Source organism: Salvia hispanica, chromosome 4 (genome assembly GCF_029641045.1).
Source record: "Salvia hispanica isolate PSC_SH4W2 chromosome 4, Shi_PSC_v1, whole genome shotgun sequence".
NCBI lineage: Eukaryota > Viridiplantae > Streptophyta > Magnoliopsida > Lamiales > Lamiaceae > Salvia > Salvia hispanica.
This window is the reverse complement of record NC_142695.1, coordinates 32086453-32230631: the sequence shown is the minus strand read 5'-3', so window position 1 is coordinate 32230631 and position 144179 is coordinate 32086453. Positions and strand designations below refer to the sequence as shown.

General features: G+C 37.6%; 10 protein-coding genes and 2 long non-coding RNA genes across 15 annotated transcripts; 6 read left to right on the top strand and 6 right to left on the bottom strand.

Moving 5' to 3' along the window:
• Positions 1–15249: 15249 nt before the first annotated feature.
• LOC125196618 (solanesyl diphosphate synthase 2, chloroplastic-like) lies at positions 15250–18619 on the top strand. Its single transcript, XM_048095207.2, has 6 exons — positions 15250–15766; positions 15861–15988; positions 16701–16828; positions 16916–17019; positions 17589–17716; positions 17783–18619. The coding sequence occupies exons 1-6, from the start codon at positions 15586–15588 to the stop codon at positions 18329–18331; spliced, it is 1218 nt and encodes a 405-aa protein (XP_047951164.1). The 5' UTR covers positions 15250–15585; the 3' UTR covers positions 18332–18619.
• A 5252-nt stretch (positions 18620–23871) lies between these two features.
• On the bottom strand, positions 23872–28957 carry LOC125197016 (cytochrome P450 CYP72A219-like). Of its 3 annotated transcripts, none has more exons than XM_089070238.1 (5): positions 28547–28957; positions 28263–28480; positions 25187–25464; positions 24713–25097; positions 23872–24342 (listed from the first exon to the last, which is right to left on the bottom strand). In XM_089070238.1, exons 1-5 carry the CDS (start codon positions 28821–28823, stop codon positions 23917–23919), a joined length of 1584 nt encoding a protein of 527 aa, XP_088926364.1. In that variant the 5' UTR covers positions 28824–28957; the 3' UTR covers positions 23872–23916. The 3 variants fall into 3 exon arrangements, with proteins under 3 accessions (XP_088926364.1, XP_047951664.1, XP_047951663.1); XM_048095707.2 differs by having other exon boundaries at positions 23872–24324; positions 25187–25434; XM_048095706.2 differs by having other exon boundaries at positions 25187–25434; positions 28547–28956.
• Positions 28958–31803: 2846 nt separating this feature from the next.
• On the bottom strand, positions 31804–39167 carry LOC125193890 (uncharacterized). Its single transcript, XM_048091825.2, has 8 exons — positions 38969–39167; positions 38136–38385; positions 37298–37421; positions 35808–36151; positions 33964–35728; positions 33395–33654; positions 32383–32483; positions 31804–32129 (listed from the first exon to the last, which is right to left on the bottom strand). Exons 1-7 carry the CDS (start codon positions 39055–39057, stop codon positions 32412–32414), a joined length of 2904 nt encoding a protein of 967 aa, XP_047947782.1. The 5' UTR covers positions 39058–39167; the 3' UTR covers positions 31804–32129; positions 32383–32411.
• Positions 39168–43625: 4458 nt separating this feature from the next.
• On the top strand, positions 43626–49239 carry FUG1 (Translation initiation factor 2, small GTP-binding protein). Its single transcript, XM_048091835.2, has 13 exons — positions 43626–43789; positions 43915–45476; positions 45570–45602; positions 45705–45818; positions 45962–46111; positions 46205–46303; positions 46463–46525; positions 46850–47005; positions 47084–47149; positions 47400–47636; positions 47860–48135; positions 48416–48604; positions 48792–49239. The coding sequence occupies exons 2-13, from the start codon at positions 43995–43997 to the stop codon at positions 48945–48947; spliced, it is 3021 nt and encodes a 1006-aa protein (XP_047947792.2). The 5' UTR covers positions 43626–43789; positions 43915–43994; the 3' UTR covers positions 48948–49239.
• Positions 49240–65781: 16542 nt separating this feature from the next.
• LOC125194999 (putative pectinesterase 29) lies at positions 65782–67306 on the bottom strand. The gene is made up of 3 exons (XM_048093208.2): positions 67261–67306; positions 66781–66935; positions 65782–66027 (listed from the first exon to the last, which is right to left on the bottom strand). Exons 1-3 carry the CDS (start codon positions 67304–67306, stop codon positions 65782–65784), a joined length of 447 nt encoding a protein of 148 aa, XP_047949165.2.
• A 1479-nt stretch (positions 67307–68785) lies between these two features.
• On the top strand, positions 68786–69399 carry LOC125194998 (uncharacterized). The gene is made up of 2 exons (XM_048093207.1): positions 68786–68798; positions 68936–69399. Exons 1-2 carry the CDS (start codon positions 68786–68788, stop codon positions 69397–69399), a joined length of 477 nt encoding a protein of 158 aa, XP_047949164.1.
• An 11-nt stretch (positions 69400–69410) lies between these two features.
• LOC148928468 (uncharacterized) lies at positions 69411–69920 on the top strand. Its single transcript, XM_089069737.1, has 2 exons — positions 69411–69777; positions 69892–69920. The coding sequence occupies exons 1-2, from the start codon at positions 69411–69413 to the stop codon at positions 69918–69920; spliced, it is 396 nt and encodes a 131-aa protein (XP_088925863.1).
• A 29234-nt stretch (positions 69921–99154) lies between these two features.
• On the bottom strand, positions 99155–101387 carry LOC148928467 (uncharacterized). The gene is made up of 3 exons (XR_016137826.1): positions 101020–101387; positions 99971–100035; positions 99155–99441 (listed from the first exon to the last, which is right to left on the bottom strand). It is a non-coding gene; the product is annotated as an uncharacterized LOC148928467 (long non-coding RNA).
• LOC148928466 (uncharacterized) lies at positions 100313–101866 on the top strand. Its single transcript, XR_016137827.1, has 2 exons — positions 100313–100745; positions 101623–101866. It is a non-coding gene; the product is annotated as an uncharacterized LOC148928466 (long non-coding RNA).
• A 2210-nt stretch (positions 101867–104076) lies between these two features.
• Positions 104077–106526, bottom strand: LOC125194997 (putative pectinesterase 29). The gene is made up of 5 exons (XM_048093206.2): positions 106336–106526; positions 105490–105649; positions 105192–105404; positions 104435–104676; positions 104077–104245 (listed from the first exon to the last, which is right to left on the bottom strand). Exons 1-5 carry the CDS (start codon positions 106524–106526, stop codon positions 104077–104079), a joined length of 975 nt encoding a protein of 324 aa, XP_047949163.2.
• A 20475-nt stretch (positions 106527–127001) lies between these two features.
• LOC125194162 (uncharacterized) lies at positions 127002–129538 on the top strand. The gene is made up of 2 exons (XM_048092229.2): positions 127002–127238; positions 128773–129538. Exon 2 carries the CDS (start codon positions 128786–128788, stop codon positions 129134–129136), a length of 351 nt encoding a protein of 116 aa, XP_047948186.1. The 5' UTR covers positions 127002–127238; positions 128773–128785; the 3' UTR covers positions 129137–129538.
• A 209-nt stretch (positions 129539–129747) lies between these two features.
• LOC125194161 (G-type lectin S-receptor-like serine/threonine-protein kinase At4g27290) lies at positions 129748–132929 on the bottom strand. 2 transcript variants are annotated; one of them, XM_048092227.2, is made up of 6 exons: positions 131647–132929; positions 131392–131529; positions 130989–131330; positions 130659–130920; positions 130431–130587; positions 129748–130239 (listed from the first exon to the last, which is right to left on the bottom strand). In XM_048092227.2, the coding sequence occupies exons 1-6, from the start codon at positions 132887–132889 to the stop codon at positions 129934–129936; spliced, it is 2448 nt and encodes an 815-aa protein (XP_047948184.1). In that variant the 5' UTR covers positions 132890–132929; the 3' UTR covers positions 129748–129933. The 2 variants fall into 2 exon arrangements, with proteins under 2 accessions (XP_047948184.1, XP_047948185.1); XM_048092228.2 differs by having other exon boundaries at positions 130659–130896; positions 131647–132927.
• Positions 132930–144179: the final 11250 nt, after the last annotated feature.

Below are 144179 nucleotides of genomic sequence, written 5' to 3'. Positions count from 1 at the left end.
CAGTGAAGTGACTCTAGATGAGCTGACTTTACTCACAAGTTCCATTAACCAAGAACAAGTACCTAGTGTACAAATAATTCCAGAAATTTCAACTTCTACACCGAATGTTGTAGTGTCGCGTCGCAGTGGGAGGGTCTCACATGAGCCCGAAAGATACATTGGTTTGGGAGAGTGCATGGATCACTCCTCAGACAGCAATGTACTTGATCCCTGGAATCGTGCAGAGGCGCAGGCAGGCGTAGACAAAGACGTCTATGATTTGTCCGTTCTACCCGAAGGCTGTACTGCCATTGGGAGCAAGTGGATATACAAACGTAAACGTGGGCCCGATGGACGAGTTAAAATCTTCAAGAAAAGACTAGTGGCTAAGGGGTATACCCAACGGGAAGGCATTGATTATGATGAGACCTTCTCCCCAGTAGCCATGCTCAAATCGATACGTATACTTTTGTCTATAGCAGCTTACGTGGATTGGGAAGTATGGCAGATGGACGTTAAGACTGCGTTTTTAAACGGAAGTCTTGAGGAGACCATCTAAATAGAACAACCCGAAGACTATGTAGTAAATGGCAAGGAACACATGGTTTGGAAGCTTAAGAAGGCCATTTATGGCCTCAAGCAAGAATCTAGATCATGGAACTAGTGTTTTAATCAAACTGTTCAAAAGTTTGGATTCGAAGAATACCCTAATGAAAGCTGCGTGTATAAGAAGGTTGAAAAAGAAAATGTTGTGTTCTTAGTTTATATGTAGATGACATTCTTCTAATTGGAAACAATAAAAAGATGTTGTCATCAGTACGAACTTGGTTGTCAAGCCAGTTCGAGATGAAAGATATGGGTGATGCGGGACACATTCTAGGTATCAAGATCCTTCGTGACCGTGCAAAGAGAACGTTGTGCTTATCCCAAGAATCTTACATCGATACAGTACTCAGACGCTTTAGCATGCAAGATGCCAAGAAAGGTTTCTTACCTTTTAGACATGACATCCATTTATCTCAAGAGATGTGTCCTAAGACAACATCTGAGATAGCAGAAATGAGAAGGATACCATATGCCTCGGCAGTAGGTAGTCTCATGTATGCTATGCTTTGTACTAGACCTGATATTTGCTTTGTTATTGGCATGGTAGCAAGATATCAGTCAAATCCGGGCCAAGGACATTGGACTGCCGTAAAGAACATACTCAAGTACCTTAATCGGACTAAGGACTATATTCTAGTTTACAATGCAGCCAAGCTCTATCCTTTAGGATATACAGATTCAGACTTTCAAGCTGATGTAGATTCGACAAAATCTACTTCCGGATATGTGTTTACCTGGAGCTGTAATTTGGAAGAGTGTAAAGCAAAAATGCATTGCAGACTCTACCATGGAAGCCGAATATGTGGCCGCTTCAGAGACTGCAAAGGAGGCTGTATGGCTTAAGAACTTCCTTCTGGACTTAGGTGTGGTTACGAATATTCCCAAGAGCATCACCATTTATTGTGACAATTCTAGTGCGGGCTCATAAAGCGAGCTGTTATGACAAATAGGGCAATTGTGAATCGAGAAACAAAAGAACGTAAATAGACACAGAATTTACGTAGTTCACCAACGTTGTGTTGGCTACGTCCACGAGCAAGAACGGAGAACAAATTGTATTATGACTGCGGTTTTCAGATACAGATTATGTGCTCTACTCCCATATATATAGGCACACATTAGACAGACTGGGCCTAAGAAACATAATCCTATCCCAATTAGGAAACCTAATCCTATACAAATTCAAGGCATACTAACAAATCTCCACCTTGACTTGAATTATCCCTTGCAGTCGCATTATTACAATGCCAGATGAACATATTTCTCCTTCCTTGCCTCAGATTTGCCATAAACCGAATTCACCTTGTAAACGCATCATTACAATGCCAGACGAAGAAACTTCTCCCAAATTTGTCGACCTTCACGTTCAAAACAGACATCTTCGATTTACCAGAAAACCCTTAGCAGCGGAATTCAAAACCCCTGTCCGAAAACCAGGCTCTGATAATTTGTTAGGATCATCGACTACAACAAACGTTTGATATTGTCCGCTTTGGGTCAAGCCCAAAAGGCCTCAAACTAATTGCGGTTGGACATGAATTATATATACCTTCCAACTTCCCTCAGACTCTCGATGTGGGATGGAGTTTGTACATAACAAATCTCCCCCTCAAACCAGATCACATCGGGACAGACGTAGTCGACACAAATATGGGTCGCGGCCCGACCCATAGCCACCTAACCTGGCTCTACTCCCATATATATAGGCACACATTAGACAGACTGGGTCTAAGAAACATAATCCTATCTCAATTAGGAAACCTAATCCTACACAAATTCAAGGCATACTAACACGAGCAAACACATAGAGAGGAAGTATCATATCATTAGAGATATAATGCAGAGAGGAGACATACAAGTGGTCAAGATTGAGTCAAAAAACAACCTGGCAGATCCTTTCACGAAGGCATTAGCGGTCAAGCCGTTTGAGAGCCACGTTGAAGGAATGAGAGTTCGACTAATACAAGACCTCAATCCGCTTTCAGTATAAGTGGGAGAATTAGACGTTAGCACATTTTTTTTGTATACTCGAAAGTGTTTTGAGTATAAATGGGAGATTGTTAGAGTTTGTATACTAGAAATCACGTTTCGAGTGATGGAATACTATAAAACTCTTATTTTATTTTGCAAGGGATAAAACAGATTATTTTTGTCATGATGTTGTTATGTTTTTCATTTAATGATGTTATTGCATGTTTAAATGTATAAGTTAACTTAACAAAGTCTAAGTCTTTGTTTTAGTAGACCGGTTGTGGGCGTCGTCCACTTTAAGGTAACACGGTCAGTCCTAAACAAAGAAAAAGAAGAATTTCATGACCTAGATGGAATTAGACTATCCATCGTGAAAGGTTGCAATGTCAGTCCGCATGTTTCTAAACCTTACTGAAATAAGATGACATTGGTGTGGTAAAGCACTGAACGAATCTAACAGCAAGACGAGTCTTTATGCTATCTACTGAAAGGCGAGGTCTTGATAAATATTTATTTCTTAATCAATGTAGGTTAGCATTAAGCATACAATATTGATTATGCATTACTTTGACTTATCAAATGGTGCGGGTTTTTCACAACCCAATAATCCTGATATATTGGGTAGTGGTGATTAATATCTAGTGGTGCTAGGATTGCTATTATGTTGAATCGTGCGCGAGGAGATTCCGTTTGATAATGTCCTCAAGAGGAGCGCGAAACAAAGTTTTATTATTCGGAACCTAGCTAGTTGTAGTTTGATTACTCTAAGAATAATAAATAAGTGTTTCATGCTAAGTCTACTCTTGGAATTAATAAGAAGTTAATTAATTAAGAGCTTAGCAGACATTAATTAATTATTGGACATTTTTATCTTAAGCGCGGGAAATAAAAGTTAAAACGGAAACCCAGATTACTTATAATTTTGGATTTGGATGGGGAGAGTTCAATATTACTTCTGTAGTGGCTGCTCGTAATATTCCAATTAAAACTTGTATTAAATTGTGGGTTCAATTTAATTAGTAAAAAGTGAATTAGGTGAGCCTATATCCAAAACCTTCCATAGATCCCTGTCTGGGTCCAAAAGGAACTTAATATAAATAGGAGAATAAATGAGCCAGAAAATACACATTCTTATTTTTCCATAAAATTTCGCCCCTCCAATAGTAGTGGTCGAAATTTTCCTCTCCTCCGTGGAGTCGAATTTCTGTCTCTTTTTTCTAATTCCTAGTATTCCGGTGCCCACACTGATATTGGAGTACAGTTCGGGAACCAGAGAGAAGATCCGTGGTCTAGTATTCAAAGCGTCACGTGGAGAAGTCGTTAGCCATCGTCGATTCTTTGGAGAATCAATAAGGTATTATTTCTGCTCCGTAGAAAAGCATGTTTTAGGTTTCAATTGTACTTAAAGTATGATTAATTCAAGTTATGAGCATGATACATGTGAAATTGCGCGAATAGAATTTGTCATTTGTTTGACTTAATTCAACGCTTCCACTGCCAGTTCCTTCAATTTTAGGAGGTTTTGTTTTGTGTGTTAAATGGAGAGAGAAAATATAATTTTTATATTCATATGAGAGAGAACCTTTTCCAAAAAAGGGAAATGTGACATCTTTTGTGGGACAAACTAAAAAGGAAAGTGTTGACATCTTTTGTGGGACGGAGGGAGTAATATATTATTAGCAGTGGAACCCATTGACATACAATTTGTCTTCATATTTGGAAATGACTAAAAAAATAGTACTCTCTCTGTTCCATAATAGACGTCACACTTTCCTTTTTAGTTTATCTCATAAAAGATGCCACATTTCCTTGTTTAGATAAAATTATTTCTCACATTAATATAAATATACTATTTTTCTCTCTCTACCTAACACACAAAACAACATCTCCTAAAATCATATGCCATTTACCAAGTGTGTCATCTATTATGGGACAAGGGAGTACTATTTTCTTCGTTCTATGGTAGTGGAGGTATTTCTTTTCGGTATGCGATTTAGAAAATTTGTGTTAGGTGAGTTATGTAAAGAAAAAATAAAGCTAACAATGAAAAAGGTAGAGAGATTAAGAGAAAATAAATTAAAAGAAAGTAAAGTCATTGAGAAGAAATATGTTGACTTTTACTAAAAGAGAAATGACTTCACTACTATGAAATGTATCAAAATGACTTCAAGACTATGGAATAGAGGGAGTAATTTTATTAGCATAAATCATATACTATAGTACTACATATTATACATTTAAGTTAATTGCTAATAAAGTACTCCATTCATCCGCGAATATTAGTACCGGTTTACTTTTACCATAAATGATAACAGGGTCTCACTTTCTACTACTCCCTCCGTCCCAAGGAAGATGACCCCTTCCTTGGATGGCACAAGATTTTATGCAATTATATTTTGTGTGTTAAGAGGAGAGAGTAAAGTAAGAGAGATGGAATAAAGTAGAGATAAAGGTGTTTCTATTTTAAGTAATGGGCCATCTTGGTTGGGACAAACCAAAAAAGAAAGTGGGTCATCTTCAATGGGACGGAGGGAGTAACTTATTTCACTGACATTTCATCTAAAATTAATATATACAAATGAGACTGTCCAGAGCCTTTGTCATAGCGGCAATGAGTTTAGACATTATTGTATGAGGTGTCGAGTTTGAGCCCTCTTGACATCAATTGTAATTTCTCCTCCTTCTAATATGAGTTTATTTGTAATTTCCTCTTTCATATAGGAGTTTTTTTTAAGTAAATAAATAAATAAAATATATACAAATGAGACTCATATTCCACTAACTTTTTTCCATCCACTTTTTTAACATTTCTTAAGATCCGTACCGCCAAGAGATGAGACTCCTAATGGCAGACGGAGAGAACACTTTCTTTGTCCCATTTTAGTTGTGGCAATTTTTTTTTTTTTTGCTCGAAATGTAGGTAAGTGTTTAGGACATTCAACTACCATAAGACTCCGGCAGTGTGAGTAATACTGTCTATTGTTCTCTATCCGTCCTTGAAAAGTAAGAATTATTTTCTTATATTTCGTCCTTGAAAAGTATGAACTTTCTAATTTTGGAATAGTCAAACTATACATTATTTTATTTACAACTTATACCATTATACTATATTACTAATGGTGTGGAACTCACTCTCCACTAACACCACTTATTATACCCTTTATCTCTCTCTTACTTCACCGATTACTCCCTCCGTTCCATAATAAGAGTTCTATTTTGTCATTTTCGTCCGTCCCACAATAAGGACATATTTCACTTTACCATAAAAGATAAGTAGGCTCCACATTCCTTCAACTTATTCCACTCATATTTTATTATAAAACTAATACTCCATCCGTCCATAAAAAAAATAGTTTCATTTGTGAATGACAAGAGTTTTAATAAGAAATTGGTAAAGTAGGAGAAAAAGTAGTGATGAGACTCATTTCATGCATGGTTTTATAGGTGTTTATACACTAATCGGGTTGATAATGTGCAAAAAAGTGGTGAATTTAAGTGTGCAGGAACTAAAAAGTGTTGAAGCGACAGAATGCATGAACAATTTGATCAACTCAAAAAAGGAGCAAAGAAATGACCAAATCTGAAGACAAATTGATCAGTTGGAGGCAAGCTGATCAAGAGGAGCACTGAGCTGATCAGGTCACCACATGAAGACACAAGCTGATCAAGAGGAGCGCTGAGCTGATCAGGCTGCCACATGACGACACTAAGCTGATCAAGCCATGCACAAAGACATGAGCTGATCAAGTTGATCGAGTTGATCAAGAGGAATTCACACATGAAGACTTATCTGTAACACCCCAAAATTTTCTACTTTTTTATTTGTCATCGAAAGACGTCGTTTGTGCATCTGAAAATTTTTCGCCTTTGTTTCTTTAGCCAAGAGAAGGATTTTACTTTTGGCCAAACAATTATTAATGCTAGCCCAATTTGAAACCCAGTTGTTATGAGCCCAAAATATATTTTATTCTGAGTCCAATTTTGGAGAAGCCCAATCAAGATTTAAACGCATGTGATACTACTCAACTCAAAGCTATTACAAGGAAATCTGGCCACGATATGCCGTGAGTCACCAGGATTTAGATCAGCAACAACCAATATATATATACATGTTCTACCACATCACACGTGTTCCACCATTCATAAATCTTGAAAAAAAAATATAGAGAAAGAACTGAGTCAGAGGAGAAAGTTTTCGGCCGTCTAAGAAGGTAATCCTCAGTCAATTCTCAGCAATGAATTCCTTGCATTCATTTAGGATAATTCTGAATCATCGTGTGCTCTGAACAAAGTTTCAATCTTTTAAGTTTAGCCTTTGTCTCAACTGAAAATTTAATCCCCAAGAAACAAATCAACATCGATTAAGAGAATTAGGATTAGAATAAGAATTTGAAGGAGAGAACTTACCTGCCGGGAGAAAAGAGTAGCGACGGAGGTGTGGCTGCGGCTGCGATGGAACTTGCGGCGGCTCGGCGTGTGAAACGAAGACGACAGCCAGAGGCAGTAGCGTCGCGGCGGTGGAAGAAGCAGCGGCTGGTCTTCGACGGAAGGACGTGAGGCGGCGCCAATTTTCTCGGGGGGAAAGTTCTTGGGACGACAGAGATGGGAGTTGGTTTTGTTTTGTTTCTGACTTGTGTTTTCTGTGAGAAAGAGGGAGAGATGTGAATTAGGAGAGAGACCGAGAGAGAGAAGAAGTTGGAGTAATGATCTGTACTTCAAAATTTGGAATAACTCCTATTAGAAATGAGCCACTCACCCCTTCAAAGGCCTCATAAGGGGGAGGGTTATCCATCCTTATATAGAAGAGATAGGATCATCACCAAGCCGATGTGGGACAAGATATTAGAATTTTAACACGCCCCCTCACGTGTGGGCCGGAATGACACATCGGACTTCCATCACGTGGGTAGGCAAGAGAAGAAATAAAGAGATAAATCCGTCATCGGCTTGGGCCCGCTCTGATACCATATTAGAAATGGGCCATTCACCCCTTAAAAGGCCTCATAAGGGGGAGGGTTATCCACACTTATATAGAGAAGCTAGGATCATCACCAAGCCGATGTGGGACAATGATTTGAAGAATTTAACACGCCCCCTCACGTGTGGGCCGGAATGACACATCGGACTTCCATCACGTGGGTAGGCAAGAGATGAGATAAAGAGATAAACCATCATCGACTTGGGCCCTGCTCTGATACCATATTAGAAATGGGCCACTCACCCCTTAAAAGGCCTCATAAGGGGGAGGGTTATCCACACTTATATAGAGAAGCTAGGATCATCACCAAGCCGATGTGGGACAATGATAGCTCCGGATTCGAGAATCAAATTAAGAAGAGGTTACTATTTTGGAATTTGATTACACATGGGCCAGCCTTTTCTATTTTGAGTTTGGGTCGGAAGAGGGGGTATCTTTAGTGATGGGTTGGAAATTCTAGTTTTATTAATGGAGTTAATTAATTTAGGTCAGCTAATTCAATATTTTACGAAGCTGATGTAAGACCGAGTTTTAAAATACGAGAATCTAGAAACCTTTCTAAGAGAAGATGAAGAATAATACGAGCACACACGTAGGATGCATGCATTCCTATTAAAGTTTAAGAATACCTTGAGTCTAATTAGTATGTTATATTGTGATGTTTTTAAAAAGGATATCTCCGCAAGTTAAGGTCGGAACGAGAAAATCAAGTTAAGGAAATTAAACGAACGAGGTGAACTTTTCTATCCTACATACTAATGTGGATAAAATATCAAATATTTTGAGATGATATTTAGTTATGCAAATGATGTTGTCTTGCTATAAATGATTTGTTTTATGTGTATGAAGCCTATCAGTTTGGTTGGAACGTAAAAATCGAATTCGGGTCCGAGTGAGGGTGGTGTCCATACTCGAATTAGTGTACACAGGTGACCGTTGGAAGGTGGCCACCTTCCACGACACAAAGATGATATAAGTGGAGGCCGTTGGGAGGTGGCCACCTCCCTGGCTGGAGAAAGATGTAGGTGACCGTGGGAGAGCACCATCTCCACGACACTTGGTGTTCAGATATGGCAAAAGTACAGAAAGAACTTAGACTGATCAATCGAATTTAGTAAGCTCGGGCCTTTTAAGAGAAAACCCTCAAGTGTTACTGTGATGGCATGACAATATTTTCATTTTATGTATGCATATTTCGGCAATGTGTTCACTGAGTATTTTTATACTCAGCCCTGCATATATTTCTAAATGTGCAGGTTGAGCAGCGACGGTGGAGAATGCTGAGCAAAGTTGATGATTTCCTTTTTATTTTAAGTAGAGGCTCTCGGTGGTGCATGTCTCCATACATGTGACCGCATTCATTCCGCTGCTTATTGTTCTTCTATAATCTGATAAATAATTATTGAATAGTAAGACTTTCATTCAAGTTCTGTGAAAAAATTAATTTGAAACTGTCTCCCCTTTATTTCTAAGTGAATATTCGGTCATTGTTTACCCCCTTTCTATTCCCCTCTTCTTACTTCCTACCCCTAGTCACGGTTTCTCGGCTTTGCTATTCATAGCAAAGTGCGGTCGTGACATTATCTGCTGAGTCATCCTAAATTACTGCAAGGGTAAAATGGTCAACTCAGACGAGAAGTTGCCTTAGGGTTGAAGATTGAAGCCGCTCTATAAATAGAAGCTTTCCACAATAAAGAAAAAAAAGAATACTACAATAGCTTAGATAGGAAGCTCTCTTAGCTTAGTTTAGTTTAGTTTACATTTCATTCCATGTTTTCAAGACTTTAGTGTAGATTTACATGGTGTTGGTCGTTTCGACGGTGGAATTGATGCCTCAATCTAAGAAGCTCATTCACCACCTCGCTTTGTAGTTAGACTTAATGGGTTCGGCAAGTGAATTGATGACTCCGGCGCTGGATCTTACTTATTTCCAATTTTATGAAGCTTTTGTTTATTTTCATATTGATGATGCTATTTACTTTTATTTCTTGGATGCTTTTCGCAATTGGTAGTTTAGATGTTTAGATTCATGTTCGCTCTGTAGTTTCGATGGAGGATTTGACGACTCCGACATCGGGATTACATTTAATTTCATGTTTTCCGTACTTTAGTGCAGATTTACAGAGTGTTGGTTGATTCGACGGTGGAATTGACGCCTCCATTTTAGAAGCTCCTTCACCACCTTGCTTTCTAGTTAGATTTAATGGTTTCAGCAATTCCGATGTTGGATCCTTGCTTTATTTACCACTTCTGAGACGTTGTAGTTAGATCCCGAGTTTCATCTGAGGAATTGACAACTCCGCCGTTGGATCTCGGTTGATTTCCAGTTTTATGTCGCTTTCATTTCTTGTTTTGCAGACTCTAGTGTAGATTTACGGTATGCGGGTTGTTTCAACGGTGGAATTGACGCCTCCATCTTAGAAGCTTCATCACACCATGCTTCCTAGTTAGATTTAATGGTTTAGGCAGAGGAATTGACGACTCCGATGTTAAATCCTTGCTTTCTTACCGCTTTGATTTACTTTCATGTTGATGATTTATTTGCTTTCATGTAGCTTAGGTCTGTAGTCTCAGCGGAGTAATTGACAACTCCGACGTCGAGATTACATTTCATTTCATGCTCGCTTAGTTAGATTAGTTCAAGCTCTCAAACCTAATTGAAAGTTCAAGTTTCCCACCCTAGTGTTTAGGTCCACACTCAACCCAAAAGCGTGGTAGCTTACCAACCCGTGTCATAGAAACAATCTTGAGTAGGTCCATGGTCTTTGTGGTTCGACCCCTCTCTTGCCGCTCATACTTAGAAATATTGGTTGCAAAATTGAGAAACTATAAATCTTGTTGAAAGGAGGGACACGTGCTGATACGCTCAGATTTTGCACTGTTTTAAGGCCATTATTTGGTCCATTTTTAATGTCAAAGTTGCATTACATGTCGGTTATTTGCATATTTTATCTATTTTGGTATTTTGACATGTTTTGTGAGAAATGTGCATATTTGAGCCTAATAAGGGAGTTAAAACGCGAAGTGGGGGAATTGGAATACAATATGGGGAATCTGGCCACTGCAATATGGAGTAAAGAAATAGAGAAGGAACCAACTGACCCCTCGCCCGCCGTTGATCATCCTCAGCGGCCCGCTGCACATTCTCACAGCGGTCCGCCGAGAATTTCTTCGCCAGCTGAGCCCGATTCAGACACCGATGTTGAGCAGCCGTCAGCGGCCGCTGCACCACTTTGCAGCGGTCCGCCGCCTGAAAGTCAGTCCCCAGAATCACAGTTTCCTAGCATTGACACCATGACAATGCCTCCCCACGAAGAAGAAGAAGATGAGACGAACAAAACTGTGGTTAATTCTTTCAAACCCTCTCTCTCTATAATGTTGATTCCTATTATTGCTGACAAATCTGATTTTGGTGAGGATTCACAATTAAGTCATGCATGGGGGAAAAGTTGGAGCAAAACCGAAAAATCCAAGTTCAAGCTACGGAGTTGTCCGAAATATTTGAGGCACAATGTGTGTGGGTTCAATCTTATGTGTCCATTGTCACATTCTGTGTTTGCACAATCTTCTGCTGCAACACTTGATAAGCTCCGTAGAGCATGGTGAGATATAAAGTTCAATGTTGATAGCTTTCTTGTTTTTAGTAGTTTCTAGTTTTGTTTTTTTATTTTTTCTATTTTTCATTTTTTTTATAAAAAAAAAACTTTAAATCTATTTTGGTTTATTTATGTTTTCAAAAAAAAAAAATACTGGAGCAGGGTTAGCGGTCGCCGAGTTAATTGCGGCGGCCCGCCGAAAGAAGAGCAGTAAGGACAGACCATCCACGGCGGTTCGCTGAACTACAGTCAGCGACCGCTAAAGCGTGTTTGACGCGAGATTTTCACATAAGGTACAAAGGCATCCCAAAGGAATCCTCACGATGGGGGATAACTCATGAGCTTCAAAGAACGTCAAGCTAAACACGAAAAATAAGCGCTTGTTGGGAGGCAACCCAACCATTTTTGACAATTTTTGCTTATATTTTTAAGTACTTTTTGGTTTTGGTATAATTTTGTGCTTTGAAATTTTTTTCGCAGGTTCTGACCGTTACGTGGCGACCGCCGCATGCGCAGCGGCGGTCTGCCACCTGCTCCCTGGAACCGTCTGAGATCGTGCGGCGACCGCCGGACAGGCCGCGGCGGACCGCCACCTGAGCACAGTTTCCAGCGCAATTTTTTAAAATTTTTTGAATTTTTGCCCCGTCCGACCTCTACGCGAAATTTTTCAAGGTATGTTTTTCTTTTCAGTAGTTTACTCACGTCCCAACCGACTCTACAAACTTATTTTACACTTTGTTGTAAATAAGTTTGGGGGGATGAAGTGGTGGACCGTGAGTTTAGGTTTTTGTTTTAGGGTTTTCTTTTTGTTTTTAAAGTTTTTGCTTTTGTTTTTCAAAAACCCCGTAGGTGAATTTTGTGTTCTAAAAATATTTTCTTGAATCCATGTCGTGAACTTAACATGAAAAACTTAGAAACACGCATGCTTAGGGACACACTTTAGACCGAGTTTCCAATGATATTACATTCCATCTATGTTTAAGTATTGCTTGACGTTTTGATTTAATGGTTTGGTGAAAAGGTGCATAATTAGTGAATTGCTTGTTCGCCTTGATTCATGCTTATACCTTGTGAGGATTTGAGCCTAATTTCTTTCTTGTGTGATTTATCTGCATTCATGTATATGTTTCTAGAACTTGCTCCTAGTCTGCCTAAGTTTACATAGTGTTTAAGTTGATTTAGGAGGATGAGTGGCCGTCTTTTCTAGCCTACTTTTATACCCAAAATTTTCGACCCTCTCAAAATTTAAAAAAAAATCCCATTGGAGCCAATTTTGAGCCTTTAAGCCTATTCTTTGGAAGCCAAAATAAGGGGGACAATTCCTTGGGTTAGTTACCTTTTGTTATCTTCTTTTGTAAAGGAATTGGAGAAATAAGGAGGAAATTATAAAAGTAGTGTGCTTAATGTAAAGAAAGTGCAAGTTGTGAAATAGAAAAATTAAAAGTGTGTGATTGATCTTAGAAAGGATGCTTATGAAAAGAAAAAAGAAAGGTTGTGAAGAAAAAGAAAGAAAAAATCAAAGGAATTTGGGGAGTGAGAAGAAATGTAGACAAAGTCTAAGTTTACTGAGATTTGAATTGTTAGTTGGGTGCTAAGTTTGATGTGGTAGAAATTGATCACTTTTGCTATTATTGGGTTTAGTCACTTTTTAGCCAAATATTTCTCACCTACCAAAGAGCCTACATTACAACAAAAAATAAAGATCTTTCGGACTTTTGATGCTTAATCACATCTAGTAGAGGAGAGATTAGACTTTGAGCCTATGGTAAACTTTGCATGATGCATGATTTGAGTGCTTATACACATTACCTTTATACACTTTGAGAGTGAGAGAACACTTCCGATCTTTGGAAGTTTGCCACATGTGAGTGCATGAATTCAAGGTGTTCCACGAGTTAGTAATGAAAGTGCACTAATAAGCCTTGCTTGATTTGATTGCGTAAATACATGCTTAATCTATTCTTCCATCTTTTGAGGCAATTACGACGTCTAGTCCTTGTGCATTCCGTGCGTCTATTCTTGTGTCTTTATTGTTTTGTTCGAGGACAAACAAAAATTTAAGTTTGGGGGAGTTGATACGCTTGGATTTTGCACTGTTTTAAGGCCATTATTTGGTCCGTTTTTAATGTCAAAGTTGTATTGCATGTCCATTATTTGCATATTTTATCTATTTTGGTATTTTGACATGTTTTGTGAGAAATGTGCATATTTGAGCCTAAAAAGGGAGTTAAAACGCGAAGTAGGAAATCTGGAGAGCTTCAGGTGGCGTCCGGCGACCGCCGCAACACTTCCGGCGACCGCCAGCGCTTAACGGAGACAAAGACACGCCCGGCGACCGCCGGGAAGTGCGTGGCGACCGCCACAAAGAGTCAGTAGCTTCTGGACTACGCGCGGCGACCGCCGGCCAAGGTGCGGCGGCCCGCCACAAAAACGTGGCGCGCGACAACTGTTTCAAACTCAATTTTACAGCGATCCTAAAGTCCGATCGGTCCATTCTACACACCATTCTCTTCGTCTTGAAAAGATCTTCAAGTTGGTACCAAGATCACCTCAATCGGAATTCTATGGACAGAGTTATGGCCGTTCTACCAAACTCGCGCAAAGCTGCCAGCTGCAGTCTAGGCGAAAATTTGAAGAAGGAAAGAAGATATTACCTTGTGAAGCCAAATCTTTTCCTTCTACTATGGGGAACGAAAATTACATCTTTCCTAATGCTTGGAGGAAACTTATTACCAAATTTAAATCCTTCTCACGCCTTTATATATACCCCATAACCTCATTCATAAAATTAAACCCATCCATAGCCCCTAAAAGGGGAGTCTCCAAGGATCCTCCCTCTCCACCCCTTAACCTAATTCTCCCATCATTCTTGGAGATTGAAGCAAGACAAGAGGAGAATGAAGACTTCAAGATTCATCCTTGGGTTTTGTTTGTTTATTTCATGTCTCGTACTTTAATTATTGTTTTAGTTCATCTGTCTATGGATTACTAAACAATAGAATTTTGAGGTTTGATAGTATTTGACTTTTATGTAGTTCTTTTTATGTTTAATGTTCACAATAGAATTTCCACTTGATTTTTCTTGAACTTTTGTTCTACTAATTGGCCGTTACCTTGATTATTGTCAATCTTTGATCGGTGATAGCTTTGATTGGTTTATCTTATATGTTCATACAATAATTGTGACATGAGTATTGATGCATGATAGGGAGATATCGTGGAAAAACTTGAGTCGGATGAACGTAGAACTAATTAGAATAACTAAAGAGTAAGTGAAATCATTATCCTTGAAATTCCTCTATTTGCCTAATTCTATCTTCTTTGCTTTTATTGTTTTACTTTATTTATTTATGCGTAGTTAAACCAAATCTCTTGTTTCTTTAGATAGTATTTGACAGTTAGTACATAATAGCCAGTTGCAATTATATTCCCGGTGTTCGATATCTCGGTACTGACCTTTAGCTATACTAGATCTACCTTGTATACTTGCATATATTTTTAGTGCTAATAAATAGTGCATCACGTGCACACGAAACACGTGCAAAACCCCATCCCTTCAAGTAGCTTAAGTAGAAGAAAAAAGAGAAAAAGTAAAAAAGTGGAGAAAAAATGGATAAAGAATGAGAGAAAGTTTTCATTTTTTAAATGAGATAATTTTTGTGGACACCCAAAAATAGCAAAATGAGACTATTTTTGGTGGACGAAGGAAGTACATATAAGTGAGACCCACTTTTCATTAACTTATTCAATCTAATTTTTTTTTTATATCTTTGATAACCCTTATCCAAATTAAATAGAATTTCTATTATGGAACAAAGAGTATATATTAAAATTGATGCTATAAATGTTCAAAGTCATGAAAGAATTAGTATATTGATTCCTGATAATATATTTTTGGAGATAAAAGTTTTCAATTGGTATCAATAATCAATCTATGCAATAAGATTATAAAACACAATACTATCCATACACGTGTCAAACTGAGATTGCAATTCGTGTATTGATAAATTAATTCAATCATATTTTCTATTACAAATAAAACCCCTCCAATCAAAATTCAACTAGGGCCAGACAATGAAATTAGACCACTAGATAAGATTCAGATTCACCAAATGTTGCCTCTTCCATTGCTTCTACTTAAATAAATCATGATCGATCTATAAAATGGCCAAAAATTAAAAATCCAAACTTGATGCTGTAATTTTTTGCTCCACTCAATTTTTCCAGCACAAAACGAATACGTTTCGCAGCCAGCAGCATCTTCTCTTCTTTGAGAAACTCCTCAACTCCACAATCCACTAAAACTTCGCATTTTCCCTGCCTTTTTTGAATCAAAGATTCAATTTTTACATCACTGGAGACTTGTTATTCTGCTAGAAATGAGAAATTGCCCGAGTTTCTGAAGTTGGCTTATTGAACTTCTGGGAAAAAAAAGGTTGCTACTTTTTGCTAGTGATGATGTCAGTGACATGTAGTAATCTCGAGTTTGGTAGAACAAGATTGGATTTTGCGGCGTGTGGGTGCTCTTCTTCCAATGTCTCCACCAATCGTGTAGCTGCAAAAGTTTTTGGAAAGGGGCTGCTGAATAATCGCTGCCGTGTGTTGTCGACCAAGACTCCAGAAGCTTTTCTCAGTGGTAAACTATGTAGCTTGAGATATTGTTTAACTTGATGTAGTTGTAGTTTGTGATAGCTTGATTGAATCTTGGAGTTTCTTGGCATTGTTTATAGGGGTTGTTGCTGGTCCTCCTCCTCCAGTTTTGGATTTGGCTGAGGAGGAAAAGGGCCTTCCTTCGATGTCGGATATGTTCGAGGTGGTTTCTGAAGATTTACTAACATTGAACAAGAATCTGCAGTCGGTGAGTTTCTTGATTTTTGATGTTTGTAGCTGTTTATCTTGAGGTGTGATATTGGGGGAGAGACACCATAGAAGATGTTTTTTATAGTGTGGAGAGTGATATAATGGCGATTCGACTTTTGAAAAAACTGAATTAGTTGTGATGGTTGGAAACTTGCTTTTCTTATATGAATTGAATGATCATCAAATGGAGGTGTTAAAAAAACCATGGTTGGATTTATAGTATTCTTCATTCAGGTTCAACTTTGTTACTGTCTATGATAATCTGCCGTCGGTGAGTTTCTTGATTTTTGATGTTTGTAGCTATTTTATCTTGAGATGTTATATTGGGGGAGAGACACCATAGTAGATGTTTTCGTAGTGTGGAGAGGGATATAAATGGCGAAATGATTCGACTTTTGAAAACTCAATTAGTAGTGATGGTTGGAAACTTGCTTTTCTTATATAAATTGAATGATCATTAAATGGAGGTGTTATTGGAATCTTGTTGCTGTAAATGATAACTTCGATCGATTAAGAAGGTTTACTTTTGTGTGATGCAATGGATGAAGCATGAATGACTATTAGTTGGAGTATGTCAATTAGCATTTAGCATTCATGCTTGTCGAATTTGATTTGTTAACACTTGTTGGAGAATCTTTAGTTCACATGCATTGTGTTTTAATATGAGCACCTATCAAACTAACTAACTTACTGCTGGATATGATTTTTAGATTGTTGGTTCAGAAAACCCTGTTCTGATGTCTGCTGCTGAGCAAATCTTCGAGGCTGGTGGGAAAAGGATGCGACCGGCTTTAGTTTTTCTAGTCTCACGAGCTACTGCAGAAATTGCTGGTTTGAAGTAAGTCGTACAGGGCGTTCAATCACAATATCTGACTTCAGTTGACACCTTAAAGTTGTTCTATTTACTCAGCTCTTCATGGTTCAGGGATCTTACCAAAGAACATAGAAGGTTGGCCGAGATCATCGAGATGATCCATACTGCAAGTCTGATTCATGATGATGTAATAGACGAAAGCGACATGAGGAGAGGTTAGACCTCTTAAATTTCTCATATCATCCCAGTTTTCATTGCATTCCCTCATCGAACTTCAATATATAGAAGAATCATATTCTCTTCTGCTTTTCATTATAAAAAAAGTAAATATGATCAAAGAAAGGAAAAATACAAAATTTGTACCCTTTATCATCACTTCTTCACTTTTCTTCCTAACTTGATGTATAATGCATCATTCATTCATGTTTAGACAAACTATAGCTTGAGAAAATGCACTTGTTTATAGTATCCTCTTACAAATTGTTTCAGTGCTAATACTTTTATATACAACTCCTCTTCAATATACTTATTGACTATAAAACTGCCTAAAACAAATTATTCCGAGTAGAGGAAAGGTAGGTGGTCGGGTAGTGGTAGTGGACAGAAAATGGGCATGCCTCAGCGAGAGAAACAATGGATATCCTTTATGCTTGATCACTCATAAGCTCGACCAAATGTCAAATTTTTTGGAACCTACGAATCATGTGATTTTCTCTTACAAGTAACACGAAAAGAGAGCACTTGCTGCTGCACTAGCTTTTCTTATTTTACCGATGCATTGCAGGAAAGGAAACTGTCCATCAATTATACGGCACAAGAGTGGCTGTTCTTGCTGGGGATTTCATGTTTGCCCAATCATCGTGGTACTTGGCAAATCTCGAGAATCTTGAAGTTATCAAGCTTATAAGCCAGGTGCGTTATAACTTCGCTCGCGACCTTTTGTTGATCATAGAAAATTACTGAGTATTGGTGTTGCAGGTGATTAAAGATTTTGCGAGTGGTGAAATTAAGCAGGCATCGAGTTTGTTTGACTGCGATGTTCACCTTGACGAGTATCTAATCAAGAGCTACTGCAAAACAGCCTCCTTGATTGCTGCTAGCACCAAGGGGTCCTCCATTTTCAGTGGTGTCGACAGTGCCATCAGCGAGAAGATGTATCAGTACGGTAAGAATTTGGGCCTCTCGTTCCAAGTTGTTGATGACGTATTGGATTTCACCCAGTCAGCGGAGCAGCTGGGGAAACCGGCCGGGAGCGACCTAGCAAAGGGAAACCTAACTGCTCCGGTCATATTTGCACTTGAGAAAGAGATGAAGCTCAGAGACATCATTGACTCTGAATTCTGTGAGACGGGGTCGCTTGAGGAGGCTGTTGAGATTGTCAAGAACAGCGGGGGGATTGACAGGGCTCGGGAGCTGGCAAGAGAGATGGCTGATCGAGCTGTTGAGAATCTGCACTGCCTGCCCCCGAGTCCCTTTAGGCTATCGCTGGAACAGTTGGTGAACTATAACTTGGAACGGATAAAATGAAGGTGCGTTGCTTAGGCACGCTGCGGTGTGGTGTATAGTTGAGTCTTGATCAACACAATGGGATTATGCATGAACGGAGGCATCAGAAAGATGGTTTTCTGTTGTATGTTTACAGGTTCTCTTGAACAATATTGGTGTAGCTATATTGCTGCAATTGTGCGTTGTTGTGCACATTTTCGGACAATGACCGATAGGATAAGTATTAAGTTTGATTCTTGTATACATTTATTCTTCATCAAATGGGAAACTAATAATATAAAGCAGGCCTTCCTTTGGTTTTTAACTTCACCGTTGTTGTACATAGGGATGTCAATCGGGGTCAGTCTAGTGATAAACACAGATTTTGTATATTTTTGAGGCTAAGATTTGACCCGTTTTGAATGTTAAACATGCAAAATATGTTCTGTAATTGCATAAATTATACAAATTGGTATTTTGACGTGTTTTGATAGAAAAATGTGCAAAATAGATTTTAAAAAAGACTAGAGAGATGTTGAAATTGAAGATTAGAGGATTCAGATGATGTCAGCGGTTTGCAGACCCTAGTGTCCGTCGAGCCAGTCAACGGCCGACGAAGGTCATGCATCCCATTGCGGAAAATGCTTGAGCCAAGACCTTCTGACCAGCGGTCCACTGAGTCAAGATCAGCAGTCCGTCAGAACACAGAGAATTCAAAGAGCAGTTAGCGGTGCACTAAGTAAGTGCGGCAAGTGCATTCAACCCTAATTCGCCCCCAGTCTTGCCCTTTTGAGCCAGAACTGTTACCTAATCATAGAATGAGTCTCCAAGTCTATTACTCCCTATGGTGCTTCATTACAAAGGTCCAGAAATTGAGTTCAATATTCACTCTCGAAGATTTACGCCTTTCAGTTCCATAACTCATCATTTTTATCATTCGCTTTGGATATTGGAGCTTGAAAAGAAAGAGGAGACTTGAAGCTTCAAGATTCATCCCTTCAGGTTTGATCTAGTGATAGTTTTAATGTTTTTTTTTTATTGTTATGGATTTTATTACCTCGTCTATGAGCAACTAATTTGTTGAATTTTACGAGTCGGAGTACCTCTTCATGTTTATTTAATTTCAATTCTTTATATCAAAGACTATCATTTGCTTCGCTCAATTATGTGGGATAATGCTTCTAGTTACTTGACAAACAATGTAAGATGACTTGATTGCCTGATTGCATGTGGAGGCAATGGAGAGATGTTTTACATGTTAGATTAGAATTGATATAGTTCATATCCCAAAAAGACCAACTTAAAGTGATGACTTTATAAGGGTCTAATTAATCTATTTAAAGTTACTAGTTAATATTAAAGTGGGAAAAATACTGAAATACCAGTCTTATTGTACCAAGAATATATTAAAAATATCAAAGTTTCGGTATATCATGATTTCCGGTATGATACCTTACCGAAACCTTTCGGTAAGGTAACAATACGACTTTTCATATACCGCGACTGTAACAGCCCGCCATTCTAGGGTACAATAAATGCGGCGACTGCTACCAAAACGGACTTAAAAGAATTAAACATAGGCTAGGGTTTCATTTAAAGATTTTTGACCAATGTATTTAAGGGAACTATCAGAGCAATAAGTCAATGGTTTAACCTAGAAGCTTTAATAAGTAAAAGAAAGACACCATAAATTACGACCAAAAATCTCAAGAGTTCAACATAATTCCCAGAAAAACCACAAGAAGTCTAAAGCTTCTAAACCGAAAGGAATAAGTGCAAAATATCCAAAACAATACTAAAGTGTATCAAAAAATTCAGCGGAAACGACCAAGAGAAAGTGAAGCCATGTATGAAGACACGACAATACTCGAAGTTCAAAACATCCATCTTAATTAATTAATATGCTCAACAACCGCCACCGCTCGTCGCCATTCAACCTGCACATAAGGAAAACACATGCAGGGCTGAGTATTTTGAAATACTCAGTGAATTCGTTGCCAAAACATTTTATAAGTTATGCCACCCTTACCATAGTGAACTCGAGGTTTTACAATTATCAAAATAAAGATCAACGAGTATCACAAAAATTATTTCCATAGACTGGCCAGTCAAACAACTCCCCACTTTTCTCATCAATTTTCACAATCACAACATTTCTATGGTGCGACGAAAGTGTGGCCACACTTTTCGCCCACGAGACCGGCCGACTAGCAAGGACGACTCCCGATCCCACCGTGTACACAGCCTGGTAGGGTTTGCGGCCCTACTCAGACCCGAATTCGTTTAAACATATCCATAGCCCTATAGTCAGGCGCACAATATCACAACCAAAACAGACATAGGCATGGCATAACAGTTAAACCACCCTTATCTCTCCACTTTCATAAATTTGCAACATAAGAGAGAGTTTAAGAATAAAGCCCACCTCGATTGCTTAGAATTCAAGTATGTTCTTTCCCTTTGTTATCCTGCTTCGCAACCGAGGTTTCACCTTTTAATCACATAGGCATATATCACAAATCAGATTCAGCACAAACTCCTAACTCATGCATGTCTCAACGCTTTCCCTTTTCCCATCGATTTATCTTAACATCATCAATCAAGGCCATGTTCATCTCATAAGTTCCATTCGCATTTCAACTCTAGATCTAACATCAACATATGTCACACAAGAGTATTTTGCCAACATACACACAACACACACACGCACACGCCACACACACACACTCGATGCACACACATGCATACATATTTTCCATATCCCATTTATCCCACTTTCACTCAAACAAGATGCATGAGGGTTCAAGAATACCGATTAATCGGTTAGAAAGAAGAGGAATCGAGTAGAAAGAAGAAGATTAATATGAGAATACATTTTTGAGAGAAACGAACAGTAGAAACGAAGTAAAGACTTGGTTCTTCAAAAATCTCGAGGCTCAAACTCTATTTCTTCTCAAAGGATGGAGGATTATTGGAGAAAAGTAGAAGAAAATTGAGTAAGTGAGAAGAGAGGGAGGGGGCAAAAATTGTGATAGCTAGGGTTAGGGGATTCTCTTATTTATAATGCTCAATAAGATCTTTAGGTAAATAATATAGAATATTTGGTAAGATTTGATTCTCCATAATTAATTAAAAACAAATATTGTGGAGTAGGGAGGAAGAAATAATAAAACAAAGTGAGCTAGGGTTCAAGCATGGGGATTTTCGAAAATTGTGGCTTTTAATTAGCCAAGATTTCGTTTGGTATATTTTACGGAGTAGAATAAAATATCACAGAGCAAAATAAAAATCCTCCTATTGAAGAAAGGAAAATAGGCGTGTTCTATGCCTTTTAAATAAGGCATGGATTTTTAGTATTAACTAAAATAAGATATGGCAAAATCTCTTGAGGTATGGAAAGATTTGGTAGAATATTTAAATTATAGGTATGGAAGGAAATCAAATAAGGGATCAAATAAAAATAAAATAATTCTTCCTTCCCAAACATAGGTGATTTTCGAAAATCACCTTAAAAATAATAGGGTTCGATTTTTCCCATGTAAGAAATAGGGAATAATTGGGTTTTGGATTTAATTTGGATAAATATCCCAAGAATTAAATTAAATTCGGAAAAATAGAATTTCTTCTCAAAAAGTGAAGGGGTTCGAAAATCTCAAAAATTAGGTGGCTAGTATTTATGGAAATTTTCCCTAATATTCTCACTCACCCTTAAACAAATAATTCACCTCATAATTTAATTAATCACATGCCACATCATATAATCAACAAGTTTGACTTTTCAAACTTCCAACGCAACCCTAAACTCGACTCGGTCAAAGAAACTCATGAAATAAATTCATCCATCAATTAATTCTCGTCTCCCACGTCATCAATAAAATTTCTAGGGCTCTAAAATTAGGGTTCGAAAATCCGGGATGTTACAGCGACATACCGATATTATTATATAGTTATATACCAAAAATATGGTATATACAGCCCACACGGTATATATTGAATATGCAGTATATATCATAAAATATAAATACAATTATATATGAAATATATTTTAAAATTATAAAATCTACCATAAAACACAATTATAATTATATTGAAACTATATTTAATTTATTAGTTTGGATGCTCTTTAAGTATTTTGAAATATTATTTTCAATGCTTTAGTATTTAATATAATTTTCAAAAGAATTATATATTTGTATGTTGTACCGTAAACTGATATGCCGTAAAAGTCCAGTATACCGCAAAAATATGATATAACGAAAATGCGGTATGATAACTCTACTGAAATTCACCATATCTAAAATGTGGTTTATTTGATAAGGTAAAAGTGTATTTTTTTCATACTGAATGAGGGGAAGACTTCGGATGGAGGCGCCGTAAAACTAGGGTTTTTTAGTCTCACCTGAGAGAGAAAGACAAGAAATGTAGAATGATAGAGAGTTTGTGTCGTAGGTGTTGTGATTTGTCAATAGATCGAGGATCCCAGATTCAATAGTTAATTCACCAAATTAAATACTACTTCATTTTTAGTCCGTCCCACAAGAATATGTACTTTCTAATTGTGTAAAGTCTTTTTTTCTGAGGATCCATTCTCTACTAACAATACTTTAATTACTTTTTTTCTCTACCTCTCTCTTACTTTATCAATTTTTACATTAAAATCCGTGTCGAACCAAAGTGCATATTCTTTGGGATGGAGTAAGCACATATTCTACCACAATTAAACATGGAACGATTAGATAAAAGGAGATCTTAAGAATACTTCTACGAATCAAAGAAATACATATTATATAGATCTTCTTTTTTCAGAGAAGGCTTGCAAATCCTACCATTTTACTATTTGGATTCAACCTTGAATATTCTAGTCAACTACCCTTACGCAAAAATTCGATTATTGTGTGAGCAACAAGCCATCAAACTTCTAAACCTAGGTAATATGAAATGTCCCAAGTGATGGAGAGGAGTACATTTTGATCAATGTAGAAATAAACAATCACTAAAATCTGTTTTTTTAACCAACGAGATGTATTTTATCCCAACGTGATCCATTCAATGTTATACGTCACGCGAGTGTCATAAATATCCAAGATAAGAAGTGACTTCAGTTCGACACAATCAACTATTCACGATAGATTATCCACCATATCTATCTAGTTTAAGAATATTGATATCTTACTTCTACAAGATCTGTTACCATATGTCTACTGATCAGTCTACATTGTAGAAAAATGACACTTTCTTTTTATCATTTACTTATTTTTCATAAATTTAATCGATATATATAAATGACCGAGAAACCATATGATAAATAAATTTCTTTCTCATAAATTGAGAAATAAGAAATTTATAGAAGTTCGAAGCATATTGTTCTGGATACATTTTATCGGTAGGTGGGTACCAAAAAATATCCTAAATCAATCTCAATTTTAGTTAATGTAAATGATACTAAGAGGTCTATTTAAGCATCACTTTCCTTTGGAAGTGAAGGATTGTCTTCGATCAAACCTACTTAATAGTTTTATTTTATAAATGATAGTATGCATATATTGAAATGAGCGTATGCTAACTTAGGAACATGAAATGGCTGGGTAAATGGTAATCGTGTTTCATGAGTACTAAAAAGTTTTGAATTATAAGGTGTGCAAAATCAAAGGAGCACCATATTGTGGCTGCAACGTCATGATCGGAAATGGAGCATGCAAGTAAGAAGATGACAATTTGAAGTGGAAGCTCCGAAGCATCATCGCCAGCGCCATCTTGGCCTCCATCATGGCGAAGTTTTGGCCTATGCAGACGCGAGGGCCTGAGCTGAATGGCAAGAAGGCGAAGTTCATCTTTGCTGCACTCGAAATCCCATTTGCGAATCTGTCTGGTCTGAACTCGTTCACATCTTCGCCCCATATCTCGGGATCGTGATGCATTTGGGCTATTAGCAGAGTTAACTCTGCCCCCACTGGCACCGTCATGTTTCCGAGCTTCACTGTCTTGGTGGGTGCTCGGATGATCAACGGTGCTGGTGGATATATTCTTAGAACTTCCTGCAAAATCATGCTCACCTGCTCTCATAGTTCATTTTAAGATTATTTTAGTTCGATTTTTGTGCGATGAAGTAAAACGATTTAATAATGAAGTCCGTTTAAAATGAAGTAAAAAGATCCAAAAATGAAGTAAATCATTTGCTTGATTTATTTTATCAACTAGATTAGAAAAATGGATGGTTGAGATTTGATCTCTAGTTTGGTCTTTAAAATTAGGTTAGACACTAAATGCAATCCACATTTGTATTGAATATTGACCACAAATTAAATTATTAGATATAAGAGTAATATATATGTATGTAGACACTTGCTGAGTTGCAAACTCATACCACATTAGAGAATGAAGGAAGTTGGAAACAATATATAAGTCAGTTAGTTTGAAGCTTACCGTTTTAAGTTGGTTGAGGGCATCAAAAGTAGGTGGATTCGTTCCCAAAACTTGCAAAATTTCTTCCCTGGCACGAGCTTGCCAATGTGGGTGTTTGCTGAGCATCACCAACGTCCACACGAGCAAATTGGATGTGGTCTCGGATCCAGCGAAGTAGAAGAGCTTGCATTCCTCAATTACATCCGCGATGCTCATGCCCATCTTCTTGCTCCCTTGCTCTTGAATCTCATTCATGTTTGATTCCATTAATATGCCTAGCAAGTCATCATGGATGGTTTCTCCCCTCTCGGCCGCTCTCTCTCTTTCGATGATGATGCCCCTCAAGGCTGACTCAATCTCTCGCGATACACCTCTCATTCTTCTGTTGGTTTTGGTGGGGAAGTACCTGCACAACAAATATAACCTTAACTAAGTAAAACCATATTTCTGTTTCCCAATGGCTATCATACTGCATTGCTTCAACAACGTCCGTACCTCCATCCAGGGATGAACGAGAACTTCAACAGCTGTAGAATGAGCATAACTTGCTCCTTCTGCAGCTGAAATATTCTTCTCCCTTGTTCATGGCTGCAGCCGAAAGCAGTCCTTGAAATCACATCACCTGATAAATCTTCGAGGTAAGGCCAGACGTCCATCTCCACATGCTTTCCGTTTCTTGAAACCAAGGCTCCCCATTTCTCTATCATCTCCGAACAACATGCATACATTGCAGGTATCATCTTCTGCAAAAAGGAAATACTATAAGTTATATACTACTACTATGAGATATGATCGGTTGATAACTATCTTAAATTGATAACTGACAAATATGTCAACAACCTATGTTATGGATGTCACTACGAAGATAGTTGTCAACAACCTACATTATGGATGTCAATACGAAGACATTTGTATGTCAACTAAATGTAGTTGACATATGTATGTCTTCTGTTCACATGTAAATATAGATGTCAATACGAAAAAATTTATATGTCAACTAATTTCTTCGTATTGACATCCATAATGTAGGTTTTTTATAGTTCTCAGTTATTAATTTAAGATAGTTGTCATGTAACAGCCCGCCCTCCTAGGGTACAATAAATGCGGCAACTGCTACCAAACGGACTCGAAGAAATGAACAAAGGCTAGGGTTTCATTTAAAGAGTATTGACCAAAAGATTAGAAAGAACTATCAGAGTATTTAAAATAACAACTTCACCTAGAAACTTGAATAAGAAAAAGGAAGGTATAATAGATGACGTTCAAGAATCTCAAGAGTATGACATAGTTTCCAAGATAGAAACCACAAGATAGTCTAAGGCCTCTAAACCGAAAGGAGAGTGCAAAATATTCAGAATAAACATAAGTGTTTCAAGGAATTCAGCGGAAAGCGACCAAGAGAAAGAATAGCTATGTATGAAGACACAACTACGCTTGAAGTTCAAAACAACCATCTTAATTAATTATCATGCTCAACACCCGTCACCGCTCGTCATCGTTCAACCTGCACATAAGGAAAACACATGCAGGGCTGAGTATTTTGAAATACTCAGTGAGCTCGTTGCCAAAACATTTTATAAGTTATGCCACCCTTACCATAGTGAACTCGAGTTTTTAAGCAGTTATAAGAGAATATCACGAGTATCACAAAATATATTTTCATAGATTGGCCAATCAAACATACTCCCCACTTTTCTCATCAAATTCCACAATCACAATCTTTCCATGGTGCGACGAAAGTGTGGCCACACTTTTCGCCTACGAGACCGGCCGACTAGTAAGGACGGCTCCCGATCCCCTCGTGTACACAGCCTGGTAGGGTTTGCGGCCCATACTCAGACCCGAATTCGTATAATCACATTCATAGCCCTATGGCCCAATGGAGCGAACTCACAAACTAGGCATCAGGCACACAATATCACAATAAAACAAACATAGGCATGGCATTACAGTTAAACCACCCTTATAACACCAATCAATATTTTTGACAAAATAAAAGAGAGTTTTAAGAGTAAAGCCCACCTCGACTGCTTAGATTTCAAGTAGTTTCGCTTTTCCGTTATCCGGCTTCGCAACCAAAGTTTCACCTTTTAATCACATAGGCACATATCACAAATTAGGTTCAACACTACTCTTACTCATGCATGTCTCAAAACTTTTCCCTTTTCCCATCGATTTATCTTATCATTACTAATCAATCAAAATCATGTTTATCACACAAGTTCCATTCGCATCTCCAATCTAGATCTAACATCGACATATGTTACGCAAGGATATTTAGCCATCGAACACATACTACACCAACACAACACACACACACACGTCTCGCGCGCACACACACACACGCACGCACACACATGAAACATATTCCCAGATCCCCTTTTATCTCACTTTCACTCAACCAAGATGCATGAGGGTTCAAGAATATCGATTAATCGGTTAGAAAGAAGATGAGTCGAGTAGAAAGAAGAAGATTAATATGAGAATACCTTTTCGAGAAAAACGAACGGTAGAAACGAAGTAAAGACTTGGTTCTTCAAAATCTTGAGGCTTAAACTCTAATTCTTCTCAAAGGTTGAAGGATTATTGAAGTAAAGTAGAAGAAAATTGAGAGAGAGTGGAGAAGGGAGGGGGGCGAAAATTATGGGGGCTAGGGTTAGGGGTCCCTCTTATTTATAGTGCTCAATAAGATCTTTAGGTAAATAGAATAGAATATTTTGTAAGATTTTATTCTCCACAATTAAATAAATAAATATTGTGAGGTAGGGAAGAAGAATTAACAAAAATGGACTAGGATATCAAGGCATGTAATTTTCGAAATATATGGCTCCCAATTAGCCAAGATTTTGTTTTGGTATATTTTACGGAGTAGAATAAAATATCGCGGAGCAAAATAAAATAAAAATTTTCCCATTGGAGGAAAGGAAATAGGCGTGTAGTAGCCTTTTAAATTAAGGCATGGATTTTTAATATTAAATAAGATATGGCAAGATCTCTTGAGGTATGGAAAGATTTGGTAGAATATTTAAATTCTAGGTATGGAAGGAAATCAAGTAAGGAATCAATTAAACAAGCAAAATAATATTTCCTTCCCTACATGAGTGATTTTCGAAAATCACCTAGAAAAATAAGGGGCTCGATTTTTCTCAATAAAAAAATAAGGAAATAATTGAGTTTTGGGTTTAATTTGGATAAATATCCCAAGAATTAAATTAAATCCGGAAAAATAAAATTCCTCCTTCAAAGAGGTCAAGGGTTTGAAAATCTCAATATTTAGGTGACTAGTATTTATGGAAATTTTCTCTAATATTCTCACTCACCCTTAAACAAATAATTCACCTCATAATTTAATAAATCACATGCCACATCACATAGTTAGCAATTTTGACTTTTCAAACTTCCAGGTCAAAGAAACTCACGCAATAAATTCATTTATCAAATAAATCACATCTCCCACGTCATCAATAATAAATTCTAGGGCTCTAAAATTAGGGTTCAGAAATTCGGGATGTTACATGTCAACCTAACAGGACCCCTACTACTATAACCATGAACATTTATAACTACTTACTTTCAACTTCTCAATATGGAAGGCGGCGTTGATGATCTTTCTATGCATAACCCATTGCGCATCTTCAAGAAACAGAAGGCCCCCAACGATCGTTTCCCCAATCGGGTCAGGTCTGGGCTTCTGGAACACACCAGGTTTCGTGAGAATCTCTTTCATCAGCTCTGGATCCGCGATGTTGATCCTGGGCGCAGCTCCAAACCATGCAAACGAACGCGGCCCTTTTGCCGCACCAAAAACAAAAAGTCAAGTAAATTTAACCTTTATAAATACATGTTGAGGCTTACCATATTTTTGGATGATCTGTGTGTAGAACGGAAGGATATGAGGCAGAATGGGATCGGAGAGGTTGACCGTCTTTGGCTGCTCTTCTTTCATAACTGCGATCAATTGTTTCATGTCTCCGATGAGGAGTCTGTAAGGGTTGCCACTGAGACCTTGCTCTCGGAGAAATTTCTCGAGCTTCCTCGGCCTCAGCCAGACCCATTTTAGTAATTTTAGTGCAAGTAGCATACATACTAGAATGAGTGTGGAGGTGAAGACTGTGCCAAGTTTTACATCCATCTTGTTTTTGTTGATTTAGCAAAGCCAAGACTTGATTTATTGGGATTATGTATAAGGTGATCTTGTTTGTATTGTTATTGCTATTTCAAGAAGGCGGAATTTACAAGCTTTTTGCCAAGTCAAATCATGGCTGTCTTTCTAAAGGTAACCATCAAATTCATAGGCACCACCAATAATGTCATGAATTTATTTCGTCAAGTTCGCCCCATCTGTATTATACTATTACCCTCTCTGTAATAAACCAGTCACTTTCTTTTTTGGGATGTTCCACCATAAATGAATAAGTACATATATTCCCACCTACTTTGTTCTATTCATTCCACTACATTTCCTCTCTCGTACTGCCTCCGTCACATAAAAATATGTGCACCTTCCATTTCTGTCCATCCCATAAAAATATGGACATTTCCATTTATGAAAAATGTTGTCATCAACTCGTCACTCATATACATCAATTTATTTACAACTAATACCATTATGATCCACCATTGCAATTCATTAAACACTAGTAATAATATAGGTCACATTATTCCCGTATGTTGTTCCACCAATCAAACAAACTACTGTATCGGCTCATCTGTCTACATGTCCCATTCTTGTTTACTCTGTACTATTTCCTATTCTTTCTAATGCAAACATGGTCATGTTTATTAAAACCGCAAAGCTTATTGTCTTTATTTTAAATATAAAGAAGCTAAAATTTGAGAGAAAGTCATTATAGACGGTGGAAAACAAACCTGGTCATCAATTCAATATGTAGTACATAAATTACAGAAATGTAGACAAAAATTGTCCCTTGAGTAAAAATGCATTAGATTGGACTCTGGTTCATATCACACGAACGAGAAGTACTTGTACCATTTGTGATGTGCAATAACTGATGCTTCAAAAATATCTCATGAGTTAGATATTTAGTAGTATCAGCTTTATGAGTAAAAGTATGAACATTTGAATTTTTTATGTCAAAGCAAATCAAATAAATTATACTGGATTTAGGGGTGTGTATTCGGGTTTCGGTTCGGTTTTTCGCCCAAACCGAACTGAACCCGAAAAATCGAATTTAGGCTAAAATTGAAACCGAACTGAACGGAAAAACCGAAAAATTGAAAACCAAAAATCCGAAAACCGAACTTAAAAAACCGAACCAAACCGAAAAAACCGAAATTTTAAAACAAAACCGAAAAACTGAAAAAAGAAAAATAGTATATATATATTAATATAGGATTGTGATCAATTGAGATTTTTTATGCTAATTGAGAAATGAGATGCAATATCAGCCACTCATTTTTATTAAATGAGTGGTCCAGATTTTTTCACATGGAAAATATCTTTAGATTAATTAATTATGAAAGGACGGAATGGTAATATCATGGTACATTTTATTCAATAAATATTTTTAAAATTTTTTAATTTTTTTTAATTTTTTTTAATTTATTTTTTCATTTTTTAATTTTTTTTATTCTTTTTTATTTTTTTTAATTTTTTTTTTATTTTATTTTTCAAATACATATACTATTCATGTCAACTACACACATATAATGTCAACTATGTGTACAATCCATGTCAACCACACACACAATTCATGTCAACTACACACATATAATGTCAACTATGTGTACAATCCATGTCAACTACATATACAATTCACGTTAACTACACAATATAATGTCAGTTACATGTACAATTAATGTCAAATAGTATTTATTGAATAAAGTTATTGACATTTGATGTGTAGTTGACATGAATTGTATATGTAGTTGACAAAAAAAATGAATTTTTTTAAAAAAATTTAAAAAAATTAAAAAAAATTAAAAAAATCACAATTATGCCCTCGTGTTGACATAAACTATATGATGTTCACATTTCACAAATATTCTGGATGAGTGGCTGAGATTGCATCTCAATTCTCAATTCGGTTCATAAATCTCAACCTAACAAGACCCTATTAATATATACTCCCTCCGTCCCACTTAAAATGCAACATTTGAGAATCGGCACGAGATTTTATATAGTGTTGTTTTGTGAGTTAATGAAGAGAGAGTAAGAGAGATGAAAAAGTAGAGATAGAGTTGTTTCCATTTAAGGAAACGTTTCATTTTTAATGGGACAACCAAAAAAGGAAAACGTTGCATTTTTAATGGGACAGAGGGAGTATAATTTATTTGTTTTATATACACTAATAGAATATAGATATATATAATATAAAGTTAATTGAATATATATAATATTTATTATATAAAAATATATTAAAAGAATATATATTATATATATGATACACTATATTTAGAATATAATTCGGTTTTTCAGTTTTTTTTTTTCGTCCAAACCGAACCGAACTAAAAAACCGAAATTTTTGTATTTTTAAAACCGAACCGAACTGAGAAACCGAAAAAACCGAACCGAATTTCAAAATTTCAGTTCGGTTCGGTTCGGATATTCAGTTTTCGGTTTTTTTGCTCACCCCTAACTGGATTAGTATTTCGGAAAGGTAGTTTTATGACAATTCAACCTCCTTAAGTGTAGTAATTACTCCTATCTATCAATATTGGTGCAAAGATAATGTTCGTACTATATGTCGTCAGAAATAAAGTACTCCCTCTGTTCCATAGTAGTAGAGTCATTTTGCTATTTTGGTACGTTCCATAGTAGTGGAGTCATTTCCCTTCATAGTAAAGGTCAAACACATTTCTTCTCACTTACTTTATTCTCTCTACATTTTCTTCTCTCACACTTTATTATCTTTTTATTTAATACATTACACACATTTTTCTTAATCTCCGTGCCAGAGAGACATGCCTACACTTCTATGGAACGGAGGGAGTAGTAATTTGTCATCCAGTGCATATCTTTTCTGATGTTGAATCAATATTGAAAAAACAGAAAGAAAGACAAGAAAGGTCTATAAGAAATTAGAGATGACCATCCCTTTGTTGATAATGTAGAGATGTTTACCTATCACACCAACAACGAAATTGAGATATTAAAGCAAAAGAGGGTTAATATTCTTAGAAAACTGGATTCAAATTCAAAATGAACCGCAATCTCCAGACTTACAGTAGCAAAATTCTGAAACAGTAAAATATGATAATCCGACACACGACACAACTATCACGACTAAACAAGCCTGATGACTAGGCGTTATTGAAACTGAGATCCGAAAGTAAAAGCACTCAAGATAGAGGTTCTCTTGTATCTTGAATAACGGAATTTTAGTTTACTCCATTCGAGGTGAAAAAGTAACAGATAACATTAACACAGTGTGTTCGAAATGGCGCTGTTAAGCTCAAGGTTCGATGAGTGAACCATCTGCAAGGATGGCACGTCAGAGTTAGTTGTGAAATAGAACATAGCTTATGAAAATGTGTACTTTATTACATGTTGCAGTTATCATGTTATAAGAAAATTGTAAGGTAATATAGGAATTAGGACCAAAGTATTGCTAGAAAGACCAACAAGATGAAATACAGAAGCAGGGGGACATAAATAGATAACATATTCACCTGTCACTCTCGGGATAATTTTATATAGAAGAATCATGAGATGAGTAATAGAAAATTACCAGACGCCACATATTCGAGAATAATCCAATTAGTTTCTCCCACGGCTCTTGTTGAAAGAGTGCCGTGACAAGAGCTTCTGACCAGGTGTGTGGTGATCATCCTGCAAAAGTTTTCGAGCCATTGTTTTAGTGCAAAGTTGTAAAGGTATTGTTATGCTAGATGCTGCTAGGGAATGGACGTCTCTCATCCTATTATAAAACCTGCTCAGTGTTCTAATAATTTTCCATTTCTTACATAAAAAGAAAAGAAAATGATGCACTCATTTCAAATTAATAAGTACTACCTCTGTCTCACTCAAGATGTTCACATTTCCTTTTTTTTATCCCACTTAAGATGTCCACTTTCCATATTTGGAAACAAATTCCTCATTAAAATATTCAATCACATTTTTCATTCTACTTTATCATACTCAACTACTCCACCTAAAATCCCGAGTCATTCAAGAATGTGGACATCTTGAATGAGACGGAGGGAGTGCTAATTTGAACAGATAGAGGAGTTTTTAGATGATGAAATATTTCAAAAGTCTACTTCCTTTAAATGGTAAAAAGGGAAAATAGAAATTTGCATCAGAATATCATAAAAATGGTCAAGATAAAGTAGAAGAACATAATAGATACTTCCTCCGTCCCATAGAAATAGACCATATTTCCTTTTTCGTCCATACAGTAGAAATAGTCCATTTCCATTTATGGCAACCTTTTTCTCCTCTTTTACTTTATCATTTATGGGTCCTACCATCCACTACACAATTTCAACTACTTTTTCTACTTCTCTCTTACTTTACCGATTATACATTAAAACCCGCGCCAACCTTAAATGGCCTATTTCTATGGGATGGGACGGAGGGAGTATCATTATATTGAGGGCTTTTTATGTGTTAATAGACTTATGGTTACCAACTTTGACATAGGTTGTCTTATTATTAGTAAAAGAACATAAGAAGGAAATTTAACAAAATCATGATTCTATGTGAAAGCATTTGGAAGACACTAGACTATATATGCTAACCTTATACATGGAAGCAGCAGATTCAGATTCTACTGGTTGCACTGGTGCAACCTGGCCTTGCAATTGAAAAGCATCCAAAGCGTCTAATGTCAGCTGCCAACCACAAAGTGCGAGAGTACTCGGACTGGAGCCAGGCCCGCTGCTGCTACTAGAGCCAGCTGCAGCAACATTTCCATTCACCCAGGGACAGTAGGGATTGTGATACTTAATTGGATCAAATTCCACCGCTTCATCATAGTTGCTGCCGCCATTTGGAGGCCCTGACAGAAGTCCATATGCAAAAACAAATGCCTGAATAACATACATAGCCCCGCGCACACAAACACAAACACAGATTGGAATTGATGTCTGAAGCGCTAAAAAATCAGAGCTGTGATTCCACAGAAAATTACAATGCAATTTATAGTAAAATATATTCACGGACTGGAATTGCTTATCGGAAGTGTTAAATACATATGCTCTGAGATGACATACAAAATTGCAGATAAATTTAACAGATACTTATTTGGTAGGTTTAATGTGCAGGATGAACACCTCCAATTTTTATTTACAAAAGTGAGACTCTTTACCTGATGCATTTGCAACTTGATAGCCTGATTCCACAAAACCACAGTCATCGGTTGTTGGATCCTTGGTGGCCTGAGTGACTTCTTCCTTAGATAGCTCCATGCCAGAACATAAAATGGCATTGCAAGAAAGTGAAGGATGAGGACTGTTCTCACAGGAGGTGGCTCGCATATTACTTGTCTTGTCTCCACTTTCAACAGATTCTGCCTTAGTTGAACCCATAACTTTTGAACCACTATCTGCCCTAACTACGGATCGAGACATCAAATCTTGACTATCACCATGAGGATCCTCTCTATCTATTTCTTCAGGGACAAAATCACCCATCAACCCTCGATCTGGTGCAAATTCACCTGTTTGGCCTTGGTTGTCAGTAATTTCAGTAATGGGTTCTACATCACCAACAACACTCTCAGTTCGGTCAATAGAAGCATCAATCCCATGAATTTCAGCTTCATGGCTAGCACCCATGCCAACACTTCCTCCACTAATCCCCAAGCTGGGACCATCCCTCCCATGAGCGTTTGTAGTTTCTGTGTTTACAACTTCTTCTTCATTTGTACTGCTAACTCCAATTTCACCAGTACTTCTCACAGCAGCGGGACAAGTACTCTGCTGTGCTTGATTGCTATAATTCAACTCTGATGTCTCGGCAGGATCTATGTTTTTTACTCCTGATGTAGTTGGAAGATGTATGTCATCAAAATCGCCGGGATAATTCTCAACACTTTCCATTGAATCATTATCTGCACCGTGGTCCACTGTGTCCATTGCAATGACCGAGGATACACGGGTTGAATCTCTAGTTGATGGATTAATCATGAATTGTTCAGTTGCCGGGTCAAATTCATCTTTATAAGCATCAATTCCTATGTCGAAGCCGAATGACCGACTGGGACCAGCACCAGAAGAATCTTTCCTATATGGTGATCGACGGGGTTCTACAACCCCAGAATCACGAGCACGTTTTGAAGGACCAGCAGAGTATTGTCCACCATCATCAACTTCATCACCATCACGATCAATGACAGTACCCTCTCCACTGTCTGCTTGTTGGAGCAGTATGTGTGGCCTGTCACCTGTACTTCCACCTTCATCTAAGTTCCTCTTGCGTGAACTAGGGCCGCGTGATTCAAATGAAGCTGCACGATCACCGACCTCACTGCTGGAAGGCTGCCCAATCAATAAATCTCTACCTCTATGCCCATATTGATATTGTTCAGATGTAGCATTCATGTTCAGCCGCGATGAGGACAATCCAGCAGACATTGTAAGATTCAACTCCACCCCAACATTTGAAAGTGACTTTCCTTCACCAGTTGCAGCTTCATCGTGGTCATCTGCCTGCTCCTTCTCCATACCATCTGCAGCAACCCAACCACTGATGCCACTCGCTGCACTTATTCCACGTGTCAGCATCTTCTTGTTAGTTCCGGGACCATCAGCGCTACTTGGAATAAAACTAGAGGGGCGCGGGACAGTTAGAAAGTCCCACAGTCTCACTGTCGCACCACATAAGCTGCAATCTAACAATGGTGATCTGGATACACCTTTTGAGTTAGTCCCAATAACTTCATGTCCACCATAATCCCTTTTTGTTGAAGAGGACATGGCTTTCTTTCCTCGGCTAGGATCACGAGGAGCACGATATTTTGAAGGACCAATTGAGCAGCCATTTCTAGCCGATTGAGCAGAATGCTCTTCACAATCCTGAATGTTTGGGAGCCACCTAGGTTCCCATCCACAAAGACTTATGAGCTTCTGAGCCTGCAATGTGACAGAAATCTCACTAAGAGGCAAAAAACCTACTAGTTAATAAAAGAAGTAGAGGCCACATGTATATTACACGGGAGTATATGACGAAGACACTATCTCTGGAGCTCTCAGTTCCTAAGAGAAGTTCTAACTTGATGCCAGATTCATTGCGTGAAAGCTGAGACTGGGCCAGCAAACGATCAATTTCTGGGCCGCGAGAAATCTGCATTTGCTCAATTGTCGATGCAGCCACAATGGGAAGGGAGGGAAATTGGAGCAGTCCATCACACCTATCCTTATAACCACCAATAAGTGCTGATGGTGGAGTTGGAGGGAACTGTACCAGGCTTTCTGCACAGCAGTTTCCTGTCCATGGGCAAGTAAGCTTATGCCCTTCGTCAAGTTTCTTGGAAAATTCGTCTCCAGCACCATCAGCTACAACAGAAAATTAGCCAGACAAGTGATATGAATAGTCAATAGCAGTGTGATTTTGATATGCACAAAAAGAAAAGGCTTCGTCTCCCATATTGAATATTCCATTTGAGAGCATTACAAATAAGATTAAAATTAGAGGAATCACAACTTTGAATTACTGTGTTTTGTCAGAAGGATGATTCCAACCAGATCTAAAGAGTATTCACTAGGTACATTCCCCAAGTCAACAAACGCTAGTTACATACAAAAATAATAGCTCCTCAACCAGACATATATAAATATAGGCTCATAGGTTGTTCAGTTAGCTTTATATTTTTAAAGGGTCACAAGCATCTGAAAGCTATTTCTTATAAGTTGATGACGTTCTGAGGAATAGCCATAGAGTATAAGTTGAAGACAAACTTAGTTTATAACACCTACCACGAGGTCAAAGCTAGCTTGAGTGATTTTCCATAAGTAAAAAAGAGGCAGTGACTAAAATGCACAAAACCACTACAGGTGCAAATTTATATGTGAAGAAAAAACCTATTTAGCCACCTATGAAAGAACCCTAGACAATATTGCAATTAACAGAACTACAGTACTATTTGATATTCAAGATGATCCACAAGTACTCCTTTAAGATCCACCAGGTAAGTCACTCCAGTAATAATTAACATATCACTCTTGTTAGCCCTTGTTCATGCATTTACTGGGATTCTGACCCCTTATTCCATAACTGACCAACTCTCTGGAAATATTCAAGACTGATTTTCACAAAAATGCATACATTAAAGCACCATATAATCAACATAACCAAATAAGATTACGATTCAAGAACTTCATACACAGACAATATCTTGGATATTACTACATATTGTGCCTCACAATAAGTATATATTTACATGTCAAAGTTTTGAAGTACACCAATTATTTTGTATGCATATATAGTACTCCCTCTGTTTACTAACATAGGAACTTTGAAAACGGCATGGGTTTTAATGTAAAATTGGTAAAGTAAGAAAGAAAAAATGGGTAAAGTAAGAAAGAGGGAGAAAAATCGTAGTGGAATTAGTGTTAGTGGATTGTGGGGCCCATTTCTAAAATGGATGATGGCATGGAAGAAGCCTTTTTATAATCTAATAACAAACAACCATCACAATTCACCTTCAGAAGGAGTCCAGGTAGCTGATGAAACAAACTTCAAAATTGCACCACAGGATTCACATTCAACTTTATCAACGGCCACATTCACCCATCCTTTTCTAGCACAGGCCAGGGAACTTGCAGCCTGAATCAAGAATTGCACTCAAATACAGAGATAAGCATATAACGGCATCTAGTCCACCACCAATCTTGGCCCAACAGAAAGCTATACAGGGAGCATAAACTCAAAAATAAAAGAAACTATGAATGGATTTGCACAAAAGCATAACCACCAATCCAGCAGATATTCTGTTCATTCCACATCTATATCTTACTAAATCATTCTGATTGTCTTCTAGCCATTTAGTCTGTCTACTGACTCTACCCAGTTTAATTTTTGGCAACCCTAATAATATCCTATCCAACTTAAATCTGAACCTATTTGAGTGTACAAAAGCAGTCTCAGTCTCAGATTCATGCCACACCCAGGCCATCACATCTTAAGGTTTTCAAATTGATAGCAAGCAATTTGTATTCTACTTCAATCAATCTTTTCCAGCACTAGTAGTTATACTGATAAATCAAGTTTACAAATGTTTATTACCAGTGGATCACTATCTAGAAAGGAAAAAAAATCAGAAAACAGCTAATACTAGGCCCAAAATCATAGAAAGCCAATCACAATACCTAACATAATGGAACAACAAATTACTGAAGTGAGACATTATTTTGATCAATCAATATGATGGAGACGATGAGAATCTATGAGGAAGACATTAAACTAACTCAACTGAAGATAGCATTAACAGAGGAGCAATTTCTGGAAAGAAAACACAGAAAAGAGGATAAGCTCAAAAACCTTGGGTTTTCCAAACCAATTGGCTGGTTTGAATGTTGAGAGGCGTCTCAACAAGTCACCCCTTTCCCAGGGCCTGCAAGAAGGCTGTGATGATCCAAGTGCTGAACCACCAGCACTAGTGCTCAGTGATGTGTACATGGGCTGTGAACCGATCTGGGAAAGAGACCCTCCTTTCGAATTCTGCACTTGACCAAGCCCATCTGAGCTGCCAGCATTTGTGGGAACAGCAGGAGACGATGCCCCAGCAGAACTATATAGAAGAGCAGCAAAATAAGATTTAAGACAATCATTATGAGAAATCCAACATCGCCAATCTAATTAAGACTCTTGAAAAAATGATCTTGTCCTAAATTGACCAGGACTACTCATTCATTATTTGCAGTTTCTTGCATTTGGGTAAAACAATGGAGATTAAAGGTTCTCAGAAGCAAATGATGTTCCATTCCTTAAAGAGATAGAATTTCCATTACATAATTTTCAAATTACAAACAATTAAGTAAAATTACTCATAGATAGACTGAAATTTGCCAATCGGCTAAATTTGAAAACTAATTAATCGATAGAAAATAATGAAACTTGGCAGAAAAGGTGAAACTGTAATCAAGGAGTGCAGAAAACGAAGAGGCGTCACATCACATGCCCTAATTTTTCAGCACATCACTCATACGCAAGCTGTGGGCACTAGAAAGAGGATAAAATCGAACAGACTAGGAATTCGTGCAAAGAATTTAAGCAATAAAGACAGAAAAAAAAGGTGCAACAAGTAGTGAGATCACAGTCGTAAAGATCAGCAATTGCAATTAGGAAAAGAGGTTTGTGAAAGGTAATTTCACCTGGCAGCGGGAGTGAGGGTGGGAGGAGGAGAGGAAGATCTCGGGGGCAATAAGGGGTCGCGTGAGGAGCTCACGGCTTCGTCCTTCATCCTTGGCGAGCGCGCTCTCTGTGTCGCTCTTGCTTTCTCATATAGTGTGTTTGTGTGTGAGAGAAGTCTTTGGGTGTAATTAAAACTGACATGCGCGAGTCATTTTGTTGATTGACACTGAAAACAAATTAGGAAGGGAGCTGCCATTTATTTCTCTACTAGTACTAAAGAGTTCTTAGAATTTTGAAAATATCACTACGGCCATATTTGATTGTCCGACAAGTAAAGTTGTTAAGGAAAATGATTCTTAGGAAAATGAATCCTTGAAATATGAAACAACTTAATTTTCTTGTGTTTGGAAAAATCAAAATTTTAAATTTCATATTTGATTAAATAATAATAATAATTTTGATATTATATTAAGATTCCTTTAATAAAAAATTAATTAAAAAAATTATAATATATTATTATTTTATTTATTATTATAATGCTAATTTAAATAATTTAATTAAGATTTTCTTCATTTATTAATTTATATTATTATAATTTTAAATATTTATTGATATTATAATTGAATAATATTTATAATTTCAAAATTTCATTAAGCTATTGAATAAAATTTATAATTTCAAAATTTCATTAAGCTTTATAATAATAGTATAAGATTGAACTTATTAAATAATTAAATATGTAAGAATCTAAAAACTGGGAAAAAGAATACCTGAGAAAAGCTAGGATTTAGAATCCTAGAAAGTTGTACTAACTTTCCTTATTCCGGGATTTTGATTACTTTTCCAATTTGATTAAAAACCAAAACAAACACAGGAATTTAAAATTTAAGGAATCAGATTACTTTCCCAGACAGAATCCGTGCAACCAATCACTACAGGTTTTTAGAAAATTATTAATTACTCCCTCTGTCCATAAAATATTGTCTAAATTTGACTCGACACAAGTTTAAAATATGTGAAGAAAAGTGAGTTGAAAAAATTAGTGGAATGATGGTCCCATATTTATATATTAGTTTTATAATAGAATGTGCGATAGTTTTATAATAGAATGTGAGTGTAAAGACTTGATGGAAAGTGGGGTCCATTTATCAAAAATAGAAAGAAAAAAAATGAAAAGTGGACAACTTTTCACGGACGGATCAAAATAGCAAAATTGGACAACATATCACGGACGGAAGGAGTACATTTCAGGTCCTTTTCTATTTATTTTTTTCCATTTTAACCATGAACTTCTTTAAGACATACTCGTTCCATCCTACAAGAATACGCAATTTTAGTTAGACACGGATTCTCCATCATTTTGGTTAAGATCATATGGTTCTAATCCTTGTTATTCATCATTTAAACATTCTTCTATTTCTAATCTTCCATCCAATTCAAGTTTGGATTTAGCTTTTGTGGCTAGATCCACCTCATCTTGTTTGATTTTGTGTTTAATTTGATGATCAACACTTGTGGCATAATACTTGGGTAAATCACATTGATTTTTATCATTTGGTATCTAGAGCCTATGTGCCTAGAAAGTGGTTGATCTATTGTTTCTTCCTTTGGTTTTTTTTTTTTAGCCTTTGTGTTTTCTTGTTTTAACATATATTTAATTGTTGATCTAATTTCTATCGTAGTTTGATTGAGCTGAAATTTTATGTGAATGAACCTTGATATGTTAGCTAATTGCATGCAAAAATTCAACCAAAAATACCTTCGTTTGCTTATGGATCTGATCGATTGAATATAAGTGTCATGTTTCAGTATAGTTGGAAAAAACGTGAAATATACTACTCCATCCGTTCCTTCATAGTTGAGTTATTTTTCCAATTTTAGGAAGTTATCTCATAGTTGAGTCATTTCTATATATGATAACACTTTTTCTCACTTTTACTGTACTCTCTTTTACTTTATTCTCCCTACTTTATTCATTTTCTACTTTATTTTTTCTACTTTTTTTTTCTCTGTCTTACTTTTTTTTATCTATTTCTTTAACACACTAAACATCAATTTCTTAAACTCCATGCCGGAAAGTTTTATCTCAACTATGAGGGAACGAAGGGAGTATCTAATTTCAAAAGCTGACTTGTTGGGCTCATCTTTCCCTTGAACTACACTCATTGTTGAAGCTATCTACAAATTTTCAGCCAATTTGGGGTTGGGGAACCATTCCAAAAAAAATTCCTAAAGTTCAATACATGATTACTACAATTTCAGTTCATATATATAGCTTGTCTGTGTTGCCTTTAAGCCCAGTTCCTTGCTTTCACATGCTTGATCATTATTACTTTGGTGTTTACTACTTGCGCGACTATATTTACTTGAGGTGTATACCTTGATTGATTTTGTCTGAGCACCAACAATATGGATAGAAACCAAGAGAAAATACAATGATTCTACCATGGATAGAAACCATGAGAAAATACAATGATTCTACCATTTGAGACTAGTCCTAGATTGGATTTGAGCTCTTAATCTTTAATCTCCTCCAGAAATGGCTTGAGATCTTCTATTTATCTTCAAAATCGAGCTCTAGTCGCCTCCAATTGATTAGGACATGCATCCCTGGCTATTTATACCTTTAGGCGGGCCCATGGACTTGAAATAGGCTTCAGCACGTCGCCCGTGGGTTGTCGGGTTCGTAAAAGGTCTGAACCCGGCGAGTCATCAAATTTGCACTTTGTCTTTTGAAGTTGAACCCAATGGTGGTCTTTTGAGGTCATTTAGAAATGATCTTAATATGCCAATTATTGTTTATATTCTAATCTTATTTGCTATCAAGCTATACTTACTTCTTTCTTCTTTTTCTCTTTAAGCTCTAGCCCTCTCGTCTTACAATACTTGAAAACGAGTGTGTAATTCACCTTAACACGGATATTAAAATAATGTTATACAAGTCTACAATTTGATTCTCCTGACGTTATGAAGATATTTTTAAAGAATGAGGATCGCGTTTGATATTAATGCATTAGTTCAAGGACTAAATTTGTAGCTCTCTCAGCTATAAAAGTATTAAAATGCCCACTGGGCCAAAATAGTGAAAAGTAACTTCTAGCGATATTACATCAAAGGTTAGACTGTTGTGATTTTAAGGTGTGATTTAAGTTCACAAAACGGATTTTAATTCCCTAAAAACACTATTTCTACAAATATACAGACGCACATTGTAGTACGAAGGGCATCGAATCCACAGGGATGAGGGTAATTGCTAATACTATTAAATCTAAATAAAAAACAGTAAAGTTGTGGCCTTAAAGGTTTGGACAAACGATTTAAGAAAAAATACCTAGGAGGTAAACTCAAGATTAACACAATAAAGGCAAAAAACTACTTCTAACTTGGTTCAGGTTACTTTTTCACATGACTCCTATTCCATAATTACTTTTCCAATGCTTTAGGGTCTTGTTGATTTTACACTTACTCGCAGCCGATCATTGATCGAGGAATTGTGCACCTTGGATGGGTTGATCTCGTCTCCTACGCTCTACTTACTAATTGTGCATTAAAACCTGTCTTGTCCCAAAAATTTCTATTTTTTGGGACGAAGGAAGTATAAAACATGCATTTCAAATTGCTTGTATGTGTAGAACCTTAATTTTCATACTCCATCCGTTCCAAAAAAATATGCGCACTTTCCATTTTCGTCTGTCCCATAAAAATATGAACATTTTCATTTGTGGTTGACCCAATTAATTACCCCTATACATAAAGTTATTTACAACTTATAGCACCATTAAAACACTATAATAATGTGGGTCCCACTTTCCATTAACACTACTTTAATTACTTCCTTCGTTCCCTCGTAGTTGAGGCGAAACTTTTCGGCATAGAGATTAAGAAATGAATATTGAGTGTTTTAAATAAATAGATAAAAAAGTAAAAAAGAGAAAAAAGGCAGAGAGAATAAAATAGAGAGAATAAAGTAAGAAAGAGAAAAAAGTTACTATATATGGAAATAACTCAACTATGAAGGAACGGAGGGAGTACCATTCACCTCCTCATTCTTACTTTACCAATTTTGTCTTAATTCTAGTTTCATACCACATGCACATTTTTATGGGAAGAAGAGAGTATATGAGAATAAATTTTTTTACATTGTGGTTGTCGTTTCATTTATGTTGTGTTTTACAAGCATTTGTGTGTTTAAGCAAAAACGTCTAGATATTCTACATTATACGTAGGCTCTGGTATTCCACTCATTCCTAAATATATATAATTTTGAAATGACACGAATTTTAATGTAAAATTAGTAAGCTGAGAGATATAGAAAGAATAGTGTGTTAGTTAAAAATTGGTCTCACCTCCGTAAAGAAATTTCTTAGAATAAAAAATTTCTATTTTTCGGAGATGAACCAAAAAAAAAATAATTCCTATTTTTGAGAAATGGAGGAAATATATAAAAATGTGAATCATATTCCATTAACCCTTATAATTCACTTTTCTTTAAATTGATTTAATTCACTTTTCTTTAAATTGGACAATTACGATGGAGAAGTGTATCATTGGTAAATGTTGCTGAGAAAAAATAATCGAATTATAGAATAAGGAAAAAAGGAAAAAGACAAGGAGGGGAAAACCGAAATCAGAAATCAAAGCCTTATCATGCAATGGCGAGAAATGACAGGCAAAGGAATAGCCACACAATCATATCCCAACCCACACAACACCATCTTATGTTTCTCACCCCCACAGCCACTCACTTGACTTCTACCCGCATCCTCTCCCTCTCTGCCTCCCTCCATCGCTCAACACTTCCACCAATTGAAAGAGAAAAACGGAATCCCGATATTTTGCAGGTACTATTATTTATTGTTCATCTCAATTGGGGGTTTCCTTATTTTATGCTGATTGCTGGGTTTCTGCAGCTGAGACTAATATGTTAGTTAAAAAACTGAACTTTTTTTGTATTTTTTTTCTTTAGGAGATTGGAGATAATTGAGTTTAATATAGAGATAAAAAGGTGGAATCTTGGAATGGTGCAGGGAATTTAAGTATTAAGGCATGGCTTCATTAGCTTCCCTTGCGAATTTGGGGAGCTTGAACATGATTTCTTTTGGTAATTTTGACGGCTCTGTTTGTTTAGTTAGGAGCATTTCTATTCATAGGAATGGGAATAGTTTTAGTGGAAGGAGGTGGAGGTATGTTGGTGTTTGTAGATATTCTGTAACGACGGATTACATTGCGGAACAAGGGACTTCGGTGTCTCTTGATTCGACCTACGGAGGTAGCAAAGAGAGTGACACCAACGCATTTCTCAAGGCAGCTCCAAAGCCTGTGTTGAAATCGGGGTCTAAGCCGAATCCCCTTCTTAACATGAGCTCGGATGAGTCGAAAGTTAACACGAGGTCGGATGCTGGGAGGGTGAGTGATGCAGAGGAAGAGAGGAGTAAGGTGATTGAGTCGTTAGGAGAGGTGCTTGAGAAGGCGGAGAAGTTAGAGACTAGCAAGAAACCCGATGCGCCTGCTAGCAAACCCTTGACTAGTGAAGTAGTGAACCAAAGGAATGGTAAGCCATTTAGTTCCGCAGAGAGCACAAATCGCAAGTCTAATAATAAGACCAATAAGAGTGTCTGGCGCAAAGGTAATCCCGTGTCGTCTGTGCAAAAAATTGTTAAGGAGACGGTAAAACAAGAACCTAGAACAGATGGAGGAGGGGTTTCCGTGTCTAGTTCTCAGCCTGCTGCTCCTGTTAGACCCCCGTCTCCACCTCAAAAAATACAACCAAAATTACAGGAGAGGCCCTCAGTAGCTCCTCCTTCGCCTCCTATAAAGAAACCTATCACACTGAAGGATGTCGGGGCAGGTCCGAAGCCACTTGTTTCGAATGGAACTGGTTCACCTCCAAAGTCTAAAGAACGGAAACCAATTCTAATTGATAAGTTTGCATCTAAGAAACCGGTGGTTGATCCTGTGATTGCTCAAGCTGTTTTAGCACCTACAAAACCAGTGAAGACATTTGGTCCTGTAAAGTTCAAAGAAGGATTTAGAAAGAAGGGTGGTCCATCCGGAGCACCTCGTAGGCGTTTAGATGAGGATGGTATTCAAGATGAGGATGCATCTGAACTAGATGTTTCTATTCGTGGTGCTGCAACTGCTAGAAAAGGAAGAAAATGGTCCAAAGCAAGCCGAAAGGCTGCCAGGCTTCAGGCAGCGAAAGATGCAGCACCTGTCAGAGTAGAAATCATGGAAGTTGAGGAAGATGGTATGTCAACCGAGGAGTTGGCCTACAACTTAGCCACTAGTGAAGGTGAGATTCTCGGGTATCTGTACTCTAAGGGAATCAAGCCTGATGGTGTCCTAAAGCTGAGTAAAGATGTGGTTAAGATGGTCTGTGAAGAGTATGAGGTGGAAGTCATTGATGCTGATCCTATCAGGGTGGAGGAATTGGCAAAAAAGAAGGAAATTCTTGATGATGATGACTTGGATAAGTTAGAATTGAGGCCTCCTGTGCTAACCATAATGGGCCATGTTGATCATGGAAAGGTCAGCAACATCCGTACTCAATTTTCGTCCATGTTTTAAATAGAATACGCTATCTTTACAAGCTTCGGCTAACTGGATTCTCTCCACATGCAGACGTCACTCTTGGACTACATACGGAAGAGCAAGGTATACGTTGCATATAACCTGTTTCTGATGATGTCACGAGACACATACATTGCCTTTAACCCATTTCTTGGAAACTGAATCCCAACTTATGTTTTTTATTAGGTGGCAGCATCTGAAGCTGGTGGGATCACTCAAGGGATAGGGGCTTACCGATTTCAAGTACCTTTCGATGGAAAGCCACAAACATGCGTTTTTCTTGATACTCCCGGGCATGAAGTAATTTTATTTCTAGCTTATGATATTCTCATTCATTTGATCTATCTTTTTAGATTGTACAGATTAAAATAGCTATCATAAGTTATTTCCTGAGAAGTAATCTGCTCAGTATTTCTCGTTCTTATATCAAAGTATTCTTGTAGGCATTTGGGGCAATGAGAGCACGTGGAGCAAGAGTGACAGATATCGCTATTATTGTAGTTGCAGCTGATGATGGGATCCAACCTCAAACAACTGAGGCTATTGCACATGCCAAAGCAGCAGGAGTCCCAATCATTGTAGCTATAAATAAGGTATGTTGAGGCTGGTGTTATTGATAGATTTATTAATTTCCTATTAATTTTTCAGGGAATTTTGATTGCCATTCAATTTCCCCTTCATTGCAGATAGATAAGGATGGAGCTAATCCAGATCGTGTCATGCAAGATCTTTCATCTATTGGATTGATGCCAGAAGAGTGGGGTGGTGACATCCCAATGGTTAAGGTGACAAAATTTAGACCTGGAAATTCCATAACCCCCTCCCCCCAAAAAGAGAGAGAGAGATGGAGATAGAGATAGAAAGTAAAACACACGCACAGAGTAGGAAACCTACAAAGAACTTTTGATTGTATGCTGAAGTTATTTCTGAACAATTTATGACAGGTAAGTGCTCTCAAAGGGGAGAATGTTGACGAATTGCTGGAAACAGTCATGCTTGTTTCTGAGGTAACTAATACGTTGATCTTCAGGCAGAAGCTTTTCTATTACTGATCTCTATTTTGACATATTCTACTGCTTTTTTCTAGCGCATCTTCCATGTGTCTGTAATGGCATGTTAGTATGTTAGTATGAACCCACACATGATTGATGTCTCAACACATTTTGGAATACTCTCACCTTCAGTTGTCATTTTACTGAGAGTCGAGGATTTCTATGATTCTAACAGTATTTTAATTATTTAGTAGATTGTTAATCATTTATATCTATTTGATTGTCTACAATGGTTTTTATTGGTCTTTTTTTAATTTTGTTCGCTTTCCTCCATTGAAGTTGCAAGAGCTGAAGGCAAACCCAAATAGAAATGCTAAAGGAACAGTTATTGAAGCTGGTCTGGATAAATCCAGAGGACCTGTAGCTACATTCATTGTGCAAAATGGAACACTCAAAAGAGGAGACATAGTAGTTTGTGGTGAAGCTTTTGGAAAGGTTTGTTTTTACATCAAACATCCTTAGACAAACTTTTCAATTTTTTTACTGATGTTGAGACCTCATTTTTCATGTCAGGTGAGGGCTTTATTTGATGATCAAGGGAAAAGGGTTGATGAAGCAGGGCCTTCGATTCCAGTACAGGTATTTATAGTCGTGAAATCAACATGCTTTCTTTGTCATTCTTATTCATCACTGGATGCTATAACAACAACCTAGGATGTAGCAAACTTGCTAAACTATATTGGGCTTTGATTTATTTAGCTTCCAGTTTGATGTAGTGTATAGCTAACTTTGTATCTCTGTCTTTCTGCGCGAACATAACTATTAGTCCGTTTACTGATAAAGTGATCTGCATTTCTGTTGATTGATAAGTAAGCACATGATTTGGCAGGTTATTGGATTAAATAATGTTCCTTTAGCTGGTGATGAGTTTGAGGTTGTTGGTTCACTTGATATCGCTCGAGAACAGGCAGAGTCACGGGCAGATTATATGAGGAATGAGCGTATTATGGAAAAAGCTGGAGACGGAATGATTACACTATCCTCGTTGGCTTCTGCTGTTTCAGCGGGGAAAACTGTTGGATTAGATCTTCATCAGCTTAATATAATACTGAAAGTTGATCTTCAGGTATGCCTATTGGTATCATACGGAACCTAACTCGACCTTTTAAGATCCTGCAAACTGTCCACAGTAAAGATGCAAGGCTTAGTAATAGTGAGAGAATCACTAACTTCACTGTCATTCCATCTATTCAGTACTAAGATTCTGATTGTTGAACACTCTATAATCAAAATAACTCAAAGTACTTTGATTTGATGTGAAATGAGCTCAAATATTTGTTTAATCGTAGGGGTCGATTGAGGCTGTCAGGCAAGCTCTGCAGGTGCTTCCACAAACTAACATCAGTCTGAAGTTTCTACTGCAAGCAACGGGGGATGTCAGCTCCAGTGATGTTGACCTTGCAGTGGCAAGTAAAGCAATTATTTTCGGCTTTAATGTTAAGGTACCTGGTTCAGTCAAGAGCCAAGCAGATAGCAAAGGTGTTGAGATTCGGCTGTACAGAGTTATCTACGATCTTATTGATGATGTTCGGAATGCAATGGAGGGACTCCTAGATACAGTTGAGGTAAAGCATATTTACAGATTCTTCGATTTTTGTGGTTCAGAATATGTGGGAATCACTTTGTGATGACTGGAAGTCCATGTTCGAAACTAGTTTATATAGTTAGCTTAACTAATATAGTGGCAGAAGGCCTGTTAATTGACTTTAATCCCTAAATATTTGTTTCGAAATCTCAGGACTAAGTGAGGGCTGGATGCCAGTACTTACTAATAATTTTTGTTAAACTCGCTTTTTTTTGGTTGAAGAATACTGACATTATCCGGAAACTTGTTTGTTCTTCCAGGAAGAGGTGCCTATAGGAATGGCGGAAGTGAGGGCTGTATTCAGCAGTGGCAGTGGGCGTGTTGCAGGATGCATGGTGACAGACGGCAAGCTAGTTAAAGGCTGTGGAATTCGCGTGCTTAGAAAAGGCAAAGAAGTTCATGTTGGCGTACTTGATTCCTTAAGACGGGTCAAGGAGATGGTGAAAGAGGTAATTTCTGACCCGACATTGTCTCTGTTACTTTGACTTACCTCTTAAATAGGAAGCGACGTGTAAAATCAATGTTCTGACATTGCCACTTACTCAGTTCTACCATGTCGTTTTTCCTTTATGCAACATTTCCCTGTTGCTAGTTCGTCTCTTCTTACCTCATTTACCATTATGGGCAATGTTACAGGTGAATTCTGGACTAGAGTGTGGAATTGGAGCAGAGGATTACGATGATTGGGAGGAAGGAGACAGTGTGGAGGCCTTCAACAAAGTGGAGAAGAAGAGGACGCTAGAAGAGGCATCGGCCTTAATGTCAGCTACGCTGGAGGAAGTACGGAGATAAACTGTATATAAGACATTGCTGGAGGTGGTGTCGTTGGCAATGAATTCGACTGGTTGGATCCTGTTGCGTATATCCATCCCAGTAGCTACGCCGCCTGCCAAAAAAGGAACGTGCAGATTAGCCCCTGTTTGTATGCTATTTCTTTGTAAATAGACAAATAGTTGATGTATATCAGAAACTGAGCTCCATTTTGTTAGGAGTGACAGGTTGAGCATTCGTTCAAGTTTTTCAAATTGAAAGAGTTCAGACACATGTAACAAGATACAGTGTTCTAACACAAATGTCCCTTGCAGTTTGGAACTGTTCGAGAGAGGAGAGGTGTTGTGCATTTTAAGGTATAAATATAAGCGCATGTAGCCACAGGCTAGTACCTCCTCCGTCCGAAGAAAGATGACTCTTTCCTTGGGTAGCATAGGATTTTATGCAACTTTATTTTGTGTGTTGAGTAGAGAGAATAAAGTAAGAGAGATAAATACAGTAGAGATAAAAATGTTTCTATTTAGTAATGAGTCATTTTGGTTGGGATAAATAAAAAAGAAAAGAGGGTCAATTGAGGTGGGACGGATGAAGTAATAAATATCTTAAACATATTCTAAAACTGCAAGAAAACTCCTGGATAGGTATCCTACATTTGTACTGAATTCTTTCTGGTTAAAGAATCTCTGTCTAATTTTTCTGGAACAATTAGGAGGTTCTCAAGAAGAAATATGGGCTTCTGGCGGCAACATGCTTGGTCCCGCTCATGAGGACAAATCACTATGTTCTAAGAAGAAATATTTGAGTATCTATCTCATTCATCTCATACCAAATCCAATCAATCAAATAACTTTTTCGAGATATATGAGATTAAAAGTACTCCCTCCATCGGTGATAATTTGTCGTTTGACTCGGCACGAGTTTTAAAATATGTAATAGAAAGTGAGTTGAAAAAGTTAGTAACATGTAGGTCCTACTTTTATATATTAGTTTTATAATAAAATTGGAGTGATAATGAGTTAGTGGAATGTGGGGTCCACTATCAAAAATGATAAAAGTGAAAGGTGACAAATTTTTAGGGATAAACGAAAATGGAAATAAGTGACAAATTTTCAGGGACGTAAGGAGTAGTAGATAGAGGTCGAATTTATAAGAAGATGGTTTGGATGATCTAAGAGACTTAATAGCGATAAAAGAATAGATATGTTTTGGATACGGAATAAAATAAAATAGAAGCATTAAAAATAAGACAGATAGATCACCAATGAGACAAACTACTCCTGACTTGATTCGGAATGGTTTCAACCTATTTTACCAAACTCATTTGGCCATTCCTAAAAATTTCTAGCCACTCACGGATCCAAGTTGTGTTATGCTCCCGCTGATCACGTCTTCTAGGCTTTTACTTACTTATCTTTCACCCCTGCTAGATAGCGTATTAAGCTGCATATTAATTTCTAAATCGGATCAACAATCCCTTAGACTACTCACCTATCACACACTACTAGGTAGCGCATGCGGCTTTTGATTATAGTGTTTGAACAAGAATGATAATCCACTTATTGAACAATAACCTCACACGTTCTAGTCCTTAGGGCCACCTATGAAACCATAATCTCACATGTTTCTGGTTGTTAGATTTCTCCTTATTGTAAGTTAAAGAGACATTAAATAATAGACAAATACAAAATTAATTTATTCGAATAGAACTAACACATGTGAAAATAAGCACAATAATAATAAAAAATGAGTTGTTGAAAACATGCAAGAAAATCATCATTTGGAGAAATAAGGTTCAACACAATTTATACTAGTACAAGCTAGCTTGAGTAATCCAAAAACTTAGCTACACATGGCATGATAAAGAAAATTTAAATACGAATACCAAAGTGAAGGTTGAGATAACTCTTCTTAATCTTCTCTTGTGCGGATCCCTATGATTTTACGTCGGGCGGCGTGAAAAGATGGAAGAAAAAGAAGAGAGAAAACAATAAATCCACGTGACCAAATTTTGTACAACCAAACACTAGTTTATTTGAAAAAATAAGTTTATTTATGCATTTAATTGAAATATATGGATGTAATCTGTAGTACATGGAAAGTGCATAATATTGTGGTCATATATTTATAATTTGTGTATAATTTTTTTACTTTTTTAGAACCATAAATGTAATTAGTGAATACTTTAATTCAAATTTTAAAAACAATAGAAAGAAAATTCAAATATAAAAATAAAAAATGAGGTTAAAGGCTAATAACTCTTTCTAACTTGTCCACTTACTACATTTATTATTTTAATATATAATTAATATATAAAATTATTAATATAACCTTATTTTGATTGTACAAAATTTGGTTGTTTATCATCACTCGAGAGAAAATGTGGAACAAAAGATCAGATAAAAGGTAATCCCTCCGTCCGCCATTACTTTAACTAGTTTCCTTTTTGGTTCGTCTACAATACTTGTCACACTTACTTTTTACTACTTTTAGCACTGGACCCCACATTCCACTCACTCATTTAACTTACATTTTATTATAAACTATTACTCCATCCGTCCCCAAAGAATATGCACTTTGGGTATGACACGAGTTTTAATGCAAAATTGGGAAAGTAAAAGAGAGGTAGAGAGAATAAGTAATTAAAGTATTGTTAGTGGAGAATAGGTCTCACCTTATTAGAGTGAAAAAGAGTTTCCAAAATTGGAAAGTGCATATTCTCGTGGGACGAACTAAAAAGGAAAGAGTGCATATTCTGGTGGGACGGAGGGAGTATTTAAAGTAGGACTCACATTTCACTAACCTTTTCTACCCACTTTACTTTATATTTTTTTAAATTAAGCCAGGTCAACTTGTGACAATTAATTGCGAACGGAGGGAGTATGAATTATGAGCCCAATGAAACCATTTTGTAGGCGTGGAAATGATTGAGACCCAATAGTGTTCGAGTTATACGGTATATCTGAAGTAAGGAAGAAAGTAGGCTCGAAAAGGGTAAAATATCGCGCTAGGAGTCGCCTGATCCAGTCAGTGGACGCTGAGCACCTTTTGTTCTCGCTAGTTCTTGTCCAGTTTGCTCACTAGACGCTAATGTCGTACAGTTTTCGTAAAACGACTATAAGTTTTTCTACCAAACGTTTGGAAATCATCTTTATAGGGTGATTCTTCGACCTTCTTTTATCGTCCACTTTATTCTAAATTACTACATATATGATCAAACACAGTGCTATAATATAATTAGTCCATAAAACAATTAAAAATACATAAAACTAAGAGAAACCAAAAATAACAAATTTACCGATGAAAATTCCGTCGGTAAATCCATTTTTTCCTTTGGTGAACTATTTTATCGACCAACTATAGTAATTTGTTTTTAGCTATGGCCAACGGAAAAGCCATCGGTAACTCCGTTGGTAATTTATCAAATCCGTTGATAACATCGATGTCTGTCGGTAATTACCGACGGCGGATTGGATGTTGTCGGTAATTCCGTTGGTAACTGAACTCTTTTTGTAGTGGCATATGTAATTCACATCAGGAGGCAAGAACAAAATGTTATATTCTCTACGGACACTCTTTAATTTGTATTGATTACATAAAGCTTATCAAATTTGTAAGTAAGCAAGTGAGATAGTGATTACCCTAAGCATACAGAATTTTGTTCAAAATATACCGTTAAGTTGGAGAGAGTAGTACTTATTTATATTAATATGAGAGAGAACTTTTTTCAAAAAGGAAATGTAACATCTTTTGTGGGACAATCTAAAATAGAAAGTGTACATCTACCATGGGACTGAGGGAGTAATCAAATAATAAAGTCCGGCACGTACCGATCAAAACTATAGAGTTTGTGACAGATATAATGTGTCGTCGGGAAGAAAATGTGTTTGATTGTTTCTGTATTTTAGAAGATAGGTTGATTTAGAAAATTGGAATATAATAAATCCTTATTTCACAAACAAAAGACTACATCACTCGGCTCATACAAAACAAAACAAAACTAAAAAGAAGAAGAAATCAACATCTTCACTGCCCATAAAATGCAGGCTGGTTATGTGAAGAAGACAAGCAACAAGTAATTAAATAGAGCAAAATAGCCTTAGCAGAAGACGATAGTCTAACTCTAGCTACGGCTTTATTCTTAGCGCGAATACATGAACAAATCGATCACTCGAAAGGGGAGGAGGCCTGCAGAAGATATCTTCGACGATCAACATTCACGTCGTTTTTCGACGACGCATATGTCTTGTCCTCGTCAATAGTGTCCATGATTTTGATGAGTGGGCGCCTCGTTATGGAGATAAACTTGGCCGGAGCTACTTCAGTTGTGAACCGAAGCTTCGGGATTTTTGCCATTGGATAACTTATTTCAAACTCAAGATTAAGGAGTAGATAGAGTAGGTTTGAGAATTGAGATATTTGTGATGTGGAGGGAAATGAAGAGAGTTTATATATATATATATATATATATAGCATGGGCATGGGATGGGGCATTAGACACACCAAGAAATATCATAATCAAGGTGAAGTGATTGATACGGCGTTGCTGTGAAATTTTGATTCTACTCGGCCGTCTCTTTAATGCATAAAGTATATCTCATGACATCTTCTTCTCATACTATTATTTATTTGAGGTTTCACAAGTAATATTCCATCCTTCCTATAAGCATCTTTTTGGTATACAGATTAAAAAATTTAATGGTATATTCTCCACGTCCTATAGAAATAAGTCATAAATTTTGGATTGTCACGAATTTTAATGCGTAATTAGTAATGTAAGAGAGAATGAAAAAAAAAATAGTTGAAATTGTGCAGTAGATGGTGAGCCCCGGCCCCATAAATAATAAAGTAAAAGAGAATGGGAAAAAGATTGTCATAAATAAATATAGACTATTTCTATTGGATGGAAAAAAAAAGAAATATGACATATTTTAATGGGACGAAAGAAGTACTATTTTTTAGAAATTGATCTGATATGGAGCTGCGCAAAAAAAAAAATAAAAAAAATACTCCCTCCGTCCCCCATTAATTGACACTGTTGACTTGGCACAAATTTTAAGAAATATAGTGGAAAATGGATGGTAAAAGTTAGTGGATGGTGAGTCTCACTTTTATATATCAATTTTATAATAACATGTGAGTGTAATGTGAGATCCATTACCAAAAGTAGTATAAGTAAGAATGTCAATTAATTGAGGACGGACGGAAAAAGAAATTGCAATTGGAGACTGAGGGAGTAGCGTAAATCTATTGCTACATAAAAATAGAGTAAGATGGTTGCAAATTTCGACAAAAAAAATGTGTTAGAGATAAAAAAAAAAAGTTTGATAGTATCACGTAATTAAGTTGAAAACTTTGTGGTCAGCATAAATTAAGAAAATTCATGTTAAAAATTGAGTTTATAAGGAAGAATAATTCTTGGTGTAGAGTTAACACCCAATCAGTATAATCAGTAATCACTTAGAAAGTAAATTAAATGATGTACTATAAAAATGTAGGATGTTGAAAATAGTAAGGAGCATTAATATGTGTGCGTAGATTCATCTGAAAATTAATATGGTAAGGTTGGAGGAAAAGTGTGTTTTTGTCATCAACTATATCAAGTTAAGAAGCTCCTGCAGCGGCGAGAAGCCATTTTGATATCAGAAGCCATTTTGATTTGTATATCAAATATACAAAGTAGTTGTCTCCTAATATTAGATCATACAAATGAAATGAGAGTAGTTGCAATAATAAATATGCGGTCCCATCCCATATAGATGACCTAATTTAGAGGTAATGAGTTGTATAATGCAGCCATAAAGTCGAACGTGGATCTTCAAATCGCCAAAAAATTGTAGCGACTAGAAACATGCTCACAAATAGGACCACCCTATGTTGCATTCTTCAAAAAGTAGTTCATTGTTCGAATCAATTAAATGAATTGATTTCTAACGATAGAGGGATCGAACAATATTCCTAATGTTTGATTTATAAGATTATATCTCAAAATTAAATATATATTGTGTTTGGTTCATGAAATTGAGTCTCACAATTCAATCCTAGATGCATAATTAGTCATATCCATCTCTTCTAAAAAATAATCTCAAAATTAAATCCTAAACTAATTATTTTGTCTAATAATCTGAACAGCCACTTAATGCATATAATTTCCATGGCAATTAAGGTGATTTATAGTAATTGTCATTTGCACCACTACGGATTCGAACATACACATCATCATATAAAATATATTGAACTTTTGGAACTAGTTTTTCTCAATATGGCTATCGTTTCCCCCAGCAGCGGATAAAGTTCGATTGCAACATTATACTACCAAAATAAAGTTTAATTATATACTTAGATCATTTAAACATAATTCTCTTATACTTCAATCCCATAAAAATATGTGTACTTTCTGTTTCTATCCGTCCCATACAAATATAAGCATTTCCATTTATGAAAAGTAGACCCCAACTCATTACTCATATACATTACCACTTATATCGCTATAGCCCACCATTAAAACTCATTAAACACTACTCCCTTCGTCCATGAATGTTGTCACTTTTGCCATTTCGATCCTTCTGAAAAATCTTGTTCATTTTGCTTTTCTTTCCATTTTTGGGAATGAAACCTACTTTCCATTAACTCATTAGAGTGTCCACAATAGGGTGCACAACCACGATTCCACCAAGGCACAGCCACAAAAACTCTTCCACAACCACAAAAACTTTTCCACAGCCATAAAAACTTGTCTAGCCCAATAAACACCCACGCCACAGCCACAAATCACATATTTATAGATTGTTGGAATATTTTAATTGGATTAGAATAAAAATTATCGGACAAAATTAATTACAAAAAAACATCATTTATATAGAATAAAAATTAAAACCAAATCTTCGTTGTATTATAAATAGAGGAAAATTATACAATGAAAATTAACTAAAAACATAAAAAAAAACACTACCGCCGCTTGATCTCCATCTCCATCCCCATTCCCATCGCCGCCGCCGCCGTCATCCCCAGCTGATCCCTCAGCCTCCGCATGAGTTCGAAGTACAACCCCTTGGTGATCGGGTCGGTCGCGCTCTTGTAGGCTCTATCGTTCTCGGCCAGTTGCTTCATCATCTTGAGGTCCAAGTCGCTGTTCAACACCGAGACCGGGGCAGAAAATCCCGAGCAGGATCCTGGCGCGAGAGGCTCTAGTGTCTCGGATAGTGGATTGTTGTCCTTGGGGACGTGGGCGGCGGGAGATTGTGGAGGGGGGCTCCTCCCTCGACCTCTTCATTGAAGTTGATGGAACGTGAGCCGCTGCTGTTGCTGCTGCTGTTCCCGGCTAGCCGAGTCTCATCCGCTTCGTCCAAGACCCACGCTCTTCCTCGCAGATGGCCTTGAATTTCGGACAGCCCTGGAGAATGACCGACGAGGCTCGTTTCATGCATGTGTATGTGTTCCATAGTAAAACTGCACTTAAATCAGTAAAACTAACCATCCTTTTTGAGCCAGGTGTGTGTAAATTTTGCCATAAACCGAAGATCGCACGATTCAAGAGGGCGAACGCAAAAGTCAAGAAAAGGAGGAGAAAAAGGCAGCAACAAGCTGATCAGGTTGATATTCTACCGGAGTCAGGCTGCACTGGAGAGAAGATTAAAGACTCCACTCAAAGGTGTGAAGGGAAGCAACGTCATTTCAGGGAGGTGGTACCTTAGGGATCAGAGCCCTACGCCTCCCTACATAAAGGAGCCCAACACACCAAGAGAAAGAGAGTTCCCCCATTTTCATTTTTCTGTATCGTAGTTTAGAGGGGGTTCTCATCCATCTTCTTAGATTAGGTAGGGTCTCAGCTCTCTTCCAGGACTGAAACCAGAGTTCCTTCCAGTTCCTTGTTCTTGATTTTTGCACACACACACACACTTGGTTCTATTTTGTTAGCCGGTAGTTCTTGGTTCGGTGTTGGTTCTCGCACAATTTCCATTTCATGCTCTGTATTCCATCGTGAGAAGGGGTGATGAGACAATTTCATGCTTTCTTACTTGCTTTTCTAGCTTAGTTTTCATGTAATCGACTCTTTTACGTTTTAATCCAAGTTTTTGTTTCATTTTCCAGCTTTGTGTTTTGTTTTATGTCTTATGCTTCAGATATGTTTTCGCTTTCGTGTTTTATGTTGAGTCTTAACTTAGATTTGATGTTTGATTTTCAGTCGTCTTCGTATGCTTAGATCTAGGAATATATTTTTCGTTTCTGTATGAAAGTGCTTCAGCTCTTGCTTTTACGTCGTCGTAGTCTAGATCGTAGGAGTAATTTAAGTTTTATGTGTTTTCTGATGTTTCGTCTTCTTTAGCTTTTCAGATCAGTTCGTTGTTCTGTTTTCTATGCTGATTTGTTGAAGAAGATGAAGTTATTAGAAAGTTTTTACTTTATAGTACTTTTTACAGGGACTGACAGTCTCTGCTTCTATGTTTGTCCATTTATGATAAGTTTGTTTGACTTGATCAGGTAGTTTAGCTTAGTTGTTCAATTTAGTCTTCCTTTCCAAACCCAGTAGTTACAACTTAACCCACCCCTAGAAAGCATGGCAGCAACCAAGCAATCCAAGCCGTGTCGCACAAACAAATGTCCAACGCCTCATCTTTGTGGGATCGATCCTTACTTCCCTATACTAGTTAATAGTATTAGTGGGTTAAGGTTTTTGATCGCACTCCTTTCAGTTCCTCGTTTCTTCTCACTCGAGTCGGAGTCACTCAGCTTGATCAGCCTGATCTTTTACCGGATCCATTCACTTGCATTTCCGCAGGTAACAGGCAGAAATAGGCTGGCCTGATCAGTTCAACGATCCAACTTGAGTAGCTCGCAACGATATACACACGCTTTAAAGAAGAAGGAAGGAGAACGCACGAAAAGAAGCAGCGTATCAATGACATATTCGTCCCAGTAGGTGAATTTAGGTTCCCACCAACCTGATACATCTCTAGCGACAACGCCTTTACGTCGCCGTCGCTACGGCCGCTCTCAGCTATGTGGAGATTGTTCTCGTATATGCCCGAGAACCTCTTGAAGGCGCTAGAAATCCTCCCCCACTTTTTGCGGATCTAGTCCGGTTTCCGCGGAAAGGCGTCTTCCGGCTTGAAGCTGTTGAAGGCCACCAGGACGTAGGCCCAGAAGCCTGCTTCTCTGACGTGTGCCAATTGCGGCATCCGACGTGATGGTGTCCCACGCCTTTGTCACAGACTTCTATGTCGAGTAGTACAACGACAATCTCCCGCCGCCGCCTCTCCAACTGTCGCGGCCGAGGCCGCCGATTCTCTGGGGAACCGGACTCTCGACGCGTCTCTGTACTGGCGCCGATGACAGGCGCTCCGGTTGGCACAGACTCAAACCCATTTGCTCCAATGTGAAACTATCAAAATTAGTCAGAGATGGGGTGGGTTGGACGTTGTGAGAAGGGGTATCAGGACGCGGATAGTTGACCGCGTCCATCTTGGGTCTGTAATCCCCATACGGCGATTGAGGACGACCCACATTCCTCTGATAGGCATACTAACCCCGAAACTGTGGTATATGTTGCCACGACAGGGATGTCGGAGCCCATGACTGGGATGCATGGGCAAGGAGCGGGAGGGGGACTGGATCTCCGCGGCTGGGATGGAGGCGGATAATAGTTTCCATAGCCGCCGTCGATTGCAGGGGTGCTAGTGTCGGTACTCAGTGCACCAGAACCGCCACTATAGTACCTGCTACCCGGGTATCCCGATTCTCCAGTGCCGGTGGAATCACTATCTTTACCTTGCATATTGAGACAATAAAAATCTAGAGAGATGAAAATACGGATGTGGATGTGTGAAGTAAAAAATGCGAGAAATAGGTGTATTTATAGAAATAAATTCGAAAATTAAAAAGAATAAAAAAGCGGTGCCACCGCGGCTCTAGGCGGTCGCCACACCCGAAACCCCACCGCCCCTTCCTCGATGCAGCTCCCTGCCGTCCAACCACTCCCCCCCCTCCGCCGCGGCTCCCTCCAACCCAGCTATAGTTCGCTGCAGCCCCCGGACACTTTTACACTCACATTATATTAGTATGAAACCCACATTCCACTAATTTTCTTCACATTTCTTAAAACCTGTGTCGATTTAAATGTGGACAATATTTTGCAGACGAAGAAAGTAATAATAATGTGGATCTCACTATCCATTAACACTACTTTAACTACTCTTCTCATACTCTCGCTTACTTTACCAATTGCGCATTAATTGCCGTGCCATTTCAAATGACTTTTTTTATGGAACAAAGGGAGTAAGACATCTAATATAATGTTAGTGTCCCAGTAGTATAATTTTCACTTCTTAAAGCAAAAACATGGTTGGATTCTCTTATATGACATTTCATAATTTTTCGCCAGTTAATTTTATTTATTTTTTGTCTCATTTCTTAATATGTATTGTGTTTGTTGAACTCAAAGTATTTATGGTACAACATTCTGATTTATGAGTGAATGGTCTTAACATCTTTGGTGAATAATGAGTTACAAAATCCAATATTTGGTTAATAACAAGGCTGTCTTGATGAACTAACAAACTGATCAAGTTAAAAAGGGGAGGTGGTGAAACCGGAGACATAGTGAACTTGAGCTTGTTGGGATGATTGCTAGAAAATAAGCCTGTTTTATGTCAATATGTGTATATGTGTTTTTCTTATTTGTTGAGTCTTAGTGTGTCTAGAAGTAATTAGAGTCAAGTTCAGAGTCGGTCACAAGGGGGATCCATGCATTTGAAACCGCCTTATTTCTATTTTATTGTCTTTTATACTTAAGGACAAGTATGATTTATATGCAAGTAGTTTGATAAGACTTATTTCATTCGTTAGCTTTTGGGGCATAACACCGTTTATTGGGGAGATAATGCACAAAATTGGTGAGTTTAATGTGCACACGAGAGGCACGTGATCAAGTAGAAGCGTGGACATGCCAAATAGATGCAAATGGAGCAAATTGGAGTGAAAGTAGCAAAAATCACCGCACAGATGATCAAGTAGACTAATTTCAAGAGTGTCGGCGCTGCATAAAGTACGAGGGACATGACTTGGTATACACCCTTAATCCAAGGGTACATATGTCAAATCAGAGAAAAAATCCTTAGGGATTGGAGCCTTAGAGCCATCCTATAAAAGGGAATGCAAAAAAGGAGACACTTACTGTAGATCAGATCCAAGTCCCACCATCGTTTCACACCATGGCGTTCACTGCATTTAACTAGAGGAAGTCCACCACCACAGTCCGTTAGCTAGCTAGATCCACTGTTCTTCGGAGCAAAGAAACAATCAACTTCAAGCTTTCTTAAGTTTTCTGCTTACATTTCATACTCAGTTCTTTAGTCATGTTTTGAGACACCTTTTACAGTTGAATGTTAGACATTGTCTTATTCTATTGGTATTATGGAAGTTTATGTTGTTTTCTTCTCATTTGCCATTGTTTTCTTTGGTTGGGTGCTTGGCGCAATTGTTAGTTACGTAGTTTAGTATATGAAGTTATTTCGTAGTTAAATGCACACTCAAGTTCATTTCTATTGGTGTTCTGTTTCTAGCTAATTAGTTTGCGTAGTTCCGTAGTATATAGCGTAAATCTTGTTTTTAAAGTTTCGTTTCAAGATTCTCTATTTTCATTCATTCTGTTTGTTTGTGATATTTGAAGTGCTTTTGTTATGGACTCAATATCTCGTATCGGTTGTGAGAACAATTGGTGCGGGGTATGTAGACTAAATGAGCTCTCTATCTTAACAGGCTAGTCTTTTGGGTTGAGTTCTCTTGTTTGGTGTTTATCATTTATGCTTTCATGGAGAGCGCAAACAACTCAGAGTAATGGTCGGGAAAAAACTCTCCGTGACTAACAAGTACGTTTGGGGCTGACTCGGAGTGGTGGCCGGGTAAAGATTAGTAATGACCAACATGGCCGTGATCAACGAGAACTTGGAGTGGTGGCCTGGCAAAGAAATAACCGTGACCAACATGGCCGTGACCAACGAGGACATTGGCCCTTAAAGGAGGGTCGAATGTTACAAACTCAATGTCCCGCATCGGTTGTTAGAACTGTTGGAACATGTATACTAAAAAGCATTTTTTGAGTTTGTTATAAATTTCATAAATTGATTGTATATTTTAAACTCTCTCTCTTTTTTTTAATGAGAGTAATAAATGTTTTCTTCATGCTGTGTGTTTTACTTTAATGGACATCGACGGTTTCAACTATACTCCCTCTGTTCCATAGTAGAGTCATTTCATTTTGCGCACTCGTTTTGAAAAAATAATTATAAATAGTTAAAGTGGAGAATAAGTAAAGTAAGATACAATATTCTCTCTCTTACTCTACTTATTCTCCACTTTAACTATTTATTATCATTTTTTCAAAATGAGTCTAGAAAATGAAATGACTCTACTATTGTGGAATGAAGGGAGTATTCAATTAAAACGCCAAAAAGTAAAATCAGTCTAAATGTTCTACATTGATGGCCGGGTCGTGGAACATGTCATCACAGTTGGTGACTCAGTTGGAACCTTGTAGAAGTAAAACTTTTTCACAACCTAGATACGCTTTGACTACCTATCACGAAAGGTTGCAGTGTCCATCCAAAAGTCATCTTTACCTTGAGAATGACTAGTGACATTGGTGTGTTATAACATTGAAGGATCTAAAGTATAGACGCGTCTTTATTGCTATCTACTGAAAGACGATGTCTTGGAAATTAAATATCTCTCAATCATTGTAATAATATAAGACATACGCTATTAATCATACGCTGCTTTGACTTATCTGTAGGTGTGAGTTTTTCGCAACTCAATATTCCGGATATCTTGGATAGTTGTAATTAATAACTAGTATGGTGTTAGTTTTATTATTACATTGAATCGCGTGCTTTCACGGTTTGACTATATCCCGAGAGGTGTTCGAGAAAAGTTCCATTGTTTGGAAACCTGGCCGGATTTGATTTAATCCAAGAATAATAGTATAGCAAAGTATATTATTTAATATACATCTCGTACAAGACAAACACATGGAAATAAAAATATATTATTTAATTTAAAGTCCATAGCAGACAACAAATTAATTAATGGATGTAGAAAGAGTTTAAAACGGGAAATAATATATTAAAGAGGTTAACCCGGATTGCTTGTAATCACAGATTAGATGAACGATTAGTATTTCTTCTATAGTGGCACAAGAAATATTCCATTGGCCTTATATTAAATTATGGGTTATAATTTAATTAGTAAAGACGGTCCAATAGGGGATGCCCAATCCACGCCCTATAGATCCCTAACCTAGCCCATCACAAACTCTATAAATAGGGGTGAAGGAGGTGTGACATTACACACTACACAAGTGTGTGCAAGGTTTCTCTTGTCTTCTCCGTCAAGATCCATATAATTTGTAATAGATTCCTCCCACAAGGAAGTTATATCTAGAGTTGGGTCATAGGTTAGAAGATCTTTGGTTTTGCAATAAAGCTTCAAGGTCTACACGTGGAAAAGTAGTAAACTACTTCGATTCTTTGGAGAATCACATTTGTAAGATTCAATATCAGTAATTTAATATTAAATTATTGATTATTTACGCAATAGCATGAAATTGAATCGATCTACATATGCACCTAAATAGAATCTAATATGTGAATTTATTTAATATGCAATTTCTAATGTGCAAACCCCACCAAGATCAACTGGTGTGGGAATACATAGACTAAATGAGCTTTCTCTCCTAACATGCTAGTCTTTTGGGTTGAGTTCTCCTATTTGGTTCTGTATCAGCTTTGTTAATTGGTTTTTCGGAGAAGATGAAATGAGACAACCATATTAGAGAAACAGATCAAGATATACTTTATGCTTTTTGTACCTTCATTTTTTTTAACTTTATGCTTGTTAGGAAAATGTTCATTTTCTACTTTTCATGCATGTCCTCTCCATTCTAGAAAATCACAGCATAAGTTAGGTGCTCCTGTTTATTTCATTTATCTTTCACGATGTTTGTAAGTTTGACGTGTTTTCCAAGTTTCAAAGTTATGATTCATGTTTTACATGCTTTCCTGTCTATTTAATCAATTAGGTAGTAGTTAATTCTTAACCCATTGATGTTGCGTGGCAGCAACCAACCTATTTCCACAAAATCCGAACATAATGTTCCCGCTTCCTACCATCCCTCTGGGATTGATCTTTACTTCCCTGTGCTAGTTAGCTAGTTTATCGTGGGTTGATGTTTTGAAAGTGCTTCGAGTTGCATGTCCAACGACACGAGGCTAGGTCTAGTGAGTCTGCTTGATCAATCTAGTGGATCTACTTGATTAGTCTGCATATATATCTCATTTTCATGCCCAAGCACGATGAGGTCTTGACTTTCATATCCCATAAAAATAGTTTCAATTTTCTTTTTTTGTCTGACCCACAAAATTAGCCATTTTCTATATTTGATAAGTTTTTGTATTTTATAAGGTGGGACACCTTTTCCACTAACAATACTCGAATTATCGTTTTGTTCTATCATTCTCACTTTGCCAATTCTATTCTATACATATATAAAAGCCGAGTTTTGAGCAATATTTTGAATATGTATAAATTTTGGGAATAATTGTAAATGTTAATAAGTTATGTTTACAATTTATGTAGCCAAGTGAAATGTTAATGCCACTAAATTTGGTATAACTGTATACTATGTAGTGAAATGAAGGATGTTAATGCCATTAATTTGGTATAACTATAACTTACTATCCACTAAACTACAAAATAATGTCGATTAAAAGTATCTGAATCATTTAGCTATTTTTTTGAACAATATGTCATTTATCATTATTTATAAAAGAAACGAAATATTGAATTAAAAAGTAATTTGGGTGAAACATTACAACTATATCAATAGTAAGAGATGTTTCTTTCCAGTTAATATCGTTTTCTTTAATTTTTATTTTAATGATGGAACCAATAAGCATGCTTGCCATAGTCGTTGGTTGAACCAATAATTATGTGTAATCTAATTAATTTCTTTCTAACTTTTACTTAGCAACTGTCATTAATATTTAATAAGGTATATATAATTCAGCATTACATTTTAACATATGACCTTTAATATATTTAATGTGGCGCCCTAAACTCTAAACCCAATTATGCTATAATTCCATCCATTTATGATAGTTTCTTTCTACTTTTTGCCTATAAATATGTATTATTTTCTAGCTTTCATTTTTTCGTGCCTTCTCCCATTGCATTACTAATGCTCTGTAAAAAGAAGCATTTTTCTTGGTATGGTTGTAAGTTATTCTTTACCAATAATAAGTACTACATTTATATGAGATCACTATGTTTCAATTATGTTATTTCATATTTTAATTTTTTAATGTTAATTTGTTTTATTTTTTTGTTAGTTTTATTTTAATTATTCTTCCCAGATTGTGTCTCCAAATATAGAAATCACATAAGCTATTGACTATCTATAATATTTTAAAGTTGCAGCTTTGCACATTAGTGGCCAACTACGTCACTTCCATAGTTTTCATGCAAAGAAAACACCTAAAGTCAACAAAATGACGAAGGGAAGCAAAGAAGACGAAGATCATAAACTATCACATTCGTTTTCGCACATATGCATAAGTCATTAGTTTGGAGATAAATGAAGAAAAAAAAGACATAGGAAGAGTCAGGAGGTTGAAGTTTGTGTTTTATTATTATTTTTCTTTATTTTGCTATTCTTACTATGGTACAATTAAGGTTGTTTACAATAAGTTTTTCCATGACTTACGAATTATTTTATTTTTCTAATGTTCATATGTGTGTGTTTTTTATTTGTTTTGTAGTTCATCATCTTATATTTTTGGGGCGATATCATTGTCCTCATTATATTTTTGGTTGTATACTAAATATATTATATCAGCTTAATATTGATAGTATTTTAGTATTAAGTATGTACTACGTTTTAAACGGTGAATTTTTTATAGACCTATAAGTATTGTAAGTAACAAATATTTTCTTATTAATTTAATTTAAAATTTATTTAATTTTATATTTTATAATTATTTAAAATTTTAACATATATTATTGTATTTTTTATAGTTTAATCTTATGTAATGATATTATTTTTTATTATATTTAGTTTATTCACAATATCTAACCAACATAACGAAAATATTGTGTGTCGCGCATAGCGCGAGGGGCTAACACTAGTTTACTTTAAAGCACGTGTCATCTCCAAAGTTCCTCATTTTATGAGACGGAGGAAGCGTATCGTATCATATTTTAGTTATTAAGATATGTGTTAGTTACCTTAATTATTGCATTAACGTCATTTAACAATATAAATGTCATCATTTATTCAAATTCGAACCGTTATTATCGTTAGAAATATGTAAAAATTAGAAAGAAAGAGAAAGTATAAGTACACTAGAACAAAAATTGAACTCATTTGTAAAAAAATATATGGCCCATAGTCAATATGACTATGCGCACAAAGTACAAATCATACATAAAATTATGCTTGTATTAGTATGCATTTAGTTGAGATTTTTAAACACTCTCATTCCATCCACGTTTATCAATGAAGGAAATGGTGGCTAACTTATTAGCCTCTTCATCACTCAACTTCTTCGACCATCCTACTCTCATAGAACTCCTTGAACCTGGACCCTTACATTTATGCTCGGATAGTGACAATTGATTCCTGCAAGTACATATTCGAATATTAATTATATCTTTATGGATGACAATTGATTCCTATAATTTTTTTAATATTGGGATATATTCTGATTTTGCATACCATGTTAAAGCTAGTGTGCAAAATCAGAATTGGCTTAAACTTCAAAAACTATTTACAAATAACCCTAAAATTAACATGAGAATAATGTGGTTACTCGTTGCCGGTGCTTTTCCAAGCATTCCATCCTTGAGGGACAACGATGTCGGACATTTGTGTGTTGTAAAAGAGGACTCTAGCGTAATTTCTCCACGGCCTTCCAAGATATACCTTCCCATCCCCAACTATGTTGCAGTTGCTAAACACGAACCCACTCCTATCATTAGGGTTCTCTCTCCCTTGAGCTGTAATGAACCCTATTCCCTTATAGGACCCTGCAGCTACGGATATAGTGCAACCCTGCAAAGAATCAAGGTAGTGTTTATTGTGACTGATTATGCATTATAATATTTAGTTTTTGAAGGATTATATGATCAAATAAACGCGTGGTCTATGAAAGTATATTTGGTCGATAGGGCAATAATGTCTCCCAAATTAGGCAGATTTTCTTTTCACAAGTAACATTTTCAATAACCCCTAATTAGTACCTACTAAATTGACTTTATTTTTAAATTTGTAAAAATCTCATTTTTTCTACAAAAATGAATTCCCATATTGGCAATCGAAATATTTACGAAATTTTGAACTACAAAAAAATACACAATTTTCCAACAGATTTTCCTGACGGATTATTATCCGTTACTAATTACCAACGGATATCTAACATTTTTATTAAGTACTTACATATTATCTATTGTCAATCTTAATATTTTAGTATGCTTGCTAATCATGACAAAAGAGAGATAAAATCAATATACTAGGGGGTGCTCGGTTTGCAAGATTTTATCCGGGATTAAATTTGTAGCGTGCTTGGTTAATGAAATTCAATCTCACAACTCAATCCTGGATGGATAATCATGAGATAATTAGTTATACCTAAACCTATGACTAAAATAATCTCACAACTCAATCCTAGATTATATTTGATTTTATTTTATCTTGGAAACCGAACACCACCTAGTAGTATAAGTTTTTTGAGGTACTCAATTGGTTTTGAGTCGGAATCACGTGAATTTAATTTGTTCAAAATAAATAAGTAAATATGCTAATTACCTCATACAAGGATTGGGCATCACCAAATATGAAATCTATGACACCTTCTATGGTGCAGCTTTTGCAGTAATGTCTGCCTTGAGCATCACACAAGGTATCTTGCAATCCGAAGAATCCGCAACCGTAGAAGGCTGATTTGTCGCCTTTAATCCGCGCTGTTGGAACATTTTAATATGGTCCAACATAATAGTCTAAAGATTGTATAATATTTATGGCTATTTATTGATTGACCCGATTACGTGATCTACTAAGGTTATATAATTTATAGGGTCAAACGATTATCTATAAAAGTATGAGGACTATTGTGCAGATACTATTTTGGATAACTTTAATTTTGTTATGGGTGAAATTAAAGTTATAATAAAGTTAGGGACTTATTCTCTAAATACATGGTTATGATCCCCAAGTGCAACTCTATAAATAGGTCAATAGATTCCCATTCCTATTGATCAGACGTAAAATCAAGACTCTACAGATTACAGAGAATCTGTGAGAGAGCGTTGTCACTTGGAAGACTAGTTTCCATACTTCGGTATCATCAAGAACATCAACACTATGAATTCGAATCCATGTACGCTTCCGCTTTATGTTTATCAATCGTATTTGACATGTGTGATTTATGTGATGAATTATGTGATCATTAATTTGATTCCAACAATTGGTATCAGAGCCAATACATGTTGGGACGAATTGATAATTCGTTGATTTATAACTCTGTATTGGATTCGGTGTATGAAAATTATGTGATCAAATTGATGAAGAATTTTCGAACAAAATTTTGAAGTTTGTTGAATTCAATCACAAGTTTTACGGTTGATCACGCAAACCAATATGTGAATGGTATATGAATTGAAAATTCATTTTTTCCAGACTAGATTGTGGTTTTGGATTCTGTTCCAATTAAGTTCAATTCATGATTTTCTCGTTTCCAAAACTTAGACTTAACATTCTGTCAAATTTTTGAGGATATTTAAGATATGATTCATTAATTGCAAGCACCCCCCTGCTCGACAGAATGTTAGTGAGAAATTAAGCGTTCAAAATTTCTGATTTAAATTCCTTCTAAACTTTTGATGGGATTCTTGATTGTTGAATGTTTTCGTTTGTATTCTCAATATCTGTAACAGATATTGTATTTTTTTTTTGGTGAAATCCTTTCGAAAATTTTGTAATTTTTGGTGAAATCCTTTCCAAAGTTTATCAATTCAAAATTTTTCGAAAAATCGCCGTTGCCGTCTGCTTTGGGTGATCTTCGGAGACGACGAGAAGACCGACGACGTCGCAGTGGTCAGCGACGTCACGGTCAACGACGGTCATTTGATGGCGGTTGTGGCGGTGAAACGACGCGTTACTTCGTGAAACAACGCGATATTTAGTGAAACGCCGTTCTTAAAAAATAAATAAATAAATAAAAATCTGAAAAACTGCCGTTCTGAAAATCTGATCTATTTTAATATTTAGGCTCCATTCTTATATTTTAACTTTGAGCAGCAACAAATTTTTTTATTCTTGGGCCACAATTTTGAAATGTCAATAAAATATTTAGGCCACCTATAATAATTTTTTTTGAAAGGGCCATGACTTGATTTTATTGGGCCACAAAATTTGTTGCTATTTGATTTTAAGTTATTAGTTGTTTGTACAAACAATTACTTCAAACAATTAATCGCATTTAATTGTTTTAGTTGTTAAGTAATTAATTAAATAATGACTTAAGTTTTTATTGCCTATTATTTTAAATAAATTAATTATAGCATTAACTTGCCAAAGTAAGCTCTGATGTGTAAATTAATTTATTTAGAATATATAGGATATTTATATACTTGAAATACATGCGAATAGTTAATCGGCCCAAAGGAAGATTGTTATTTGGCCGTGTTTCTTGTATACTTTGTGGTAATAATATGAGATTATCCTTAAGTCATTGTGAATACTAAGTCGGCCCAAAGGAAGACTTATTGTTTGACATGAAATGATTATCTATATTTGATTACTACGTATTAAGATGTCAATTGCAAGTTAATTATTTTGTCCAAAGATGAAATTTTAATGTTGTGCCGACATCTTGAAATGGGAATTGTCATTATTTAATTTATTTACTTATTATTTACGTGAGCTAATTATTGTCCTACTTGTTATATTTGTTCTTTGCTAGCTCAAGAATCTGCTATTGGTTTTCTTAATTCCATTCCTGTGCTAAAAGGCAATACCTATGCGTCATGGAGAAGCAAGGTATTGATTGGTTTGGGGATTGCAAATTTAGACTATGCACTTCGGACGGAGCAACCCGCCCCTCTTACTGATGAAAGTTCCGATGAGGATAAACGGACTTTTGAGAGGTGGGAACACTCCAATCGCATGAGTCTTATGATTATGCAACATGCCATCCCTGAAAACTTTCGCGGTACTGTCCCGAAAGAAGCAACTGCTAAGGAATTCCTCGAGGCAATTGATATGAATTTTGCAAGCAATGAAAAGGCCGAAACGGCTTCATTGATGCATAAACTTGTGACTATGAGGTATAATGGCCGAGGGGAAATTAGGGAGCACATTATGGAAATGTCAAACACTGCTTCAAAGCTTACGGCACTTAATTTGACGATCAGTGATATCAACTAGTGCATTTGGTTATGATATCTCTTTCTCATCAATTTGATCACTTCAAAGTTAGTTACAATACTGTGAAGGATAAATGGACATTAAATGAGTTGATTTCTCATTGTGTTCAAGAGGAAGAGAGATTGAAGCAAAGTAAGACAGAAAGTGCTCACTTAGCAACAAGCTATAGGGGTAAACGAGGAAGAGACAAGGGAAAGAGGGTTCTTTCCGAGTTCGCTAAGGGGAAGAGGATTCTTCCTGATTCCTCCAGAAATGTTGTGGGTCCATCTGCAAAACAGTTTAAGAAGGAAAAATCAGCTTCAGTTTGCTTCTTTTGCAAGAAAGATGGACACAAGAAGAATGATTGTGAAGAATATCACGCTTGGCGCGTGAAGAAGGGTACATTTTTCATTTTTCACTTATGTTTGTTCAGAAGTTAATTTAGCTTCTGTACCTGGACATACTTGGTGGATAGACTCTGGTGCTACTACTCACATAAGTGTGTCCATGCAGGGTTGCCTCCAGTGCCGAAAGCCGATTGATGCTGAAAGATTCATCTATGTGGGCGATGGCAAACAAGTTGAAGTGGAGGCAATAGGCACATTTAGATTATTACTAAAAACTGGTTGTTATTTGGATTTAGAACAGACATTTGTTGTACCGTCATTTAGACGGAATTTAATTTCTATTTCTGTATTGGACAAATTCGGTTATACTGTTCATTTAGAAATAGTAGATTTAGTCTTTATCTAAATTCAACTTTGGTTGGCACCGGTTCTCTTTCTTATGGCGATAATCTTTATTTGCTTAATACTATTACTTTATTTAATGAAGCTCTGCATGTGAACTCACGAGGTACAAAGCGTAAATTAATAAGTGAGAATTCTGCTACAATTTGGCACAAACGTTTAGGTTATATCTCCAAACGGAGAATAGAAAGACTTGTGTCAGATGGAATTCTTACCATTCCCAATATGGCAGACTTTTTCAAGTCTGTGTTGAGTGCATTAAGGGAAAACAAACAAATATTAGGAGATTTGAAGCCAATCGGACTACAGACGTCTTAGAACTTATCCATACAGATATTTGTGGACCGTTCCCTACTGCATCTTGGAACGGTCAACGATATTTTATTACGTTTATAGATGATTATTCCCGATATGGTTATTTATATCTCATAAGTGAAAAATCTCAAGCACTGGATACGTTCAAGAGTTATAAGGCCGAAGTTGAAAATCAACTTGGAAAAAGAATTAAGAACGTCAGATCTGACCGTGGTGGAGAATACTATGGTAGATATGATGGCTCGGGTGAACAACGTCCAGGACCCTTCGCTAGATTTCTTAAGGAATGTGGAATCGTCCCACAGTACACTATGCTTGGTAGTCCTACCATGAATGGTGTTGCTGAAAGACGAAATAGAACCCACAAGGATATGGTTAGAAGTATGATCAGTCATTCTACTTTGCCAGAATCCCTTTGGGGAGAGGCACTTAAGACCGCAACATACATCCTAAACCGAGTACCTACTAAAGCAACTGCCGTAACCCCTTATGAATTATGGACGGGCAAAAAGCCCAGCTTAGGTCATTTACATGTTTGGGGTTGTCCAGCTGAAGCTCGGCCTTATAGGCCACACGAGCATAAATTGGACTCTAAAACGGTAAGTTGTTATTTTGTAGGTTATCCTGAGCGGTCTAGGGGTTTCAAGTTCTATGATCCCACAACTAGATCAATTTTTGAGACGAATAATGCAAGGTTCTTTGAGAAAGTTGAGTTTGGGGGGGAAGATGGTATAAAGAATGCTGCCTTTGAAGAGGAAGCGATTTCACTTCCTTTCATTCCAGAAAAAAGATGACACTCTTGTAATTCCTGTTCCACCTCCCGAACAACAACATGAAGAACAACCACAACCTCCTCAAGAACTTGATGAAGCAGTGCCACTAAGGAGATCCACTAGAATGAGGAGACCTGCAATATCTACAGATGAATATATTGTATATCTCCAAGAGCATGAGGTAGATATTGGAGTGATGGAAGATGGCCCAGTCACTTTCCGTCAAGCCATTGAAAGCCCTAATGCTCAAAAGTGGATCGATGCTATGATTGAAGAAATTAAGTCTATGCAATGCAATGACGTTTGGGATCTTGTCACATTGCCTGAAGGTGCGAAACCCATTGGTTGCAAGTGGATTTTTAAGACCAAACGGGATTCGCAAGGCAATGTGGAAAGATATAAGGCTCGTCTTGTAGCAAAAGGCTTTACTCAAAAGGAAGGCATCGATTTTACCGAGACTTTCTCTCCAGTTTCGACGAAAGACTCATTCAGAATAATCATGGCACTAGTAGCTCATTTTAATTTGGAGCTACATCAGATGGATGTAAAGACAGCGTTTCTTAATGGTGACATTACAGAAACGATTTATATGGTGCAACCTGAAAACTTTGTGTCTGGTGACCCAAAGAAGATAGTATGCAAACTTAAGAAATCCATCTATGGACTTAAACAAGCGTCTCGTCAATGGTATGTTAAATTTCATCAAGTTGTTGTCTCATTTGGTTTTGAGACGAATCTTGTTGATGAATGCATATACTATAAGTTCAGTGGGAGCAAATTCATTTTCCTGGTTCTATATGTCGACGACATTTTACTTGCTTGCAACGATGTAGATTTATTACGTGACACCAAGAAATTTCTTTCAAGAAAATTCGAAATGAAAGATCTTGGTGATGCTTCTTTTGTATTAGGTATCCAAATACATCGGGATCGTTCCCTAGGTGTACTTGGATTATCACAAAAGAGCTACATCGATAAAGTGTTGGCAAGATTCAACATGAAAGATTGTAGACCAGGAGATACCCCTGTGGCTAAAGGTGATAAATTCAGTTTGAATCAATGTCCCGAAAACGAGCTTGCAAGAAAGGAAATGGAATTACTTCCCTATGCATCGGCTGTGGGAAGTCTTATGTATGCACAAGTATGCACGCGTCCGGATATTGCGTTCATAGTAGGCATGCTAGGCAGATACTTGAGTAATCCCGGTATGGATCATTGGAAAGCAGTCAAACGTGTTTTGCGGTATCTGCAAAGAACAAAGGATTATATGCTCACTTATAGGAAATCGGATCAGCTTGAGATCATTGGGTATTCTGATTCGGATTTCGCGGGATGCCAAGACAGTCGTAGATCCAAGTCAGGTTATGTCTTTATGCTCGCCGGAGGGGCTATATCTTGGAAAAGTGTTAAACAAACATTGATAGCCACCTCTACAATGGAAGCAGAATTCATAGCTTGTTTTGAGGCATCACAACATGGAGTATGGTTGCGAAACTTTATTCAAGGACTGCAAATTGTGGATAGTATTGAAAGACCACTCAAGTTATATTGTGATAATAAGTCCGCAGTCATGTACTCCAACAACAACAGGAGCTCGTCGAAGTCTAAACACATTGACATCAAGTTCCTTGCTGTTAAGGATAGAATTCAGAGTAGACAATTGCAAATTGAACACTTAGATTCGACTTCCATGCTTGCGGATCCTTTCACTAAAGGTTTAACGCCTTCGGTCTTTCATGAGCATGTATTTCACATGGGTATTCGACCTTGTGATACTTTGGTTTAGTGGGAGTTTATGTTCATCTATGTAATAACATTGAATTTCAGTTATATTAAGTGCACTTTAGTTACTTTGGTTTTAGTTACTTTGAATTATCATTTGGTATTTTCTGATCTCACTACAGTTTCAGAGGACCAGTTGAAAATAGACATGCAAAAGATCACATAGCATGTAATTTTCATGCTGCACACTCATATTTTGATTTGTGTTGCTAGATGTGTTGATATTTGTGATCACTGATGAGTTTAGTCATGTATACGTGTTGTGACTTAAACTTCTTTGGTTCTATATTAACATGTTTAGTAGACCGGATCGGCAAAGATGATTAATATAAATAGTTAGCGCGCAACTTTAGTAATGTACAATCATTTGGTGACTTTTATGTTGGCCCAAGTGGGAGATTGTTGGAACATTTTAATATGGTCCAACATAATAGTCTAAAGATTGTATAATATTTATGGCTATTTATTGATTGACCCGATTATGTGATCTACTAAGGTTATATAATTTATAGGGTCAAACGATTATCTATAAAAGTATGAGGACTATTGTGCAGATACTACTTTGGATAACTTTAATTTTGTTATGGGTGAAATTAAAGTTATAATAAAGTTAGGGACTTATTCTCTAAATACATGGTTATGGTCCCCAAGTGCAACTCTATAAATAGGTCAATAGATTCCCATTCCTATTGATCAGACGTAAAATCAAGACTCTACAGATTACAGAGAATCTGTGAGAGAGCGTTGTCACTTGGAAGACTAGTTTCCATACTTCGGTATCATCAAGAACATCAACACTATGAATTCGAATCCATGTACGCTTCCGCTTTATGTTTATCAATCGTATTCGACATGTGTGATTTATGTGATGAATTATGTGAATCATTAATTTGATTCCAACACGCGCCGCCACCGCCTGCTCCACCGGATTTCTATTAAGCTTTGGGGGAGAGTTGTAAGAATTCTGCACATGCCAAATAGTTAGTAACCTAATAATCCTACTTGAAAGAACTTAATTAGTTTTAGCACGTGGTGCATGTGTTTATTACCACGAACGATAAGTCCCTCGCGATTGTGTTGTTTGCATCGGTACTGAATGTAACATCCCGGAATTTAGAACCCTAAATTAAAGCCCTAGAATTAGTTATTTGATGACGTGGAGTCGTGAATGCTTTTATTTCATGAGTTGATATGGTCGACTTGAGTTAGGGTTTGTGTTGAAAGTTTGAAAAGTCAAACCTATTTAATTTAATGATGTGGCATGTGATATATTAAGTTATGAGGCTATGTAGCAATTTAATTGTTTATGGGTGAGTGAGAATATTAGAGAAGATTTCCATAATTACTTGTCACCCTAGTTCTTATGATTTTCGAACCATAGACCCCTTGGAGAAAGAATTTCTATTTTTCTGGAATTTATTTAATCCTTGAGATATTTATCCAAATTAAATTCCAAGAGCCAATTATTTCCTTGTTTAGAGATGGAAAAATCGAGCCTCCTTATTTTCTAGTGATTTTCGAAAATCACTATATTTGGGAAGGAAGGAATTGTTTTATTTTATTTGGTTCCTTACTTGATTTCCTTCCATACCTAGAATTTAATTATTCTACCAAATCTTTCCATACTTCAAGAGATCTTGCCTTACTTTATTCTAGTCAATATTCTAAAATCCATGCCTTATTTAAAAGGCTAGAAATCGCCCCTTATCTTGTTTCATGGAGGATTTTCCTTATTTTTATTTTGCTCCATGATATTTTATTCTACTTGGAAAATATACCAAAAACAAAACCATGGCTAATTACCTAGCCTAATTTTCGAAAATTAGGAGATATTGCCATCTTCTATTTTTGTTAATTCTTCTTCCCTACTTCACCATATTATTTTATTCTATTTATTTATAAGGCAAAAGATCTTACCAAATATTCTATTCTAATTACCAAAAGATCTTGTTGAGCACTATAAATAAGAGAACACCCCAACCCTAGACCCCAAATTTTCGGCCCCCTCACTCACATTCACTCTCTCAATTTTTCTTCTACATTACTCCATTAATCCTTCATCCTTTGAGAAGAAATTGAAGTTTAATCCAAGAACTTTGAAGAATCAAGGCTAGTACTTGTTTTCTACCGATTATTTTTCACTAAAGAGGTATTTTTGTTTAAGAGTTATGTTTGTTCTTCTTCTATCTCTTCTTTTTCTTCTTCCAACCGATTAATCGGTCTTCTTGAACCCTCATGCATCTTGGTTGAGTGAAAGAGGGATAAAAAGGGATGTGGGGACATGTGTATGTGTGTGTGCCGTGTGTGTGTGTGGCGTGTGTGTGTGTGTGCCGTGTGTGTGTGTGTTGATGTGTTGTGTAGTGTGTGTTTGATGGTTAAATCTTCGTGTGCGATAAACATGATCTTGATTAATTAGTAATGATAAGATAAATCGTTGGAAAGAGGGAAAAGTAATGAGACATGCATGAGTAAGAGTAGTATTGAACCTAATTTGTGATATGTGCCTATGTGATTAAAAGGTGAAACTTTGGTTGCGAAGCCGGATAACGGAAAAGCGAAACTACTTGAAAACTAAGCAATTGAGGTGGGCTTTACTGTTAAAACTCTCTTTTATTTTGTCAAAATGTTATTCGGTGTTATAAGGGTGGTTTAACTATTATGCCATGCCTATGTTTGTTTTAATGTGATTGTTGGATATGCTTATACGAATTCGGGTCTGAGTATGGGCCGCAAGCCCTACCAGGCTGTGTACACAATGGGATCAAGAGCCGTCCTTGCTAGTCGGCCGGTCTCGTGGGCGAAAAGTGTGGCCACACTTTCGTCGCACCATGGAATGATTGTTAATTTGATGAGAAAATGGGAGGTTATTTTGACTGGCCAGTCTATGAAAATATATTTTGTGATACTCGTGATATTCCCTTTTACAACTGCTTAAAACTCGAGTACACTTGGTAAGGGTGGCATAACTTATAAAATGTTTTGGCAACGAGCTCACTGAGTATTTCAAAATACTCAGCCCTGCATGTGTTTTCCTTACGTGCAGGTTGAATGACGACGAGTGGTGGCGGGTGTTGAGAAGATTAATGAATTAAAAAGGATATGTTGAACTTCAAGCGTAGTTGTGTCTTCATACATAGCTATACTTTCTCTTGGTCGTTTTCCGCTGAATTTTTGATATACTTTAGAAATTTCTTTTTGGAATATTTGCATCTTGCCTTCGGTTTGAAGCCTTCGTCTTTTCTTGTGATTTCGTCTGGGATAATGAGCCGTGCTCACCAGATATTTTGATCGCCATTTATGATATTTTTCTTCCTTTAATCTTCTAGGTTAAGTTGTTGCTTTTAATACTCTGATATCTCTTTCAATTCTTTTGGTCAATACTCTTTAAATGAAACCCTAGCCTATGTTTACTTCTTTGGAGTCGGTTTTGGGTAGCAGCCGCCGCATTTATTGTACCCTAGGAGGGCGGGCTGTTACAGTTGGTATCAGAGCCTCAGTTCTTTCCGCTCTGGATCCAAGAGTCTTTTTCAAACTTTAGGTTGTCTTTATAATCTTTTGTGTAAATGAACTAAATGTGGAAGGCTCAACACCGCAGCTCGTCTCGTTCAGCCGCAAAGAAAGAGGTACTAGATATTTTGTGTCTTGTGCTTGAAACTTGATGCTTTTGGAAATATTGTGAATGAGAAGTGACGCTTTCTGAATAATGATTTGTTGAATATGAGAACTTGTGAAAAGCATGCTCTATGTGCTAGAAATATTATGAATGCGAAGCGATGCTTCTTAAATGATTTGCTGAATGACACATGAGAACTTGTGAAAATTTGTGAAATGCGAATGTGATCACGTGAGACTATGTTGAAATGTTGCTATGCTTAGATTTGGACTTTTGGACCTAGCATGTTTAGCTACGATCACAGCGCTTGTACCAATAGTAGAAACGTGAAAGAACTAGTATAAGGCCGTTAGTGTATGTGGAGATTCGACGAAACGCGAATAGAGAACGCACGAATAGTCGTCTTAGGAACGAGAACCTTGGACGCGACGTTTTGAAACACCATCTTTTGACTCTTATACACTTTCGCAGCACCATTTGAGATCACGCACTATCTATTCTTTTCCACCGTTGTGATGGTGCTGACTTGTTCCTTTTCCCCTTTTGTAGATGGTCCAACCCTATCACGCCCTTATGCGTCGCCGTTACGCTAAGAGTAGGAACTTTCCGGTGGAGCGCTATAGAGAGATGGAATGGGACGAAGAGCAGTTCCTTCTGAACTTCGTCACCGATTTCTATGGTCATTGGCTTGACGCCTACGCGTACGGGACTACCCATCACGAGGGAATCATGCGACTTATCCATATACTGCCTTCCCCTTGGAGCGAGTGGACCGCTCAAGCCTCAGTATCCTACACTTGGTTTAGCCCTCCCAAATATACGCCTCGAGGAGACTTCGTCGGCCTAATAGGAGTCTTACTGCCGGCCATGTCTGCCGCCGTTGACGGACCTCCACTCCATCCGCCAACGCAAAGGTACTCGCCAGGAGCAGCACGCCAGATGAAGTATCGCGATGACGAGGAACCGCACGTTGCTCGCGTTCCCCGTAGAAGGACCCTTAGGATGCGCGTTTCGGCCCCTCGAAGGATCATAAGAGAGGCCGAAGAGATGCTTACCTCGATTCCTTCGCCCCTAAGCAACAAGAAGAAGGACGAAGAGATGGGATCGTTCGAGAGAGGAGAGAGTTCGAGCGCCGAGAGTGTCGGAGAGTCGGGAGAACCTGAAGAGGACGAGGCCAGAAGTGGCTAGTGCTCGAATACCGACTTTGTTTTCTTTTCCCCACGTTTTGAATTTCTAAGAACTTCTTTTTATGTTGTTATTTTCCTTCCGCGATTGAATCGCTCTTTTCCATTCTTTGTACCAAGACCTTTTGGGATCATTTTAAAATTTTATGGGGAATTCGCACCTTTCATTCTATTACATGGCAATGAAGCCGTCTTCACTCTTTTTATCCTTATTGCATGAATATACTTGCTCTTTCTATTATCTTCCGAGTGTTTTCCACCTTATGGTGCAACCTTATTATGTTCTCTGTTTTCCTAACAACTGCTATTGTGCGGTCTTTCTTTGGACCCTGCTTGTGAATGAGTTTAAAATCTTTTCTTTCAAAGTACCCTATCGCTACCTTGAAATGTTAAGTAAGTGCGCTTACCGTTCGAGTGTGATAAATCAGAATGCCGCCTAGACGCAACGTGAGGAACGAGGAACCATCTTCCCATGCTTCGGAGGAGCAAAGCGTGACGCAACCAAGACCGCCATCACCACCACCACCACCACGAGTAGATAGGGAAGTCGTTAAGCTTTTCCTTAACCAAAAGCCTGCTACCTTCGACGGAATGGGCGAACCTGCGAAAGCCTAAACTTGGATACGTGCCTTAGAGCGCATTTTCCGAACCTTAGTGTGCAACGACGCGGAGAGGATGATCTGTGTGACGCATCAGCTGACCGGATCTGCTGATTTCTGGTGGGATACTAAGTTAAAGACCATGCCCCAGGATCACATAGACGGGATGACTTGGGAGGAGTTCAAGACAGAAGTTTACGATAAGTACGTACCCAAGAGCTACCGCAAGGGGAAAGCAGCCGAGTTTCACAACCTCACCCAAGGACGTCTGTCTGTAACCGAGTATGACCGTGCACTTTGTGACATGACCCGCTATGCGCCGGAACAGACCGATACCGATGAGAAGCTGGCTGATAAGTTTCGTGAGGGCCTTAGGCACGAGATTAGGATGGCATTGGCAGTCCGCGGAACCCTTACGTACGCCGAGGCGCTAGCCCTCGCACTGGATGTAGAGGCAGCAATGCCAAAGGAGAAGAGTGCGGGGAACACCGCAATGACAATTACCCCCGCCACGTCCTCACCATGACAAGAGGAGATGGGAGGAGAGTAGGATCCACCATGACAATAAGTGATACCGCCCCAACAGAGGAGGACAGACCTCGTTCAATCCAAGGAGCGACCCCCGTGCCAGACCACCTCAGTGTAACGTTTGCGCCAAGTACCATTTCGGGCAGTATAGAGGACCGAACTCGAATAGATGCTTCAACTGTGGAGGAAACGGGCACTTCTCGAGGGAGTGTCCGAGCAAGGGAAACGGACCAAGGCAGAACCATCAGGGTTTCCGTCAGCAGCCGAGAGCGCCATCTACGAGCTCGGGAGCAAACCCGAATCAGCAACTGCGGCTGCAGCAGCCTGTCCGCCCAAGACTTCCAGCCCCGGCTAGAGCGTACGCTATAGAGCAGAAGCAGCCCAAGACCGAGCAAGGAAAGCCCGAGAGTGGAAACCTAGCAGGTATAGGCGAAATCCTTGATACCCCTATTGTTGTTTTGTTTGACACGGGCGCATCTCATTCGTTCATCTCTGAGTTGTGTGTGCATACCTTAAGCTTACCTACTAGGAAGTCTGAACATAGGATGATGGTGTCCTCACCAGTAGGAGGACTGGTTGAGATCTCTCGTTTTTGCTTGAACGTAGAAATCGTACTAGGAGAACTTCAGTTAGTTGCTCACGACCTGCGAGTTATGACGATGAGAGACGTTGACGTGATCCTAGGAATGAAATGGTTAACTGTGAACTTTGCAACGATCCGTTGTAAAGAGAGGCTAATAACCCTACAAACCCCGGGTATGGAACCCGCCGTGTACCACGGAATCGCAATGAACCGACGAATCGCTGTAGTCTCTGCGTTACAAGCCACCGCCATGTTGAGGAAAGGACGCCCGGCCTACCTTGTCTATCTCCACGGAGAAGAGAAAGAGGAAGCAAGGCTTGAAGACGTTGCTGTCGTACGAGATTTTCCTGATATTTTTCCCGAGGAGTTACCTGGACCGCCGCCAGATAGGCAGTTAGAATTTACGATCGATCTCGAACCTGGAGCCGCCCCCATATCGAAGGCGCCGTACCGCATGGCACCTAAGGAGTTAGAGGTGTTAAAGATTCAGCTGCAAGAGCTCATGGACTTAGGTTTCGTTAGGCCCAGTGTTTCGCCATGGGGCACACCGGTGCTCTTCGTTAAGAAGAAAGATAGGTCAATGAGAATGTGTATCGACTATAGAGAGTTGAACAAATTGACCCTCAAGAACAAATACCCTTTGCCGAGGATAGATGACCTGTTCGACCAACTCCGAGGAGCCGGAGTGTTCTCTAAGATGGATTTGAAGTCCGGATACCACCAGCTGAAAGTACGAAATGAGGATATCCCTAAAACCGCATTCCGTACCAGATATGCTCACTATGAGTTCGTGGTGATGCCGTTCGGTCTGACGAACGCCCCAGCCGTGTTTATGGATTTGATGAACCGCATTTTCCACCCGTACCTAGATACGTTCGTCTTAGTGTTCATAGATGACATCTTAGTCTACTCGAAGGACGAAAAGTAGCACGCGGAACACCTACGGATCGCGCTGGAGACGTTGAGGAAGGAGAAGTTGTACGCCAAATTCAGCAAGTGTGAATTCTGGCTGAAGGAAGTCAACTTCTTAGGGCACATCGTGTCAGCAGAGGGAATCCGAGTGGACTCCGCTAAGGTCGAGGCGGTACAACAGTGGAAGTCGCCATCAACGCAGAACGAGATTCGGAGTTTCCTAGGTTTGGCAGGATACTACCGAAGGTTGATAGAAGGATTCTCCAAGATAGCGAGACCGATGACCCAGCAGCTCAAGAAAGGAATCAAGGTGAACTGGACGCCGGAGTGTGAAGCAAGCTTCCAGCTTTTGAAGGAGAAATTGACCACCGCACCAGTGTTAGCTGTGCCAGAGCTTGGAGTCGACTACGTAGTTTACACCGACGCTTCGAAAGTCGGATTAGGATGCGTGTTGATGCAGAACAACAAGGTGATCGCTTACGCGTCGCGACAGTTGAAACCGCACGAGTTGAACTACCCTACCCATGATTTAGAGTTAGCCGCAGTAGTGCATGCCCTAAAGATTTGGAGGCACCATCTCTACGGAGTTAGGTGTGAAATCTTTACGGACCATAAGAGTTTAAAGTACTTCTTCGAGCAGAAGGATCTGAACATGCGACAACGGAGATGGCTCGAGCTAGTGAAGGACTACGATTGTGGTATCAACTACCACCCCGGCAAGGCAAACGTAGTAGCAGACGCTTTAAGCCGTAGAGACCATTCGCAACTCGCTATTTTTCTAACAGAAGAGGAAAGTTTAGTGCGAGAGTTGAGTAAGTTGCGGATAGAAGTAGTTAGAACACCCGATACCGTGAAAGGCCGAATCGCCGCGTTAGTAGTAGAACCTGATCTAAGGACGAGGATCGTTGCAGCTCAACGGCTAGATGAGAAATTAGAAGAGATTCGAGTCGAAGTGAGAACCGGTGAGTCCGGACAGTTTAGCGAGGCTTCCGATAACGCTCTCACCTTTGAAGGGAGACTGTGCGTGCCGAACAACGAGAGTCTTAGGAACAAGATCATGAGCGAAGCGCACGAAACCCCATACACTGCTCACCCCGGGAGCACAAAGATGTACCAGGATCTGAAGAAGTCCTTTTGGTGGAACGGCATGAAGAGAGATGTCACAGCTTTCGTGGAACGTTGCTTAGCCTGCCAACAGGTGAAAGCCTTACACCAATGACCGTACGGGAAGCTACAACCGCTTGAGATACCCGAGTGGAAGTGGGAACACGTCGCTATGGATTTCGTGACTGCGTTGCCGAAAACCCTTAAAGGGAACACCGCGATTTGGGTGATCATCGATCGACTTACCAAGAGTGCGCATTTCTTACCAATCCCCGTAACCCATGGATCGGATAGGCTAGCTCGGATCTACATCCAAGAGATCGTGCGATTACATGGAGACCCAGTGACGATTACGTCTGATCGTGACCCGAAGTTTACCTCGAAATTTGGATTAGTCTACAACGCGAGCTTGGCACACGCTTGAACTTTAGTACCGCTTTCCACCCACAATTCGATGGACAATCCAAGAGGACGATACTAACTCTCGAGGATATGTTAAGAGCCGTGGTGCTCGACCGAGGCGGAAGTTGGGAGACCGCACTCCCTTTGATCGAGTTCGCCTACAACAACAGCTTCCAAGCAACGATCGGCATGGCGCCATACGAAGTAATCTATGGGAGAAAGTGTAGATCTCCGCTCTACTAGGATGAAGTTGGCGAACGAAGAGCACTTGGACTCGATGCAGTCGAAGAAATGGTCGAAATCGTTCGACAAATCCGCGCGCGAATGAAGAAAGCTCAGGACAGACAGAAGTCGTACGCCGACGTTCGACGGACGGACTTACAGTTCCACGCTGGTGATAATGTTTTCCTCAAAGTATCCCCGTCGAAAGGGATAGCGCGTTTTGGAGTCAAGGGCAAACTAAAACCGCATTTTATCGGGCCGTACGAAATTCTAGAAGGAGTAGGACCCGTAGCTTATCGTTTAGCGCTGCCGCCCAGCCTTGGGAATGTGCACAACGTTTTTCATGTGTCGCAATTGCGAAAGTACGTGTTCGATCCGAAGCATGTGATTCGTTACGAGGATATTGCTGTAAGCCCGGATCTGAGCTACGAGGAGCAACCCCAGTTAATCTTAGATCGAAAGGTCCAAACCTTGAGAAATACAACCACTGCCTTCGTGAAAATTCAATGGAGATACCACGGGCCCGAGGAAGCTACGTGGGAGCGTGAGGATAAGATGATAGAGCTTTACCCGGAACTTTTTCCGTAAAAGGTACCAAATTTTGGGACGAAATTTCTTTTAAGTGTGGTGGGATGTAACATCCCGGAATTTAGAACCCTAAATTAAAGCCCTAGAATTAATTATTTGATGACATGGAGTCGTGAATGCTTTTATTTCATGAGTTGATATGGTCGACTTGAGTTAGGGTTTGTGTTGAAAGTTTGAAAAGTCAAACCTATTTAATTTAATGATGTGGCATGTGATATATTAAGTTATGAGGCTATGTAGCAATTTAATTGTTTATGGGTGAGTGAGAATATTAGAGAAGATTTCCATAATTACTTGTCACCCTAGTTCTTATGATTTTCGAACAATAGACCCCTAGGAGAAAGAATTTCTATTTTTCCGGAATTTATTTAATCCTTGGGATATTTATCCAAATTAAATTCCAAGAACCAAATATTTTCTTGTTTAGAGATGGAAAAATCGAGCCTCCTTATTTTCTAGTGATTTTCGAAAATCACTATATTTGGGAAGGAAGGAATTGTTTTATTTTATTTGGTTCCTTACTTGATTTCCTTCCATACCTAGAATTTAATTATTCTACCAAATCTTTCCATACTTCAAGAGATCTTGCCTTACTTTATTCTAGTCAATATTCAAAAATCCATGCCTTATTTAAAAGGCTAGAAATCGCCCCTTATCTTGTTTCATGGAGGATTTTTCTTATTTTTATTTTGCTCCATGATATTTTATTCTACTTGGAAAATATACCAAAAACAAAACCATGGCTAATTACCTAGCCTAATTTTCGAAAATTAGGAGATATTGCCATCTTCTATTTTTGTTAATTCTTCTTCCCTACTTCACCATATTATTTTATTCTATTTATTTATAAGGCAAAAGATCTTACCAAATATTCTATTCTAATTACCAAAAGATCTTGTTGAGCACTATAAATAAGAGAACACCCCAACCCTAGACCCCAAATTTTCGGCCCCCTCACTCACATTCACTCTCTCAATTTTTCTTCTACATTACTCCATTAATCCTTCATCCTTTGAGAAGAAATTGAAGTTTAATCCAAGAACTTTGAAGAATCAAGGCTAATACTTGTTTTCTACCGATTATTTTTCGCTAAAGAGGTATTTTTGTTTAAGAGTTATGTTTGTTCTTCTTCTACCTCTTCTTTTTCTTCTTCCAACCGATTAATCGGTCTTCTTGAACCCTCATGCATCTTGGTTGAGTGAAAGAGGGATAAAAAGGGATGTGGGGACATGTGTATGTGTGTGTGCCGTGTGTGTGTGTGGCGTGTGTGTGTGTGTGCCGTGTGTGTGTGTGTTGATGTGTTGTGTAGTGTGTGTTTGATGGTTAAATCTTCGTGTGCGATAAACATGATCTTGATTAATTAGTAATGATAAGATAAATCGTTGGGAAGAGGGAAAAGTAATGAGACATGCATGAGTAAGAGTAGTATTGAACCTAATTTGTGATATGTGCCTATGTGATTAAAAGGTGAAACTTTGGTTGCGAAGCCGGATAAAGGAAAAGCGAAACTACTTGAAAACTAAGCAATCGAGGTGGGCTTTACTCTTAAAACTCTCTTTTATTTTGTCAAAATGTTATTCGGTGTTATAAGGGTGGTTTAACTGTTATGCCATGCCTATGTTTGTTTTAATGTGATTGTTGGATATGCTTATACGAATTCGGGTCTGAGTATGGGCCGCAAGCCCTACCAGGCTGTGTACACAATGGGATCGAGAGCCGTCCTTGCTAGTCGGCCGGTCTCGTAGGCGAAAAGTGTGGCCACATTTTCGTCGCACCATGGAATGATTGTTAATTTGATGAGAAAAATGGGAGGTTATTTTGACTGGCCAGTCTATGAAAATATATTTTGTGATACTCATGATATTCCCTTTTACAACTGCTTAAAACTCGAGTACACTTGGTAAGGGTGGCATAACTTATAAAATGTTTTGGCAACGAGCTCACTGAGTATTTCAAAATACTCAGCCCTGCATGTGTTTTCCTTACGTGCAGGTTGAATGACGACGAGTGGTGGCGGGTGTTGAGCAGATTAATGAATTAAAAAGGATATGTTGAACTTCAAGCGTAGTTGTGTCTTCATACATAGCTATACTTTCTCTTGGTCGTTTTCCGCTGAATTTTTGATATACTTTAGAAATTTCTTTTTGGAATATTTGCATCTTGCCTTCGGTTTGAAGCCTTCGTCTTTTCTTGTGATTTCGTCTGGGATAATGAGCCGTGCTCACCAGATATTTTGATCGCCATTTATGATATTTTTCTTCCTTTAATCTTCTAGGTTAAGTTGTTGCTTTTAATACTCTGATATCTCTTTCAATTCTCTTGGTCAATACTCTTTAAATGAAACCCTAGCCTATGTTTACTTCTTTGGAGTCGGTTTTGGGTAGCAGCCGCCGCATTTATTGTACCCTAGGAGGGCGGGCTGTTACAGTTGGTATCAGAGCCTCAGTTCTTTCCGCTCTGGATCCAAGAGTCTTTTTCAAACTTTAGGTTGTCTTTATAATCTTTTGTGTAAATGAACTAAATGTGGAAGGCTCAACACCGCAGCTCGTCTCGTTCAGCCGCAAAGAAAGAGGTACTAGATATTTTGTGTCTTGTGCTTGAAACTTGATGCTTTTGGAAATATTGTGAATGAGAAGTGACGCTTTCTGAATAATGATTTGTTGAATATGAGAACTTGTGAAAAGCATGCTCTATGTGCTAGAAATATTATGAATGCGAAGCGATGCTTCTTAAATGATTTGCTGAATGACACATGAGAACTTGTGAAAATTTGTGAAATGCGAATGTGATCACGTGAGACTATGTTGAAATGTTGCTATGCTTAGATTTGGACTTTTGGACCTAGCATGTTTAGCTACGATCACAGCGCTTGTACCAACAGTAGAAACGTGAAAGAACTAGTATAAGGCCGTTAGTGTATGTGGAGATTCGACGAAACGCGAATAGAGAACGCACGAATAGTCATCTTAGGAACGAGAACCTTGGACGCGACGTTTTGAAACACCATCTTTTGACTCTTATACACTTTCGCAGCACCATTTGAGATCACGCACTATCTATTCTTTTCCACCTTTGTGATGGTGCTGACTTGTTCCTTTTCCCCTTTTGTAGATGGTCCAACCCTATCACGCCCTTATGCGTCGCCGTTACGCTAAGAGTAGGAACTTTCCGGTGGAGCGCTATAGAGAGATGGAATGGGACGGAGAGCGGTTCCTTCTGAACTTGGTCACCGATTTCTATGGTCATTGGCTTGACGCCTACGCGTACGGGACTACCCATCACGAGGGAATCATGCGACTTATCCATATACTGCCTTCCCCTTGGAGCGAGTGGAACGCTCAAGCCTCAGTATCCTACACTTGGTTTAGCCCTCCCAAATATACGCCTCGAGGAGACTTCGTCGGCCTAATAGGAGTCTTACTGCCGGCCATGTCTGCCACCGTTGACGGACCTCCACTCCATCCGCCAACGCAAAGGTACTCGCCAGGAGCAGCACGCCAGATCAAGTATCGCGATGACGAGGAACCGCACGTTGCTCGCGTTCCCCGTAGAAGGACCCTTAGGATGCGCGTGTCGGCCCCTCGAAGGATCATAAGAGAGGCCGAAGAGATGCTTACCTCGATTCCTTCGTCCCTAAGCAACGAGAAGAAGGACGAAGAGATGGGATCGTTCGAGAGAGGAGAGAGTTCGAGCGCCGAGAGTGTCGGAGAGTCGGGAGAACCTGAAGAGGACGAGGCCAGAAGTGGCTAGTGCTCGAATACCGACTTTGTTTTCTTTTCCCCACGTTTTGAATTTCTAAGAACTTCTTTTTATGTTGTTATTTTCCTTCCGCGATTGAATCGCTCTTTTCCATTCTTTGTACCAAGACCTTTTGGGATCATTTTGAAATTTTATGGGGAATTCGCACCTTTCATTCTATTACATGGCAATGAAGCCGTCTTCACTCTTTTTATCCTTATTGCATGAATATACTCGCTCTTTCTATTATCTTCCGAGTGTTTTCCACCTTATGGTGCAACCTTATTATGTTCTCTGTTTTCCTAACAACTGCTATTGTGTGGTCTTTCTTTGGACCCTGCTTGTGAATGAGTTTAAAATCTTTTCTTTCAAAGTACCCTATCGCTACCTTGAAATGTTAAGTAAGTGCGCTAACCGTTCGAGTGTGATAAATCAGAATGCCGCCTAGACGCAACGTGAGGAACGAGGAACCATCTTTCCATGCTTCGGAGGAGCAAAGCGTGACGCAACCAAGACCGCCATCACCACCACCACCACCACGAGTAGATAGGGAAGTCGTTAAGCTTTTCCTTGACCAAAAGCCTCCTACCTTCGACGGAATGGGCGAACCTGCGAAAGCCTAAACTTGGATACGTGCCTTAGAGCGCATTTTCCGAACCTTAGTGTGCAACGACGCGGAGAGGATGATCTGTGTGACGCATCAGCTGACCGGATCTGCTGATTTCTGGTGGGATACTAAGTTAAAGACCATGCCCCAGGATCACATAGACGGGATGACTTGGGAGGAGTTCAAGATAGAAGTTTACGATAAGTACGTACCCAAAAGCTACCGCAAGGCGAAAGCAGCCGAGTTTCACAACCTCACCCAAGGACGTCTGTCTGTAACAGAGTATGACCGTGCACTTTGTGACATGACCCGCTATGCGCCGGAACAGACCGATACCGATGAGAAGCTGGCTGATAAGTTTCGTGAGGGCCTTAGGCACGAGATTAGGATAGCATTGGCAGTCCGCGGAACCCTTACGTACGCCGAGGCGCTAGCCCTCACACTGGATGTAGAGGCAGCAATGCCAAAGGAGAAGAGTGCGGGGAACACCGCAATGACATTACCCCCGCCACGTCCTCACCATGACAAGAGGAGATGGGAGGAGAGTAGGATCCACCATGACAATAAGCGATACCGCCCCAACGGAGGAGGACAGACCTCGTTCAATCCAAGGAGCGACCCCCGTGCCAGACCACCTCAGTGTAACGTTTGCGCCAAGTACCATTTCGGGCAGTATAGAGGACCGAACTCGAATAGATGCTTCAACTGTGGAGGAAACGGGCACTTCTCGAGGGAGTGTCCGAGCAAGGGAAACGGACCAAGGCAGAACCATCAGGGTTTCCGTCAGCAGCCGAGAGCGCCATCTACGAGCTCGGGAGCAAACCCGAATCAGCAACTGCGGCTGCAGCAGCCTGTCCGCCCAAGACTTCCAGCCCCGGCTAGAGCGTACGCTATAGAGCAGAAGCAGCCCAAGACCGAGCAAGGAAAGCCCGAGAGTGGAAACCTAGCAGGTATAGGCGAAATCCTTGATACCCCTATTGTTGTTTTGTTTGACACGGGCGCATCTCATTCGTTCATCTCTGAGTTGTGTGTGCATACCTTAAGCTTACCTACTAGGAAGTCTGAACATAGGATGATGGTGTCCTCACCAGTAGGAGGACTGGTTGAGATCTCTCGTTTTTGCTTGAACGTAGAAATCGTACTAGGAGAACTTCAGTTAGTTGCTCACGACCTGCGAGTTATGACGATGAGAGACGTTGACGTGATCCTAGGAATGGAATGGTTAACTGTGAACTTTGCAACGATCCGTTGTAAAGAGAGGCTAATAACCCTACAAACCCCGGGTATGGAACCCGCCGTGTACCACGGAATCTCAATGAACCGACGAATCGCTGTAGTCTCTGCGTTACAAGCCACCGCCATGTTGAGGAAAGGACGCCCGGCCTACCTTGTCTATCTCCACGGAGAAGAGAAAGAGGAAGCAAGGCTTGAAGACGTTGCTGTCGTACGAGATTTTCCCGATGTTTTTCCCGAGGAGTTACCTGGACCGCCGCCAGATAGGCAGTTAGAATTTACGATCGATCTCGAACCTGGAGCCGCCCCCATATCGAAGGCGCCGTACCGCATGGCACCTAAGGAGTTAGAGGAGTTAAAGATTCAGCTGCAAGAGCTCATGGACTTAGGTTTCGTTAGGCCCAGTGTTTCGCCATGGGGCACACCGGTGCTCTTCGTTAAGAAGAAAGATAGGTCAATGAGAATGTGTATCGACTATAGAGAGTTGAACAAATTGACCCTCAAGAACAAATACCCTTTGCCGAGGATAGATGACCTGTTCGACCAACTCCGAGGAGCCGGAGTGTTCTCTAAGATGGATTTGAAGTCCGGATACCACCAGCTGAAAGTACGAAATGAGGATATCCCTAAAACCGCATTCCGTACCAGATATGCTCACTATGAGTTCGTGGTGATGCCGTTCGGTCTGACGAACGCCCCAGCCGTGTTTATGGATTTGATGAACCGCATTTTCCACCCGTACCTAGATACGTTCGTCTTAGTGTTCATAGATGACATCTTAGTCTACTCGAAGGACGAAAAGTAGCACGCGGAACACCTACGGATCGCGCTGGAGACGTTGAGGAAGGAGAAGTTGTACGCCAAATTCAGCAAGTGTGAATTCTGGCTGAAGGAAGTCAACTTCTTAGGGCACATCGTGTCAGCAGAGGGAATCCGAGTGGACCCCGCTAAGGTCGAGGCGGTACAACAGTGGAAGTCGCCATCAACGCAGAACGAGATTCGGAGTTTCCTAGGTTTGGCAGGATACTACCGAAGGTTCATAGAAGGATTCTCCAAGATAGCGAGACCGATGACCCAGCAGCTCAAGAAAGGAATCAAGGTGAACTGGACGCCGGAGTGTGAAGCAAGCTTCCAGGTTTTGAAGGAGAAATTGACCACCGCACCAGTGTTAGCTGTGCCAGAGCTTGGAGTCGACTACGTAGTTTACACCGACGCTTCGAAAGTCGGATTAGGATGCGTGTTGATGCAGAACAACAAGGTGATCGCTTACGCGTCGCGACAGTTGAAACCGCACGAGTTGAACTACCCTACCCATGATTTAGAGTTAGCCGCAGTAGTGCATGCCCTAAAGATTTGGAGGCACCATCTCTACGGAGTTAGGTGTGAAATCTTTACGGACCATAAGAGTTTAAAGTACTTCTTCGAGCAGAAGGATCTGAACATGCGACAACGGAGATGGCTCGAGCTAGTGAAGGACTACGATTGTGGTATCAACTACCACCCTGGCAAGGCAAACGTAGTAGCAGACGCTTTAAGCCGTAGAGACCATTTGCAACTCGCTGTTTTTCTAACAGAAGAGGAAAGTTTAGTGCGAGAGTTGAGTAAGTTGCGGATAGAAGTAGTTAGAACACCCGATACCGTGAAAGGCCGAATCGCCGCGTTAGTAGTAGAACGTGATCTAAGGACGAGGATCGTTGCAGCTCAACGGCTAGATGAGAAATTAGAAGAGATTCGAGTCGAAGTGAGAACCGGTGAGTCCGGACAGTTTAGCGAGGCTTCCGATAACGCTCTCACCTTTGAAGGGAGACTGTGCGTGCCGAACAACGAGAGTCTTAGGAACAAGATCATGAGCGAAGCGCACGAAACCCCATACACTGCTCACCCCGGGAGCACAAAGATGTACCGGGATCTGAAGAAGTCCTTTTGGTGGAACGGCATGAAGAGAGATGTCACAGCTTTCGTGGAACGTTGCTTAGCCTGCCAACAGGTGAAAGCCTTACACCAACGACCGTACGGGAAGCTACAACCGCTTGAGATACCCGAGTGGAAGTGGGAGCACGTCGCTATGGATTTCGTGACTGCGTTGCCGAAAACCCTTAAAGGGAACACCGCGATTTGGGTGATCATCGATCGACTTACCAAGAGTGCGCATTTCTTACCAATCCCCGTAACCCATGGATCGGATAGGCTAGCTCGGATCTACATCCAAGAGATCGTGCGATTACATGGAGACCCAGTGACGATTACGTCTGATCGTGACCCGAAGTTTACCTCGAAATTTGGATTAGTCTACAACGCGAGCTTGGAACACGCTTGAACTTTAGTACCGCTTTCCACCCACAATCCGATGGACAATCCAAGAGGACGATACTAACTCTCGAGGATATGTTAAGAGCTGTGGTGCTCGACCGAGGCGGAAGTTGGGAGACCGCACTCCCTTTGATCGAGTTCGCCTACAACAACAGCTTCCAAGCAACGATCGGCATGGCGCCATACGAAGCACTCTATGGGAGAAAGTGTAGATCTCCGCTCTACTGGGATGAAGTTGGCGAACGAAGAGCACTTGGACTCGATGCAGTCGAAGAAATGGTCGAAATCGTTCGACAAATCCGCGCGCGAATGAAGGAAGCTCAGGACAGACAGAAGTCGTACGCCGACGTTCGACGGACGGACTTACAGTTCCACGCTGGTGATAAAGTTTTCCTCAAAGTATCCCCGTCGAAAGGGATAGCGCGTTTTGGAGTCAAGGGCAAACTAAAACCGCGTTTTATTGGGCCGTACGAAATTCTAGAAGGAGTAGGACCCGTAGCTTATCGTTTAGCGCTGCCGCCCAGCCTTGAGAATGTGCACAACGTTTTTCATGTGTCGCAATTGCGAAAGTACGTGTTCGATCCGAAGCATGTGATTCGTTACGAGGATATTGCTGTAAGCCCGGATCTGAGCTACGAGGAGCAACCCCAGTTAATCTTAGATCGAAAGGTCCAAACCTTGAGAAATACAACCACTGCCTTCGTGAAAATTCAATGGAGAAACCACGGGCCCGAGGAAGCCACGTGGGAGCGTGAGGATAAGATGATAGAGCTTTACCCGGAACTTTTTCCGTAAAAGGTACCAAATTTCGGGACGAAATTTCTTTTAAGTGTGGTAGGATGTAACATCCCGGAATTTAGAACCCTAAATTAAAGCCCTAGAATTAATTATTTGATGACGTGGAGTCGTGAATGCTTTTATTTCATGAGTTGATATGGTCGACTTGAGTTAGGGTTTGTGTTGAAAGTTTGAAAAGTCAAACCTATTTAATTTAATGATGTGGCATGTGATATATTAAGTTATGAGGCTATGTAGCAATTTAATTGTTTATGGGTGAGTGAGAATATTAGAGAAGATTTCCATAATTACTTGTCACCCTAGTTCTTATGATTTTCGAACCATAGACCCCTTGGAGAAAGAATTTCTATTTTTCCGGAATTTATTTAATCCTTGGGATATTTATCCAAATTAAATTCCAAGAGCCAATTATTTCCTTGTTTAGAGATGGAAAAATCGAGCCTCCTTATTTTCTAGTGATTTTCGAAAATCACTATATTTGGGAAGGAAGGAATTGTTTTATTTTATTTGGTTCCTTACTTGATTTCCTTCCATACCTAGAATTTAATTATTCTACCAAATCTTTCCATACTTCAAGAGATCTTGCCTTACTTTATTCTAGTCAATATTCAAAAATTCATGCCTTATTTAAAAGGCTAGAAATCGCCCCTTATCTTGTTTCATGGAGGATTTTCCTTATTTTTATTTTGCTCCATGATATTTTATTCTACTTGGAAAATATACCAAAAACAAAACCATGGCTAATTACCTAGCCTAATTTTCGAAAATTAGGAGATATTGCCATCTTCTATTTTTGTTAATTCTTCTTCCCTACTTCACCATATTATTTTATTCTATTTATTTATAAGGCAAAAGATCTTACCAAATATTCTATTCTAATTACCAAAAGATCTTGTTGAGCACTATAAATAAGAGAACACCCCAACCCTAGACCCCAAATTTTCGGCCCCCTTACGCACATTCACTCTCTCAATTTTTCTTCTACATTACTCCATTAATCCTTCATCCTTTGAGAAGAAATTGAAGTTTAATCCAAGAACTTTGAAGAATCAAGGCTAATACTTGTTTTCTACCGATTATTTTTCGCTAAAGAGGTATTTTTGTTTAAGAGTTATGTTTGTTCTTCTTCTACCTCTTCTTTTTCTTCTTCCAACCGATTAATCGGTCTTCTTGAACCCTCATGCATCTTGGTTGAGTGAAAGAGGGATAAAAAGGGATGTGGGGACATGTGTATGTGTGTGTGCCGTGTGTGTGTGTGGCGTGTGTGTGTGTGTGCCGTGTGTGTGTGTGTTGATGTGTTGTGTAGTGTGTGTTTGATGGTTAAATCTTCGTGTGCGATAAACATGATCTTGATTAATTAGTAATGATAAGATAAATCGTTGGGAAGAGGGAAAAGTAATGAGACATGCATGAGTAAGAGTAGTATTGAACCTAATTTGTGATATGTGCCTATGTGATTAAAAGGTGAAACTTTGGTTGCGAAGCCGGATAACAGAAAAGCGAAACTACTTGAAAACTAAGCAATCGAGGTGGGCTTTACTCTTAAAACTCTCTTTTATTTTGTCAAAATGTTATTCGGTGTTATAAGGGTGGTTTAACTGTTATGCCATGCCTATGTTTGTTTTAATGTGATTGTTGGATATGCTTATACGAATTCGGGTCTGAGTATGGGCCGCAAGCCCAACCAGGCTGTGTACACATTGGGATCGAGAGCCGTCCTTGCTAGTCGGCCGGTCTCGTGGGCGAAAAGTGTGGCCACACTTTCGTCGCACCATGGAATGATTGTTAATTTGATGAGAAAATGGGAGGTTATTTTGACTGGCCAGTCTATGAAAATATATTTTGTGATACTCGTGATATTCCCTTTTACAACTGCTTAAAACTCGAGTACACTTGGTAAGGGTGGCATAACTTATAAAATATTTTGGCAACGAGCTCACTGAGTATTTCAAAATACTCAGCCCTGCATGTGTTTTTCTTACGTGCAGGTTGAATGACGACAAGTGGTGGCGGGTGTTGAGCAGATTAATGAATTAAAAAGGATATGTTGAACTTCAAGCGTAGTTGTGTCTTCATACATAGCTATACTTTCTCTTGGTCGTTTTCCGCTGAATTTTTGATATACTTTAGAAATTTCTTTTTGGAATATTTGCATCTTGCCTTCGGTTTGAAGCCTTCGTCTTTTCTTGTGATTTCGTCTGGGATAATGAGCCGTGCTCACCAGATATTTTGATCGCCATTTATGATATTTTTCTTCCTTTAATCTTCTAGGTTAAGTTGTTGTTTTTAATACTCTGATATCTCTTTCAATTCTTTTTGTCAATACTCTTTAAATGAAACCCTAGCCTATGTTTACTTCTTTGGAGTCGGTTTTGGGTAGCAGCCGCCGCATTTATTGTACCCTAGGAGGACGGGCTGTTACACTGAAAGTAGCGGTTGCATCAATGGGGCCATGACCATTCCACGAAATGATGGTGTCATTAATTCCTGCTCCTTTCAGGATTATGCATGGCTTATTCTTAGGAATAATCACTTGTTCCCTGCACAAATTAATATGGTTTATAAGAGACTGAGGCGCGATTGCAATGGCGTACGCCGAAAAAAAACGTTGATAGAGACTCAATTACTTTATAATTTTATAGACATCAAGTTCATATGAGCTATTTTTTGATGATTTGCACGGTTTAAAAATCGAAGAAAATAGTACTCCCTTCGTCCATGATTAAATGTCTCATATCTGACTGACATGAATTTTAAGAAACTGTTTGACTCTATAAAGTATAGTGGATATAAAAAGTTAGTGAACGTGGGGCCTACTTTTATATACTCCATCTCTTTCATCATTTTGGATTGTCCCATTAAAAATGAAACATTTCCAAAAATAGAAACAATACTATCTCTACTTTTTCTTTTCTCTTACTTTATTCTCTTTTCTTTAACTCACAAAACAACACTATATAAAATTGCGTTCCGAAAAACAAATGTTTCATATTTAATGGGACGGAGAGAGTATTAGTTTTATAATAAAATTTGAGTGAAATAAGACATTTATTGACGGACAAACGTAAAAAGCGAAATGAGACATTTAATGGCGGACAGAGGGAGTAGTAGGGTTTAAGCCCTAATAGCTTCTCACTAGTTCCAGCTCTTAAGCGTGTGAGTATCCGAGCGTATTTGGAAATGGAGGGGTTCAGGTATGCATTAGAAGTGGGAGTCTGATATTCATTCAGGGACAAATTAAAAAGAAAAATGAACACCGTTGCTGACCTATAAATGCCTTTTTTGATGTCAATGGTAGTCCATTTGGTGTTGTCGGAAGGTACGGAATCAATGGCAGCTTGTACTGTTGTGAAACCACCTTGCTTCGATTGATCAACAAAGATTATAGCAGCGCTAATGGAAGAAATTGATGACAAGAGACACAAAAATATGCAGATGCACCATTTATGAGATGCCATTATCTTTTCTATTGAGTGTAGTAAACCAATACACCTTGCTCTATTACAGATTGTTATTGTATACTCAGTTATGAATTTACCCGAATGATTAACATGTATATATACTCAGTTGAGTATACATGTGTATATGTTAGGATTTAATTATGAAGTCAAAGTACAAGGAATAAGCTTCATAATCTTGTTCACATATGATGGTCTTCATTCCTTTTATTTTTAATTTTCATTTATTGTCAAATGTTTGAATTTTTTCATAATTATAATCTTTTTTATTTCCTTCCTAAATTATGTTGAATTTGATTTCAATTTAGACTAAAATAGTTAGCATTTATGAGAATATTGCACAAATAATATTAATGCACAGTCCAACAAATGTACGTTACAAAGCAAAATACTATGCTAAAAATGGTGCATAATTAAAACTGAAATAAATTATAATGGATATAATTTGAATTTCAAGCACAAGGCAAGCCCATAAGTTTTAAGTTGACAAAACTATCATTGAATTTAATCGATTTAAGCATGATCGAATTAATAGCACGCACATATAAAAGCATCCATGTTAACCTAAGGGTGTGGTCAATTGGAATGAAACTCGTCCATTCTTAACTAAATAGTAAGGGAATCGATCCTCGCTTTTGGATATGGAGTAGCCTTAAATCTTTCGGAGAGCTGTCCACCCATGAGGTGCCTACAAATCAACACATGGAATATCCACTGAATCCACCTGTGAATACTCTTAGAAATTAAAAAAAAAAAAAAACATAAAAGCATCTATCATAGGTTCCAATGAGAAATAGAAAATCTAAAGTTGGTTTTAAAATTTTTTTAGGTTAGTTTATAAGAATTACATTCTAATTCTGCTAAAAGGAAACAAAGACACCATCCCATTTAATTTCTTTTTGTCTGAGTAATTTATTTGAAAATTTTGTTTCATATTTTGTAGGATGTAATTATTTAATATTCTCTCCGTTCCATAGTAGTGGAGGGTCATTTTGTCATTTTGATATGTTCCATAGTAGTGGATTCATTTCCCCTTTTTAGTAAAAGTTAATACATTTTTTTTCACTTACTTTACTCATTCTTACTTTATTCTTTCTTCATCTCTTTACCTTTTACATTTCCTACTTTGTTCTTCATTTACTTAACTTATTTAAGATAATTTTTCTTAACATGGTTAATTATTCTTTTTAATAGTTTTAACAAAAGGACTGACAATTTTCAACATTGTACGATAATCCGCACAAACATGCACGAAGCTTGTGGGTTGGGTCTTGAAAGAACTCAACGATTTCGGATTGGGTTAGGGATTAACCTTACTGGGTTGGGTTAACCAGATAACGACCCAGTCCGCACGATTCGTCAGCCCTAATACTAGTATCTCACATATGCAATACATGACACATTACATTTCATTTTAATTGTATACAATATCAAATCATTATGCATTAAAAATAAAATTATAAAATCACACATAGTAAATATGTATAACATCAAATTATTAGATATTAAAACATAAATTTAAATAAGACGTAATAATTCTGAATATATTTTCATTTTATCTTCCTAAACCACATTAAAATATGTATACCATGTTATAATCAGAGTTTGTCCTCATCAAATATCTCATATTTTCTTATATGGATAGTTCTCAATAAATGTTTCATTTCACTTTTACTATTTTTAGTATGTGGAACCCACATTTCATTAACGCATTCAACTCATAATTATTATAAAATTAATACTAAAAATAGTAACTTTAGAAACGACACGGGTTTTAACATAAAATTGATAAAGTAAGAGAGAGGTAGAAAGTAAAGTGTGTTAGTGGAAAAAGGATCCCACCTTATTAGTGAGGAAATTTTTTTCTTAAATAGAATGTTTGTACTTTTAGAGCATCCGCAATGGCGGTTAGCCGGTCGGCTAGCCGACCATTGCGTCCGGAGAGCGCTATTTCGGCGAGCCGATCGGTGAGCTCACGCCGATTCGCGCGCGCTCGTCGATCCGCTAGCCGTCCGGCTAGCCGCCATTACAGGCTCAAAATCGGCGAACCGGCAGCCAACGATTTTTTTTTTAATTTCCAAAACTCTATGTATACTGATAATTGCACTTCGTTTTCATTTGCACCACTTGTTTTTACGAGTTTCTCTCTCTCTTAAATTTCTGTACAAGATCAATATCCAACGTACGAATGGGGTACCTCACTATGAAGCCCAACGCCTCTAGGCACAGGCCGACATGCACCAAGTGGATTCTCATATTCGACTCCAGAAGGTTTTAATTGAAGAGTTGTGGGCGCGGAGGATTGCACAGCGATAGAAATTTTTTTTATGTATTTTTTTTAATTATGTAATTTTTTTTAGGATGTACTTTTTTATTAATTTACATAAAATGATTGCATTTTTCCCATATTTGTGTCATAAATTGAATTCCATATTTGTGTGATTGTATTTAAATATGAATTTGTTAATTTTGTTTATTGTGGCTAGTTCTAGTGCTAGTCTAGTTTCTAGTCCACTGTTGTGCAGTTAGGTGTCCTAGTAACGTGACATGCAGTTTCTAGTCCTGATGATGTGGCATGAGGTGTCCAGTTTCTAGTCCAGGAGCCATTGTGGATGCTCTTAGGGGACGGACTAGAAAGGAAAGAGTTAGTACCTTTTTAGGGGACGGAGTAAGAATATGAAAATATGACTCATATTACCCTAACTTTTTCTACCCACTTTCCTTAAGATAATTAAACAATTTTTGAAAACCTGCATCGGTCAAATATGAGATATAACATTATTATCTCTACTTTATTTTCTCGCTAATCAACCCACAAAACAAAAATACATAAAAGTGTCGAAAAGGAAATACTTTACTTAGACTTAGAACATCTCAAAGGGAAGGGGTAAATATAGAGGTAAATATGAATAAATATCATATTTATCTCTTTTTTCATATAAAAGTCCATTCTCTAATGGGATATAATATTTATATCTTTTTAGTTTTTGAAAATGTATCTTACCTATTTTCCACACAAAAGGTAAAAAATTAGTTATTTTTATTTGACTTTTAATTTATTTATGTTTCTCTTGGAGTTCATTACTTTTTGAGAAGGTATAATACCTTTGTAAGAAAATAAATACTCCCTCCATCCACCAAAAATAGATATAGTTGTGTATGACATAGATTTTAATGTGAATTGGTAAAATAAGATAGATAAGAGAAAAATAAGAAATAAGTAGTGTTTGAGGATTGTAGGATCCACATTAATAGTATTTAAATGTTTAAAACTTTCCATATTTAGAAGATAGTCTAATTTTGGTGGACGGTCCAAAATGGTAAATCTTGTCTATTTTTACTGGATGGATGGAGTAAGAAATATACATTCTCACTTTATCATTCCTTGAAGATTATACCCTTGAAGATGCTCTTAGAGCATTTCTAAGAAGGAAAGGTAATGAAAGAGGTATAACTTCTATTTACCTTCTCAAAAAGTGAAATATACCATTTAAAAAATTAACACATTCCAACGGAACAGGTATATAGAAAGGTAAATTATTTTCTAAAAATAGTATGCACTATTTCCTTTTTCGTCCGTCTCCAAAGAGTATGAACTTTCAATTTTGGAAACTCTCTTCTCTCTAATGAGGTGGAACCCATGCTCCACTAACAATACTTAAATACTTAAAAAACTTTATCTATCTATCTCTCTCTTACTTTACCACAATACATTAAAAACCCGTGCCGAATCCAAAGTTCATACTCTTTGGGGACGGGGGAGTACTCCATAATAGTACAAAATGCATTCCAAAAGATAGAGGTATAATACCTTCTCCCTTGGAGAATATTTTTTCATGAAAAGAAGACATATATGGTAGTTATAAGATTTTAACTCTCCATTGATGGAGAGGTATCTTTACCTCTCAAAAATGAAAAATGTACTCCCTCCGTCCGCGAATAGGAGTTGCGTTTTTCCATTTTAGTCCGTCCGCGAATAGGAGTCCCGGTTCACTTTTGTCATAAATGGTAATAGGGTCTCACTTTCCACTAACTCATTCCACTCACATTTCATTTAAAACTAATATGTACAAGTGGGACCCCTATTCCACTAACTTTTTTCCACTCACTTTTCTTAACATTCCTTAAAACCCGTGCTGCCCATGAATGAGACTCCTAATGGCGGACGGAGGGAGTATCTATTAATTACTCTGTTACCTATTAATTGTCACGACCCAACTTTGCTTACTATAGCAAGGTTCGATATACCGTGACTGTGGTGGATAATAAGAATGCGGGTTGGGTAAAAAAAAATGGACTTCATGGTTGAACTTTCTGACTGTAGAGTATAAACATTGAATACATGAATAGAATGGCTCGATCACAATGACTCGAGTCGGGGACAATACAATATACTGGTTAATTATCAGAGTCTTTAGAGAAATAAAGAATTTCACTTGCTTTAATGCACAGCGGAAGGAACTGAACGCGGTTCCATGTATGAAGACACGAACCTCCGAGAGTATTGAATGGAACTATAAGTAGGTCTGGTTTAATTAGCACCCTTCCCTCCATCACAGCTCAACCTGCACATTTAGAAGTACATGCAGGGCTGAGTACAAAAGTACTCAGTGAACACATTGCCGAAAACTACAATAATACATTTGAAAATATTGTCAAGCCATTATCACAGTAACACTCAGGGGTTTTATTAAAAAGACCTGAGTTTACTAAATACCATTTTTCGACTGCACAGTCTAAGTTCTTTCTGTTCTTTGCCATATCTGTACATCTTGTGCCGTAGAGATGGTGTTCTCTTACGGTCACCTTAACTTTCATGTGCCGGGAAAGTGGCCACTTTCCACGAGCACCGGACCGGCCAACCCTCTCGATGACACACGGTCCACGTGTACACTAGTCCAAGTAGGGACTCTCCCCTTGCTGGGACCCGAATTCGATTTCTTACTTTATTTGGCATAGCACATTCGGTATAACCAAACAGATAGGCATCATACATAAAACAAAACATTTAAGGCATGACAACATTATTTTCATAATTAATCATCATAAAACAATACTTTATACTTTTATCCATTGTGGGATAAGAAAGTGCACCTCGTATGCTTCTTACTCCGTATGACAATATTAACCCACTTGGAGTTAAATTCTTTGCGATGGACCTTGTCCAATAAAAGATAATAAACTATTTAGCTTCAAAGAAATAACAATAGCGGATGATATGCTCTTAGGATATGCATCCTATTTTCCTTCTCTCTTTCATAAACTCATTCACTTTAATTAAACCCGTAGATTTAATTATTGGTATTAATTAATCGAGAGATTAATTAATTTAATAAACTTGAGGATTTACATACAAACCCACTTACTCAAAATTAATTCAAGAGAATTTTATCTCGAGCGATTAATTCAATCATAAATAATGAATTCCGAATAAGGACTAATTAATTTTAGTCTAACACTCATTTGATATTTGAAAGGCCCAAAAGTCAAGGGAGCAAAATCATTATTTCAATTACCTACTGAGTCAAACTAGCTGCTATACGTAACTTCTTTCTTATCATCATTTATCTCTATTCTCTTCCTAACTCTCTCTCTCTTTCTTTTTCTTTTCTAAATTTTCGCCACACAAGGTGCAGCCTCGAGTTTCTTCACGATCGGGAATTCAAACAACATCCGATTGTCACGAAATTTTAACCAAAGGTAGAAGACTCATAAAGGATCATTCTTACCGAAGGAGATCAAATTTTAACGGTTAGATTTTCCAGAAATAATTTCGGAAGTGGCTGTCGGTTTCTACAGTAGCAGCGTCGATTTTCTATACGATCGGGGGTTCAAACGTAGTCCGATCGTTCTGATATTTTAAAGGAAGGTAAACAACTTATCTAACTTCATTATGACCAAAGGAAATTTCATTTGGACGGTTAGATTTTCTATTATAAATTTCCGAAGTGGCTGCTAAAACAAGAGGCTTATTTTGAAACATGTTAGGAGATTTTCTAGTTTCTTGAATAAAAACAAATATGACGTATTTGGTAAAAGGAGAGCATGCTTGGTTGTGATTCTATGTTCTATATGAATTCATGCTAACATGACGTGCTTGATAAAACTTGAAAAGAGTTAACTTGCGGTTTGAAAATCATTACCTCAAAAGAACGATAAAAGGTTTATTTAGAAGTGCTTCTGCTTGAAATTCTCCTTCTTGAAAAATGCTTGCTTGAAACTTGCTAGGAAAGATGGAAAACTTTTCTGTCTGCTTGCTTAAAATTTGGGTGAAAAGAGATTTTAGGTGCGTATGATTTTGGTAGAAAGAAGTTTGAGAGTGCGTCGCAGAAGTGTGATACTGGATTTTGGTGTGTGTAGCAAAGTGATGCCTCAGAGAAGTTATGAAACTTGAAATTTCACAACTCTCCTTCCTTATACTACTTTCTGCCGACACTCGCATGCAACAAAAAAATAATTGAAAGCTTTTAATTCAACGCTCTTCCTGATTTTGGGGATATGTCTCCCTTGATTTAAATTCTTGTCTGCAGATTTTGCAGAAAATAATGACTCGCCTTTACATACACACATATATATACACTTGAATTATAAAACGTGATGCATATACTTATGTGATGACTCCATGTCATTTTCAGTGAATAGTGTTGCACTATTCACATGTTGACTATGGTTAAAGATGGTAGAAGTTATTTTTGTTACTACACTATTATTACACTGTCGTTTCTGACTTGTCCCATCATTTGTAGGAAGTTGGGGTTTCCTGAAGATAGAATACTAGCTTTGCGAAGAAACTTTAGCTCATTTTTGTAACATCATAAATTAGATATAACTAATACATTTTCTCATTTGAAGAGAAATGACTATATTATGTAAATAGACATTTAATATCCCTCTGCTTTATAAATGTACATGGGCAATTATTTTATCGTTTCATGTATCCTCTTGTACATTAAAGTCCTTGATCAAAATTAGTTTCACGTTGGCTCTTAACTATCAATTAAAACTCATCAAAAAATTTAATACCACAAAACATAGAGTTTAAAATACTACTTGTTTTAATATAATTATTTACTCGATAAACGTTCAAGGACGTTAATTTGAGCGGGGTATTATATTAATTGTCCACTTTCACTTTTTATCGTAAATGGTAAGTAGGGTCACATTCTACTAACTCATTACACTCACATTATATGATAAAATTAATATAAAAAGTTGAGACTCATATTTCATTAATGTTTTCAACTTACTTTCCTTTACATTTATGGCAGCTTGCGCTTGTACGGTTGTGAAACTACCCTGCTTCGATGGATCAACCACGATCATTGGGTGATAATGGTAGAAACCAATGAAAAAAGAGACAAAAATGTGTAGATACACCAAGACGCCATATCTTTTTTTCCTATGAATGAAGAAAACCAATACACCTTGTTCTAATATATAACTTATCCTTAGGAATATCACTTGCTCCCTGCAGCAAATCACTTACAGAGAAAAGGAAATAAACAACGGGGTGGATTAAGTGTGACTGCAAGATAACCACGCAATATTTACAAAACTTAATTTATATAACTCTGATTGAGGCATGCAAGATAACCACGCAAAGCTCTTTCACAGAAGAAGAGATTCCTATCAATAGAGATCACTAATTAAGAATCATCAATTTACCCCTTTTTTTTTTTCCTTGAAAAGTCAATAAACTTATTAAAATAAACAATTGGTGTATAATTGATGCAATGACATGATTCAAGTTAGGAACTCAACAATAAACATGTCAATCTACTATTTAAAAACTACAAAACAACTATCAACGTACTACACCCATGTTTAAAAATTCGATTAGATCGACCCGTTCGGTCACGAAACGACATGTTGTCTGGTCTGAATCATCCTTTAAAATTGGAATGGTGAACCACATCACAATGACATTAAGAAATTCATGCATATAATATAGGCCTAATGCTATAGACATGATTAAGAAATACAAATTAAGAAATACAAATTGCCGGGACGATATCTTTCAGTAGATAGCTTTAAGGATTCAGCTCTTCATTAGATCACATTCAGTGTTGTAACACACCTTTGCCGTTAGTTTCCTCAAGTAAGAAAAACTTTCAGACAGACACTACAAACTTTCGTAATAAGTAGTCAAAGTCTATCTGGTTTGTGAAACTATATACTAATTTTCTTCTGCATGAGTCTGGCTGAACCACTTACTGTGATGACCTATTCCTCTACTCAATCTACAATGTAAAAGTCTTAGGCCATGCTTGGTATGATGGAATGGAATGAGGGTGGAATGGAATGACGGTTGAAATGGAATAAAGATAGGAATGAAATGTCAATTTCCTTGGATTTCCTTTGCATTTTCATCCATTCATTCATTCATTCATTCCATCATACCAAGCAAATGAATAGAATGGAAGTAGGAATCACATTCCATTCCACCATTCCATTCCATCATACCAAGAAGCCCCTTAGACTCATATTCTTTATTTATATTTTATTGAGAACATATTATAATAAAACAAACCCATTGTGATAATTTTACTTTATCTCCCTTGGTTGCAAAGTGATGCTTTACCGTATACTTCTTCGAGACTTGTGCTATCACTATACACTCTCGAAACATGTTTCTATTATACTAACCCTAACAGATACTCCCTTTGTCCCATAAAAATAGTCTCAATTTTCAATTTTTGTGTCTAAAAAAATTAGCCACTTTCTATATTAGGTAAGTTTTTCTCTCTTATAATATGAGACATATTCTTCGCTAATAATACTCCAATTACCGTTTCGATCTGTCTCTCTTACTTTGTCAATTTTACTTAAAAACATGTGCCGTCTCCACAATCCCTCTTTTTTTTTTGACCAAGGAAGTAGTATATCGTATCATTTCTAGTTATTAAGATGTGTTAGTTACCTTAATTATTGCATTAAGGTCATTTAAGAATACAAATTTCGTCTTTCCATCAGATTCAAATTCAAAGTTCTTTAGTATTTTGGAGTATCATTTATTGCTGTTATTATCGTTAGAAATATGTAAAAAAAAAAGTATAAGTTCATTAGACAAAAATTGGACTCATTTGTAAAAATTATATGGCCCATAGTCATAATATTTAATTGAGCTTTTTAAACACTCTCTCAATATTATGACTATACGTACAAATCGTACATAAAATTATGCTTGTTTTGGTATGTATTTAACTGAGCTTTTTAAACACTCTCTCAATCCATCCACGTTTATCAATGAAGGAAATGTTGGCTAACTTGCTAGCCTCTTCATCACTCAACTTCTTCAGCCATCCCACTCTCGTAGAAGTCCTCGAACCTGGACCCTTACATTTATGCTCCGATAGTGACAATTGATTCCTGCAAGTACATATTCGAATATTAATTAGATCTCTATGGATGAAAATTGATTCCCATAAATTCTTTATTAATAATGGATAGATACATTCTGATTTTGCATACCATGTCAAAGCTAGTGTGCAAAATCAGATTTGGCTTAAAATTTACTAGCAAATAACCCTAAAATTAAAATGAGAATAATGTGGTTACTCGTTGCCGGTGCTTTTCCAAGCATTCCATCCTTGAGGGACAATGATGTCGGACATTTGTGTGTTGTAAAAGAGGACTCTAGCGTAATTTCTCCACGGCCTTCCAAGATATACCTTCCCATCCCCAACTATGTTGCAGTTGCTAAACACGAACCCACTCCTATCATTAGGGTTCTCTCTCCCTTGAGCTGTAATGAACCCTATTCCCTTATAGGACCCTGCAGCTACGGATATAGTGCAACCCTGCAAAGAATCAAGGTAGTGTTTATTGTGACTGATTATGCATTATAAGATTTAGTTTTTGAAGGATTATATGATCAAATAAACGCGTGGTCTATGAAAGTATTTTTGGTGGATATATAAGGCAACAATGTTTCCCAGATTAGGCAAATTTTCATTTCACAAGTATCACATTTTCAATAACAACAAATTGTTACCTACTAAATTGACTTTATTTTTAAATTTTTGAAAAGACCATTTTTTCTATAAAAATTAAAAACCCATATATTGGCAATCAGAATATTTACGAAATTGTAAGCTACAGAAAACACGCTATTTTCCGACAAATTTTCCGGCGGACTATTATCCATCACTAATTACCAACGGATATCTAACAATTTTAGTGTGATTCCTAATCATGACAAAAGAAAGCTAAAATCAGTATACTAGTATAAGTTTTTTGAGCTACTCAATTGGTTTTGAGTTGGAATCCCGTAAATTTAATATGTTCAAAATGCATAAGTAAATATACTAATTACCTCATACAAGGATTGGGCATCACCAAATATGAAATCTATGACACCTTCTATGGTGCAGCTTTTGTAGTAATGTCTGCCTTGAGCATCCCACAAGGTGTCTTGCAATCCGAAGAATCCGCAACGGTAGAAGGCTGATTTGTCGCCTTTAATCCGTGCCGCCACCGCCTGCTCCACCGGATTTCTATTATGCTTTGGGGGAGAGTTGTAAGAATTCTGCACATGCCAAATAGTTAGTAACCTAATAATCCTACTTGAAAGAACTTAATTAGTTTTAGCACATGGTGCATGTGTTTATTACCACGAACGATAAGTCCCTCGCGATTGTGTTGTTTGCTTCGGTACTGAAAGTAGCGGTTGCATCAATGGGGCCATGACCATTCCACGAAATGATGGTGTCATTAATTCCTGCTCCTTTCAGGATTATGAATGGCTTATTCTTAGGAATAATCACTTGTTCCCTGCACAAATTAATAAGGTTTATAAGAGACTGAGGCGCGATTGCAATGGCGTGCGCCGAAAAAAAACATTGATAGAGACTCAACTACTCCTTGTATCCCATAATAGGAGTAATATATAGTGTGAGCACGGATTTAAAAAAAAATGTAAAGAATAGTGGGTTGAAAAAGTTAGTGGAATATGAACGCCATTTTTTTATATTGGTTTTATAATAAAATGTGAGTGAAGCGAATTAGTGGAATGTGAGAACTACTTATCATTTATGGCAAAAGTGAAATAAGACTTTTATTGTGGGACAGACCGAAATGACAAAATGTGACTCTTATTGTGGGACGAAGGAAGTACTTTATAATTTTATAGACATCAAATTGATATGAGTTGAAAATATATTTTAATAATTTGCACAAATTTTAAAATAGAAGAAAATAGTATTCCTTCCGTCCCAACTAAGTTGGTACAGGAAATGACTCAACTTTATTGGGACGTCCTAGAAATGAATATGGTGTAACTTAGTTGGATGGAGGGAGTAGGGTTTAAGCCCTAATAGCTTCTCACTAGTTCCACCCCTTAAGCGTTAGTATCCGAGCGTATTAGGAAACGAAGGGGTTCGGGTATCCATTAGAAGTGGCCGGGAATGTGATATTTATTTCGGGACAAACTAAGAAGAAAAATGAATATCGTTACTAACCTGTAAATGCCTTTTTTTATGTCAATGGTAGTCCATTTGGTGTTGTCGGAAGGAACAGAATTAATGGCAGCTTGTACGGTTGTGAAACCACCTCGATTCGATTGATCAACCACGATTATTGCGGCACTAATCGAAGAAATTGATGAAAAGAGACTCAAAAATATACAGATGCACCATTTAAGAGATGCCATAATTTTTTCTATTGAATTTAGTAAACCAAAAGACCTTGCTCTATTACAGAGTGTATGCTCAATTATTATTTTACTCGAATGGTTAATACGTATATATACTCAGTTGAGTATACATGTGTATATGTTAGCATTTAATTATGAAGTCAAAGAACAAGGAATAAGCATCATAATCTTGTTCATAAAATGATGGTCTTCATTCCTTTTATTTTTCATTTATAGTCAAATGTTTGATTTTTTTTCATAATTATATGGTTTTTTTTTTCTCCTTCCTAAATTATGCTGAATTTGATTTCAATTTTAACCAAAATTGTCAGTATTTATGAGATTGCACAATAATATTAATGCACGGTCCAACAAATGTACGTTACATTAGCAAAATACTAAGCTGAAAATGGTGCATAATTAAAACTAAATTAAATTATAATGGATATAATTTGAATTTCAAGCACTAGGCAAGACCGCAAGTTTTAAGTTGTGTTTCCATTTAAAATAGTGTTAACCATGTGCGATGCACGGCGGAATATTTTTTCGTCATACAATTTTAAATTGTTAATTGATTAATTAAAATGAAAAACAATATAACTATATAAGATTTAAAAATATAAAAATATACTATATAATAATTAAAATGAGAAACAATATAACTATATAAGATTTAAAAATATACTATATAATAACAGTTTAATAATTATATACTCCTCAATTAATTTTACATCTAAAGACATAAAATTAAACATATTCAAAATGGAATTCTAAACAAGTACAAATATTTGGACAACGATGAAGAGTACTTATATCAAGTATTGGCACTTTTGAAAAATATGTTTAAAACAATCCACCATAGCTCTCTACTGAAAAAATGTAAATCACACTTTTAACAAAATAATGAATCGATCACTCATAGTAATATTCAAAACATCAAATTATGACCATAAAAAAATCCGAATGATAAACTACACAAAAATAACATTGCATTAATAGGTTGAAATGATATTATTACATTATGACTTTTTAAAAGTTGGAGCAGTTACCTTTTTTAAGCGTGACTTGTTGAAACATGAAACATTTATTTTTTATGTTACTTTAATATTCTCAATACTGTAAATTTTCTTTTTGTAAAAATATATCTAATTACTCAGCATGCTCACCTATAGATAAGATAATTGGATTCTCCATATAAAATCAGTTGTATCCCAGAACAATTAAGTGTTAAATCATAATTTCAAAGTATTAGTAAACTAAAATTTGGTATTAGACTATTTTATTTTATTTGAACAACTAAAAGTTTGATCGACTCGATTTTATATTATTAGAGTCATAAGCAACATAGCACTATTGTCCTTTCACTCTTAGAGTCATAACATCCTTCCAACCACATGCTACCCACGTTGCAGATATAAGCAACATAATAACGATATTAAGCAACAAATGATGACACATAAAAATTACCTCGGATTGTATAAAAGACAGTTTATGTTGCATTAAATGCAATTTATTTTGCATTTTAGTCTTTTATGCAATCCGCTCATATAAGTCATCCACTAAGTTTGTTTCTTAATAACGTTGTTTTGTTGCTTATATATGCCACGTGGCAGTATATGGTTGGAAGGATGTTGTGATTCTAATTTGAGTTATTTTTTAAGTACACCCCTATAATTATATGTACATGAATTTATTAATCATCATAAGTGATCAAATATTATTTGTTGTGACACCACTTAATATAATTATAGTGTCAGTGACAATATAAATATACAAAAATAATAAATTTTGTAAAGATGAAGATAAATATTATGTACGTTCCGAGTTAAGGATATTACAATTCCCCTATCTCCAAGAATTGTAGTAAGAAATATCAGGATAAAATTCTTAAACCATATATACACGCGGTGCTCTAACTATTGTAATAAAAAAACAACAATAAATGAAATAGACGTTACAGTGAAAATTATAAAATAAACAAAACTATTAATTCTAGTCAAGAAAAACCCTCTTATATACCGACTTCCTCCTAACGCATATTGCATCTCAAATCCGCCAGGCACCGATGAACATGTTGGGGCTCCAAAAATAGAGCAATACAATGTTCCCAAAATGTACAATAAAATGTTGAGAGCTTGAAAGGGAGTAGAGAATGCTTTTGTTGGTGTGTAATTCATCCATAGCTCAATGCCTTTTATATGCACAATAGTAGGACATGAGAGATTATGGAATTAAAACGTCATAAATTATAAAATTAAGACATGGAGATGGAGGTTACAAAATTTGTTTAATGCTCAAAATCCTATTTAAAGATTTGTGACCGCCGATTACTCATTGTAGTGCTTTAAAAATTAGTCACAATGCTCATTACAAAATAATTTTTTAATTTAAAAATCAATTTTTTAGAATTAAAAATTGGTTTTATAATTAAAATTCATTTTTTTTTAAATTTTTTTCCGAGATCGGACTCGGGCGTCGTGTCGCAATGTGCCCTATCTCACGCCCGATGGATCATGCGAGAGATCGGTCGCGACCAATCGGTCGGTCGTTGTCGGGCATGCCTAACTCCTGCAGTGGGTGCCCGATGACGCCCGAGCCCGATCTCGGGCGATCGGGCGTGAGATCGGGCACCCATTGTGGATGCTCTTATATTGACATATTTTATATATTATGTTGAGATTTGTTGTTGTATGAAAAAAATTGAAAATTTTTTAATTTTTTTTCAAATTTTGACATCGGGACATATGCAAGTGAGATCTCGTTAAAATCCTTATAAAATTGATATATGTTGTGCGAAAAAATAATTAAAATCGAAAAAATTATATGCGTTTTAAAGTTATGTGATACGGGAGATGATCAAAACAAGTATGTGTTTAAATCCAGAAATGCAGCCCAAATCTTGGCCCTAGGATTAGATGATCTAATGGTCAACAATTAACCAAAAACACGGGGGGTCATAATTGAGCAGTTTTAGGTCATATTATAAGATTTGTGTTTAATGTCATGTTAAAATCATTTTAGGTCATACTTTGTGTAACGCCCCACTTTTCGAACCCTAATTTTCGAACCATAAAATTTTTGCATTAAATGCTTTTAATGTTATGAAGTATGTGGATTAAATGATGAGTGAATTAATTGCATGATTTCTTTGTGACCTAATTGCGATTTGGAGTTGAGATTGATTTGAATAGTCAAATCTGTTGAGTATAAGACGTTGTTGTTAAATAGTTAATATTGTTGAAAATGTGACGTGGCCGTGGAATGGTCAACGTCGTTGAAAATGTGACGTGGAGGTGGAATAGTCAAAATGGTTGAAATTTGCGACATGATTGTGTGAATATTTTGATGCGGTGTGAAATATATTGTGGCGAAATTATTTCCTTAGGGATGAGTGAGACTAAATAGGATTTATCATGAATATCATACATCTTTTATTTGAAATTTTCGACCACCATGATTATTGGAAAGGAATTCTATTTTTTCGTGGATTTAATTATTCGTCTGAGATATTTATCCAAATTAAATCCAAAGTCCAATTATTCTCTATTTCCTCTATGAAATTTTCGACCCCTATGCTTATACATGGAGATTTCGAAAATCTCCTATTTATGGGAGAAAGAATTATTTTATTATATTATTAGATTCCTTATTTATTCCCTTCCATGAATAAATTCAAATATCCTAGCATATCTTACCATATCTAAGGAGGTCTTGCCATATCCTATTTAAATTAGGATTTGAATTTGATTCCTTGTGGGAGAGACTCAAATCACGCCACTTTCCTACTGTTATTGGGATAATTATTATTTTATTCTACTCCGTGACAATCTAAATTAATCCTAAGCATAACTTAATAGGCAGAAATCGCCTACTCCTTATTTTAATAGTGGGATTTATTATTTTATTCTGCTCCGTGATATTTTATTCTACTCCGTGAAATACCAAATTAAATCATAGGCTAATTAAATAGCCTAGATGTTGAATTTCCTCCTTATTTCTCCTTAAAAATCACGCCAACTCCCTCTTCCAAATCTTCTCAAATCTTTAATTTATTTAATTAAAGATATTATATTTTGCACTCTATAAGAGTGAAACCCTAGACCTAAATAAAAAATCAGGCCTCCCTAACTCTTGAAGTTCACGCCACTTTCTCTCCCACTCTCTTTCAATTTTTCTTCTATTTTTCTCCAAGAATTCTTCATCTTTTGAGAAGAATTCAAGTGCAAGCCTCAAGAATTATTGAAGAATCAAGATTTTACTTTGTTTCTACTGATCGTTTTTATCAAGAAGGGGTATTTTGATCTATCTTTTCTCATCTAACCGATTAATCGGTGTTCTTGAACCCTCATGCATATAGATCGAGTGAAAAGGGGAAATGTCACACCTCAACCCTTATGACTTATACACTTACTATAAATAAATTCAAATTTTCAAAAGCACACATATTATATAATTTCAAAAATCAACCTTTATCAAGTACATATTTCAAACATTCTAAAAAGCAGTGGGACCCTCTCACCACTCTATATACTACACATTTATCCACATGCAAAAATGATGAGGAGGAGAAGGTTGCCAAAATGCGTCAGCCGCCGACCCTTATAATAACTGTAACTCACATCAACCCACGAATCATTGATATCTTATTCCAAAAAAAATATTAGTGGTTTATATGAGCCACAACTTAGTGTATATAAATTTTCACCTTTAATTCCACATACAAATCTCAAATACATTCATTCACCAACATATATCACCAGAAGTAATAAATATCATAAACAATTTAACATTCATATGCATATGCCTCTCCATTCTTTTTATTATTCTGTGACACATCAAGCCTGGTATCTGCCCGGGATTTCCATTGTATACGACCCGTAGGTCCCTTATATTTATTTGACCTTTCCACGAAGGTCCCTCTTTGATTTGACCTTTCCACGAAAGCCTCTCTTTGCATATTTTGACCTTTCCACGAAGGCCCCTCTTTGATTTGACCTTTCCACGAAGGTCCCTCTTTGCTCTTTGTATTGACCCGTAGGTCTATTATGTTGTATATGACCCGTAGGTCTTTTGCCATTGTATATCAGATCCAGAGCAAGACTGTCACATATCCTCTTTAATCTCATGCCGAAAACATTTTTATAAAAATTATTTATCATGCCATTAACGAGTGACCTCGGGGTTTTAACTTTGAAAGGGGCCCGAGTCACTAAAACATTTCACCAACATCATCATCACCATCAACCTCAACATCATCAACATCACCATACCATATCTGAACTACATGACAAGGAATGTGGCCACATTCCAAGTCACTAGACCGGCCAACTCAAAGAGATAGCGCACGATCTACTGGGTGTACACCAGTCCGAGCAGGGTTTGCGGCCCTACTGGGACCCGAATTCGTTAACAATACATGGCATAGCCACTTCAGATAGGTCCCACATCAACATAAAAATATGGCATGACAACATATTTTGCACCATTTAAAAATAAACATACTTAGGACATAGTCCTTATTTAAAAAGAAAGCCCACCTCATTCGCTTAAAATCCTCAACTCGTCTCTCTATCCGTTCTCAAATAGCATGCAAAATCATCCTCTTTTCGAAAGAACATAATATGCTAAAATTAGACTTTAAGAACAATAAATTTAATTTAGACAAAGTATGCATGTATAAATCTTACCCTTCAATATCCCTTAGGAAATTTTATACTCTAGCACATCGTATTCATCCTTCTATTGACTCTGTGTGAGCTCTTGACATTCTTGTATTCAAGTTCCAGACCAACTCAAATAAACAAGATCTTTTCTTTTCTCATTACGTAAATTTCAGATATAGGATTTGAAAGTGCTCAATTCCTTCCTCAGTCATTCTCTCTCTTTCTCCCTTCAATCGCCTACTCTCTGTCTCTTTCTCAAGTTCAAAAATTCATAGCACATGCAACTCTTCCTCTACGTCTACTTCTTTCTCAAATTTTGACGGCAACTCTTTCCCTCTTCCCATTCCTTCTCCACTGGAAATCTCAGATTGCTACTCTCATTTTTCTCTCTACGATTCAGCACCGTCATCGACTATCTTTCTCTCTCTGGAAACTCTCAGTCACCGTCAGCCATCGTCATTCCAGGGGTCTCGCCGCCGTCTCCTATGCAACTTAGTGCGCGGCTGGGTGGCTCCAACTCGGACCAGATCCGCCGCTGATGTCGCCAGCTCGCGAACTCCACCGTCACTGCAGTCCAGTGACGGTGAGCTCGCCGTCGAGCAGCTCCTCTAGACGGAGCTGCTGCCACCGTCGTCCTTGCTGGAACTTGGTTGTCCCAACCCTCATTCGACCTCTCTCCATCTCCGTTTCTGGCTGTCGCCGGCAACCGCCGCCACTGACTGGTATCCTGTCGCAAACGCCGCTGTCCAGTTCGCCGTTCAGTCCCGCATCGTCTCGGTCAGCGCCGATCTCTTCCTCGTTGCTCAACCTATCCCAAATTTCGTTTCTATGCACTCGGTTTTCTCTTAATCTCTGCACTCTCTCTCTCTCCTTTCAAATCCACAACCAAATCAGTATGGCATCTTTCTCTCATCTACTCAGTTCAGAAACTAACTGTGATTCACATCTGTCTGATATCTCACAATCAAAACTGAAATCCCCGAAACAGAACTAAACCGAATTCTCATTCCTGTCGCTGCCGCTGAGTCTCCCTCCGTCGCGCGCAGCTCCACCAACGCCGTGAAAACGGCGATTTGTCTGTCGCTGCATTTCCTATCTCCCGTTTCCAAATTCGGAGAAACCCATCTTCTTTCTCACTTTCTTCTTATTAATTCGCGCACTCTCTCTTTTATCTATTTTCTAACTCTCGATTTTTGTTGGAATCGATTGGAACTGATGAAAAACGTGGAGATCGTGGAATCGGTTGAGCTCTGATATATACTGGATCCTGTCTAACGTTCATTCCTATTTTGTTGGTGTTGCTAAAATTTGTGGAACAACAAAGGGAGTAGTAATCTGCGTTTAATTCCTTTGCAAGGTGTGAACCCTCAATGGACTCAAGAAAAATAAGTGGGCTCCTCAAGAAGAATAATTGGACATGAAAAGGAATAAATCTAATAGGCCCAAATGTGTATATTATTTTCCATCTATTGACTAAGTGAAACCAAAGCTAAAATCGACTTAAAATTCGACGTTCTTTCGGGAACAACTGAAAAGGAATGGAAAAAGTTGGGGTGTTACATATATACATGATACTACCATTATTTATATTATGTTGATTTAGAAATACTATCATTTGTAATATATATATACACGTACGTAGATAAATACTAGTACTATATGGTACACATGCACATACACACATTTTACTTACCTAATTTATATATATACTAATTTGTACTTAAAATACCATTATAATTATTTCCGTAAATCAAAGCTATCTATATATTCGACTATACTGAGTCATCACAACAATAAATATATTCTAGTATCATCTTAACAACTAATATATCCTCTATAACACACTCAGTATCAATTTAGTATAAATGACAATTAATATGCAATGCCAATATAATATGATAATATGCAAATTAATGCAAGTTTCGGGTTAGGGATGTTACAGGAAACCAATTGATGAATGAGATGCATGTGTGTGTGTGTGAGGATCGTGCGTGTGTGTGCGCGCCTCGGTGTGTGTGCGTGTGATGCACTATTTTTTAGCACTATTAATACCTGCAAGTATACAGAATAGAAATAGTATAGCCAAAGGTCAATACCGGATATCGAACACGAGGAAGGAAAACACAGAGTGTCTATTTTCTACTAAGACTCAATTACTATCTGGAAGAACGAAAGATTTTGAAAACTTTTTGAAAACTAAAAACAATAGAAAGCAAATAACAACTAGATGCAATTAAAACACGAAGATAAACAATAGAGATAAGAGAATTCCAGGGATGTGCGTTCACAGTTATGGTCATACAAATTCCAAACTATAATACCCTAGCACAGTTATTACTTTGATAGGACGAGTCGCCTAGCTTATGCTCATGCGATACAAACGTTGATTACAAGATTAGGGTTGTCAATCCTAACACGTAACTCCAAAAAGCTCCTAAGACCCTTGAAAAGTCCTCACTCTCAATTAACAGTGCCGTTTTAAAGGAAGCTAACTGTAGCGTCTACTAAGTAGATCTAACTCACTAGAACTCTCTCACAGTTATGAAGCAAGTTATATTAAATCATGCACGATTGTGTCACTCAATCATAAAGCATCAAGATTAACTTAGGGAAGAAACAAAGTAAAAACAAAACTGATATTAAATAGAAAAAGGAATTGTATAACCAAAGTCGTTACTAACACATCCCTAGAATCCTATGAGTTTAGTTACACATAATGGAATAAGCTAAACACATAGATTGAAGGGAAAACAATTTGAATATAAAACTAAAGAAAATAAAACCCGTAGGTTGAATCCTTGCCGTTCTTGATGATCTTGAAATCCTTCTCCAAATCCTTGCACAATTGAAGTACTCTAGCTTTTGATCTCTGTGAATTATTTTGCAAGTAGAAGCTCTCTCTTTTGATGAAGCTTGAGGTCTTATTTATAGGGGAAAGCCAATCCTTGTTGTAGAAGGAAAAGATCTTCAAAATATGGGAAATCTTGGAGCAGATCTAGGGCAATTCGGATTCGCCGCCCGCACCTTGGTCGGCGGTCGCCGCGTTGGAGTCCAGAGTCTCTGTTCCTTCGGCGGAGGACCGCCGCATGACTTCCGGCGGTCGTCGGGAGAGACTCTCTTCCAAGTGTAATTTTCCGAGGCGGACCGCTGCACTGCTCTGACCGCCAGGCGCCGGCGGTCGCCGGTCGCCGTCTAACTCCATATTTTCAGACTTTGCGTTTTGGCTCCCTTTTTCGGCTCAATTATGCACATTTCTCACAAAACATGTCAAAATACTAAAATAGATAAAATATGCAAATAATGGACGTGTAGAGTGACTTTGACATAAAAAAATGGACCAAATAATGGCCTTAATACAGTGCAAAATCCGAGCGTATCAACTCCCCCAAACTTACATTTTTGTTTGTCCTCGAACAAAAAAAATAGATGCACGGAATGCACAAGGACTAGACGTCATAACTGCCTCAAAAGATGAAAGAATAGATTAAGCATGAATTAACGCAATCAAATCAAGCAAGGCTTATTAGTGCACTTTCATTACTAACTCGTGAAACACATTGAATTCACGCACTCACATGTGGCAAACTTCCAAAGATGGGAAGTGTTCTCTCACTCTCAAAGTGTATAAAGGTAATGCGTATAAACACTCAAATCATGCATCATGCAAAGTTTACCATAGGCTTGCTCAAAGTCTAATCCCTCCTCTACTAGATGTGATTAAGCATCAAAAGTCCGAAAGGTCTTTATCATTGGTTGTAATGTAGGCTCTTTGGTAGGTGAGAAATATTTGGCTAAAAAGTGACTAAAAATAAAATATCCCAAGTAGAGTTAAAGTGACTCCACTTTTCTAAAACCCAAGACACTTTCTTTCTTCAACTCACTTTCACAACCTTTCACAACTTTTTCTTTTCTTTTCTCTCTCTCTTTTTTAATAGGCATCTTATCTAAGATCAAGCACACATATTTCGAATTTTTCTATTTCACAACTTGTACTTTAATCACACTAAGCACACTACTTTTTATACTTTCCTCTTTATCTCTCCAATTCCTTTACAAAAGAAGATAACAAAAGCTAACTAACCCAAGGAATTGTCCTCAATTATTTGGCTTTCCAAAGAAAAGGCTTAAAGGCTCAAAATTGGCTCCAAAGGGAAATTTTTTTGAAATATTGAGAGGGTCGAAAATTTTGGATAATAGTAGGCTAAGAAAAGATGGCCAATCATCCTCTTAAATCAACTTAAACACTATGTAAACTTAGGCAAGACTATGAGCAAGTTCTAGAAACATATACACGAATGCAGATAAATCACACAAGAATGAAATTAAGGCTCAAATCGTCACAAGGTATAAGCATGAATCAAGGCGAACAAACAATTCACTAATTATGCACCTTTTCACCAAACCATCAAATCAAAACGTCAAGCCATACTTAAACATAGATGGAATGTAATATCATCGACAACTCGGTCTAAAGTGTGTCCCTAAGCATGCGTGTTTCTAAGTTCTTCATGTTAAGTTCACGACATGGATTCAAAATTCTCCTACGGGGTTTTGAAAAACAAAAGCAAAAACTTAAATAAAAAAGAAAACCCTAAAACAAAAACCTAAACTCACGGTCCACCACTTCATCCCCCCAAACTTATTTACAACAAAGTGTAAGATAAGTTTGGAGAGTTGGTTGGGACGTGAGTAAACTACTAAAAAGAAAACATACCTTGAAAAATTTCGCATCGAGGCTCGACGGGGCGAAAATTCTTAAAATTCAAAAAATCGCACTGGGAACTGTTCTCAGGTGGCGGTCCACCGCGGCCTGTCCGGCGGTCGCCGCACATCGTCAGATTGTTCCAGCGAGCAGGTGGCGGACCGCTGTTGTGCGCATGCGGCGGTCGCCACGTAGAGGTCAGAACCTGTGAAAAAAATTTCAAAGCAGAAAATTAAACCAAAACCAAAAATACTTAAGAATTTAAACAAAAACTGTCAAAAATGCTTGGGTTGCCTCCTAACAAGCGCTTGTTTTTCGTTTTTAGCTTGACGTTCTTTGAAGTTCATGAGTTATCCCCCATCGTGAGGATTCCTTTGGGATGCCTTTGTACCAACAATCTTAGTCTCTGCCACCGCGAATGGAACTAACTTGTTGAGAACTTTCTTCCACCATTTGAATTTTCCATTCGAGGTTTTGATCACGTAGATTTCGGGGTCATCTTGAGGTGGAGTCTTCTTCCTCTTCTTTCTATTGGGCTTTTCCTGCAAGGTAGGCTTAGTAGGATTAGGCTCACCCTTTTTAGGAGCTTGAGGTAAAGTGTTAACAATGAAAATAGTAGGGTTAGAAAGATCTTCCCCTCCAAATGGACCATAAGGCTTAGACAAATCGGTCACCATGACCTCCCTGCAATCATGCTCCATCTTAGCTTGTTTCGCCTCTTCATACTTAAGCATCGCGCTTTCGATGTTGTAGGTCGACTTTCCTCCATGGTTACTTATTGTGATTTCTCTTCTACCTACATTAATAAGAGCTTTGCATGTGCCTAGAAAATTTCTGCCTAAAATCAGAGGAACTTGTTGTTGGGGTTTGTATACTAAAAGATGCTTCGAGCGTACATGCCTTTGTACAGTCAGCTTGTGCATGTATACGAGAAACGCCACATCCACTTGTTTACCTATTTATGAGAATAAATAATATAATATAAATGGTTTATTATTGAAATATGATAAACAAGTCCAAGGCTTTTTACTAAGAAGGTCAAGTAGGGAAATTCGATGAATCTCCTCATGAGTTTTCCAGTAGGGGACTTGGCCAGATCTAGTAAGAAGAAAAACGTATTCACAACCTAGATAGGCTTTGGCTACCTATTGGAACGGTTGCGGTGTTTGTGATAATTCTCTCTTACCTAAGATGAGATTAGTAACACCGGTGTGGTAAAGCACTGAAAGGATCAAATCCGAAATGTATTCTTTATTGCTATCTACTGAAAGAATATATTTCAAGAAAGTTTAGTATTTTCTAGTCTATGATATTAATATCAATATTGTTTATTCAATCAAACGCCACTTTGACTTATCAATATGTGAGAGTTTGTACGTAACTCAAGTTCATAATATCTTGGGTGGTAGTAATTGAATAACATGAAGGTATTGGAATATTATTTCATAGAATTCGCGTGCCCAGTGTGGTATTATTAAATCCCTAAGGGGTGATCCCCAAGAGGTGTTTGAAAGAGGAATTTATTATTCAGAAAACTGCGCAGTTGGAATTTATTCCACGAATAATAAATAAAGTTTCAAACTAGAAAAACTCTTTGGAGAATTAATTTAATTCTAGTCACATAGCAGACAAAAGAATTAAATTGACGGATCAAGATAATCTTAAACGCGGGAAATATTATAAAATAAAATGGACCCAAGTTATTTGTAATTTGGTGATTTAAGTGGGAGTGCAATATTATTCTTTAGTGGAACAAAATAATATTCCATTGATAATATATTAAATCATGGGTCATTTGATTTAATTAGTAATTTATCTAATGGGTGAGCCCAACACTTAAGTCATTCCATGGATCCCCTTACTAGCCCAATAAGGTCCACTATAAATAATGAATGAAAGGGAAACCCTAGCATACAATCCAAGACAACACAAAACCCTAACCCTAGTGCCTAGAAATCGGCGCCTCCTTCCTCTTCCTCTTGGTCTCGATTTTCGAGCCATAGTTGTGGGATAATTAGGGTTTTGATTATTGTTCTTGATCTATCCTAATTCATAGGATTAGATCTAGACAATTTGGTGTTTGTATTGGGTTTCCCTAGATCCATTCAAAGTTATTTAATTGGTTTTCTAAGATCCGCCCACACGGATGGAGAATCAAGGACGAGGGAATAGTACGGAAGATTCGTGGTCGATAAACCAAGGATCTCCGGGTGGTGCAACTAGCAACGTCAATCCAATGATGGATTATGAGGTAACAATCGAATCTACATCGAATATGCATGATTATGTGTTTATTTGATGTTATATCTATAGATCTATGTTAATTGCATGAAATTGGAGTCGAATGCATAATCACCTAAATAGATCCGTTCTAGGACCTGTTTGGTTTCCGTGTCTTCCGCTGCGGTAGTCCCAACAACTGGTATCAGAGCCAATTTTTTAGGCTCTGATTATGTATTTGATTAATTGAATTTTTCGAAAATTGTAGTGTAAAAACTTGGGATTTTCGAAAATAATACAATATGTGTTGGATCTATGTTTTTCTTGATTTTATTTTTGAATCTATGATATGATGTTCTAGATTGATGAAAGAATATTATGAATCTTTTATTCAAGTTTTTCACAAAAATATTCTAGAACTATGATGAACATCATTAGATCTATATATTCTAAGTAATATGTACTAGATTATATGTTTGTTGATTACATATATGTATGTGTTTAAGTGAATATATGTTTTTGAATCAAGAAATAAAGTGGTCCATGATTGAATACTTGGATCGATGAAAGAATATTATGAATCTTGGATTTTATTCAAGTTTTTCACAAGAATATTCTAGATCTAAGCAAGTATTCATTAGATCTATAGTTTTATGTTCTTAATATGCTAGATCTATTTAAATTGCTTAAAGCTAGATGTTGAAATATGCATATGTGTTGAACATAAAAGATTGTTACAAATTAAGAAACGATTAATTAAGATTTAAGATCGCGGTCAAGCGTAGCGACCGCGATGAATCGAGTTAATTTAAAAAAATCGAAAAACAAAAAAAAAAAAAAAAAAAAAAATTAAACTAGGGTTTCGAAAAACCCTAGCTTCACGCCGACCGGGAATCGCGACGGAGAAGGAGCTCGGGGCGGCGGCCGGCGATGGTCGTCGACCAGAGGGAGCTCCAGTCCAGTGGGAGAGGCGGCAGACGGCGAGCAGGCGGCGGAGCTGTCGGAGACGCGTCGGATCGATCTCGATCCGACGGCGTGGGCCTCCGGCGGCTGCTGCAGCGGCTATCTGACGACGACGGCGCTGGAGGCGACGAATCGGCGAGGCGGCGGCGCTGGAGGCGCGTCGGGTCTGCCAAGATCCGGCGACGTGGGCTTCCTTCGTCGCTGCAGAGGCTGATCGACGCTTGCGGTGGCCAAATTCGGCGTTTCCAGGCGACGGCGGCGGTGGCGTGCGGTGGCTCCAGGTGGCGGTCGACGGTGGAGCAGTGCCCGACGTGCAGAGGCGGCGGCGGGGTCAGACGCGGCAGCAGCCGCTGGTGCGAGGCCCGGTGGCGGCCCAAACCCTAATTAGGGTTTTGGTCGCGTCGTCTCGTTCTTTGTTTTTCGTGTTTTCGTTTCGTTTCTTAACTCGCAAGCTATTTATAATTGTGGTTTAAAATCCTAAACCTAGAATAATTAAAATATCTTGTGGGAATTAGAATGATTTTGCAATTAAGTCAAGATTCTAATTTAAAGAGAATAATTGCCTTCTTTAATTTTGCCAATTGAATAATTAGTCAAATAATTGATTTAATTTGTTAATTAGTTGATTTTGGTGGATTGTTTCCATCTAGATAATATCATGGTAATTAACATAAGGAAATTCAATATTTGTTTGATCTAATTTTTTGGCTTTTCCTTAATTGGATGGAATTTAAAGAATATTCTCTTAATATGCTTTCATGTTTTAATTTTAAGGTTTAATTGAAAATTGTCTATATTTTATTTGGTGTGTTATGGAATTATTTCCTAGACATATACCTAAGGAAAAGACATGAGTTTTTCAATTGTTTTAAACCTCTAAAATTTTCAAAAATTACATGTATAATAATTGGATGGATTTTAATTGGAATCCTATTCCTAGTTTGAATTTTGTCTTTAATATGATGTAGGTGAATTTTATTTCATCTAGATAACATCGGTTTAATTAAAGAAGTGAAAAATTCATTTGGCATTAACATGCTACTTAAATCCTAAATTATTAAAGTGTTAAATGATTAATTGGATTTTAATTGGAATTCAATTCCTAGTTTAGTTTGAATTTTATCTTTAATTTTGATGAAGGTGAATTTGTTTCATCTAGATTACATCAAATGTGATTTAAAGGTATGAAAATTCATAGAGCATTAATTTTGCTATTAAAATCCTTAATTATTAAGTTGAATTTTGTCTTTAATTTTGATGAAGGTGAATTTTTATTTCATCTAGAAAACATCATTTTGAATTAAAGATGTAATAAGATTCTTCTTGTCATGTGATTTTATTTGAAAGCTATGAGAATTTTAATTCTCAAATTTAATTGGCGTATTTTAAATGGATTTTGTCTTGATTGGATAAATGCGGATTTATATATCCAAGTGGGCATTTTAAATTGAGACTTAGCTAATCTTTTATGATATACACCTAGACATTAATTTTAGGATAGTTTTGGATTAATTCTATCTAAGTAAATCCTAATAGTATTAAAAGGTAATTCTAATAATCAAGATACGTTATTTTAACTAATAATGTATGATTGTTTAAGATTGGACTTAATGTCTAGATAATCTTGTTTATGTGAAGATAGAATTTTAATTCTATCTATTTATTTTAAGATGCTTAATTAAATGATCAAGTTTCGTCATTATGTTTATGTGAACCTTATGTAAATGTGTTTACATGTTTTATTGATGAAAGATGGATATTTAATTTGAGTTATGATTTTATTTGTTAAAATCTAGTTTAACTCGTGCATCGCCTATGTACTTATTGCCTTGCATGCATAGCTAGTACATGTTTAATTATTTTTTGAATGTGGATATCTGCCTTATCTGCTTAAGTGATAATTAAACTATTAAAACCACCAACAAGAAAATATGAAGCGATAATTACAACACGTTTGTATATGGCCTCCATAAAATTGGTATTAGTGCGAAGTAGTGACCGGCCTGTCTTTACGGGAGGAACATTACCAGTTCGTAAGTTTTGACTTCTCTAGATAAAGGTTATTAAAATCGTAAAATTAGTTTTTCGGTAATATCGCGACTGGTCTTTACCGGAGCAATATTGCTGCGAAATTATAAGGATTGTATTTTAATAATGCTTAGAGGGAGCTATAGGAGGAGGTGCTTGTCCGGTTCGACCTTTCTTTAGAGGAGTTCACGCACAAGTAAAGAATCCTTAGTGCTTAATTTTATGGTTATACGCTTTAGCATTGTTAGTCAGCCATGCCATTCTTATGGTCTCTGGACTATCTGTCGACATTGTGGCCAGTAAAAATAATGAATTTCTTGCATGAATAAGACTCGGCTTCCTAGTAGAAGAACATTTGTGCTTGATTTTTGTGGATGTAAAATTGATGAATTGTTTTGTGGTTATTGCAATTCTTTGAAATTTTACATGTTTATATTATTGGTATTTGTTCTCAGCTTGAACGAAAGATGATAGATACTTGGGATATTTACTATGCCATACTTAGTTCGAGGAAGCATGACTCTGAATTGTTTAAGGAATGGAAAAGTAAACTTGATGTTGATCGTTTGATCAATGACTTGAAATTGATTCTCAGCAAGGATCGTCCGCCCACATACCATCTACAAGGAAAGGACAAGGAGTTTCGTGATCAGTGGCATACCGCGGAATGTCATCTCAAGGGCTTCGTTTTGGCCAGTGTTGGCAATGCCCTTGAGAGGTTTGACAAACCCAATAGGCCGTTGGTCAACAAGCCCACGTGGTTTGAAGAAAAGTCCTCTAAGATAAGAGCTGGCATCGCTGTGAAGCATTTAAGGCATGATGTGTTTGAAGAGGGCCAAGACGTGGGGGTATATGCCCTAGTCATGCTTGGCTACTTCAATAAACTTCACTTGTCGGGGGGGAAAGTTGACCCAGAAACCCAACAGATAATGATCCGTCGAGGTGGGCTTTTCTTTTAAAATAAGGACAGCGTCCTAAATCTTTATTGATGAGAATGAAATATGTGTTTGTCATGCAGTGGTTTGTCTTGTCGTGCCTATCCCTTGTGGCTCTGCCACTATTAATTAAATCGAATTCGGATCCTCGTAGAGCCGCAAACTCTACTTGGATTAGTGTACACCAATGTTAGACCGTGTGCCGGAGTACGGGTTGGCCGGTCTAGTGACCTGGTTTGCGGCCGCATTCCTTGTCATGTAGAATGAGGATATGGTAAACTTCGATGAGAAAAATGGTTGCGCGACCGTGATTTTGAATTAAGGAAATATTTTGGTGCCTCGGGCATTTCTAAAGATAAAATCCCGATGGACACTTGAAAATGGCATGATAAATAATATTTTGATAAAACTGTTTTCGGCATAAGTCCACTTAGTATCTTTATAGTACTCAGCCCTGCATGTATTTTCCCTATGTGCAGGTTGAGCGGCGACGAACGGTTGGCGGTGTTGAGCAAGTCAATTGAATAATATGGCCATTTTGAAACTCCGAGTGTAGTTGTGTCTCCATACATGACTTCACTCTTCTCTTGGATGCTTCTGCTGAAACATGAAACTTCTTATCGTTTGATTGAGTTTGAAACTATATCATTTTGTTTAGAATATTAAGACATGATACATTTTGGATCACATTAAGCCCCTGTCGTTTTGAGCATAAATTTTGATATCTATTCTTCATTGGATTTCATTGCTAAGCCGTTACTTTTATCATTTTAATTGTTCATTAAATACTTTGGTCAAACCCTTTTAATGAAACCCTAGCCTATGTTCTTTGTTGCATTTAAGTCCGCCTAGGTCGCGATCGGCCGCATTTATCATACCCTAGAAGGGCGGTCGTGGCATTTGTTAGTATGACCTAAAAATAGACTAGCTATGACCTAAAAATGCCCTACGCATGATATTATTCTGCATTTCTGTATTTAAATCTAGTTTTGCATAGATGAAAACCCTATGTGATACTTTTCAAAAGTTAGTTATAACTAATTTGTTGTAAATTGACCTTAATACCCTTATTTACGTTTTTTGTTGATTGTATTGACATTCCGGGACTGATGATCTAGGCCCTTGATTTCAATACTAAGGGCTATTATTTAATTGTAGTTTGCAATTAAGTATTGAGTTAGCAATATAACAGTCCCCTATAGTATATAGACATTATGATCCATCCTTTAATAATCCTAGTTAGGGCTGACAACTTTTGATAAAATACTATAATATACGAATCATCATGAAATTAATGGGTTTGAGTCACAACTTATTTGGTTTGGGTCCTTATCGGATCCCAATAAGAACATGAAGATTTTGAATAGGGTTCGGGTTAGGTCGGATTGGGTTGTTATCCGATAAGAAATAATATTATTATAATAATTACTTTTATTAATAAAAATATATTTTACTTTATTATCATTATTCCGATTTAAACTGTGTTAAGGTTTTAATCATGTTATAAGTAATTTCAATTGTGTGATATCAGATTTTATAGTTTAATATCAAATTTTAATTATGTAACATCATGTTCTGATCGTTATCAAGTCGTGTCAAACTAAATTGTATAGTAACTTACTCAGATTAACAGAAGGGATGCCAATTTTTGACATTATACGATAATTCACGCAAACACTCACGAAGTTTATGGTTGGGTCCTGATAAGAACCCGACCATTTCGGATTGGATTAGGATTGACCTTACTTGGTTGGGTTGATATTGCATTGACTAGATAGCGACCCCAATCCGTTGGAAATTATTTTTTCTAAAAAAATTGAAAAAACATAAAATTAATAAAATTGTACCACTTCAATATAACCATTATTTTTACCGTTCTTCCCCAGTTTTAAAATTTTTTCCATTTCTTTTAAATTTTTCCAATTTTTTATCCTAAAACTCATCCTAAAATCATCTTTAAACACCTCATTCATCAAATTATTTTTTCCTCACAAAATTCTTTATCTCACTCATTTTCTCTCTAGCTTTCATTCTTATTTTGCAAATATGGCTGGCGAAGGACCATACGATTGAAATCGTATGCTGAGCTTACTCAACGGTGGCAACGTGTCGTCTCCATATTACCTGACGTAGGTTACTCAAGGCTCGTCGATTCCCACTATGGCACACTTTTCGGTGCGGGTCCGGTAACTCGACACAATCGCTATCCCAAATTAGGGAGACCCACCCGAAGGAGGAAGAAAATCCAGAAGAAACTCTGAACGAATACGAAGCCACTCTCGGTCATAACTACACTATGCCCAAACGGAGAAATTATTCGAAGTGTGGATCGCCACTCGGAGGATCCGATTGTGGGGAACCAACAAAACCGAAATATTTTTTGGCATGAGCAATATAGATGCGTTAAAATTAGGAAAACAAGTTTGTAGGGAATTCACGGACTGAGAGAGTATATAGTATGTGTTCTAGTATTATATACCTAAACTAGTTTTAAACGCTAAACGCCAAATACTTCCTTATAAAATAATGCGGAGTTCATTACAACTTTATTTGTAGTTCATTATAGGGAAATCAAAGATTTAAAAACAATGAAATCATCTAGCATAATTTAAAAATCAAAAGTTCATAATAAGTTTTTTATTAGTTCATTATAATGAACTTCAGGTTATCTTATAATGATGTTGTTCGACATTTAAGATTTAAGACTGGTTTGGTATTGATCACAGTCCTATAGAGTATAATAGTACTTTATTCGTCCCATAGAAATATGTGCACTATAAATTTTCGTTCGTCCCATAAAAATATGAGCATTTCCATTTTATGAAAAATTATCTTCGGCTCATTACCCTTATATATCAATTTATTTACTACTTATACCATTATGATCCACCATTATAACTCATTAAACACTAATAATAATATGAGTCTCACTATCCACTAACATTACTTTAAGTCTTTAATTATCATTCTCCTTATCTCTCTTCCTGTATATATTGTGCATTAACTCCGGTGCAATTTTAAATGTATATACTGTCACCATAACATACCCCTATATATAATGCAAATTAAACATTTTATGTCTATAATGCAAAACTCAACAATCTATATTGCAATCCACTGTCTTGCAATCTGTAGAAATCCATCCAAAATGCATACTAATGAATATTGCAGGATACGCCCCTAATAATACAGGATAATGTGCCACATGACAACATGAGGTTGGTGGTACATTGTCACTTTAAGAATAATTTTCATCTCAATACATCCCTCCCTATATATATGTAATATGGGTCAACCCGAAGGCATTTGGTGGATAACTTTTTTAAATTGATTATTGACAACTATGTTAAGAACATACGTTACAGATATCAATCCGAAGGCATTTGTATGTCAACTAAATGCAGTTGACAGGTAAAATTAAATGTCAGATTTCAACTATATTTAGTTGACATACAAATGTCTTTGTATTGACATCCACAATATACGTTGTTGATATAGTTGTCAGTTATCAATTTAGAAAGATATCAACTGATCATATCCCTATATAATACTCCCTCCGTCCGGCATTAGGAGTCTGGTTGAGTTGGCTGCGGGTTTTAAACAAGTTTGAGTGTGTAATAATTGGAGTGTGTGATAATGGAATATGTGACCCATTTGCATTATTATTTGCTTTATTCTTTGTATGTGTTTTTACTGGTGTTTTTTAGTGTTTTATTTTATAATATTTTTATTTCATTTTTTATGGAAATGTCTAACCAGGACTCCTAATGCCAGATAGATGAAAATGGTCAACCAGGACTCTTAATGCCGGACGAAAGGAGTATTAAAATATAATTTAATTTTTTAATATTTCGGATTTTTTTGCCCGAACAGAAAAACCAAAAATATTATTCTAAAATCTAACCAAACCAAAAAGCGAACCAAATATCAAAATCTCATTTTGGTTTGGTCTGGATATTCAATTTTTGATTTTTTTTTTCCTAACCCACATAGCACCTAAAGGAGAAACCCTAATCAGAATTTCACGGCTCTCTGCTCTCATACGCACATTCACAGAATCACATTCGCTCCGCTCAATTTCAGATTCACATTCACTCTACTCTCTCGTCGCCTCATCGCATTCTTTCCGGCTCAGCCCCGACGCGAGTTCGGCCACCTCGACGCTCGCCCCACCGCGAGCTACGCCGTCTCAGCCGCATCTTACCCTCGCCAACCAAAGGTGAACTTATTATTTCGTTTTACTATGTTGTATTTCTGTATTTCTGAGCTCCAAAACATGGGATTACCACTCTCACATGTCATTAATAAATGATTAAACTCTCAACCTATTACGCTGCTAGGCGCAATACATTAATTTTAAACTAGTAATTTGTGTGAGCAAAGAATGAAAAAAATTACTAGTAATGTGCATTATCTTATCTCCGGTGTGAACAAAAATAGCTGATACACGATGAGCAATAGTTTTTAAATAGAGAGGGGTTATATAGATACATGTAGTAGAGATGTTTCTTTTCGGTACGAGATTTAACAGATGTTTTAAATGACTCGGTTAAAGTGGAACAATCCAAAAAGGAATGTGATTCAACTACAGAGGGCTGGGGGAGTATTTTGTATGATATATACTCACTCCGTCCCACTCTAAGTGGAACATTTCTAATTTGGCACGTGATTTTAGGTAGTGTTGTTTTGTGAGTAAAGTTGAGAGAACAAAGTAAGAGATAGGAAAAAAGTAGAGAGATAGATGTTTCTATATTTTGAAAAGTTTCATTTAGAGTGGGACAACAAATGTGTCACTTAAGTGTAAAAATGAGAATCAATTACTGATCCCGTCAATCAAGTTCTGAGAGATAGGCTTGAACTCTTCATCAGCATGCTCTCTTGACTCCTGCAAACTTCGCCCAGTGCATTTGTAGTGACCATAAAACACAGTCCTGCAAATTATTAAGTACACTAGTGTTTTAAAATTAACAATGACTTGATTTAGAAGAGTAGTGAGGGTACTGTTGTTCAAAACGCGCCTGGGCCGCAGGGTGCACGGGTCTCCACCAGAATCAACCCAAGCTGGGAGGGGGGAGCGAGATCCGGGGGATAATTTTCACCTCATTGGCCATAGCCCCAGTTTGCCCCGCGTCCCAAATTTGTACCTCATCGCCTCAGTGTGTGCCTAACAACACTGAGTGAGGGAGGAGAGAGATACATTTCTCTAGAGGGGTCGCCCCTGTTTTACTAGTACCTTGCACTTGACAAACGAAAATCCACTCTCATCTTATATGTTTGGGCTTGGGTAGTTAGACATGTTGATTTGGAAAGCTTTGGAAGTCACACACATTGAAATTACTTCTATGAAATAATAGAAACTATTTTTGTGGGGGTGTGGGGAAAATTATAATGTACTTTAAATTATAGTCTTAATAATCTGACTGTGTGTTTGGTGTGTTCTTTATAATCTGTGATTGGTCCATTTACTAGAAAAGAGAATTCCAACGTTTATGGACTTGTGTATTTGGTTTTCTTGTTAGCATGCTGTGGTTAGTGTTGTTTGTTTCATGGATGCTTATGCCATGTGAACATGGGGAGAATATTTGCCATTTGGGATGCATTCATTTCCTTCTATAATTGTTAGTCTATTGTGCGGGAGTATAGTTTTTCACCCATGAGTATAATTTTGATGGGTTCGGACCTATTAAAAGATATTGTGAATATCAAGTGATAGGATAATTGCAGTATTAATATTTATGATATATCAATGCCAGACCGAAGCAGAAGATGACGACCAACCCAAACACAAAAGATACGTTACATGATACTGAAACTGAGCAACCTGTGCCTGTTGGGTGGTTACAGAAAATTGAAGAGCGGTATAGGAAAACCAAAGAAGATGTTGAGGCTTACCCCTACGTATGGGGCTCTTATATTCTTGTATACGGAGGTTTTGGTTTATGGCTGACCTACAGGTGGAGAGCTCTACGCAAAACTGAAGACAGAGTTCGAGCTCTCCAAGAGAAGATCCGTAAACAACGTGAGGAGGCGTCTAGCTCTGCTGAAGTTGTAGAGAGATCAGTAAAATATGGTTCGACGAAACCCAAGTCGCCATCTGTTGATAAAGCTAACCAATAGTCAGTGTAAGCTACTCTTGAAAGATAAATGTTCTTCTGGAAACTTATGTTCAAGTTCAGAGAAACAGAAGATTCTGGTACAAAATTACGTACACTTTCGCTCGTTGTTAGATCATATGAGCTACATTCCCAGGATATGCTATTCAAGTAACAGATCTTACACATGAATTATGAGGTGAAAACATTGATTTTGGCCTTTTGTTTGCGGTTGAATGCAAAACTAGAACGCTTGCTTTTGCCATCGTCTTATGATGAATATAAATTTCATTTTTATGCTGTGAGCTGCTGGGGATATGGTGGCTTGTAAGTTATATAGGCATAGCTGACAATGAAAGTTTGAGAATGCATTGTGGAAGTGGAAGTGTAAGAGGTATAAAGATAAAGCTGGTAATTTCTCATTTTAGTTGGTGCAAGTTTTGAATTTCTTTGTGATTGTATCTATATGCTGACACCCATAGAGCCAGAGGATTGATTTTCACTATTCAAATAGTGAAGCTATATGCTCTTGTTTTCTGCTCAAAGATGACTCTTGTGTGTTTTCACATAGAGAATTATTTGTAGATGAAAATCAATCAAGCCTATGATCATGCGTAAACTAGGACAAAATTGAGCTTAAAAAACCACTCCACGAAGTGCATAAAACTAAAGTGGAAAGATATTTAAGTATACAGCTTGGATTTTTACAATTACATTATTCTTGTGATGACTTTTAATAGTAACATTTACATGTCTAAGAGCACAAAAAACATGATCTTTCTAAACACACTCGAGTCTTGACTCTAGTGTGCAGTTCCCTTCTTATCTACCCTGACTCCAGGTAATGGTGACTTGATTGTCGGAAGTAGTGGCGTTCGAGCTACTGTAACTCCGGCCAGCGCCCACATCTCTCCCGGCGAAGAAACCGGGTTGTTTGGGCACAGGCAATTCAACCTGGTTAACAAGCATGAAAACCACCTCTGACATGCTGGGCCTATCTTCCTGGCATGTCTGGACGCACAATAGCCCCACTTGGATGGATCGTAGGGCTTCAGACAAGTCGAACAAACCTCCTAGACACGGATCCACTAGATCGCATGACCTTCCTTCTTTGGATAGAGTCCACGCCTGCATGTTAATAACCACACATTTCACTTATAAACCGAAAGAAATCCATATGGTTCCATTCTAAAACCAATTGGCGATAGGAGGAGATGCTTATGAGACTTATGTAGTGGTTTCAGTTTTCTCTTTACGGCAATATAAAATTTGCGAACAATAACTGCTTCACTTGGCTCACTAGTGCTAATTATACTTACATATCCCAAAAGGTTTAGGCTGCTTTGGTTTTGTTCGTGGCAGAATCCTCTGTTTCTTTTTCCACTCACAATTTCTAGCACTAGAACACCGAAGCTGAACACGTCGGATTTGATTGAGAACATCCCGTCTATTGCATATTCCGGTGACATGTATCCACTGCACCGCCAGATTAGCAATGTCACGGTTAATACATTCAATACGTACAAAACAAAGTATGTATTTCTTACTATGTTCCAACAACTCTACGTGTCTGAGCTTGAGTCTCGTTCCCACCGAAACTCCTGGCCAGCCCAAAGTCGGATATCTTGGGGTTCATCTCGTTATCCAGCAATATGTTGCTGGCTTTGAGGTCGCGATGGATGATTCTCAGCCTCGAGTCCTGATGAAGATACAGTAGTCCCTTGGCAATTCCAGTTATGATATTGAATCTTTTTCTCCAATCAAGAGACATGCTTTTTGCTTCATCTGTAATAAACATATTGCTTATCGCTACATTACTTGTATCTTCTCCTTTGATATATGTATGGCCAATTTCTAATTAACAAGAAAGGGCTTACCAAATAAGATAAAATCAAGACTATTGTTAGGCATGTATTCATAGATCAACATGCTCTCTTCTCCCTCCGCGCAGCATCCTAACGTCCTCACCAAATTCCGATGCTGAAGTTTAGCTATCAAGATCACTTCGTTCTTCAATTCATCCACTCCCTGTTTCGAGGTTTTGGACAAGCGCTTCACCGCGATTTCCTGTCCGTTTTCAAGAACACCCTTGTAAACAGGTCCGAATCCACCTTCCCCAAGCTTGTTGTCTGTTGAAAAGTTGTCTGTAGCTTTCAAGATTAATGATAAGTTGAAGAATGGAAGATCTGCATCATGGCCTAAGCTTCCACTAAATCTCCCTGCAAAATGATAATTATTTTAATTTTCTTTCCCCATAACTGTTGATCACAATATTCATACCTTCATTATAATGATTTGAAATCTCCTTTCTCTTCCAAACACACAAGAAAATCAGGCCAAGGCAGAGAAGAACCGCAGCCACCGCCATCGATGCAAGACTCACTACGAGTTTCACTCGTTTCGGATGTGCATCTTTTCCTATCCAAACATAACACATATATTATCATAAGGCCTCATTCTAACAACGCGTGCGTATTTGCATATTTTCTAATTCTCCGATATGAGATGGTTTGAATTTGTGATATAAATTGTTACCTAAGTCAGCAGAAGCAATTCTGATGTAGAGCTCATCTCCACCAACAGGCATAGTCCTAACATCAAGCAACTCCCCATAGTAAAACAAACACCCACTCGTCTCCTCCCTAATATCCAACTGCTTGTACGCCGTGCACAAGCACTTTTTCAAGCACTCGGCCTCGCAATCCGCTGGCAGCATTTTCCGCTCATCATATGTGGTGTTCCGCGCGTCCGGAAGCTTAATCCCGGAGTACTTCAAGAACACATCTCCCCGACACGCCAACGCAGTCCTCGCCAGGCACCCTACCGACAAATTCCCTTCATCCCTATGCACAAACCTCTCCATACACCGGCACATGGGAGAGTCTCCGGCTGTGCACATGCCGTACGCGCCACACGCGTTGTATGTGTCGCACGCGTCCGCCTCCAGATTGTGCGTCGTCCACGTCTTGCTCTCGTTGCTCCATATCCACCGCACCCCTACGCCGTCCAGGCTCAGCGTGAGACGAGCGATGACCGACTTTTCCACGTTGTCTTCTCCGTACTTGACCTCGTCCCTGTTCATCCTCAACGTCGGATTGTTCCTCGTCCCAGGGGAGCCGCTGAAACGGACCCCGTTCCACGGCCCTAGCCGGAACTTGACGGTTTTACCCCTCCTCACTACTATCTGCGGATAGCCTGTCGGGTCCAGGTGGGCAGTGAACTCACCTGGACCCGGGTCGTCATGGGCCCGCCATGACGACAAGTAGGTCTCGACATGCGTGTCGAGATCCCACCCTAAGCTGATCATCCCAGGCAGATACGTGTCGGTGGGATGATCAAAGCTTTGCCAGAGGAAAGCTGTATCAGGTACATCGTTGTCGACATCTTTCACCACCAGATTCCCAGAGTCTAATAACTCTACGGAGGGATTATGAACTTTTCTCATTGTGGATGACGACGACCAAACAGTGCCGTTTGTTTCGTTTCGAAGCAGTAAAATTCCTGACTCCGTCACTGTTAATGAGCCGGATTTTGTCGGCAACGGGGCTTCTCTGTTGGCAACCCAGACGTATGTGTTGGGTTTAATGTTGTTGTAATATATGCCGAGGTATCGATTTGTGGAGCTGCCGAGGCTGAAGAATCCGAGTGCAAACATGCCGCCGGAGGAAACAAGTGTTTGTCCATCTCTGATGCTGAAAGAATGAGTTGCAGCAGAAATTGTATGGATTATGAGAGAGGAGATTAGTAAAGAGGCGAATTTATCACGATACTCAATCATGCTTGGCTGCTTGCTGTTGTTTTTTTTACTACTCTCTGTTTTTATTCTGAAAGATAGTCACTGTAGATTGTCATATGATGTTATTGGAAGGACCACTGATTAATCATTACGTACTTGTATATAGCATTACAATAAATGGCTGGGTCCTTAGATGCAGTATGGTATGACAATGAATAAAATGGTGCTTGAAAAAAGAGTACTTGCTCTAGGGATATCAATCGGGTCGGCCCAGCGAGTTCCGGGCCAACCGTACTCGGATTGTGGGCGGGTCAATTGGGTGCAAGCTAATCGAGTTGTTTTTTTTTTTCGAGTTATAAAAACTCAACCCTAACCTTAAAAGATCGTGTTTCGGGCTAGTCCAATGGTTAATCGGGTTGCTGCCTATAAAATTAACGTGAGATCAATTCAATAGATAATGATGAAAATTAATTATATTCATAAAATATAAAACATTTAATTATGATAAATTTGATATATATGGTTTAACTCATACATAAACATGATCAAATACTAATATTTGAGATTTGTGCAAAATGAAATATAAATATATTTCAAGAAATGTTAAAAAATGATTAGAAATTTAAATAGTACTCCCTCCGTCCCACAAAAGATGTCACACTTTCCTTTTTAGTTTGTCTCACAAAAGATGTCACATTTCCTCTTTTGGAAAAAGTTCCTTCTCACATCAATTATAAAATTATATTTTCTCTCACCACTTAACACACAAAATAACATTTCCTAAAATCTCGTGCCATTTCCCAAGTGTGACATCTTCTCTGGGACGGATGGAGTACTATTTTTTAGTGAATTTGAAACTTCTAATTTATTTATATGTTATTATATTAATAAAAAATTAAATATAATTATATTTAATATAAAATTGAAAGTTATTTTTCAGTTATCTATATTATAAAAACAACCGATGAAGTTTCAAATTAGGAGTTAAAGAAATAGAACAATAGAAATTTTATCGGATTTTCGGGTTGAACTCCCATATCGCGGTTTGAGCAAATCCCGTTTGTTCCCTCCTGTCCTACTTGATGCCCGGATTGCTTTTTTCACTTGATCATGCACGGTTGTTGCTTCCTCTTCTAATATCCGACAAGAGCGGGGTCAGTCCATCGGATATTCGGTTATGACCCTAACGGGTTGCGGGTTAATCGGGTTGTTATTTTATCGGGTTGGAAATTTCCTACCCTAACCCTATAAATTTGGAGAGCAATTTGTGCCAGCCCACGGATTGCGGGCTGCACTGACATCCCTAACTCCCTCCGTGATGGTTGAGTAATAATGAATCAGGACTCCTTTTTATGGATGGACCAAACTGCAAAAATGTAAATTATATTCGCGCACGGAGGGAGTACAACATTAGAAACAAAAAACAACACTACACTAAAAAGGATAGTTGTTCCATCCCACAAAATATAGAACAAATTATTGTATAGATAAGATAATAGAAATAGAAGAAAAGTGTGTGAGGAAATGACCACTTGGAGACCTAAGAACCTCCATAAAAAAAATGATGTCAACCATTGGCCACATTTTATGCAAGCAACCACTTTTACTAAGTGACTAACTCCAGGCTAACCACAAAGCAACCATAGCCTCGGCTATGGAATTTCCAAACATTCATCTCACCTAACATGGGGAGGGACTATCTACGGAGACACTCAAAACCGAACTATAACATTATCTATTACAATATAAAGCAAATTTAAAAGACCCTATTTAAAAATGGGAGAAGGGATGGGAAGAGTGTCAAAGATATTTCGAAATCCCGTCTGTTGAATTTGGCGTATGTTCCAATTTCAGCGGGTCGCTGGATTCGTTAGTGTACGAAGCCGGCGACTCCCTGGAAATGCATGCTGAAATCCCAGAATAAGGCCGGCGGGTTGCTGGGTTTGTACTACGCCGGTGCAACCGCAATAAAACAGTCATGACTTCTTCATTTGGGCTCCGATTGAGTCGTACAAAGTACTCACACGAAGCTCTTTCGATGAAGAAGATTATAGTGGTCTTAGATGAGTATTTGGACATCGTTTTGACTGGAAAAGAATGGTTTGAATCAGCCCCCCAATTTCGATTTTGGCGCTTCTCTTGCCTTCCTCCAAAGACGTGTTTTAGTGCTACTTAGATTCACATCAATTTATTATAATTATTAGTTTTATCGCATACTGATTTGATAGTACGGAAGAAGTATTAAATTGAGGCTTCACCTCAAACTTGCGCATCGAGCTACTTATTAATTTAGTCATAATTTAATCTTAGCTAAAACCAATATTAACTTGTGCCATTATTGAAATTTATGTTGATCTATCACCTCAATGCAAAATTGCGAGTAATAATGTTTGCATTTTTATTAATTATTTCTTGTATTTAAGATATCCAATGTCGGTTAATTAATTAAACATGTTATTGGGGTTAATTTAACTAATTTTATTTTATCAAGAATTTTCTATTTCAAGACAGTTGTTTGAGATATTGGTCCCGAAACTTTGGCATAATTTTGGTATTTTTTACAACCTTCACTTTCTGCTTTATTTTCGAACCTGACCCAAATACAATATTACTGTCGAAAGCTTATTTTATGAGGGCAACTGTAAAACATTTATGACATTTTAGACAAATTTTTAAAGTTTATGGCAAGTATTATAAAAATTCATGTAAAAAGTCACGTTGATTTCGAGTAGGATAAAAAACCACATACACTGGTCAGTTGATTGACCCGACGTGGGAAATAACACAGAAAATGTAATTTTGTGATATTTTAGATCAATTTCTGTGAAAAATAACATAATTAGGCCATCATGATTGTTATTTATTGTATTGAATCAATTTACATTAATAATAATGCTAGCAGTAGTAATTACAACTATTACTTATGGTGTCAGTATTTCGTTGGGTTATAGGAAACTCTCACTATTAACAAGCTGAAATAGTAGAACATTAATAAATTATGTTTAATATTACATGCATAATTTAGAAATAATAATTTTTGAGATCTTGTTTTGGGTAATAATCATGAAATACTTTCCCATTATAGATTCATAGTCCTTTGAATTCACTACCGTGTAACACATCAGTATCATTTGTTATTTCAAACTCAAGAGGCTTTAATTTTGACACTATTTTTCACTTATCATTCCTTCTGTTTATTACTCAAAAGATATGTCATTTCATTTTTTTATTTTAATTTTAATCAATACGGTCATTTCTTGTGTTTATGAATCAAAAATTATATCGTTTTATTTTTATTTTATTATTTTAGTCAATGACTTTATTCATTACACACACATTCCATTCCAAATGACTTAAGATTCTTTTCATTTCTTGTAATTCTAATCAAAAGTTCATTTCATTTACACACGCATTCCATTCCTAATGAGTAAAGTTTCTTTATTTCCAATTTTAAGTGATCTATATTGTCCTGAATGTGTTTTTGCTAGTTATTAAATGGTTTTACATATAATTAGCGCATTATATTTACCCATTGATACCCATAGAATTTCTATAAATATACATTTTTTTAAATGGCCTTCTACAACCTGTATGCTGTATTGTAGATTTACATTGTCCATCAAATCGGTGAGATATTTGGTACAAATTGAGCTGAAGCAATGCATTTAATGGGGATGTAAATGTATTGATATAGGTGGCAATGTAGTTGAGAAATTGATGATCATATTAATTAGTAACTCGATCGAAAGGAATAGAACATGTATCAGTACAAATATCATCACTTCCAAGTTCCATCATTTGACTATTCAAATCACAATTGCAAGATATCTAGAATATAATGTTTAATGTGAAAATTACCCTTTTCTCCAAAAACTTTTAAAAAAAGAAGAAAATTTATAAGAAATATGATGGTCAGAATTCGGATGACTGGCCTTAATTATTTGCAAGATAATCACTTTGGACCACTTTGACTGTTTCATACCTGTACAAAATTTTAGTATTCATTTTTTTATATATACTATAAGTAGAACCTATTTAAAAAATCACGAATGTACAATCCAGATTAAATACAAAAACAAATTACAAACATAGATTAAGAATCTTTCATATTGTATTGTGATAGTTAAAGTTCATCCCAACAAATTACAAACATAGATATTACGAATCTTTAATATTGTACTGTATATGAGTTTTAAGATTCATAAAAACACGTGAGTTCGATAAAATTAGTAGAATAAGTCTAGATTAAGGCCAACCTAGAGTCTGCAGTGACAGTGATGGATCCAAAATTTTTAGTTTGGGGATACGGAATTGTATAACAATTACTTACCTTATAAATAAAATAATACCATTAAATATAAAAATAATTTAAAATAGGAAGATTTTTTTTTATTTGAGGTATAAGTTGTACTAAAACGTATTATATAAATTGATAAAATAATAAAATATAATATAAAAATCAAAGCATTTAATAAAAGTAAGAATTTGGTATTTGAAGTACGAGTTTTACTACAAATAATATTACATAAAATGATAAAAATGATAGAGTATATTATAAAAATAAAGCAATTAGAAACAAATAATAGAGCATAATGTGTGAGAAATCAAAATAATTAAAGCATAATAAACAACTTAATATCTAGAAAAGAAAATAGGAGTGCAAATAGTTACACAACTAAAAAAAACCTAATTAGATAAAAAAAAACAACAAATATATGTGCAGACATAAAAAAATAAGAGTGCAAATTGTACTACTAAATAACTAAAACATTGAAATGGACGGTAACAAACTGAAGGATATGCACGCCTCCTTAGAATCGATACTGGGATGGTAGACAGAATATGCAACCGAGTTGCCACTGGTTCACCGAAGATTTATGTAAATACCCGCTAAAAAATGATATTAATAATAGTATCAAATTTGGCGCCCTTGTTCCCATTTGTATCCGCCACTGGTCTTTAGATTATAGTGATTAATCAGCTAGATCACACCATGGGTAGATTAGGGCATTCACTATAGTGGACGTCGCCGGGTTATCGTCCACTATAGCGGGTGCCTACCTAAGGCCTCGCCCCATCCACCCACCCTCTGTGTAGTCCGAGGGCCAAGTTCGGACGATTTGTTGTTCAGGCTATTGGTCCGCTCAGACCAATTTGCTGCATTTTCTTTGCTTGGTCAAGTTGCACCTTATAACCGATCCAGCAGCATTTTCTGCATATATAACTCAAATCTTGCTCATTATCTCCCCAAATACGTGTAAAATCACCCAAAAGCCAATGCATGAAATGAGCCTCATCACATTTCAACGGAATTGAGATGTTTTATGGTCTTTTTATTAAGGACTATATATCTAATGACTTTGTTTGGTACTACATTGTGAAGGAATGCATATGCTTATGTGCACCCATATCTTTTACCTATATTGTGAGGTTATTTGAGTATTGGTATGAAGAATTTCTTCATGAGTTTGTCTTGATTTCTTATCGGTGTGATTTGTACATAAATGAATTCATGAATTTATGTTCTCCTATTTATTGTGACTTGGTGTTGAGCTTGATGGAGCATGAACTTGGAGGTCCATATAAGGTCTTGGGTGTAATTGTCTCTGGAGCCGTTAGTGGTCCTAACCTTTTTCATAATACTTCGATATTTAATTCGCTGTCACCCTATTTTACATGTATGCAAAATCCAGATTCGAGGGCAAATCCTTTCTAAAAAGGGGATGATGATATAACCACGGTTGATAGACACCAAGAGTCTCTCCTTCGGTGTGAGCTATAGATCGATTGGTGTCCGTGATTGAGAGAGGAGGCACACCGAGGATCCAATAAATCTCAAAGGAATCCTGAAGATATACAGAAAAGATAAGGCTCGAATTTGAGGACAAATTATTTCCAAGAATGGGAGAATGATACGACCATAAAAGTCGTGCATCAAATGTTTTAGCTGCAGCTGCTTTAATCAGTAATCAGCCTAATGATATGACGTCCAAACGCTCTGGAAAGGCCAACAACGTCTTCGACTTCGAAAGAGTTTTGTGTGAATATCTTGCACCGCTCAATCGGAGTCCAGTGGACAGATTTATGACCGTTTTACGAAAGTTGCGCATTGAAGGGCGAGTGACTCCAGAGAAACGCCGGGTGGGGTGTTTTGCGCAGTTTTGGCCAATTGCTCCAGGTATTTCGCCCGACCGGGCTAATTGAGGCGTGGAAAACGCCTAATCGGGCGTTTTGCACCGTTTGACAATTTCACTATTTTTAAGGCTTTTTCTTAGGTTTTCAACCCTACCTATATATACTAATTTGTGAGAGATTAAAACTAAGACTTTTGATGAATGTGAAATCCTCATTTGTGCGTTTTTCCCATTGGAGGATTTTATCTACTTCCTTTTTGAAGGTTGATTGTTTCTTTCCGTAGATAGATTAAAGTAGAAGTGTGCATCAATGAGAGTGTATCCATTGAGTATGGAGTCAAAGAATGAATAGGATTAATTAAAGTAGAAGTGTGCATCAATGAGAGTGTATCCATTGAGTATGGAGTCAAAGAATGATTAGGATTAATGAAAGTTGCCTATGATTGTCTCCATTGTTCTGGTTAAGGTCCTATGGTTTTAATCCTAGTTATTCATGACATACACATTCTTCCATCTCTTTACTTCCATCCAATTCGAGTTATGATCTAGTTTTTGTTGCTAGATCCACCTCATCTTTACTTAATTTTGTGTTTAATTTGATGATCAACACTTGTGGCATATTCCTTGGATTTATTACATGGATCCAATCACAAAGATCCTTATAATGAGATGTTGGTTTGTTTGCATGTTAACATTATACGAGTACATAAACCCAACTTTGCCTAATAGTAAAAATAATTCTTACACAAATGCATATACATGTACTTTTAGTGCATTTGTTGATTCAGAGTCGCTGGGCTGTTGTTTAATCCAATGTGTTTGAAGTACGCATGCTAGATCCACACACGTAGGTTGGCAACTGCCTTGATCAGGATTGTCAAGATTGTAGATGTCTGTCATTATAACCAATGATGAATGCACTCCTTCATGTCACGTGGAAAATATTTCCACTCCCAATGCATGCACTCCTTCATTATAACCAATGATGAATGCACTCCTTCATGTCACGTGGAAAATTTTTCCACTCATAAATTTGCAACTTTATTTATATTTCTTTATAAATGCCCCCATAACTCTAATTTTTCTCATGTATATATAATTTTGCGCCTCCTAACTTTTCTCATGCATGCAGTCGATGTTTCAAAGCATGCTGCAAAATCTGTGATCCCTCTCGTGAATATCCACCGACCTGTGGGCATCTTGGACGGTTGACATTCTCAAATAAGTGTCTTGACAAGCCTCGATGACCCCTGATGTGAATTAAATTTTAGTTATTTATTGTATTATTTTAACACACATTTTTAGGTGAAAAATGGACTATTTTGATATATTGTAGGACAAATGATCAAGCTCTAAAAGAGAGAGAGGAGAAAGGAAAATGGCCTGAATCTGATCAGTAATCAGCCATTCAAGATTACTCTCAAATGCTTCTACAAGTCCACCATTGCATTCACCTACAAAAGAGCTTCGCGTGGATACCTCGCACGCCTCAATCAGAGCCCGGTAGAAGAAGATACGACTGTTTTACAAAGACTGCACAATGTAGTGCAAAACACGCGACCGGGCGTTTAAACGCGCGACTGTGTCGAGAGTCAGGCAAAACGCCACTGCACAGATCGCCCGGCCTGGCAAATGTTACCAGGCCTGTTTTTTAAGCCCTAACTATTTAAATAGCTAGGGCACGACATCCAAGGACCTTTTGGCGGCTGAAGGCGATTTTGAGAGAGAGAAAGAGGCTTGGAGTCTATTTTTGCGAGGAAGAAGAAGAAGCTTGAGGTTAATTCTTCCCTAATCTTACCCATATGATAGCATTTACTTATATTCTTGTATTGTTGCCCACTATGAGTGGCTAGATTTTAGGGATTACTCCTAGTTAATTAGGGAAGATTGTAAATATGAATCCATGATTGTGTTTTGATTGATTTTCGTATTTTGGTTCTTATCCATGTCTTTATTTCAATTCGTGTTGGGTTTTTCTAGAAAACTTAATGCGGTAATGGTCCTAACTTCAATGTCTATTTAACTTGGAGTAGGGAGCTAACATAGATAAGGAACCCTAGGATAAAACTGATTAGGGGATAGTCCAGGGTGGATCTTGTGTGTTGAACGTTCTTAGAAGCCAATCCCGAGCTTACTATGCGACTGTAGGAGTGATGGGTTGGTGAGTAGAGCCTATGAGACGTGATAAGCTTATCTTAGGTGTGAAATTCCACAATCAGTGATCAACTGCGTGAGAGCGTAAAATCAACATGATCTCGATAAATATTGGAAAACAAGACTTTAGGATTCATGTGAACAAGCAGCCCGAAACAAGCTTGGAGTAGTCTTCCCTCTTTATCGTGATTCCCTTGCATTTTTCCTTCTCGTTTCGCCCTTCAATCGCCTCTTGATCAAAAACACAAAATTAAACCAATTTACTGTTTTGTAGTTAAGTTTACTTATTTTAGCAATTAATCTCCTCCCTGTGGGTTCGGCACTTTTTATACTGCATTGCACGTCTGTATAGTTGTTGTAACACCCCCGATTTTTGTTGTAACACCCCCGATTTTTTTTCTATCTTTTTTGTGGAGATCGAAGTGACGTTGATTTTCAAGCTGGATTAATTTTTTTTTAGTTTAATCTTTATTTTTTTCAATGATTAAAGGATCATTGGACGTTTATGGTCGATGAAGAAGAGGAAATTAATTATTCTTGAGCTTAGCATTTTTACCAATCAAAAGAATCCCATTTAGATTTTATCTTGGTTTGAGCCCAATTTTTATTGAGAAGTCCAATTTACTAAATTATTACTTTTTGGTGAGCCCATTCTATTAGTCCAATAGACTTCTTATCCGTTACAATAGCTCTCTACCTCCTACATGCATAATAAACTCACTATTAATCCCAACAGTCATTCAGAATTTATTCCCAAACTCACACGATTTTACATACCCCCTTCACTCTTCACAAGCTTTAGCCATTCCAATCAAAACAGAAGGAAGAGTTAAAGTGAAAGCATATGGCCTATTGTAAGGGGAGATTGGCGCTGATAGGGATGATGCGGGGCTGGACGGCGACGACTCCTGCTCCGATCAGCAGCTACACGAACGGCAGACAGCAGCAGCAGGCTGATGGCACTCATAGAGTGCAGCGGCGCAGCGGCGAAGTGGTGGTGCTCGGCGTACAGTACAGCAGCAGCAGCCACTGACGCGGCAGCGACGACGCCGACAACACCTTGAAAGCAGCGACACGGCTATGAAAACAACCTCGACACGACAGAGGAGCTGTTCAGGGCCGCCGAACAGCAGTTAAGCGGTGAATCGAGCGGAGCTGTGGCGACGCCGCCGACAGCAGCTGCTCGGCAGGGAAGACGTCGACTGCGCTGTGACAGCAGCGGCACCACGTAGCGAAGGCAACTGTGTGATGAACAGACGGTGAACGAAAGATAGAGGAGATGGACGAGACAAGTTGCTGGAGAGGACTCGTCGTGAATTCAGCTGCAACTCTGTGTTGCCGAGAAAAGAGAAGTGGAGAGAGAGTTTTGGCTGATACGAATCCGGGTAGCGCTAAACCAAGGAGAGTTAAGTGAAAGAGGTGACAAAGAGTCAAGCCGCAACTTGGATCAGATTCGAGCAAAGAGGTGAAAGAGGGACTTCTCAACCAACGCTCCTTTCAATTATCTTGTGAAAAAGAATGTTGTTTTTGTATGAGGAAAAACACCCGACCGGGTGTTTTATGCGACTTGCGATTTTGAACTCTTTGTGACTCTTTTGTTTAGCACTTTTAACATCTAGTATAAATACCCATGTCTAGGGTTTTTGCTAGCAGCTTTGAACATTTTGTAAACACCAAAGACTCCATTGTGAGCATTCCTCTTCAACTTTTGAAGATTTATCTAAAATCCCTTGTGGTTGCATTTTAATCTATTGCCGGGCTTAGATTGAATGTTAAGGTATGCAATTCTAGTTCTTGTGTTGCTAGTTTTGTGGAGCCATTAGATTTTTGCTTTGGTGAAAGTTGTCTTGGGTTGTATTCATTGTTTTGTAGAAGGTCCATAGGTTCCAAGCATCTATCTAAATCATAACACCTTCATCCTCTTCCTTTTCCACCATTTTTATTGTTTCATTTCTTGTTGGGTTTGTTGGGTTGTTGAAATATATACAAGAGCAAGTCCGGGGCAAACATATGTGTCTTGAATCCCTAAGATTCACATCATTTGGTATCAGAGCCAAGTTCTTGTTCTTGTAAAGTTTGTTGTTTTGTTGTTTTGTTGTACTTTTTTGTAATGGTCCTAAAGAAGAATTGAAGAACCAGATTTGAGGACAAATCCTTTCGAAAAGAAGGAGAGGATGATACGAATCCGGGTAGCGCTAAACCAAGGAGAGTTAAGTGAAAGAGGTGACAAAGAGTCAAGCCGCAACTTGGGTCAGATTCGAGCAAAGATTTGTCTATCCATATGATGTCCAAATGCTCGTCAAAGACGACCATTTTCTTCATCGTCGAAAGAGCTTCGCGTGCGTATTTTGCACAACTCAATCGGAGTTCGGATGAGGAAGTTATGGTCATTTTACGAAAATCGCGCAGTCAAGCAAAGGAGGCTCCAGAAGGTTCACGCGGGCAGGTGTTTTATTATATGAAAACACCCGACCGGGTGTTTTGTGCCGGGAAGAATTCAAAAGGCGGGATTTTGAATTATTTGAAGTGCCTTTTCATATTCTAACCCTAGTTTGAGTGACTTTTCATCTCCCAATCTCCCACATCTATAAATAGGGCTTTTTGTATCTTTTGTAATAGATTAGAGATTAGATTGAGTTTAGAAAAAGAGTGTCTTCTTTGTGAAAGTCCCTCCCATGTTGGGTGAGATGAATGTTTGGAAAAATCCATGGTCGGGCTATGGTTACTTTGTGGTTAGCCCGGGGTTAGCCACTTGGTAAATTCACAACTAGCACCATGTAGCTAGCGGCGAAGCTTGAGTGAGAGTATACCCTAGGGGCGGAGCTCGAAAGAGTATACTCTAGTGGCGGAGCTCGAACGAAAGTATACCCTAGTGTCGTGAAGCTAGCGAGTGAGTCGATTTAAATGGTTGTTTGGATGAAAGTTGCCAAGGGTTGCCATCATCTTTTTGGCGGAGGTCCTTCGGTCTCCAAGAGGTCATTTGTTCACTCCTCAATTTCTTCCATTTCTATCCCCTTCGCCCATTCTATTTTTTTCTATCTTTT

Coding starts and splice junctions, on each gene's coding strand:
- LOC125196618 (XM_048095207.2), top strand. CDS start 15,586: ATGATGTCAGTGACATGTAGTAATCTCGAGTTTGGTAGAACAAGATTG. Junction 15,767..15,860: donor TCCAGAAGCTTTTCTCAGTG/GTAAACTATGTA, acceptor CATTGTTTATAG/GGGTTGTTGCTGGTCCTCCT. Junction 17,717..17,782: donor TTATCAAGCTTATAAGCCAG/GTGCGTTATAAC, acceptor TTGGTGTTGCAG/GTGATTAAAGATTTTGCGAG.
- LOC125197016 (XM_089070238.1), bottom strand. CDS start 28,823: ATGGATGTAAAACTTGGCACAGTCTTCACCTCCACACTCATTCTAGTA. Junction 25,465..28,262: donor TCCATATTGAGAAGTTGAAA/GTAAGTAGTTAT, acceptor TCATAGTAGTAG/TATATAACTTATAGTATTTC. Junction 24,343..24,712: donor CCCTCAACCAACTTAAAACG/GTAAGCTTCAAA, acceptor CTATGAGAGCAG/GTGAGCATGATTTTGCAGGA.
- LOC125193890 (XM_048091825.2), bottom strand. CDS start 39,057: ATGAAGGACGAAGCCGTGAGCTCCTCACGCGACCCCTTATTGCCCCCG. Junction 38,386..38,968: donor ACCCTCACTCCCGCTGCCAG/GTGAAATTACCT, acceptor TCTTCTATATAG/TTCTGCTGGGGCATCGTCTC. Junction 35,729..35,807: donor TCTTCGTCATATACTCCCGT/GTAATATACATG, acceptor GTCACATTGCAG/GCTCAGAAGCTCATAAGTCT.
- FUG1 (XM_048091835.2), top strand. CDS start 43,995: ATGGCTTCATTAGCTTCCCTTGCGAATTTGGGGAGCTTGAACATGATT. Junction 46,526..46,849: donor CAGTCATGCTTGTTTCTGAG/GTAACTAATACG, acceptor CCTCCATTGAAG/TTGCAAGAGCTGAAGGCAAA. Junction 48,605..48,791: donor TCAAGGAGATGGTGAAAGAG/GTAATTTCTGAC, acceptor GCAATGTTACAG/GTGAATTCTGGACTAGAGTG.
- LOC125194999 (XM_048093208.2), bottom strand. CDS start 67,306: ATGGAAACTAGTCTTCCAAGTGACAACGCTCTCTCACAGATTCTCT. Junction 66,936..67,260: donor CGCTCTCTCACAGATTCTCT/GTAATCTGTAGA, acceptor ATGTTCCAACAG/CGCGGATTAAAGGCGACAAA. Junction 66,028..66,780: donor ATGCCCAATCCTTGTATGAG/GTAATTAGCATA, acceptor GATTCTTTGCAG/GGTTGCACTATATCCGTAGC.
- LOC148928468 (XM_089069737.1), top strand. CDS start 69,411: ATGATATCTCTTTCTCATCAATTTGATCACTTCAAAGTTAGTTACAAT. Junction 69,778..69,891: donor CGCTTGGCGCGTGAAGAAGG/GTACATTTTTCA, acceptor GTGTCCATGCAG/GGTTGCCTCCAGTGCCGAAA.
- LOC125194997 (XM_048093206.2), bottom strand. CDS start 106,526: ATGGCATCTCTTAAATGGTGCATCTGTATATTTTTGAGTCTCTTTTCA. Junction 105,650..106,335: donor ATAAAAAAAGGCATTTACAG/GTTAGTAACGAT, acceptor TAATTTGTGCAG/GGAACAAGTGATTATTCCTA. Junction 104,677..105,191: donor ATGCCCAATCCTTGTATGAG/GTAATTAGTATA, acceptor GATTCTTTGCAG/GGTTGCACTATATCCGTAGC.
- LOC125194162 (XM_048092229.2), top strand. CDS start 128,786: ATGACGACCAACCCAAACACAAAAGATACGTTACATGATACTGAAACT.
- LOC125194161 (XM_048092227.2), bottom strand. CDS start 132,889: ATGATTGAGTATCGTGATAAATTCGCCTCTTTACTAATCTCCTCTCTC. Junction 131,331..131,391: donor TTCAAATCATTATAATGAAG/GTATGAATATTG, acceptor ATCATTTTGCAG/GGAGATTTAGTGGAAGCTTA. Junction 130,588..130,658: donor CGTAGAGTTGTTGGAACATA/GTAAGAAATACA, acceptor CTGGCGGTGCAG/TGGATACATGTCACCGGAAT.